The sequence below is a fragment of the Colius striatus genome, chromosome 1, assembly GCF_028858725.1.
Source record: "Colius striatus isolate bColStr4 chromosome 1, bColStr4.1.hap1, whole genome shotgun sequence".
In the NCBI taxonomy this organism is placed as follows: Eukaryota; Metazoa; Chordata; class Aves; order Coliiformes; family Coliidae; genus Colius; species Colius striatus.
In genome coordinates this window covers 122,145,656-122,287,286 of record NC_084759.1, presented here as the reverse complement: position 1 = coordinate 122,287,286, position 141,631 = coordinate 122,145,656, and the positions used below count along the sequence as shown (strand labels likewise).

At 47.4% G+C, this 141,631-nt stretch overlaps 3 protein-coding genes across 3 annotated transcripts in view; 2 read left to right on the top strand and 1 right to left on the bottom strand.

The window, feature by feature from the left end:
* NDUFB4 (NADH:ubiquinone oxidoreductase subunit B4) overlaps window positions 1–562 on the bottom strand; it is a 2,711-nt gene extending 2,149 nt beyond the window's left edge. The window contains exons 1-2 of the mRNA XM_061988734.1: window positions 313–562; window positions 1–42 (exon numbers count right to left, since the gene is read on the bottom strand). The exon at window positions 1–42 is cut by the window's left edge and continues 105 nt beyond it. Coding sequence (XP_061844718.1) covers window positions 1–42; window positions 313–513 — 243 coding nt within the window. The 5' untranslated portion in view covers window positions 514–562. The remainder of the gene's footprint in view (window positions 43–312) is intronic.
* Window positions 563–53,387: 52,825 nt separating this feature from the next.
* Window positions 53,388–109,671, top strand: FSTL1 (follistatin like 1). Its single transcript, XM_062005386.1, has 11 exons — window positions 53,388–53,506; window positions 53,622–53,681; window positions 94,755–94,859; window positions 96,079–96,208; window positions 97,811–97,843; window positions 99,497–99,627; window positions 102,324–102,442; window positions 103,224–103,336; window positions 104,525–104,635; window positions 106,402–106,499; window positions 106,763–109,671. Exons 1-11 carry the CDS (start codon window positions 53,504–53,506, stop codon window positions 106,805–106,807), a joined length of 948 nt encoding a protein of 315 aa, XP_061861370.1. The 5' UTR covers window positions 53,388–53,503; the 3' UTR covers window positions 106,808–109,671.
* Window positions 109,672–112,884: 3,213 nt separating this feature from the next.
* On the top strand, window positions 112,885–130,491 carry LRRC58 (leucine rich repeat containing 58). The gene is made up of 4 exons (XM_062005373.1): window positions 112,885–113,400; window positions 123,144–123,272; window positions 124,521–124,798; window positions 126,229–130,491. Exons 1-4 carry the CDS (start codon window positions 112,895–112,897, stop codon window positions 126,435–126,437), a joined length of 1,122 nt encoding a protein of 373 aa, XP_061861357.1. The 5' UTR covers window positions 112,885–112,894; the 3' UTR covers window positions 126,438–130,491.
* The last annotated feature ends 11,140 nt before the right edge of the window (window positions 130,492–141,631 follow it).

The following is a 141,631-nucleotide window of genomic DNA, read 5'->3' as shown; positions in this document are numbered from 1 at the left end:
GTGTGTCCTAGCATAGTCCCAGCGGATCAAGGCAGGATTTTCCTAGGTTGGGACAAAAACCACAGTGAGGCCCCAGAGGCCCTGCAACGACCGCTCATCATGTCGGAGCAGCCCCGGTTGCCTCCGCCGCCGGGTCGGGGCCTAGAAAGGCCCCAGCTGCCTCTCGGTGGGTGGCCACCAAGGTCACAGGGGGGGCAGTGCCCCGAGCGCACAGCGCCAGGCCCGGGCCCTGCTCCGGGCCGCCGGGTGAGGCGGATGAGCCGGGCACCCGCTTGTCCCCCGCCCGCCTCCCGCGCCCCTCTCCCCACTCACGATGATGGCCGGTGGGTTGGGGTTGTTGAGCTGCAGCTGGTACTGCCGCTTGAGCCGGGCGCGGATCGCCAAGCGCTCAGCTTCCGCACGGCGCTTCTCCGGCGACGAGTCGTAGGTGTTGGGATCGAGCTCGGCCGGCAGCGAGACGTAACGGTTGGGCCGGTACGCCTCGGCGGCCGTGGGGGGCGGCCCCGACGCCATCTTGGACACCCGGCGCCGCGACGCTTCACGAACGCGCAGCCGCGGGGGAGGGGGCGGGACGGGGCCGGCCGCGCGCGCCGCCGACGCGACCCCTGGCGGCCCGTGAGGGCTCCCGCCCGCAGGCCGGTCCTTGGCCGCGGCGGGCGCCGCGTCCCATCGCCTCGCGCTCGGCTGAGGGGCCGTGACGGGCGGGGAGACGTCGGCCCATTGTATAAAGCAGCCCCAGCAGGGGCAGTGCACGCTCTTCTTCTCTCTGCGAGGAAAGCTGTCCCAGCAGGCGAAATGATCAGTCCTTTTCCCTCTGGGAAGGGAGAATGCAGTCACAGCAGGTTATGTGGCTGGTCCCCTTCCTTCTGAGACGAAAGCAGTCCCAATAGGTTAAATGGCTGGACTCCTTCCCTCTGGGGAAGAAGAAAGCAGTCCCAACAGGTGAAATGGTCAATCTCTTTCCCTCTGTGAAGGAGGAAAGCAGTCCCGGCAGGTTAAATGGCTGGGCTCCTTCCCTCTGGGAAGAAAAGGACGTGCAGGGCAGAGCCAAGGCAGGAGGGATGTTGTGCTGTTGAATTTCTTGTGTGCCCAGGGGATGAGAGGGTGGCCATTGCTGTGCTGCCTTTGCCTAGAATCATAGAATGGTAGGAGTTGGAAGGGACCTTTAGAGATCATCTAGTCCAACCCCCCTGCAGAAGCAGGTTCACCTAGATCAGGTCACATAGGAACGTGTCCAGGTGGGTCTTGAAGACCTCCAAGGAAGGAGACTCCACACCCTCCCTGCGCAGCCTGTGCCAGGGCTCCCTCACCTGAACAGTGATACAGTTTTTTCTTACATTTAAGTGGAACTTTTTGTGTTCCAGCTTCATCCCATTACCCCTTGTCCTGTTGCTAGATACCATGAAAAAAAAGGGATGCCCCAACCTCCTGACACCCACCATTTACATATTTGTAAACACTAATGAGATCCCATTTTGCAACCTTAGACCCACATGCATTTAAACAAAATGTTCCATGTTGCATAAAGTGATGTATTGCAGACAGACTGGAAATTGCAAAATCTCGCTGTTACTTTCAGCTTCAAATCGTCTCTTTGGTTCTTTAACCAAGGCTGGGCCAGTTGGATAAGCTGCCAGATAACCTTCAGGATTATCATGTGGTGACTCACCGCCCCAATGAACTTTATTGACAGCTTTACAAATCACCCTCTGCTGGTGAACATGAAGTGAAGATAGCGAGCTCTGGCCTGAAGGTCTGACTCTGGGAAGATTCTGTCTTGTCGGTGTTAAGAGCTTTGTTCTCCAGACGTGTGGAAAATACATGAGTTGTCTTTCAGGAAACAAACTTGTCTGGAAACTTTTTTTTCTTTCTGCTGCTCTTTCCTCTTTCAGTATACAAAGCAATGATAGCAGTTATGCTGATTGGAACCAAGTAAGTTAATGGCTTTGTATATATAGTTGTGGCCTCGTTTACACTGAGGTAACTCTACAGGCTTGGGTAATGTTGGATGAGGGATTGCAGTTTGCTCCTAAGCACACACAATATTGCTGACTTTATTCAAGATGCTGTGCTTTGGAACTGCAATAATGGAGCAGAAGCTCTGCCTGTTGTCTGAAGCTTTCACTCTTCTTTTACCTAAGCACTTGGAAAACAGAGAATCTCCTCGTGGTCTGAGCAGCTAATTAGGAGTTGAGGTTTTGTAACTTGCTTCCAGCAGAATCAAATACAAGTCGGATATTCCTGCAGTTTGTTTACCTTGAGCACACCCCCCACAGCAGGAGGTACTTTTCCCTGTCTAAAGCCCAAACCTGCAGACCTCTCAGAAACCTTATCCTGGTGTTTCTCCAGCTTTTACCACCCCCATTTTTTTCACAATCATGCAGCTGCAGATCCCTATGCAAACCAAGCTGCTTTGTTTGCTGGCGTTTCAGAAGGAAGTACTTCTATCCCCTGTTGCTTTGTTTCCCAGGGCTTTCAGCTTGGGACAGTGGCTTCTGTAGCATGGAACAGTTTGCTCACTTTACTTTCCCATTTCATGATCATCAGCTTTAGTGAGCTCAGTGTCTCCAGCTCCACAATTGCCTCTCTCCCTCACCAGCATATGGAGAGCTACTTCAGCAGCGTGGTACATATGCCAGCAGCACTGCCATGTGGCACTCCTGTGGTACTTTCATTTCTCTGAGTTCCCAGAGACTTGGCAGTCTGCTTCTTTAAAAGCTGTTCCTCCCTGCTTTCCTTTATTTTGTAATAAATTGCACACATAGCCTTGAAACAGAGAGATTCCTGGCAGGAGCAGGGGTGCAGGTTCGATTAGTGTACTGGAAAGGGGCGGCTCGCTGGTGGGAAATGGTGGGTGTTTTCCCCTCTCTTTGCTGCATCACAGAATTGAACAGAAAACTCCTGTCCCTGCAGATCTCCTCAAGGACTTTAAAAAAGCCGGATCCTTTTTCCCCAATCTACTGGCTCCAGAGGTCTGTCTGCAATGATGTGGGACAGTTCCTGTGGGCAGAAGCAAAGATGATCTTGTGGTAAAGGGACTTGGCAAAGGCAGCTCCCAGCCCTGTTGCAGGCTCTTTGTGATCTTATCAGTGCAGGTCCAAGCTGTGCCTTCTCCCTCTCCCCAGAGCTCACAGCTGTGAGTGAGCATGCTTGGCATGTAAACAGTGATGAAATTAATCCTACTGGGAGAAAAACAGAAGGTGCAAAGCTACATTTTCCATTAACAATGTAATGTACTGTATTAGGAAATGGAGCAGCCAGCCGCTACGCTGAAAACACCTTAGAATTTTGTCGCTAATCACTAACTCATCCTCCCTCCCAAAGGATCAAGTTCCTCATGGGGTGTCTGTTCTGAGAGATGTCACTCATTTCATGCGGTAAGAAATAACTAAGTCCTTTCCAGAAGAAGCATAGTCTCTGACACTCAAGTCTGTGCATTTCAATTTGTTTGTTTTCACTCTTCCAGAGGTGATTTTGTGCATTTTCTAGATTTCATAAGAGCCATGTCTCTAACTTTAAAACACTGTCCTTCAGCAGAAGCCCAAGATGACAATAGTAACTGTCCAAACCTTGCATAAAGCAATGCAGGACAAAGACAGAAATACCGCAGTCAAAGCACTTAACTGAAGTCAGTGATTGAGGGGTTTTTTTTTCCTCCTGCTGACAAGAACTGCTGCACGCAGGGAGAAATGCTGCGGTGACAAACTGGACTCCTGTGCAGACCTTCTTGCGTCATCTACTCCTTCTGGGCCACCCTATGGCAGACTCTGGACACAGCCTGGCTGCTACTGCAAACTACCTTTGAAACAAAAGATTTTGCAGGGATGAATGAGACCTTTCTTGTCCCTGTTTTTGCCAGCTAGATGATGAATCTCTTTTGACTCTCTTCCTCACTGCTAGTGTTGACCTGCGCCAAGCAGCAGGGATATAAAACAGGAGTCAGTGAAAGTGGGGCCACAGGCTTGAGCTAGAATATGCTGGTTGTAAAACCACATACTTGTAAGCTCAGACATCAAGACTTAAAAGTTAAGAGCCCAAGTGTTTTTTCTTCTTTTTAATCGGAACTGATGATTATTGAATGTTTGAGGTTGGCAGTAGTGAATCAAATTGACAATTCTCATATGAAAAATGCCTTTGAAGTTTATGTCATCTGTTTTGTTTGTGATCAACAGTAACCAGAATGGAAAGAACCAGTCGAAAAAATTAATCTTTGTCCAGGACTCTGTTGAGAGTTGACTTTGACCGGCTGCCAGACATACACCCAGCTGCTCTCTCACTCCTCTTCCTTAAAAGCACTGGAGGAGAAAATTACCTGGAAAAGCTCATGGGTTGAGATAAGTACAATTATGAAGAAAAGCAAGATCTGCAAGATTTGCAGAGCAAAAAGAGGTATCCGTTCACTACATCACATCAGCAGTCAGATTGTCCTGCTGTTTTTTGGGAAGCAGAACCTCAGTATGCATAATGGTTGCTTGGGAAGACAAATGACACCACTGAAAATGCCCCTCATCATCCTCCTTTCTCTCAGCATTTATTTATGAGCATGATGTCATACAGTATAGGATATCCCTTCGGTTGTTGGGGTCAGCTGTCTCAGTTATTTCCCCTCCCAGCCTCTTGCCCATCTCTTTAAAGTTGATGGTGGAACCTTGGGGAGAAAGTCTTGACACTGTGCAAAAGTTGCTCAGCAATAGCCAGAACATCAGTGTGTTACCAATGCTATTTTTGATACAATTGCAAGGCATGGCAAGCTATGGGTTGATGTGAAGAAAGTTAACTCCATCCTAACCAGACCCAGTACAAAGCCGTTTTGAAAACCATGCTACACACCACTGAGTTTCTGAGAGTGTTCTCATCCAAACTAGTCTGAGATCAGACATGCTTCTGTGACAGACTCTTTGGTTGAAGCTGCAAAAAAACTTCCACCATGAGTCTAACGTAATGTAAGATACTGACCTTCAGTTTAGACCTGTGTAATTTTGTTAATGACTTTTTGGTCATGATTCAAAATATACACAGCCTGGATTTGCCTGACTGTATGCATAAAGTCATATCTTTTCAGAGGGGCCGGGCCAATTGACTTTGTGCCTCAAGTGAACGAAGGAAAAAGTAACCAGAATCACAGACCTGTCTACCTGTCTCCAAGGTGATGGTGCGTGACGCTTTCAGAAGATACAGGTTAAGTGTGCTGCCATCTTGAAAAATACCTATATCTGTCAAACCTCTGATGAGTGATTGCAGTTGCCCTGTTTGCATCTACTGCCAGGCTGGATCAACATGTTGCTGGGCCCTGCTTTGAATTCTCACTGACCTTTTGCAAAGAAGGCAAGGTGGAAAACAGAGGATAAGCTGTCAAGATCACTCCTATCACAAGAAGACTCCTGAACAGAGGTCTCCTAATTCTCACCTGTAATGGACAAGAGGGGTCATTTGGCTCCTATTCTCATTCCATACTAGCAAGTGAATACTGATGTGTGTGCTGCTGATCTTCTGAGGGGAATCGGTATCAGGCATCCATCTGGGTGGATACATCCATGGTAAAAAGCCTAGCAGATACTGAAGGGGAGCACTATGTTAGGTGTTAGGAGACAGCATAGTTCATCTGGGCTCAGAACGAGTGTATCTGATTGCAGCATGTAGCTATGTTAATAAATTGTTTAGATAAATGTGATTCATTCTGTGCTAAGAACTGAAGTCCCCTGCTATCTTTATCTTACAGTTGTTTAAAGGAAGCCGGGCACGCAAAGGAAGGAGTTAACATGGTTAGGGGAATTATGAATAGTTCAATCGTTATTACAGCCAACAGGCCACCCATAAATGTGTATCAAATGTTGAGCTCAGCAGGAGTTAGTTACAAAACTAGGACACTTAATGAGTCATAAAGTGCCAGGAATAATGAGAGATGGCATTAAACAAACCATTTCTACCTCTCCTGGGCTTGTCCAGAGACAGTGACAAGAAGCCCTCTGCTGTTTCAGCTTTTCCTGCAGAAATAAAATTTTTGACTCACACTGAATTATAGCTGTGGCTGAGCTGCCTGAGCTGGGGAGCTGGTGCCGCCTGGGAGGCTCCGGTGGGAGAAGCTGGCAGTGAGCATTTCTTCTCTGTTCCTTTGCAGGCCATCAATTGTGGCATTCTGTAATAGAATTTTCTTAGCTCCCCCCCTGCTTCCATCTCCTTGCAGGAGAGGCTAATAATAGTCACTTAGTAAAAGAACAGGTCTTAGAATGACTGTGGTGGCAATTAGAGAGCTGTGTGTCTGAGGGTAAGTCCTCAGACTTACCTATTGATGAAGTCTTAGAGGTGCCTAACCACCCAAGGGGTAATGCTATTCCTAGGTTACTCCTCTTGATGGCTGTCAGGAGCTGGCGTATGCCAGCAAGCTGTCGTTGCCCCACCAGCCTCCTCTGGACCCTCCATCACACGCTGGTCCAGGAGCAGCGTTGAAGCTCAGTCTCTTGGCCTTAGTTTTTGCCTGAGCTATGTCAAGTGTGTCTTGTGCCTTGCCTTGGACCACAATGGCTCGAGTTCTCGGCTTGACCTCAGACCTTCCTTGTCATTTTGCCTAGGTATCACTGAACTGTGGCTGATTATTGCCACTGGAGCTGCCCTGACTGTTTTGTTTGGCTTCCAGCTTGCCTTTCCCCATGGAACAGCTTAGTCTTGCCATTCCTAGACTGCACTGTCAGTCATGGAGCAGTGCTCAGCCTTCAGGGATGTATGTGGCACCAATGGTGCACACCTATTGCTGCCAGTAAAAATTTAAAAACCAGCTACTAACAAGAATCAGTGAGAGGAAACTCAAGTATTGCAAGAAATGTCTCACCTGGGGTAAGGGGAGGCATCTTTTCTGGCCTGCTGCTCCCAACACACAAGTCACTGCCAGCAGCTGACGTTTTTCTCTTTTTCCCATTTCTCCCCAGGTGCTTGAAGAAGGTTAGATCTGCCTCATTTGGTTTGAGTATCAGAGAAGTAGTGGTGCCTGCTGTGAACTCTGCCTGCATCTCTGAGCTGATGGAGGAGTTTTAAATGGTGAGTCCTCCTACCCTAAAACACGTCTGAGAGGCCATGAGGCATCCCCTGGAGATTCTGTCTTGCCCTGTGGGCTGTGAAAAGAGTGTAGTTTAGTCCAGATACTTCCCAGCCCCTGGAACATCCAATGTGTGACAGTGCTGTGGCTCATGTAGCTCAGGACCAAATATTACACAGCCTTTATTATTCCTGGAGGATGCTCCTGTAAGTTCTGCCAAACCCCACAGGTGAAACCCTGGAGAACCCTGCAAAAAATAGTGCTCTGGGTTTTGTTGGATTTCCTTCACAAATAAAACCAGAGTGTGAAGAAAAGGCTACTGTGTAAAGATCCAACCAAGAGGGACCAGTAAGACTTTAATCCCCAGTAGATATGGCCACTCCCACTCCTCCAGGCTGAAATACAATGCTCTGAGGGTTAGTTTGGTTTCAGGGACTTTATGTATTCTGATAGGATCCACTCATGGACATAGTCTTGGAGGAGGCCTCACATAATGGGATTATCCAGTCCAAAACTTCTCCACAGCCTGAATTTCATTTTTTACTGGAAAAGGAGCAGGACTTTATAGACAATAACATTTTCAGAAGTCACAGATTTCTCCTTTGTACTGGAAGACACTCAAGGCCTGTGTGGGAAAAAACCCCCTCAGCCTGAAATTTGTGATAGAACAGCCTTGAAGGAGAGGCAGCTCCATTGCACAGCTATGTAGAAGAAGATGCTCACTTTATTTTGCTGTATATATTTTGTTAGAAGTCTGGAGCTTAAATTTTAAAGCAAGTCTTTAGGAACACACTGTGAAGAGGACCATCAGTATGAATAAAATATGTTAGCAAGGACATGTTGAATTTAGTGTGACTGTTTGGCAATCTCTGTATCTCAGTGGGGAAGTACTTAGCTGTGGCAATGCAGACTGGAATTTTTTTTTCTCAGGTAAAAGACAGAATACAGATGAGGCTGTTGCTGCAGAATGTCAGCTAGTGGGAAAGATATACAGCGTCCTGCCTGGGTATTTCAACATTTAACAACAAAAAAAAAAGATGGCAATGCTAAAACCTTAAACTTCTGACCTGTAGAGATAGAATGGCAGAAAGGTACTTTCCCTGAACTCTTATCGTTGTGTAAATTAGGAACATTAACTAAACAAGAAATATCCTTTAGCATCGCAGAAGCCTATATCCATCAGGCTTCATCTGCCTTGTTGGAGAGACTGGGTAAGGCAACTGCCAAGGTCAATAATTGCCTCCTAAATTAATGTCTCCATACTTCTCTAGATAACTTCTTAGCAGAGAATTTTGCTCTTTGGATAAAGCAATTCTGTTTCTAGTGCCATGTCTCCCTAATCCAGCTGGTGTAACTGTGGCTTGCAACCCCTAAAGGAGAGATCTCTATCTCTGGCATGATCCTTGCAGGGACCTTTAGACATGGTGCTTTCCTTGCTCTCCTACTGCCCCTCCCTCCACCCCCTGACATGCATCTGCTTCCCCCCTGCTCCCCTGCAGATGTTTTTGCCCTACCCAACTCTCTCCTCCCACACTCCCACTGCTCTGAGGGATGCTTTATTCCTTAAACCTACTTCAACTTCCTCTGCCTTCTTCACTTGCTGCTCAGTTTTCTCCCTGCCCTCTCCCACTCGCTCTCTTCCAAGCGTCTTCACAAGAAGGTCCAATCGTGGTGGCAGCCAGTTGCAAAAAGCTTAGCAGAGGGCAACTGCCAACCTTGTGGTACTCTGCTCCCTTTTTCCTTTCATCCTCTCTGCAACCTGTACAGAGCACGTGGGGAGCAGGGGCACGCATGTTCTTCCTCGTTTGCTTTCACTTACTTAAGAGTCATCCTGTGGCCTGAAGCCAAGGGAAATGCAAGCAGCCATGATACTACTTGCTGGTTCTCCTCAGCATGAGGGCTAATAAAACTCAGTTTCGGCAACTAGGTTTTTAGTTTTGCAGACCAGTGTCAAGGTGTAGGCTATGGAGAAGGATGCATCCATCTCTGTACAGATGCCTTGCATGGTTCATCCTTCCTTTCTTTGTGTGTCATACCGTCAGAAGTTTGCCTTTGCTCAGGCACAAGGCATGGTATCCCCACCTTCCATTGCTGTGTCAGTGTTGCTGCAAGCTGCTCCAGAAAGGCAGCTCCCTCTTATACGTGATATGGTCCACCAGTCACTGCAGTGATCAGAGTTGCCCACAGCACATGGTCACAAATGGAATGAGTCCGAGGGAAACAGGAAAGTCTAATGCTGTTGTGTCCGTATCAGCCTTTAACACTGGGCTGGGATGCCTCTTCTGTCAGACCCATTAATAGAGAGGTAGCATTTCTCCATAATTCCCTTGGGGACTGAACACATCCCATCAGTTGAAGGAATGAGGGCAGTGACTCACCCATCAACCTGCTTAGTTCTTTCCAGGATAGTCCTTCCCACCAAGGATTGAGAATGTCTGGGATAAATCTACAGCAGAAGCTAATATGCCAAAATCTGTCTCAAATCCAAATGAAAACTTGAGGTATGATAAATCACTCACTCTGCACAACAGTAACCAAAGCCAAAGTGCTTTTTCTTTACAGCCATATGACTTCACCCTAGCACAGAGCAAGACCCGGTTTCCCATCCCTTTGCTTGGCCCTGTGGCAATGGTTTGACTGGTACTTGTTTTACTTCACTGTAGAAAGAGGTTGAAAAAGCAGGCATATGGAACCCCTAGTCTTAAAAATCTCCTGTGTATTTTTTTAAGACCAATGAAATTATGAAGCTGAAACCTTTGTTTTCCTTGTTCTTAGACATAGTTTTTGCAGATGGGTCACAGGGGAGAGATCTTCTCCTGACAGCAATGCTGCCCTTTTGTCAGGCAATGACAGAGAAGATCTGTGGGGTCTGCAGAGCAGCCTCAGAGCCAAGATGCCTCTATCTGTACCCTCTCAGCTCTGAGAGTAAAGCAAATTGCTTCAGTTAACAGCTTATGGATTTTTATCGTATTTTCTCACAGCACAACCTCTTCCAAATACCAGTACCTCGGTCTTGGCTGAGTGGACTTATATTGCATCTGACAACACCCTGTTCAAACATTGGGTAAAAGTATCCAGTGGCTACATCTAGATTTGGGAAAAGATTTGGAACAAATTCTTCTGATTTGCTGGTCATGTAGCTTAGTGCTTGTCTTAGATGCTTTGTGCGTGATGAACGAGTATGTGACTGCAAGATGTGATACTATGGTGAGAGATCTCTTCCCTGGAGTCTCATGGAGGGTGAACCTGTCACAGTGCATTATCTTGATCTTGTTCAGAAGCAGAGGTGCAGAAGTATTTCTTGGTCCTAGAGTCTAGACACCCACACTGGGATCAGTACTGGCTTTAGGCAGTTTCCTACAGAGAATGCTGGCCTTTTTCCATTGACCTATGGAGACCCTGGGGCAATGCATGGAGCCCAGCTTCCTGCAAGCAGATGTCCCTACCAGTTTAGGGCTGATGATGTTAGTGTTGATGTGCCCTTGCCTGCTACCTTGTTCCCAGAGGAAAGGAAAAGTCAGAGGCTGAAAGAGATCTCCCTTGGTCAGAACACTGGTTGATCAGAGCATAGATATTTTGAAGTGACTTCTTCAGGTATAAGATTACTTTCTTGCTTGTGAGTTGCTTGCTGTTTGCACTCTGTGACACTGAAAGATCAAGGAAAAGGTGGTCATTAGTCCAGAGATGGACGCAGTGAGTCACCAGCTCCACAGCTGGAATTGCACTTTGTGACAATTCTTGACATTCTCCTGCTTTTATGGCCTGACCTCTGTCTCAGGAATTGAGGTCTTTGAATCCACTCCAGGACTTCTGAAAGAATCACCAGTCTTTCCCAGCAGTGAGAGGTAGTGCTGAAAGCAAAGTAGTTTAATGACAATGGTGACAAAAGTACCAATAAAAACAATCTGACAAAATTTCCCCCAATGACTGCTTTCATAGATTTTCTGTTTTGTTTGCAACATTTCTGTTTTGTTTGGTAGAAACAGAAACACCCTCTCTCCCTTCTATTAAAAAAACCCTTTATTTTGTTTATTTTCACTTTCTTTTCTCCTCCTTATACTGGGTGCTAATGAAAACAGGAGGAAACAAGAGGGAAAGTGAGAGGGATAAAACAATTTATGTTTTGTCATTTTGAGTACATTTTTTTTCCATCAAAACCAGAAATATCATCATGATAAAAATACAAGAAAACTCCTTTCAGCAAAAGCTCCTGTTTCTCCATGCTTCCTCAAATCAATTCCTGCTGCATTGTGTGTCCCTGAGCATAGCAAAGACAGATTGGCACGAGGCATCCAGAAAATGCTGGCTCCTAACAATGTCCCTGGTTCATTTTTAGAGCTGCAGAAAAGCAATGGTAAACAGAAAATCCTATTTATTTTTTTTAACAATTGTTCATATCTGGTGCTTCGCTTTACAAAATAACTTTGGGCTGCTCCTTTCTGCACTAGTGATCAAAGCCTCCTGAGACTCTACAGTGGCTGGTCTGGTAGGTGTGCAGCAGTCTAGACAGGTTTGCTGGAGCATGCTTAAGTCCTGCTCCAGGAGGCTTATTATTGATGTGAAACTTCAGCTGGCTTTCCTGAGACGAAATCAGAAGCTCTGCACAGAGCAAGAGGTGGATAGTGGTGATGCAGCAAAACTGTTTCCTGGAAAAGATCTTTTCTACAAGGGCTCACACTGCCCTGCAGAGACCAAAAGAGAGACAAAACAAGCTCTTTACTCCCATGGGTAGTATCAAACATCTTGTAGCAAAGCTATTGTTCTTTATTAAGCTCTAGAATACTTTTGCATTAGGTAGTCAACAATTAGGCACAGCTGAATGGAGAAGGGGGTTTCAGTAATGCAGTCTCCAACTAGGAAAATAGTGGAAGGGTTCAAAAGGGAAGAGATCTCTGATCTAATTCAAAACTTAATACACGTTTTCAAGATGTGTCTCAATTGCAGCAGTAAAAGCAAAAAAGATCAATAGTAATTCTGGCTAGTATGCTGGGTTTCAGCACAAAAAAGAGTTCCTAGAGGAAAAAAGAAATGAAGTTTTCTATTAGAATCCTTGAGTAGGCTGAAGCTGTGAACAGTAATGCTTCTTCTACGCTTTCATTCTTAACTCCGAGCTGCTTTCTGCAGGTGAAAATAGCTGCTGATAAAATATGAATTACTTTAAAGAAGCTGCAGTACCGTCACTTCCAGAGAAACTTTCCATTGTTTCTGTGTACAGTGTTAAAATAAGCATCCAGTTCAGAAAGTACAATTTGGGTTGCAACAGAGCTCTGCCAGCTGCTGTTTAACTTCTCCAAAGAAAATGTAGGGGAAACATGAAATACAAGAGCCATACTTATACAGAGCCCCCTCTTCACTGTAGGCAATGCTGAATACATTGAGGTCAGCTGAGAGTCCAGAGTCCATCCTCCCAGGAATTCCTCCAGGAATCTGCCCTCCCTGGTGGAGGACTTCAGGGAATGTCAGTGACAAAGGGAGGCTGGCATCTCACTGTGCAGTTAAGTGCAGTTAAGCTGAGGACTGTTCACCAGAAATGACAAGCTGGTGTGTTGGCTCTGCAAAAAGACAACGGAAGAAGGGCAAAAGCAAACTGCCTCTGCTTGATCCAGCAGCCAATGCCTGTTGTAAAGATGCAATGAGTGGGAGGGCTGGAGAAAGAAGAAAATGTACTGCCAGGTGTCAATGTTGGTGCATTATTGTATGTTGGATCACCTTGTCATCTGACGATAAGGTTAACACTCACTCTTAGGGCTGCTTTGAGAGGCCCATGCACAACATGCTGTGCTATGAAGGGGTGAGTAAGAGCTCTGTGCCATTTCTTTGAGGCAGAAAAGCTCTCAACAGGATAGGGCTGTGCAGCCCTATTGCCTGCTGGGGAATGCCAAGAGGCTTTGCAGATGATGAGATTTACCATCAGCCTGCACAATGGGTTTTGCCCATGATATGCAGTCAAGCCCATGTTCCCCATCACTGTTACAGTGGGACAGTCACATTTAGAGATGTCAGTCATTCTTACCCATAAAACCAAGGTGCCTGTTGAGTATTTACAGTGATGGCTGTCCATCTCCTTTGTAGGGATTGCTCATTTATCTTTCACCACTACCAGATGCAGCCTAGTGGCTTGTATCTCATAGTAAGTAGTGAAAGGCTTCATTTTCCTCTTGGCCATCTTACATCTGGAGTGCTGCTATGCAATCATCTTGAGGTTTGACCCTACTGTCAAAAGGATGACATAGCTCAATGTGTAAGAGCTGCAGCAAAAATATATCCATGGGAAGCTCAGTAAAGGATCCTCAGCAAAGGATCCTTAAACCAGATGTTTAAGGAACCCTCAAAAGACCTGTTGATGCCTGATGTTGAGCCCACAAGAAATGCTGATTTGTGTGCATTTCTGATTATATAAAGAAGATCCTTTCAATCTCCTGGTATTTTTTAGTAGTCTGATCATTTGCATGGGAATACAATCTCAGTTACTTACCTCACAGTCACAATCCCTGGTCCTCATGGAGGACTTCAACCACCTTGATATTTGCTGGCAAAGCCACTCAGCCAAGCACACAGAGTCCAGGAGGTTCCTACAGAATATTGACTTCCTGTCACAGGTGGTTGAGGGTCCAACCAGGAGAGATGTGCTGCTGGACCTAGTGCTGATAAATAAAGACGATCTGGTTGGGGATGTGAAGGTTGGAGGCAACCTTGGCTGCAGCGACCATGAGATGGTGGAGTTCAAGATCCTCTATGGAAGAAGCAGGACGCCAAGCCAGGTTGTGACCTTGGACTTCAGGCAAGCTGACTTTGGTTTCTTCAAAGACCTACTTGGAAGAGTCTCATGGGATAGGATCCTACATGGTAGTAGTGCCCAAGAAAGCTGGTTGATCTTCAAGTACCACTTCCTCCAAGCTCAAGATCAGTGTATACCCACAAGTACAAAATCAAGAAAAGGAGACAAGAGGCCTGCATGGATGAAGAAAGAACTACTGGAACTATTGAAGGAGAGGAAAGAAATCTATGTAAGGTAGAAAATGAGCCTGATTGCTTGGGAAGAATATAGGAACATCACCAGAGTATGCAGGGACAAAACCAGGAAGGCTAAAGCCTTTTTGGAATGAAACCTGGCAAAGGAAGAAGGGCATTGTCAAATATATCAGCAGCAAAAGAAAGATTAGGGAGAATGTGAACATGCTGATGAACGAGGAAGGTGACGGAGAATGCAGGGAACGCAGAACTACTGAATGCCTTCTTTTTTTTCCCTTGGGAAGCCCAGTCCCTGGAGGATAGTGGAATAGTCTGGAGAACAGAAGACTTTCCCTTGGTGGATGAGGATGGGGTTAGAGACCTGTTGGGCAAGCTTAACACCTATAAATCTATGGGACCTGGTGGGATATACCATCAGAGTACTGAGGGAGCTGACTGATGTTATTGCTAAGAACACTCTCCATCACTTTCAAATGATCATGGAGCACAGATGAGGTGCCTGAAGATTGGAGAAAGGCCTATGTCACTCCACTTCAAAAAGATCAAGAAGGACGACCCAAGACACTACAAGCCAGTCATCCTCACCTCCATCCCTGGAAAGGTGATGGAACAGCTCATCCTGGATGTCATCACTAAACACATCAGGGGGACTCAACAATGGATTCACTAAGGGGTCAAACAAATAGGATTTGTTTGACCAACCTGATAGCCTTTTATGAGGGCACACCTGGCTGGCTAGATGAGGGGAGAGCAGTAGATGTCACGTACCTCGACTTCAGCAAGGCTTTTGACACTGTCTCCCACAACATCCTCATCAGAAAGTTCAGGCAGTGTGGCTTGGATGAGTGGACAGTGAGGTGAATCGAGAGCTGGCTGAATGACAGAGCCCAGAGGGTGGTGATCAATGGCACAGAATCGAGTTGGAGGCCTGTGGCCAGTGGAGTTCCACAGGGATTGGTTCTGGGGCCAGTCTTGTTCAACACCTTCATCAGCAACCTGGATAAGGGGACAGAGTGTGCCCTCAGCAAGTTCCCCGATGACACCAAACTGGGAGGACTGGCTGATTCCCCAGAAGGCTGTGCTGCCATTCAGCGGGATCTCAACCAGCTTGAGAGCTGGGCAGAGAGGAACCTCATGAGGTTCAACAACGACAAGTGCAGAGTCCTGCACCTCAGGAGGAACAACCCCATGCACCAGTACAGGCTGGGGACTGACCTGCCAGAGAGCAGTTCTGCAGAGAGAGACCTGGTTGATAATAGACTAACCATGAGCCAGCAATGTGCCCTCGTGGCCAAGAAGGCCAATGGCACCCTGGAGTGCATCAAGAAGAGTGTGGCCAGCAAGTCGAGGGAGGTTCTCCTTCCCCTCTACTCTGCCCTGGTGAGGCGTCATCTGGAGTCCTGTGTCCAGTTCTGGGCTCCTCAGCTCAAGAGGGACAGGGAACTTCTAGAGGGAGCCCAGTGCAGGGCCACCAAGATGATCAGGGGACTGGAGCATCTTCCTTGTGAGGAAAGGCTGCAGGAACTGGGGCTGTTCAGACTGGAGGAGACTAAGGGGGGATCTCAGTAATACTTACAGGTATTTTAAAAGGTGCATGTCGAGAGGATGGGGCAGCACTTTTTTCTGTAGTGTCCAGTGATAGCACAAGGGGTGATGGACAAAAGCTGGAACACAAAAAAATCCACTTAAACACAAGGAAAAGCTTCTTTCTTGTTCAGGTGAGGGAGCCTTGGCACAGGCTGCCCAGGGAGGGTGGATGTGTTCCTTTGTGACCTGACTGAGGTGAACCTGCTTTAGCAGGGGCGTTGGACTCGATCTTTCAAGGTCCCTTCCAACCCCTACCATTCTGTGATTCTGTGAAATTGTATGTCCTAAGTCACACGCAGATGCCCAGCCTTATCCGGCACAACAAGTCTGGTACCTGGCACTTGGATGCGGCACTATTTTAGTGTCTTATATTTTTTCTTTTATGACTGAATTGCTGATTTCCAATTTGTATCCATTGTATCTGAAAAAAAGAAGAAGAAAATAGCATATAATATTATTCTTCCTTATTATTAAGTGACTGCTTTGGTAAGATGATGTTGGCCTGTTTTTCATGGACTTTTGTTCATATGGATGGAAAATTACTGTTATTAATAACTCCATACATATACAATTGTATAATAATTGTATGATACAATGCAACTGTATCTGAACAGTTGTATTAATTACGATAAAAATTAGTAATAGCTAAGGATATGCAAAATCTTACTTCATCAAACTAAAAGCAAAAAGTTTTGCTAATTCACTTTTTGTTTCTTCCGACTTCTAGTGTTAAAAAACAAAGTTTTGTTGTTCCAATCAGAAAAGAAGCCAAAAATCCTGATGATGGCACTGTTGGAGACCAGACATATGTGTCTTATCAGGAACAACAAACAGTTTGCCAGCACCTCACAACCTGAAATGCATTTGCATAAACTCTTGGATGAACACCCATCGGTGAGAAATATATCCAGGAAATTAGTCCTGAGTCTTCATATAGCATCAAAAAGCCCATGCTGGTTTGGAAATGCATTTGTTAATGAAAAGGTTGCCAGTTTTGCTGAAAGGTAAATTTTTTCTTTGCTTCCCAATGGCTGTTGAAAAGCCTCGCTATAAACTGAATAAAACTGAGCCTCAGGCGAGTGCAAATGACCAAGCACACAGCATTTTTTTTCTTTGGTTTATTGTAAGTGTTCCTGAACTCACCTTACTCTGGCTTCCTGTATTTTAGTTTCTATTTTACTTATGATTTAAAAAAATGGAATAAGACAAAAGCAGTTCACATTTGCGATTGCTCTGGTTGGATTTGTATTGTCACCTCAAAGCAAAGGGTGTGCTGGTAGTCACGCTGTGCTGACAGTGGCAACTGAAGAAGTTAAATAAAACATTGTATTTACTAAATGGTCTTTGCAGATAGAGGTCATTGTCCTGTTACTCTCTGCCCTGCATGCTGCCGTTCTGAAACAGCCATGAAGGAGGAGTGAGCATCTGGTTCAAGTATCCATCCTGCTACCCACAGGTCGAGAGCTACAGCAAGCCTCACTTACCCATGACCCAGACTCTGCTGGACAGCAGGGTGCTTGTCCTGGGGAACGAGGTAGAAGATTATGACTTTGAGCAGAAAATAAGCTGCAAGGTGCTGTCTTCTAAGTAGAAGCCCATTTCCAAGGGATCTGGGAAACAAAGGGAGAGATCCACTGCCCAGGACTCTGTTCTTCATCCTGCTATAACAGGATTTTTCAGACATAGGGAGGCATCTCTCCTTTGCCTCAGAAACAGCAAATGATGTCCCTGATGTTGTTGTGCAGTGACAGGACTAGGGGTAATGGATATAAGCTGGAACACAAAAAGTTTCACTTAAAGAAAAACTTCTTTCCTGTTCAGGAGATGGAGCCCTGGCACAGGCTGCCCAGGGAGGGTGTGGAGTCTCCTTCTCTGGAGGTTTTCAAACCTGCCTGGACACATCCCTATGGGACCTGATCAAGGTGAACCTGCTTTAGCAGAGGGTTGGACTGGATGATCTTTAGAGGTCTCTTCCGACCCCGATCATTCTGTGATTCTATGATTCTGTGAAAACAGGGCAGTACAGGCTTGCACAGCTCGTCCTGTGGCAGCAGGAAACGTCAGACTGTGACACAGGGCTCCGGTTGCTGCGCAAACTTGCACGACGGCGCAAGCGGGGCGGAGCTGGAGCGGGGGATGCGGCGTGCCGGCCGAGCTGCTCCTGAATGGGGTCCACGTAGGATCGAGCCGTGGCAGACGGCTGCCTTCCCTTTCACCTCAGCAAAAGCTCTCATGTACTTTCTTCTCAGACAGGGCTTTAGGTCCACCCAAGAGGCTAAACAGCAAGTATAGAGAGAGTTGAAAAAGGATATCCAACTCCTCCAGCCCTGCTGGCTGATGCTTCCCCTGGCAGGGAAGGGAGCCGTGCCCTCTGGTGGCAGAACAGAAATACGTTTAAAACCTTTTCAAATCTCCAGTCCAAGGGCACCGAGGAAGGACCTGTGCACTCTTACCCCTGCCAGAACATTTGTCCTCCGGTTAGGCTTTTACTACCCTTGAAATTCAAGCTGCTCACGTGTGAGGCGGGCTGCCCAGCTGCGGTCAGAGTTTCCTTCCTGTCCTGGGCATGCCATCGTCCAGCTGGGACGGGATTTTCAGAGGAGTCTCCCAGCAACTCGTTGAGAGTGTGCCACACTGCCCAGCTCAGCTATTGCAGCTCCAGAATACGTAGCACTAACATCATCGGAGTGCTTCGATAGCGGCTCTGTCTCTCATGGATTTATAATGAAGCCATCACACGGCACAGTTAGGAAGCTTTTTGTGCTGAAAGACCAAGTTGATTCAGACAAAGGTGTGGCAAAAAAGCAAGCAGAGGAGTTTTGCTGCTTGCAAGGAGAGCCAACTGGGTTTTGGTAACAACACCTATGAGTAGGGCAAATGAGCTGTTTATCAAACTGCAAAGCTTTTGTTTCTTGTGCTGTGATGTCTTTATGCTTCCAAAGCAATCTTCTGCACAGTGGCCACCTGTCATGGTTTGACATGACAGCCTTTTCTGGTAAGGGGGAAGGGCCTGCAAAGATGGCTCCTGCAAGAAGTTGCTCACAACTCTCCCCAGCTCAGAGCCAGACCCACTTCTGGGGCTGAGCCAATTAGACGCCTCCACGATCACTTTTTAAGAAGAAGCCAGAAGGGGAGGTGTCTTCCTCCATCTTCTCTTCTTTCTTCTGCCCCTTCTTCTCTTCTTCTGGCTGGTGGTGGTGCAAGGAGTAGGAACGGTGAGAGAAACAACCATGCGGACTCCAAGGTCAGTGATGAAAGGGAGGAGGTGTACTGTAGCAGAGACTCCCCTGCATTCTATGGAGAGAACTGGTGAAGCTGAGATTTATTTTCATTTCTTTAAAGACCCCGCATCAGCGGCACAGACTCATTCTGATAATGAGCCCGCATCAGGGGCAGAAACTCATTTTGCTAAAGCTGACCCCGGACCAGGGGCAGCGATTCACTTCATTAAAGGCCCCGAGCCAGGGACAGTGATTTTGGCTGGAGGAGGCCTTGTCCCGAAGGAGGGGCCCTTTATCACTATGGCCGGAGCAGGCCCTGTCCCGAGGAAGGGACCCAATATCCACAACTGCAACTGTGGGGAGGAACCCACGACAAAGCAGCTCATTAAACTTATGCCCAGAAGAGGCCTTGTCCCGAGAGAGGGACCTTGTAACTGCAGAAACTGCAACCGCGGTGAAGAATCCACGTCAGAGATATTCACCAAGGACTGTGTCCCGTGTGAGGGAACCTGTATCGGCAGAAGCCGCAGCTGCTGGGAGCAACCCACACCAGAGAAGTTTGTTAAGGACTGTGTTCCGGGGGAGGAACCCCGTGTTGGAGCAGGGGAAGAATGCCAGGAGTCATCCTCATCTGAGAAGACAGAAGCAGCAGAGCCCATCTGTGAGAGACTGACCACATCCCCCACTCCCTGCCCCCCTGAGCTGTTGCGGGGGGGAGGAGGTAGAGATATGGGGAGCAGTGAGCTGGGCCCGGGAAGAAAGGAGGGATGGGGGAGGGAGATCTTAAAGTGCTGGTTGTAATTTTCTCATCATCCTACTCCCTTTTTGCTTTTATTCTGTTCTGTTTCTTGTAGAATAAACTTTCCTACTTTCCTCTCTAAGTCGAGTACTAGAGTCTGTTTTGCCCAGAACCATAATTGGCAGTGAGCCCTCCCTGCCCTTGTCTCAATCCACAACAATCTTGCTTATCTTTTTACTCCCATTTTGCTGGGTCCTCCGCCATCTTAACGAGGGTGGGGGTGAATGGGGGCATCGAGCGAGAAACTGTCGTGGTGCTGTTGTGCTAGCTGGGCCAAACCACGACACCACCCTGCATGGGACCACAGCTTCATGCCTTCCTGTGTGCTTTCCTTTCATCCTTATCAGCTTCTTGGGGTGTGAACTCTAAGTCACTGAAGAATGAGTTCCTTATTGTTGTGTTTCACCTAAAGGAATGTGGCAAAAATGTTATATGTGAGCTACCTCATCACAGCATCTGAACTGGTTGAGCAATTGATCATCCCCTTCCATCATGCCATAGACGCAATATGGCACAGTGCAGAGCCAGTGCCATTGAATCCATCTTCCTGACCTAAGTTTGGGGATCCTCAGTCTGCTGACTCCTTGGATCCTGAATGAAAGGATATTGTTGCTCCAAGGCATACAGAGCCTCCAAAAAGACCCTGAAAACTCCTCATTTCTATTGGCTTTGCCACTGGATGGGGTCAGCAGCACCCTTTCTGCTGCAAAACCTCAACTGCATCTTTCTTTCCATAGAGAGCTGAGTGCAGACCATGCAGGGTCATGCCAGGAATCAGTGTGTGGAATTAGGAAGTAATAGAGAGAGGGAAGGAATTCCAGAACATCGGATTCCCAGATGTATTTCTTCATCAGGACAGAGGTACCTTATCACTAGCTATAGTTGAACACACTAGACCTGCTGACTTTAAAAGCACTTTCCAAGTGACAACTCCACCCAGTTTTCCCCTTTCTGCCTCACCCTCAGCATTTCAGCAGTATAGAGCAGTAGAGCAAGGACAGCCTTCAGATGAGGCCTCTGTACCTCGGTTTGAATTTCTGTCAAGCAAGCCCAGGGCTTAGTGTGTGGCGTAACTCTTGTTACTGACACCAGAGGGACAGGGAACACATGCACAGATGTCTGAAAATGTTTGTATATCGCTGTGGTTGCAGAGGCATCTCATCAAATGGAGCTGCCTGTGCTTGGGTATTATATTTTGCTGGTTATTAGAATGTTCTCTTATGGAGAGCTCAGGAGAACACAGTTACGTGTATAGCAATCTGTGAAATAATTAAAACAGCTCATGTGAGGAGACTATATGGCCAGTCAGACCTAAAATTAATTGCCAGGGAAGGCTGGTGCAGTAGTCTGTTAGCTGAGACACAGTATCTCTAGCTCCATGCAAAGCACGCCGCTCAGTTCGCTAGACCCAGTGGACCTGAGTAGATTGGTTTCAAACAATAAAACAGTAGAGATTTATTTTATAGGTGTCCCACAGGCAGGAACAATGCTTTTTATTTCTTTACCAAATGTGTTAAGAGCCTAAAAGTGTTAGCTTGATGTTTTAAATTTTCTTTGTCTGCTTAATTATTTCTTTTTCTTTCAAGTGAGAACAAAAAGCCTGAAGTTTCATTAACTTTGCAGAGGTTTTCAGCAGTGAAATAAGAATGTTGTCAGATCTGAACTGAAAGGCTAGAAAAACTTATCTTACTCCCTTAATTGTTGTTTGATGTTTGAACTAAACTCTTTTTCACGTGAAGCAAGCAAAAATAATTTTAACAGATTAATAGCAATTTAAAAGACTCCTCAATTGAAATTTGCTCTCACTACGGTATTATCTTTGTGGTAACGCTGCTCATTTTTCTGCTGCCCAGAGAAAGTTCAAGAAAACAAAAAGCAGGAAATTCAGAATTTGTCACATAATGAACCAGCAAGACAAAAAAAAAAAAGCTGTTTGGAGAAGGACTTTCAGCTTTGCTTTTTGCACATGGGGCAAAAGCTATTGTTGCCTTTTGAAAGCCATTTTAAAGGATTCTGAATTACTGAAAAGGAGCACTTTCCATTGCCATTTTATTCTCCAGTTTCACATCATAGATCTTTTTTGGTTATGAGACCATATTTTTGTCACATGTACTCAATATGTTAATCCCTTCAATTATTTCTATAGTTCACAATAGATTTAGAGCCAGCCTTTTTCCACCCAGACATGTATCTGGTCTATGCAGTTTCAACTTACAAAAGGATATCTATTTATTAAAATACTGTGTCAGTTCACTGATCCCCGTGGAATCACAGCAACAACTCAAAACACATGGAAAGTCTGTGTCTCCTTACAGCTGATGTTCTGATGGGGAAATACGTTGTTGAAGATGCTCCTATTTTATGCAGTGAGGGACCATGTGCAGTGGCCTACTGCTGAGAGAAGGTTTTTTTCTGTCTGAGAGGTAACATTGCTGACGGTTCTGATATCTTATAATTCATTTAATTGTAATGCCTGTTCAACCACACAAAAACACCTCTTCTAGTGCCAGACTAGTCACTCGTGGGCAGTCCTGTATCTGAGTTATTAGAAAGTGGTTTGGTAAACAGTATCAGCCTTTCAGGGAAGATTCCTGTCTTTTCATATAGTGTACTATAGACTACAGGCTCCTGTATTTCATTGTGTACACTTTACTGACACTCAGATGATAAGAACAAAAGGAAAAAGTCTGAATCTCAGGAAGCTGTAAATACATATTATTTAGCCAATGTTGCAAAGTCGTGTCATCTTCTCACTCTCAAAGAATATCCTCAACTTTTCAAAGAAACTTGTCACTTATTCCTGGCCATTTTCACCTGCTTCAGCTGCAGAAAGGCAAAGATTAGACTGCAAACATCAAGTTCAGCCCCTTACCCTGCTATAAATCCCCTTAGTGCTCCTTGGGAAACTATTTGCTCTTGCTGTGACTTGGTTGCTGATCTGTTATAGAGCATATTCCTAAGCAGTCTTCTGGCATGTGAGGAGCTAAACTACGTGGCTCAGACCCTGAACTTGGGCTCATATTTTCATGTGCATAGTGCTACACATCCAGAGTGGTCCTGGGTGTTCTGCAAAGCCCTGTGCAGCTTCTGATGCTGTTGCATTTTGCATGTCCCCTGACCTTTTTGCAGATGTGTGTGCAGTCCAGCCAGCTGTGTTAGAAGCACGTCATGTCCTGCGAGGGCAAGGTAGCCAGAGTCCACAGGAAAGAGAAGACAGCAGGGAATGACATTGATCTATGGGAGAAAAAGAAGGGATTTCACAGTTTATTGTGGTTTTTAGTAAAAAACTAAAAGAAATGGAACAGAAGGAAGTCTGAGAAGAAGGTAACAAAGACGATTTGTTTTTCAAGCAAATCCAGGATGCCCTACAAGCCCAGGAGTTCATTCCCATTGCACTCCGTGCTGTGGTGGGGTTGCCCCCAAGTTTCTGCAAAAGGAGCTGGCAGCACCAAGTGCCCACCAGGCTGGAATGTGAGCTTAGTATTACCACTCCAGGGAGGGGAAGTGTACTGGCTCCTCTGCCACTTGCAACCTGAACATTTTCTTTCTCCACCTCATGCTGGCTCTGGTACAGGGACCTCAGGGGAGCTGGCAGCCATCTGCCTGGACTGTCACATCCGCACAGGCAGGCAAATTTGTCCCTAAGGGTGAAGTAAATCTTCCAAAGCTTTTGCAGCTTAACAGGATGATGAGGAGAGGCATGAAATGTCTAGAGACTGTTGTAAGGGCCTCAGTCTCCCAAACACTGAGTTGGAGGAAAGGTGAAAGATGTGTCTGCTCTGCTGGTGTGAGTCTCAGTAGTACCAATGTGCTCTTACCTTGCATCTGCCTCTGCACTGGAGAGGTGGGCTGAAGTGAGGGATGAAGTACGTCAGTAGAGGTTAGTGAAGGAGTTTGCGAAAGGTCCACTGCTCCTGTGCCTCTGCATGAGCAGCTCTTCACCTACCTGAGAGGAGTGGTGCCCCCCTGGAAGGCAGAAACACTTCTTTTATTTCAACAGCTCACACTGACTGAGAGGGAAAAGAGGAAATTTGAAGGAAAAACAAATGGATTTGGAGCTGTTCCTTATTTCAAACATGCCAGCCTGCTTCCCATCTTAAACAATCCCTTTGTTCACAAGACTGGGACATTACTCTTGGCCAGGAGGAAGCTGAGACACCTCAATCTGCAGCTAGTGCTTGGCATATGGTTTTGCTGTTGCAGGCAGAAGAATGAATGAAATGAGCTTTGAGCTTCTGGGAGATCTCATGGCATCACAGGAAGGATATTTATTATGCCTTCCCTGTGCTAAGCAATCCTGGTTGACACACACACAGCCCTACTTTTTAGGTTTTAAGATGAGTTAGTTTTCTTTTAAATGTGATGCAAGAAAAAAGTCTTTATTATTTCAGCCTGGTTTCAGGGGGATGGTTTGCACTTGCCTGTTTGCACTGAGCTATCATTCAGTCAGAGCCCCTACAGAAGTGCACCAGGTTTGGCTAATGGTGTTAGCAGAGGCTTTGCCTATACTAGCAAATATAACATCTGTACAATGTAATGGTGAGTGTGCTTCCCAGCCATGTTTTAGCCTGTGGCAACCAGCACCAGCCTAGAAAACACCCGAGCATGATCTGAGTAAGGGCTTGGAAAGGAACAGTTCCCATTTATTTCTTTATGAACAGATTAACCCCAAGTATGCTCTCAGTTTCTGTTCACATCAGAGTGCCTTAGACAGATCTGGGATAAAGCCCAGGATTCACTTTTAAGGCTCTGAAGGACATATTGCACGATAGATAGGTAGGACTTCTCGTGGTATTTGATGGCATCTCTAGGTCCATAGACATATTGTCAGGCAGGAGGGGTTTGGATACTGCCATCCTGCTTTGATGGAGAATTTAGGTGGCTTGACATGACTCATGCCATGTGACTCAGCCCTTGGACCTCTCAGCTTGGTTTATTTAATAACATTGATGTAGTCAGATATGGAGTAGGCCATGCTAGGCTGGAGCAATGGCAAGGACAAGATCTCCCAGGTAGTCCTGCTGCTGCCAGAGGCACATGCATGGGGGACGGTGATGGCGTTTGTTCATCAACACAGGGGCAACACTGGGAACGACACGGGAGACTCCTGTCAGGAGGAGAGCTGAGGGTGAGCTGCTGCTGTTACATGGCTCTGTTTCTCCTGCTGCTGTCATTTTTTTGGAGTTGCTGTTGTTGAGCAGAGCTGACATTCGTTCTGGTCCCATCCGCTCTTCACAGAGAACTGATGGCAAATCCAGCTATGGCAGCCTGATATTGCTTCACAAAATTAGCCCTCAAAAGGCTATGGGACAGTTGCTGAAGGGAGCTTCAAAGACTGTTACAAAGCTGTCAAGAAATGGAGTGGAATTGCTACACATCCACAGCACAGACATCCTTGACAGAGCAGATGCGGTCATGTCTGCACTCTGCAGAAACGCACACCAGATTATGTCCTCTGGGTAGTATCCAGCCCAACAGGACCCTGGGTCTTAATTGGGTTTTTTTTTGAGATATTGGTGACATATAACCAGAGCTTCCTTGTCTCTTTCTGCATAACCAGATCTTCCTTTATCTCTGTCTGCTATTAAATGAGGTGTTTCAAAGTCTCCTTGCCACCTACAACCATGGTCCATGCCATGGTCCAGTGGACTGATTTTCACCTGCACAATAGAAATACAGATGCATGTAGCTTCGCTGTGAGTTTCCAGGCTTGTAGCTACAATGTTATCTCCCTTGCCTCCAGCTGTTTCAGGCTGTCAGGATCAGATGTGTGGATCAGGTTTGGTGTCCTCTATAAGAGCGTGGCACTCTGCCCATTCATACCTCTGGATGCCTCTTCAGTTAAACTAAGCATTGTCTTAAACCCTGAGTGTCCCAAGATAGCTATTGTCTGCCTGTTCTTTCAGCAAGCTCTTGAAAAGCTGCTTTGTTTTCATTTTACAAGGGTACCTATACCAACCTGCTCCTAGTATGAGCCTTTGGGGATTTCAGCACACCACCTGAATTCTTCTCTTTCTGCACGCCTTTAAAGATAAAAAAATGTCTTTTTTCTTAATTGTATCTTGCCTTGGTTTTACTTTGTAGCTGTTGACAAACCTTCCTGTTTGTTGACATTTTCTTTACCATGCCAATGCTTTAATCTGCTTAATGCCCACACTTTGTCAAACACATCTAAAGTATTAGTTTCTGCAAGAGTGACATCCATTGCAGGTATTGCCTCAACACAGAATGGATGGAGCAAATTCCCCACACTCCCCTGTTTCCCTTGTGGAGGCAAAGGCAGACACAAGCGAACATCAAGCAGATCAGGATGATGTAGCTAGGCTGTACAGTACCTGTAAGGTACCCAGCCCATAATGCAGAAGCCATCTCCTGGAGCTCCTGTCCTGAAAGACAAGGAAGGGATCCCTGACTGTCTCCAGTTTCTCTGAGCTAGGGACGAGGGAGTGTCATCTCACAAAGAAAAGCCTTTGCTCTTAAATTGGTTTGGAGTTACAGCAAGCCAGCTAACCTTCAGAGCCCACATACTTTTCAGATAGCTATTTAGCTGCTATCAGCTACCAAAAAAATGTATTGAAGCAGATGAGATTGTCCCAAATTTACACGGGTAAGAATAAAAACATCTTGCCTGAAATTTTCATATGACTGAAGTGACTTTGTGTTTTCAGATCAATCTGCTAGTGAGTGATGGGTGCAATGAAGGCAAATTTCATACCGGAATGTCACTACACAAATCAACTAAACTCAGATTATACAAGCAAAGCAATAAAAAGGAGTTTGAGAAGGGGGAGAAAGGGTAAGTCATCTCTTCAGTCTGTGTGCAGACTTTTATTAATGTGATATTCGAGAGAAGTTCTGTTCTCCCTTTGCAGTGTCCTTTGCACAAAGCCTTAAAGAAAAATTACTTTGGCTCTGTCAACACGGAAATTGCTGCTACTTTTGCTCAGCATCAACTCTGGTGGCACTGGACATTCCAGGTTTCTTGCCCCACCTTTGTTGAGTCCCACTGCATATACTGGCTGTCTGGGTCCTTGGCTCCCTGTTGAGACCCAAAGGGAGAATGGCACAAGTACTCACGGTCATACAGAGGTGTAGTGTAGGTCCTACTATTGTATCCCTGCTATGGAAAAAGCTACTCAGTGGAAGAACAAGAGGCTGGAAGCTGGCACCAGAAACATGGTAAACCTTATCTGCTGGGCTAGGCATCTGAGTGTTGGAAACTTTTCTCACTGCAGCCTTTGAATGCTACTTCCATCTTATTGCATCAGCCTTGCTTCCTCCTGGGGCACAATTCAGTCAGCAGGAATGCTTTGGCCTGTACAGGTTATGTTGTTTCCCTAAAAAGAGCACAGCTTTCTGGCCAAAAGCATTTTCTTGCCAGCATAACCACACCTACATGAAAGTGTTTGCCAGCCTTTCTGTACTGGTCAGGAATAGAGAGTAGGCTGAGGGTAAATGTCACTCTAAGAGATAGAGCTTTGCCAGAAAATCTTTTAGCATGGCTTAGTCTTAACAGCTGCTGTTCTGGTGCTATATCTCTGGCTATTTTTAGTTTGCCTTTGCAACAGACAGAGCCATACCTTTCTCATGAATAATGTGAAATTCGCCAAGTTCAGAGTGCACATTTTAATTAACTCAGTGTTTGCTCGAAAGAAAATGATATTGCTGCACTTTCACTTGATGATTCAAGTAATACGAGCTGAGTGTTCTCTCCTGACCTACAAGCCCTCCTATTTAAAACAAGTTGGGGGGTGGTGGGAGAAGAAAGGCATATTTTGGCAAGGAAACTGCTGCCCTCAGGATATTAATGCATCTTAATCCTGAACAGAAAATGAAATCACTTTGGGCAGATGCCAAGCAATACAATGACTTTCCTCCAGTTTGAGGGAGGAGTTACTAAACAGCCTTTCCCACGTGAAGTAAGGGCCATACTCCTAGGGCTTCATTCTGCTCTCACTTTACACACATTTTATACCCCTACCAAGGCAGTGTCTCACCAGAGCTTCCCCAGATTAACAACAGGAAAGCATGTCTCATTGGTGCTGTTGTTTCTTATTTATACTATGTCTCAAGGCCCATATTTACTGTTTCTGATACCGGACTTCATGCCTGCAGAAACAGAGGGCATCTTTCTTTTCTTCTGATTGTGCTTTTGAGCTTAATTACCTCTAAACTGCATCATTCACTCGTTTCCTGATAGCATTACTCAGAACTAAAGATGCTTGAACCTCTTCCTGAAAGGCAGTACTCCTGGGATAGATATTGGGCTGCTCAAAGTAGTCAAATAGTGTCCTCTAGTCGCTGATTTGTCCTGGGGTGCCGTGCAAGGCCCTGAGGTTGCAGTGCTGACAAAAGGGGCTGTGTCACTTCTCCTGCTCCCCTGAGGTCTTTTGGCCCCCTTCTTACCCCTATGGCATGAAAGGCTGTGGGCTGAATCAGATCAGCTCAATTATTTGGCTGGAAATCAACCCAGGAAAATGTGAGTGTGCTGGTCTGAGTGGCTGCCAGATGTGCAATGATGGAGAGAGGTGCAGGAGCAGGGTGGCTTTGGTTGCTGGTAACACACACTTAAACATCTTCCCAGTAATAGTTGGTAAGATGTTGCCTCCCCCCCTGACATTGGGAGAAATGCAGGTATCATGGAAAAGGAGAGCAGGGTGAGGGCAAGGAGAAGAGCAGAGCAAAGACATGGGGGATTTTTGGAAAGATAGCAAAAGAGGTGGGCTGGAGCTGAACACTTTGTGGGCAGTGGGGACTGCTGAGGAACTTGGGGCAAACACACTGGAGAAAAAGTGAGCTCAGAGGGAAGAGACTAGAAGAAGGCAAAGCACAAATGGGAGGGTCTGGTGGGAAAAAAGTGCAAAAGAAGGCATTCAGAAAGTAACAAAGTGTGAACAGAAGGATATGGTGGGAAACAGATGCTGCTCCCCCCAGATCTGATCCATGCCCTAACTTTCTGAGTCCCGTACCCAGCTGCCCTACTGCTCCATGCCACAGAGTAAACAGAGCTGGAGTGCAGGAGAGCTCGGATGGCTGTTCCTGCAGAGGGAGGAGCACAAAAGGAGAGTGTCTGCAAGGGCAGAGGCTGAGAGCAGGGTCCAGGTGAGAGTTTATTCAATCAGATGGAAAGGTACCCGGCCCTACCCGTGTGTGTGACTGCAAAGCACCTCTGAGGATGGCAGTTCAGCAGCAGTGATGCTGCAGGAGGAAAGTGGTGAGGCAGCTCTGACTCTGGTAACAGGGCCTAGGAGACACACTGGTGACATTGAATCTTCTCATGGGGGCACAGGCCAGCCACCACCCTGGAACAGAGTAAAGGAGAAGCACAGCCTGTGCACAACACCGCAAGACTGTCAGGATGCAGAGCCCTGCATTTGGCACGGCAGGGAAATGCAGTGTTTCATGCAGATATACATCAGTGTCAAGGATCTCAAGTTTCGTGCTATAGAAATGGCAGCAAAACCGGTCCTGGGACTGAAAAGCCTTCAGTCCCTGAAATCTGATTAAAAAAATCTTGGTCTGCCTTGCAGTAGAGAAAATGAAATGCTTTCCTGGATTTTGGAGGCATGGGATGAGGTGGCAAACACACATCTCATGAGCAGATTGTCAGGGCTTTTAGTGCTCTCTCCCTCCTCTAGGAATTTGACTGGCATCTCCAGACTAGGTGTCTGGTCAGAGCTACTGCCAAAAAAGGAGCTGGAGGAAGCTTCTGTGGAGGATCCCCTGCATAGCTCTGGTGAGACACTTTTTTGTTCCCACCTTATCCTGGGAACAGCTTTTAAGCCATGGCTCTCTGCACTTGGCCCCAGGCTGAGCCGTGCCATGACCGTGTTCATGCCAGTCTGGTACCCTGCTGATGAGAGCTCTGACCCTGCCTTGGGATTTCGGCTTCCTAGCTGAACCTTGGTCTTGCCTCATCACTTTAGGCACTCCTGCCCCCTGCTATGGTTTCATTGCATCTGTCAGGCTGGGGCAGGGGCATTTGTCTAGCAATGAAGTTGTGCTGTGGCAGGGGATGATGGATGATTTGTCCTCTGCTGCAGGGAAATCGAATTGGCAGGAATCATTGAGGATGACATCCCAGGCTCTCCTGCCAGCACAACCTTTCCCTTCAAGAGAGCAGCCGCTGCCTAAAATTATGAACCCAGGAGCACGTGTGCCATAGCATACTTCACTGGCAAGACTCAGAAAGGACAGGGGAGCAGAGCCTATGCTGCAGCTGAAAGACAATTGAATGAGTGGAAGAAGCGCTGGAATGATTTTGCACAATAATCCCAGGGAAAGACAGAAACATCATTATAATCTATAGCTGTATAGACTACTGAGACACAAAGAATATAGTAAGACAAAACATTGCTCTCTACACACCCTGGATGAGATCACCTATCTGCTCTCTACAGCAAATATACTCCATGTACTAATGTTCCATCTGGGTACTACAAGTTTAGACTGGGCCAAGAAAGAGGGATGTTAATGACTCTAAGGAGACAGTGTTTCAAGCTGCCTCTTAGAATACTACCTATCCTGGGGATATGCCCCAAAAGATTAACTCTTTATGAAATTCTTATGCACAACAGACCCAGAGGAAAACATGACAAAATCCCCCTAATAGTATTTTACCTACAAGCAGCAGAGAGTGCAGTCTAAAACTGAGTCACAGCAAAATGCAAATCTGTGCAGAGGAACCAAATTCTTTTTTCTGTGCTGCAGAAAAAAGAGGCATCAGACTTGATTCAAAATAAAGAAAGCAGCTAATGAACAGCAACTTCCCTCTAGAAGTTGGCAACTGCATGAGGAATATTGACATGTATATCAAGATTTATACCACGCACAGCATAAATGCACAGCTGATGAACTGGGGAAGGGTACAAATGAGGCAGACTGAGAAAGAGTAGTGGCAAGGACACTTCAAACAAGACCTCCAAAGCAGTTGCTCCGAAATCAGGCTAAATCATTAAAAGCAAGAAAAATACCATGTCAGACAGTTAAAGTAGTAGGAAGGAGCTCTGGTAGCATATGGATGAACTGAAGCCAATGCTGCAAAACTATATTCATAGAAAAGCCCTTGTTTGTCGTTATCTGGATGTCAGAGTTTTCTCTGGCTCATACTGGACCACAGGCTAACACTGCAAGCCGTTCACAGTCCCCTAGTAGGTGTTCTCAAGCCTCATGCTCCTGTATCACCAAGTCATTTAAAATTAATAACTCTAAAACTAGAAAGATTCAAATTGAAAGGAAAGATAGAATCAGGGAAGACACATTCTTCTAGCATATCTTCTCTCTTGATGTTTCTTACAGAACAGGAAAAAAAGAGGAGGAAGAATTTGAGGAAGGAATCCATAATGATTAATCCAACACTTTACAGTGTCTACAAATGAGTTATCAGAAAGAGAAAGAGAAGCAGAGTGTGGGATGTGCTGGATTTTAAAAAGAAGTGAAGAGAGCAGAGTGACCTGCACAGGAATAACAAGCTCCCTTGGCTATCACAAACTTTTGGAATGAGAAAAACACTGTCTGCAGAGAAAAGGCTAAGGCTGAAAGGAGAAGCAGTGATTCCTAGAAAAACGGATGCAGAGGACCTGAAAAGAGGTGGATAAAGGGCATTTTTCTATAGTGCTTTATAAAAAGAAAGTAAAAGAAAACATATATTTTGACATGGTGTGAAAGCACGAGTAGAAGGAAATATTGGGTATCATTGTTCAAACAGAAACAGTGCTGCAGGAGATCAGTCATGCCTTATGTTATTGGCAGCAACTAACAATTGATGCACTCAGTAGAAGAGATACCACAGCCCACTTCTGGTGAATTGTTATTCGAGGGTAAGTTTTGTACAGCTATGCCATTAGCTAACAAATGTTCCAGCACTGTGTTGAATCTCACAAAGGCAATATTCATTCACTCAGTATACAATGATGCCTGTGGTTCTTCAGATAAAGGCATTGGGGTGAGATGATTCAGGAGAAGTCCCTGGGATGTCAAGTGCTGTCTATGTGATTAATGTGTCATTTGTGGGGGCCACGAGGAGCTGGGAGGCAGCTATCGACGGAGACATGCACAGAGTGATTGTACCATTAATACCTACTATCATCTGTGATTTCTGAGCTGGGCTTAGCAGTGTCATCGAGAGCAGGGATGCCATTTACACCACAAGGGTTGTGCTTGCTAAGTGCCACAGTAGAGTTCAAATGCAATGGCAAGCTCTTTCTCTTCTGCCCGCTACCTCCTTGTCGTGGTTTAGCCAGGTGCCCATCAAGTCATAATATCACTCTCTCTCCTAAACTGGACAGGAGAGAGAGAGATAAGCAGTTTGTGAGTTGAGATAAGGACAGAGAGATCACTCAGCAATTAGCATCACGGGCAAAGCAGACTCAACTTGGGGAGAGAAAAGTTTGATTTATTAAAGGAACAGTAAGAACAGGGAGATGAGAAATAAAATTGAATCTTAAAACACTTCTCCCCACCTCTCCTTCTTTCCGGGACTCCCCTTCCTTCCCCGCCAGCAGTGCAGGGGATGGAGGATGGGGGTTGCGGTCAGTTCATTACAGATGGACTTTGCCGTTGCTTCTTCTCAGAGGAGGCATCATTACACTTCTCACTGCTACACTGTGGGGTCCTTCTCCACGGGAGACGATCCTTCATGAAATTTTCCAGCGTCGGTCCTTCCCATGGGCTACAGTTCCTCACAAACTGCGCCGGCATGGAGCCTCCCACGAGGGCAGCTCCTCACTCCCTGCCCCAACGTGGGTCATCCACAGGGAGAACAGTCCTTCAAGGGACAGACTGATCCAGCCTGAGTCCCTCATCACAAGTCCTGACAGCAAACCTGCTCTGGTGTGGGCTCCTCTCTCCCCACAGGCTCCCAGGTCCTGCCAGGAACTTGCTCCAGGATGAGCTTCCCACAGAGTCACAGCCTCCTTCAGGCATCCACCCACTCTGGTGTGGGGTCCTCCATGGACTGCGAGTGGGTCTCTGCTCCCCTGTGGCCTCCATGAACTGCAGGGGCACATCTGCCTCACCATGGTCAGCACCACAGGTCACAGGGGAGGCTTTCTTCCCGGACCTGGACACCCTCCTCCCCCTCCTTCTCCACTGACTTTGGTGTCTGCAGAGATGTTTTCACATTCTCACTCCTTATTGCTGCTGCAGTTTAGCAACTGCACAACAACTTCCTCTCCTTCTCAAATATGTTATTCACAGAGGCATTATCTCCATCACTAATTGGCCAGGCCTGGGTCAGCTGCTGGGTCCATCTTAGAACTGACTGGCATTAGCCCTGTCAGCTACAGGGGACGCTTCTGACAGCTCTTTGTTTAAAGAAACCCTGTGGCTCCCTCTGCTACCAAAAAACCTGGCCCAGGCAAAACAACTACATTCCTCCAGCAGCCTCTTATTTGAATCAAATGGCAGCATAGGTCATGCTCCACACTTTTTTTCCATTTGTAGATGGAATCATAAAATCACTTCAGTTGGAAAAGACCTTAAAGATCACCGAGTTCAGCCACTAATCTAACACTGCCAAGCCCATTGCTAAACCATGTCCCTCAGCACCTAATCTATGTGTCCTTTAAATATGTCCAGGGATGGAGACTCCACCATCACCTTGTGCATCCTGTTCCAATGCTTAATAACTCTCTTGGTGAAAAAGTTCTTTCTAATGTCCAATATAAACCTCCTCTGGCACAACCTGAGCCCGTTTCCTCACGCTCTGTCATTCATTACCGGAGAGAAGAGATCGACCTCCAACTCATTGCAACTCCCTTTCAGGTAGTTGTAGAGAGTGATCATGTCTCCTCTCAGTCTCCCTTAGGCTAAACACCCCCAGCTCACTCAGCTGCTACCCATCAGACTTGTTCTCCAGACCCTTCACCAGCTTCATTGCTGGTTAGATGTAGAGATGGAGAGGCTAATTCAAGAGAGATTCAGCAGGTGATTCTGGGATCCTCTTATGCATGTACATGTGTGTATATGTGGAGACAAACTGAGGTGTGTGGTGGGAGGAAGGCTGGAAACATTGACTTCAGTGCTGATTGCTGTTTGCTGAGAGTAGCTGCAGCTGAGACAGTGCAAGACATTGGGTGTTTGATATGGTATCAGAAGTATCAGAGACTCACTCCACAACTTTGACATTCATTAATTCAAAGGAGAAACCTGTGGTTTCAGATCAAAAAACAGAAAATGTGACACAGCTGGAACCAACTTCTCTGTTTCTCTGAAAACCCAACACGAAGCCTCCAAATTTCCCACATCTCCATGAGGGGACAAACAATTGCTGAAGCAAGAATGGCTCTTCATCTGCAAGAGGTGTTAGGAGAAAGAGGTAAGAGTTTCATCTTCCCTTTAAACATCAAATGATATTTTACATTGGTCCTAGCTGTGACTGAATTTTCAGTCTGTCTCAACAGAAAAGTAACAATTTGATGAGGGAGGTGGCCAGCAGGACTGTGTAATCTCAGTCTCCAAGCTGAGCATCCAGGGAGGAGAAAAGAGAACTTATTTTGAAGGTGTTTTAACCAACATCACATCCAATATGCACTTGCGAAAGACAACTTGGCTGTGGCACATCCCAAAGTGCTGGGCTCATCAAAAATATCAGCACCTCACAGGGCTCTTGTTGTTTTGAAAGGTCTGTAATTTGAGCATTTTAGGACGCTGAGGAATGTAAGCTGTTCAGCGGCATGAAGGAATTCCTTTGTGAAACTTGTGTGGCTTTCAGTCTGGATGCACTATCTTTGAAGGGTTTAGCTGATAGGTATCTACAGGCTGAGCTTCCAGAGAGTGGGGTTACTTAACTGGAAGGGCTCAGATGTCTCAGATACTAGTTTTAGAGTACCGAGTTGGTGTGCATGAGGGTTCATATCCCCAGAATGGATGTCACACAAGGGGCAGGAGACTAGGAATATGCGCTTGCCACCTCAGGTTGTAAACCGCAAGGCAACTCTGATCAGCTGCCTCTGGCAAGAATAGTTGTGATGCCTAGTGACAAGATCTGCTTGCAGCAAATAGGTGGTCATGCAGTGTAGCAGTGGTCTGGGATGTAGCACAAACTAGCAGCAGAAGGAACGAATGCTCTGTATTTACTTTCTGAAAATCAAGGTGCTTCAATCAAGTACAAGTTAAATGCTCAGGACAGCAGGAGCTGGGTGAAGTTTTGTGGCTCTGAGTTATGAGTTACCCAACTGTAGCCATGTGCCAGTCTCCTACCCCAGCCAAAGCTCAGCTATAAAACTCTGTCTGCTTCAGCAAATCTCAGTCCTGCTGTTTGTGAGGTCCTACAGCTGCACATATTCACAGAATCAGAGTACAATGTGGGTGGGAAGAGATCTCTGGAGATCTCTAATCCATTCTAAAGTTAGAGAAGATTGCTCAGGGCCAGATAAGTCCTAAAATCTCCAAGAGAGCATATTCTCCAGTCTCTCTAGACACTTACCATAGGGGGTTTTTTGTTTGTCTCGTTAAATCTAGTTGGAATTGCCTTTGCTGCAACCTACATCCATTGCCTCTCATCCTTTCGAACTTGGACCTCTGTGAACAGTCTTCCTCTCTCATAACTCTCCCTTTAGTCAAAGATAGCAAGTAGGTCCCCCACAACAAACCCAAGTCCCTCAGCTTCTCCTTAGACATTAAGTACTGCAGATCCCTGATCTTCTTGATGGACCCCATTCAGTATATCAATATTGCCCATGCCCTGAGAAGACCAGAACTGCAAACAATGCTACAAGATGTAGCTTCATGGGTCTTGAATAAATAATCTCTTGCTTCTGCAGTCCAGTATGTATTTGTGCATGGCTGCTGAGGTGCACTTCTGAGTGTTGTTCACCTACGAGTCTTCTGGGAGCCTAAGGCCTTTTTCTGCAAAGACATTTTCTAGACAGTCAGCAGCCAGCCTTCACTGGGAATGGGGTTTTGCAAGCAGTGTAAAACTTTGTGTCTGTTTTTGTTGAACTTCATGAGGTTTCTCCCAGACCACTTCCCCAGCTTCTTTAGGTCGTTCAGAATGGCAGCGCTGCCCTCCAGCTGACCTCCCACTTCTCTTAGTTCAATGCCATCTATGAAGTCTTCAAGATGTTCTATGCCTCTTTGTCTTCCCATAGATGAAGATATTAAATGATATTGGTCCCAGTATTGACCCCCTGAGGAATATTGCTCATAGCTGGCTTCCTGTTAGACTTTGAAACTGTGACCTCTACACTTCAAGCTCACCTGTCCAGCCTGTTTTTCACTGACTTGATAGTCAACTCATCCAGTCCATAACACCCCATGTTGGCTGCAAGGATACTAAGGGCCACTATTCTAGTAATCTAACACTTCATTTTGGTGAGGGAGGAATGTGCATCCACCTAGACATCAGCCATCAAAGTTTTCCTATATCACATTTGGCCACATCTTCTCTTCTGGCAATAAATCAGCTGGACCAAAGCTCTCTGGAAAGTGGTAGAGCAGGATGCAGGGCCAGAACTTGCACATGGCAGTAAAACTGTCAGGGAGCTATGGCAAATGGCCAGAACCACAAGCTGTGCTATGCCAGTCACAGATGGGAAATGGAAATTTGTGACATTTTGTACCTCAACCCAAAATCTGAACAGATTTTCATGAGGCCACATTTTCTCAAAAAATGTGACTTATGTATCCTTGCCAAATCTTACAGTCATGCTGCAACACTGCAAGCACTGCAAGAAAAAGAAAAGTCATAAAATGAGGGGGATGGGGAAGGGCTTTTTCATTTTCTCCTAAGGAATGTTCCAAGATGCCAAGATTAAGGAGTGTGAACTCTGTAAATCAAAGGAATCAGGATCCGGTTTTCAGCCAAAGTCCACTGGTTATTTCTACCAGTTGGCCACAGCAAACAGTTAGCTGTAGCTCAGAAAGCTCGGTATTTGTGCTGATAAATCCAAACACAGTTTCCTGAGGGGTCTGATACAGTCAGTCAAGGATCTGAAAGAAAAAAGTTAAGGGGATGGCTTTCCTCTAGTATCGAAAACCTTTGCTTTGGCTCCCTGAATTTTTACTCCTTTTTGAAACGGTTGAAAAAAAACCCCAAGTCTGCGCTGTTAAAACTATTCTTTTTCCCAAGCCCCTTTTTGAAACGCAAGGATGCTATTTCTGTAAGAACTGAAAAGGAAATACATGTCTGAGACAGAGAGCAAGAATGGAAAATTTCAGTACAAACAAACGGTGAACGTTTGGCAGCCGGGAGCTGACAGGGTTTTGTACTGTGCTGTAAGAGAGGGGCTGTCTTGTTGGCTCTGAGAACAGTCAGATTTCTAAGGAAAGAAAAGAATGCACTGCTTCAGATGGTTTTTTTTCCTTTTTGCAGAAAATGCTCCAAAAGGCTGTTACAGTGGAGAAGTAGCATTTATTTTTTTCAGATGGAGTCCAATATGTTCCAAAAAAAATGTCTGCCCCCTCCTCTTTCTTCCTTTCTTTCTCCTGTCCCAGCCTTGGCTGAACTCTTCAGCCACAACTTTTTTCTTCCTCCTGCTGTATTTAGTCTTCTCAGCTCCAGCCCACTTGCCTCTGCCTTTCTTTTCTGAGATCAGCCTTGCCAGCAGTGTGGAAAGTGAAACAAATGGCTTTAGCTTGTGTTTTCTGCACTCTACAGGGCTGTGAGATGATGGGAAGCTTTGGTGCAACCTTACCTGTCTCTCAGGAAGGTCAGTTGATGTTAAGTACCATCATTAGGAATGCAAGACTGCAGCCATCAGGTTTCACAGCCTTTCCCATCTCACATCAGGAAATGACCTGGGGATGTACATTTCTCTGCAGATGATCTATTGATTTTCCCAAGGATACAAAGCTGTTTGTCTCAGGAGAGTCTTGCTTTATTATGTTTCCATACACAAACACTAAAACCAGGCATTTCCACAACAGTGCTTTTGTTTGAAAGGTAATCAACTGTGAGAAGGTAAAAGGGAGCTGTGTCTGAGGAAGAACACAATGTTCATATGTCTCTGTAATCACATCAGCTGAAAGCCACTGAATGGCCTGGACATCTCCTGCACACTGAGTACATGGGTACCAGTCTCTGATCTTCATAGGTTTGGATGAAGACAGCAGCGTGAGTTTCCTCACAGGGTGGATGAGGTTGCCCATTTTATTCCCAGCTGGAGGGCAGTGAGCCTATTTTTTCTGTCCTCTTCTGATGCCTTTGCCAGTTGCCCAAGCAATTTGGAGAAGAAAAGGCATTTACCTGCTATGCAGAACAGACTGGTGAGGACCAGATGGCAAGAAAAGAGATCGCTCTGGGACAAGCCTCCTGAGGCTGAAACAGGGAGAAGGCAGTGACTGTGGGTGGCAAAGGACAACCAGGGATTTGTAGGACAGGAACAATAGGATCTGAACTATTAGGAAAGATCAGACTGGGAGTGGGGAGATACAGCCAGAAGCAGCTGAAGAGTTGTGGACAGCCTGAGAAAAGAGACTGGGAAGAGTGGATGACTGGGCAAGGAGCTGGAGGAGAGAGCCTGGAAGCAGGAGATGGATGTTTAGGGGAATACTGGGGAGAAGGGGAAGGAGTCTGAGCCTCAAAGATTAAAGTAGTCAAGTGTCTGGGGGGCTGAGTGCAGAAGGCAAGCAGGAACTGATTCTGATGAATGGAGGCAATGACGTGAGAGAAAAGGAGATCAGGATGAGAAACCAGCCCTGGTATAGGAAGGACCAGGGCAAGGTAAGAGTGAAGGAAGACTGGGAAGCTGGGTCACACTGTCACCAGAGGTGGCCAGGCAGCAGCCACCCATCTGCCACCCACTGGCCTCCATTGGGTATCCTGTCAGCACAGAGGCAGTATCCTCTCCTCTCCTCTCCTCTCCTCTCCTCTCCTCTCCTCTCCTCTCCTCTCCTCTCCTCTCCTCTCCTCTCCTCTCCTCTCCTCTCCTCTCCTCTCCTCTCCTCTCCTCTCCTCTCCTCTCCTCTCCTCTCCTCTCCTCTCCTCTCCTCTCCTCTCCTCTCCTCTCCTCTCTTCCATTTACAGAAGCTGTCATTCCCTGTTGCTAAAGGCTGCAGCCCCACTGTTGTTCATGGCAGGTATCTATCCCTTACCACAATGTGGAAGGTTCTTGTTGCTGATGGTTTGAGGGTTTTTTTACTTTATAATTTTGGAAGATGGGGCAGATGAGAGTCTTGTCAGGTTGAAATGCTTTGGACAATCAGGATATGGAAGGCTATTCCAAATTGTCCCTTGCATTGCAGAGAAACTTCAGATGACCCCTCATACCAGTTGCTCTTTAGGATCTCTCTATGTGGCATCTGCCAGCCTGTGTGCTGTCACCTCACCTAGGACACCTGTGCTCCCTGCTCTCCTTTCTCTTCCCTCTCCTATTTTCCAGGCTGATGTCTGCCTCCTGTGGGATGACTCACTTTCTCCCCTGAACAAGCACATAGAGAGACATCTATCTGTGCTTACCGTGTGGTCTAAACCGTGGGCTGCTCTGGAGCCAATCCATACCTGCAGTGATTGCAGTGTGCCCTCTGCTGTCCTGATATCTGTGTAGTCAGGCATTTCTGTGATTCACAGAAGCTGAACCTCTGCCCATAAGCAAAATCATCTGTGACCCGCTCAGCAACATGTTATCAGAGGTTGTCCTCCCAAAATGAGGGAGTTCCTAGCTCAGAGCTGCCATGGAAGGTGCTCTGCAAGGGCTGTACCTCCAGGCTATGTCTTACAGGGCTAAGTGGAAATTGCTGTTGCTCTCCTGCATATATGCTGTGTTCAGGACTTTAGTCCCCAGCCCTGGACTTTAGTACACAGGCCAGTGATTAAAACATAGAAATGTAAAGAAACACGTTATTTTAAAAAAGAAACAGAGCCATTGCAGGTGGGTCGTGTGTGATCTAGTTGTGTTAATTTCCAGTCCTACTTCATAGGTATCACCTTCCCACTGAAGAGCAGATAAGACTTTCTTTAATTCTTTCTTCTCCATGGCTTCTACCACCTGTCCTGCCTTTGAACTCTGATGCATTCCTCCAGGTCTGAACTCTCCCAGATTATCTGCCTCAGTCCTATCATGTTTTGTCTTTTTTTTTCTCAAACATCAATACTTCCTTTTGTTTTTTCCCCCTTTTTCCCTATTGTCTGTTCTTGTTTCTCAGTTGCAAAAGCTGATATCTCTCCTTGGGCATCCCATATCTCTCCTTAAATGCGTGTGAACTGACAAATGATCTGTCACCTTCTTACCCGGAGTGTCTCATCTGTTCAGAACAGATTTCACTTGGGCAGCATTTCTTGGTAGACAAGAAAAAAATCACCATTGCTTTGGGGAAAATGTCTGATCTTTGCTCTGACCGAACAACGTAACTGAATTGTTTTAAATTTTGTTTACCTTACCACTGTAGTATTACGTTTGCAAGAAAAGGAAGAACAGAATATGACCCCTAAAGGGGAGAGTGATTCAGCTAGGTGAAGCAGTATACCATTAGTCTTAAGTAAATTAATTTGCCAGGTTTTCCTACTGTTGCTGTATCCGTGCTCAAACAAAAAAGAAACAAGGCCTTTAACCAACCTTACGCCCAATCAGCCCAGAGGAAGACGAGCAGGAGGTGGCTCTGTGCAGGCAAATACATATTTATTCATGATTGATGGAAGAAATGCAAGTGTAGGAATCTGTAGAAAATAATTAATGTAGTCAGTTATGCATTTCCAGTCAACATTTTAGGTTCTTTTTAGATTTGTAGCAAGTTTACACTATTAATGCCTGAATAAAAAGTTATATAATGACCATAACCCCTAATTTGTAGCCAAAGCCTAAATTCAAGCTAATTGCTGATGTTGAGTAGTGACTCAGGTAATTTGTAGCCAACATCCATCTGGGTTCAAGAAGTTTCTCAGATTAGTTCACAACTCCGTTTCAGACCACATATGGAAACCCCTACAGATACTGAGGAACCCCTATGCCTGGGGACATAGGAGGGAGTGAGGGTAAGTTTAAGAAGGATGGGAAGACACTAAAGGCTTCACTGAAACAGTGATGTATCACTGGAACATGTGCCCAGGGAGGCGGTGGAGTCCCCATCTGCAGAGGTTTTCAAGATTTGGCTAGACAGAGGCACAGTCAACCCAAATGCATGTTGGTGATAGCCCTGCTTCAGATAGGAGGCTGAACTAAGGTCTCTTCCAGGTCACAACCATTGATGTCCCTTCCAGGCCAGCATTTCTGTGGTTCTGCAGGATCATCCAAATCCCCACAGAGGCCCAGTCTGTCAGAGGTGCTCAGATCACACCCCCTTCACTTTGACAGTTCAGCTCTGAAAACAGTTGCCAAGGAAGCAGTTGCTCTCCCTCTCTCAGCATCTAACCAGGTGCTTGGAGTATTTACCTGGAGTTGGTGAGACATGCTGCTAGGCTTAGGGTGGAAAAAAGGGAGAGATGAGGAACTTTCCAACGCTTGCTGTGTTGGGCAGAGAGGAACCTCATGAAGTTCAACAAGGACAAGTGCAGAGTCCTGTGCCTGGGGAGGAACAACCCCATGCACCAGTACAGGCTGGATACTGATCTGTTGAAGAGCATCTCTGCAGAGAGACACCTAGAAGTCCTGATTGATAATAAACTAACCCTGAGCCAGCAATGTGCCCTCGTGGCCAAGAAGGCAAATGGCATCCCGGGATGCATCAAGAAGAGTGTGGCCAGCAGGTCAAGGGAGGTTCTTCTTCCCCTCTACTCTGCCCTGGTGAGGCCTCGCCTCGAGTCCTGTGTCCAGTTCTGGGCTCCTCAGCTCAAGAGGGACAGGGAACTGCTGGAGAGAGTCCAGCACAGGGCCACCAAGATGATCAGGGGAATGGAACATCTTTCATATGAGGAAATACTGCAGGAACTGGGGCTGTTTAGTCTAGAAGGGAGAAGACCGAGGGAGGATCTCATTGATATTTACAAATATCTAAATGGTGTGTGTCAGGAGGTTGGGACATCCCTTTTTTCTGTGGTATCTAGCAATAGGACAAGAGGTAATGGGATGAAGCTGGAACACAAGAAGTTCTGTTTAAACATAAGAAAAAGCTATTTGACTGTTCAGGTGAGGGAGCCCTGGCACAGGCTGCCCAGAGGGGTTGTGGAGTCTCCTTCCTTGGAGGTCTTCAAGACCCGCCTGGACATGTTCCTATGTGACCTGATCTAGGTGACCCTGCTTCTGCAGGGTGTTTGGGCTAGATGATCTCTAAAGGTCCCTTCCAACCCCTACCATTCTATGAATCTATGAAATCATGGGGCTTGCGAGTGAGAATAAATCCCACTCATTGAGCCAACTGAAGTCTGGTCCAGAGGGTAGGGGTCATGAGCTCTGATCCTTGAGAAGAGGCCTTTCGCTTCCCAGAATAGCTTGATGAAATGCAAATGTGGCATATAGATAGCACATATGTAGATAGTCTGTGCCCAGACCTCCTTTTCTTAGGGCAGCCCTTGTTTATGGAGCAACAGAGCCCCACTCCTTCCTGGGTAGGGTGCTGACAGAGGGCTGCTGGCAAATCTTCCAGTGTAAGATACGGTTGTATCTGTTTTACATCTCTATTGTAGCTTTGCTGCAGTTGCTAGAGCTGAGCTGGCTGGAAGAGGCCCTCAGTATGTGCTGTAGGGCACCTAATTTCATTTCTGGATGGTTTTCATCTAGTGGCTCCTTAACTTCCTTACAAACATAAAATAAAGCATTGCAAACTTTCCTTCTGAAGGCAGATGAAATTGTGATGTTTGGAGAAACTTCAGCAGAAGACTCCAAGCATCAGAATGGCAGGTATGTGAGGATGTCAAAAGGGACTTTGTGAGTTCTTCAGATGAGACCTCACAGCTTGGTAATGAGAGCCCAGTGTGACTGCAGATGAGCTTGACAGGACGGAGACTATACAGAGTAGAGCTTGATGCCATTCCAATAGCTGGTTTCTGTTTGCAGGAAGGGAATTGCTTGGCTGTGTGCAGTAAGTAGGTGGTTGAGCTCCAAGCTCCATACATGTGGTTCCCACCAGCAGAGGATGATGCTTTGAGGGCGGAAGAGGAATCCAAACAGAAAGCCTCACTTGAGTTTTCCTTCCCTGTCTCCGACCACTTTTAGTAGTTTTCTACAGTAGGGGCAATTTGATCTGCAGACAGGGGGATCTTGCAAAATGTGAGTAGGTCTCAAGGGTGCAACACAAAGGCCCTTTTGTGCTGTACTCTGCAGAGTTAATCATCAGTCACAGTTGTCTACCACCAGCCTCTATAGCAAATTCCACACAGCATGATTATATCTCATCAAAGTTAATTTACCAAGCTGTTTAAACGTCTGTACAGTAGAGTGAGCCTCCTCCCACCACTGGCATCTTTTTCAGCTGCTCCCCTGCTGAGGATGCTTCAGGCTGGGTGGTCCCAGTAACACCCCATAGCATTTTTCAGTCTTGTCAGCAGCCTGAAATAGGGTCCTTTCTTCTGAGCTCTTGGCTTCATTTCTCAGCCTAAGTTACAGGAGTCCTGTGGAAAATGATTTGGAGGACAAGAGGCAGCTCTGATAATGGGAAACGTCTGTGAGGGATTGGAACATTGGCTTGTAATCCCTGGACAAAACTGCCTCATTCAGAAAAAGAGTGGGGGGAAAGCATGCAGAACAAAGATCCTATTTCATTTCATGAAATGAACACGTGATGTTTTCTCTGGAATGCTTTGCTGACAAACGGGCCCAAATTTTCCAGGGACCAGGGCTTTTATTTAGGCTCAGACAAGGCCATTAATGGCTGAAAAGTATGTAAATTCACAGTTTATGTTAATTCATCATTTCCAGGCTCCACACTAACTCAGAGCCAGGCCACTGCCAGGTTTGCATTTCCTAGGGAGTGGGGTGGTGGGAGAGGCCTCTAATACCCCTTGACCCAGAGCTTCTGCCCAGATCTTGTGTACATCATGTGCAGCTTTGCATGGAGACAGAGTTTCAAAGTGTGGCTCTGTTCAGACCTGCTGTGTCACCTGCCTGTCAAGCATCTCCCACCAGACTGGGACTCGGAAACAGGACAGGTATTGACAGGAGCTGAAACTGCCAAGCCAAGTGTTTTGTCTGGAGCAGGTGACATTACACCTGGATAAAAGGAGACAAATGTAGGCCTGTGAAAGCTACTGGATGTCTGGGCTCAGTGGAAGGATTTTATTCAGCATCTTAGGTTCTTACAAAGCTGTTGCTAAATGGCTGCGCCTCCTGCGATGGGAACTCATGGACATCAGCATTTAACCAGATCCAAAGGTTCAGATCCAGGGAACAGGCTCTGTTCCTAAAGACGGGACTGCTCTAGCCTTAAAGTCAAAGAACTCATGAGTGTTGGTTGTCCAGCTGGGATTTGAGAAGGAGATGCCACACCTCCACTGTGAATCTATCAGCTTCCTCAGCCTTCGAGCACTGGGCAGGCCCCTCTAAATCTGTGCGATTCAGCTCATGCCCCTTTCCAAGCCTTCCAATGGTGTTTTTGTCCTTTCCTATTGCTCATGGCTTGCTTTACTCATCTCTTCCAGTTTGTTGTTGCCAGAAAGATGTCTCTCTTGCCTTGCCATCTGAGGTAGTGCAGCCGGGCACTGGCCTAGAGTAATGAGTACAACATCTGAGCTGCTCTGCCTCACTCCTCTAATTTCCATTCTCTTAGGACAACTGGTTCAGTTTGCAGTCACAGCTTCATATCCACTTTTCCTCCTGTCACCAATATTTCCAATACAAAAGCTTTCTCTCACACAGGTTGAAAGCAGTGACCTTTCCCTTTGGATTGGCTTTGTTTACAGCTATTTATCCTCTTCTTGCACATAAAAGGTCTGGTATAAATCCTGACCCACTGGGGCAACTTGGCTGAAGCAATTAAAGGCCAATATGTTCAAATATGGATGTCTAAGGTCAAACATTTTCTCCATACTTAGAACCTAATGCAATGGCCTGATTTGCAGCTGCTCAGCAACTGCATTTGCCAGCCTCTGCAGTGGAGCTGAGAGTGCTTAACATCTCCTAAAGAGTGATAGCTCTGGCTGAAGACAAGCATTGCATCTGTGTTTGGGGAAAATTAAAAGTCCTTGGTTTCCACCACCTAACCTGGATCTGGGAGGGGAACCTATGATTTCACAACATTGCTAAGTAATGACAAGAGCTAGTCTCTAGGGTGAGCTGTATTTACTAATACATTGCATATTTTCTTGCTTAACAGCATAGTTTCTCATTTTACAAGTCCCTGAGCTAATGCTTGTGTCCTAGATCAGCTGTCCACATTTGGATTGCCAACTCCCAAGCTTTCTCATATAGATCACCAGAACAGGCATTCCAAATTTGTGTACTGAACATTGCAAAAGTTAAATAAAGCTGTGTGGACCTCTCCTCCTGGTCTGATAGATCCCCGGTGACTGACAGAGCTGCTGTTCCACACCCAGCCCCCACTGACCCAGGCACAACTCACACAACCCAAACACATTTCGGGCAGTACAATTCCTGAATGCCTTCTAGCGAGCATCCCAGGCTCTGCCAAGGGCTGGGACAAATAGCTAAGTGTGTTTGAACATGTTCTGTGCTAGTGGGTTGCCCATCCTTGGAGGATGAGAAATAGCTGGAAGAAATATTTGAAGTCTGGGTGGGAGAATGAGGAACTTCAGTTCTCTGAACCACACGCCTGACCTGTACAGACTGTGAAACGTTTTTGTACATATGCAGTGTAAGAGTAAGGAGTAGGTAGCTATGGGGAGGGAGTTTGAGATTCATTCTGATAGTCCTGCAACAGTGCTGAAAGAAAGAATCTGCTGTGGCAATTGTTTGAATGGATTGGTGGCATCTTGAGGTGCACCTGGTTTCCATTGTCACACAGCTGAGGACAGATCACGCAGTTTAGGAGACATACCCAGGCAGAACTGCTCTGTAGATGGTCACCTCAGAGGTATCTGAGCTCCCATCCATCACGGATGGATTGCATGGTGCTGAGGCACAAAAAAGTCTCCTATCTCATCAGGCTCACTAGCTCTGTTTCCATGCTCTCCCAAAAAGGTGCTGGCCCCACATACCAAAGCATCTCCTGTGATGCTCATATTAATCCAGGTGCAAGCCAGCCCTGTTGCCTCAGCCATGGGAAATCTGACAGACCTTTATTGCCAGCATCCTTAGTTTGAAGAAGCTGATTTCCCTCACAATCTGTCCCCACATTTTCACCATGCCCTGATGCATCCTCTTCCAGAGCCTCTTCCACAGCACTTCCTTTCCCCAACACTGGAACAACTCTTCAGCTTTGGCTGCAAGCAGTGCTTGAGAGGGGTTCAAATGCTGCTGGGAGGGGAGAAGGGCACAGCTGAGAAAACATGGGAAGGAGGCTAATCAACACATCCCCTTGAAATGCCTTCTAGGTCTTTTGGCACTTGGTTCTCTGACTTGGTAGTCAAAAGCTTTGGGTCTCACAGTGATGGTGGGTTTGCCACAATTGCCCCAGCAGATCCTGCCTCTCAGCACTGTTGTGGGACTGTCAGAGTGCATCTCAAACTCACTTCTCATAGCTACCTACTCCTTATACTTACATATATATAAAAAACCTCTCACAGACTGTACAGGTCAGGCATGTGGTTTGGAGGACTGAAGTTCCTCCTTCTCCCACCTAGACTTTGAATCATTTTTTTCGAGCTATTTCTCACCCTCCAAGGATGAGCAACCAGTCACAAGTGATGACCTTCAGTGAAGGGAGAGCGCTTGCTTCTTAATAGCAGGATGGCAGGCATTAGCACACCGTTGGGAAACGTTGCCGGATATTGCACTCAAACACGAAGCTTGCCCCTGCATGACAGCAAGCAATTGAGAGGTGAGACGAGCAAGCGGCATGTGGAGCACTTGTGTTTTGTTGGGATATAATTGATAGATTATAACGGCCTGTGCCTGAGCTCAAGACATCCTGGGTTGATTTCCTGCTACATTCATGAGCACAAACCCCCTACTGTTTCAGCTAATGGAGAAAGTGCTCTTAATTGTGTGAATAGGGATTTGCCGGTGGCAGACAAGCACTCGCTCTGCAGCAATAGCGTGTTGGGGATGGGGTGCCTGGGCTCATCATGTGGAACACAGCAGAGCCAACTACATCTTTGTAGTTCAATGATGCAGAAAGACAAAGTAGCTGCCACAGAAGAGTCCCTGGTTTGACTCTGTGCTCCGCCAGAAGACACCTTGGTGACTTCTCAGTGAGTGTGTCTGTACAATGAGGGGGGTAATGAGGAAGCGGAAAGCACTGATGATTGCTTCCTCAGTTATGGAGAAAATATCATATTTAACAGTGTGCACTGTGAAGTGCACATGACATTGGTGGGTACGGAGGCAAGTCAGGACTCTGCCTTGAAGCCTATCTCCATGGCAGTGTGGACCTGCATGCAGGTTTGTTATATAGTGTTACACACTAGGAGATCCATCTTATAAATCACACAGTCCCACTCAACTGCCTGTACAATGGGTAACTCACCTTACATTGGTGACCCTTGGATCCTGATGGGCTGCACCTGCAAGTGCTGAGAGAGCTGGCAGAAGTTATTAGTAAACCGCTCTCCATCAAGTCATGGAGAGCAGGAGAAGTGCCTGGGGACTGCAGGAAAGCAAATGTCACTCCAGTCTTCAAAAAGGGTAAAAAGGAGGAGCCAGGTAACTACAGACCGGTCAGCCTCACCTCCATCCCTGGAGAGGCTATGGAACGACTTATCCTGGGTGCTGTCTCCAGGTATTTAAAGGATAAGATGATCATTGGGAGCAGTCAACATGGTTTTGTCAAAGGGAAGTCACGTTTGACCAACCTGATAGCCTCTTACAAAGACATAACTAGGTGGATAGATCATGGTAGTGCAGTGGGTGTGGTTTGTCTCAATTTCACTAAAGCATTTGACACTGTCTCCCACAGCATCTTCACAGCAAAACTGAGAAAGTGTGGACTGGATGATCAGGTAGTGAGGTGGATTGTTAACTGGCTGAAGGGAAGAAGGCAGACAGTGGTGATCAATGGGGCAGGGGCTAGTTGGAGGCCTGTAGGTACTGGTGCCCCTCAGAGGTCAGTGCTGGGAACAGTACTGTTCAACATATTCATTAATGGCCTTGATGAGGGAACAGAGGGCACTGTCAGCAAGTTTGCTGATGATACTAAATTGGGGAGAATGGCTGACACACCAGAAGGCTGTGCTGCAATTCAATGAGACCTGGACAGGTTGAGAGCTGGGCGGAGAGAAATCTAATAAAATTCAACAAGGACAAGCATAGAATCTTGCATCTAGGAAAAAAGAACCCCAGTACAGGGTACAGGCTGGGGAAAAAAGTACAGGCTGGGGAATGAACTCTTAGTGTAGGGGAGAAAGACCTGTGAGTTGTGGTGGACAGCAGGATGAGCATGAGCCAGCAATGTGCCCTCGTGGCCAAGAAGGCCAATGGCATCCTGGGGTGTATTAGAGGGGCTGCGGGCAGTAGGTTGAGAGAGATTCTCCTCCCTCTCTACTCTGCCCTTGTGAGACCACATCTGGGATATTGTATCCAGTTCTGAGCCCCTCAGTTCAAGACAGACAGGTTGCTGCTGGAGAGAGTTCAGCACAGGGCCACAAAGATGATTAAGGGAGTGGAGCATCTGTCTTATGGTGAAAGGCTGAGGGAACTGGGGCTCTTCAGCTTGAAGAAGAGGAGACTGAGGGGTGACCTCATTAATGTTTACAAATATGTAAAGGGAGGGTGTCAGGACGATGGAGCCAGGCTGTTTGCCTTGATGTCCAATGATAGGACAAAGGGGTACAAGCTGAAACACAAGAGGTTCCAAAGAAATACAAGAAAGATTTTCTTCAGTGTGAGGATGAGGGAGCACTGGAACGGGCTGCCCAGATGGGGTGTTGTATCTCCTTCTCTAGAGACATTCAAAACCTACCTGGATGAGTTCCTGTGTGACCTACTCTAGGAGGTCATGCTCTGGTAGGGGCATTGGACTAGATGATCTTTTGAGGTCCCTTCCAGCCCTTGAGATTCTGTGATTGCAGAATGTATTTTATACAAACCACATTGCCTACTAGTGCCAGACTTGTGTGTGCTTTGGTTAGCAATGTCTACAGTAAAACCTGTAAAATAAAGATATCTGCAAGAGAGAAAAAAAGTGGGAAGATATGGCACCTTAATACATAAGGTCTGAAATAGAGCTTTAAGCAATCAGGATTAGTACAAATGCTGCCACTGAAGCGGGAGCAAGGAACAAGGAAACCACCGTGAAAAAGAAGATTACAAGAGTAAGGAAATGAGGCAAAAAGCAAAGCCAGAAGAATAGATAAAAATAGCTGTATTTAACAAAGTGCAGGCTGGAAGGTGATCAAACTACAGGAAAGTGATACATAACTGTGCTGTAAAAAAAAAAAAAACAACCAAAAACAAAGGAGATCTAACTTATTTGTATGTCATGTGTATATCCTCACATCTCTGTTAAGCACACGTATCTCTTACCTGAGTTTGAGTTCTGCTCAGATAAGTATTTCCCTGAGTTCTGCTCCCTGAGACATGTCTTAGACCTGAGTTAGTTCACCTGAATGTGTACTTATGCTAGGGGCCTGTCCTATATCAACTTAAGAGTTTGGGGAGTACACTGCAGCTCTGAAGCTGGGATAACTACAGAGATGGGCTACCAAGATGGTCAGGTGACTGGAACATCTTCCTTATGAAGAAGGTCTGCAAGGCCTGAGCTGTTTAGCCCAGAAAAGGGAAGACTGAGGGAAGATCTCATTAACACTTATAAGTACTTAAAGGGTGTATGTCTAGAGGATGGGGCAAGACTTTTTTCTGTAGTGCTCAGTGACAGGACAAGGGGTAATGGTTGTAAGTTGGAACACAAAAAGTTTCACTTAAACACAAGGAAAAGCTTCTTTCACATTCAGGTGAGGGAGCCCTGGCACAGGCTGCCCAGGAAAGGTGTGGGATCTCCTTCTCTGGAGGTTTCCAAACCCCCCTGGAAGAGTTTCTGTACAACCTAATGGAGGTGAACCTGATTTAGCAGGGGAGTTGGACTGGATGATCTCTAGAGGTCTCTTCCAACCCCAACTATATCAGCCTCCTTACACATCATTCACTCCTACCAACCCGCTGCTTCCTACTCACAGGCTGAAAGCAAAGTCCTGGTAAAGCTTGTCAAGGGAGTCAGGACATGGCATGCTAGGGGTGATGTGGACTCAGCACTGTCACATCAGGGGAACACCTGGAGAAGGTTGCTACAGGCCTGAGTTCTCACCCAAGCAATGAAGTGTCTGTGTGATCCACATGTGACAGCCCTGGAGACCCTCACAACCACCTTGTGGTCATCCTGGCACTCATTTGGGTCGGACACCCACACCTTTGTGGGTGCAATCCCACTCTAGGCTTCCTCCTCACATCTTGCAGTCCTGGCCTGCGTGTCTCTTGGCCCTTCCTCAGGCAGTGGTGCAGGCCTGTTGTCTAGTCCATGAGGACTCACATAGCTCAAGATCACATGGATGCCTCCAGTTTCATGTGAGCTGATCCTTCTCAGCTACCATCTTAATGCATTAGCTATTCAAAAACAATATCCTGCTTCCTAATTCCAGCAAGTAATGTTGCTGCAAATTTCTTACTCTTCAGCAGGATGGCTATTGCCCTGTCACAAAGGCCACTTGCCAAACAACTTTTTCTTGATTTGTCACCTAAAATAAAGTACAGGCAGTGCAGTCACTGACTTCAGAACAACACTGCAAGCACGAGTCCATCCCTTAAGGCTGACATTTCGTGTAGCAGGAGGAAAAGGAGGAGACGTAAGATGCGGGTGGTGGAGGGGAATGAGGTAATGTGGAGAGGGTGAAATCACGGTATAGCCGTAAGAGCTGGGTGAGGGCTTAAATTGTAATTTATTGGCAGGCATTTAGCCTTGTTTCCTGTGGAAAGGAGGCTTACACAATCACCTTGGGTGTATATGTGTGCACATGCTGTAATCAGGGAAAGGCTGTGGCTTCACAGTAACCCTCATGAGACACGAGAGAGTCCAGGGCAGTGATGCTGACAGTGCCCCAAGAACGGAGAAAGCTGCAGTTGGAGCCTGCATTTTATTAAACACGGGAGAATGTATCCACCCATGAGATGTACACTTCCATGAGTCCAGGCTTCGTTTTGCTCTGCTTCTCAGGCAACAGCTTGTTACTGGATTTCGGTGGTGTGGCCACTTGGGTATATGTCTGTGTGCATCTCAAAATTTGTGACCCTGTATGTAATAACAAAATGTTTGTTTTAGAAGTACCGGCAACTGGAAAGTAAGTGTCAGCAGAAATGAAGTACTGATGGATGTAATAGAATAACACCTTCTCTGTAGAGCAATGATTCCCAATTTCTTTGGCCTGCCAGAGCATCGCAACCTTCAAAATTTCAGGCAAGCATCGTTCACCCTTATAATGAAGCTTTTAGCTGAAAGCGTTTTTATGACACCACTTCAGTTCTGTAGCCAGCAATGATGAATTACCATACCCATTATGGCCACAGCTTGAAACCACAACTGTAAATGTGTTTGCTTCCCCTTTATTCTAGTGCTTCTGACTCAAGCTCCCTGTCATGGGTCCATCAGGATGGAGCAAAGATTCTCAGCAGGTTCCTTTCTTATGCACTCAGGTAGTACAAACTGCTCCTTTGCAGTTTACCGTTTTAAACAGTGAAAGTCTGGAATAAAAGCAAACAGTTTGTCAAAGCACGTATATTTGGTTACAAAATAGATGCCTTTGTACACAGCGTGAAGGCCTTGGTGTGTCTGGGCTTGAGACTGTTTTGTGCTGCCCCTGACAGAAGAGATAATACACCTTTTCCCTGCCTCCGTAAGTCTTCTAATGCACAGGTATCCACTCTCCCACAAACAACTCTGCCTTTATCACTTGCCATTTTTTTCCAGCAAAGGGCTAAGGACTGTTCACCCCTAGTCTAGCAGAGATACTCAGGCCTCATCTGCATGCCCAAGTTTTATCTGATTTAGGGGGGTAGCTGTACAAAAGCCTCTCTCTCCTCATGGGCGCCTCTCCTCCCTGGCTAACGCTCTCTGATGCTTGCCTTAGGAGATGCTTTGTTTGGTTTTCACATCTACCCATTTCCACAGGATAAAAGTTAACTTGAAGAACTACACTTTTGTGTACATGAATCCTTTACAAAACCCACAAAAAAACCCCAAACCCCTCCATGCTCACAGCGACCTACATAATCCAGCACAGTGGCTAATCACTGGTTAATCACACTTATATGAGGCGACTGCCCATGGTATCAGGGAGGGAATGCATAAGTTGGGAGACCCCTGCTAGTGCTCTGTTCCCAAGCAGGGTATGAGTTACTTTTACCCTCTGGAAATAAGAGAGCCTCCTCATGTAGCATGGCTAGTGCAGAGCCAGGCATCCAGAGGCCAGAAATTCATGAACCTTTTCAAACGTATTTACCATTTGGTGGGTTTTTTTTCTTATCATGGCACTTTTATCTGGATGGCTTGGGCTGAGCCTGATCCTACAATGTTTCTGTGAACTAAAGGCCAGCTGAGTTCAGTCATAACTCTGCCCGCACCGTGTCATGAGGCAAGGCAATCAATGACTCCAAAACAAAGAAGGTACATTCTGAAAGGATAGATTTATAGGCTAGTACCACTCACAGAAGTAGAACTTGCTGGGGAGGATGCTTTATAAATGCAAAATTAGTAACAGTAGTCTTAAAATCAAAACACAGTGAGGGAGCAGAGCCTGAAGAAGCACAGAAAAATGGCACAGCTGCTGTGAGCAGACCAGATGTGGGCTGATCCAGGGTAACTCTTTTGCAGAGTTTGCTCCTTCCAGCAGGATGGTGGAATAAAAACTTTGGTGAATGATGAGAGGACACATACCAGCATCTCCCATGGCACCTGCTTGCATTGAGGGCGCAGAATAAAGCAGGGCAAGAAGACAGATGGCTTATGGGCATGCTTGGTTACACAGTAAGATAGTATTTCAAAGCCAGCAGTGTCATTTTTGGTCACAACCAACCTCAAAACTCAAAGAAAAGCCCTTGACAATTGGTGTCACGGCATTGCTTGCTGTAACAAAGATTTCTATATGTGCCCGGGACAATCAGTCTCTTTGCATTGTCAGATCCTGCCTTCTAGCTACTGGAGGCTTCTGAAATTCAGAGATGAAGAGATTAAACGAGATAAGCAGATACTGATAAGCACCACCAGGCATTTCAGGTGAGACTTCAGCCTCCTGTGCCAGGCACGACACTCCTAGTTGACTGTTGCACTCAGCCAACATCACTTGGATCCTAACACGTGTGGGTTTAAACCCTTATTTTTAAACCTCCATGCATTTCAACACAAGAGATACCTGTAGCCGCGACTTCAGCACGAGGGCTGCAGGTTTCCACGGTGCCTCGCCTTGTGGAGAAGCCACTTCGTGCCTCAGTTTCCCCCTTTTTGTGACAAGGTCGGGGGTGGCTGCGGCTTGGTTGGAGGAGTGCTCTCTGGCAGGCAGCTGCTCCCTGAGGTGGCTGCCTTCACTTATTCTGGACCCTCCTTAACCAGCGCAGGGCTCAACCAGCCTCCCCGGACCCATCCTCTGCCCGGCCGCTGGTGCGAGGGGCAGCCACCCCGCCTCAGGCGCTCGCCGGGCGAGGGCACCCGAGACCCCCGGACGCGGCTCGACCGAGTCTCCCGGACACCCCTCGGCGTTGGGTGCCCTTCAAAGGCCGGCGAGCTCCTCCGCGGGGCGCCTAGGGGTCCGGCGACCACAGGGCCGGCGGTGTACGGGAGGCGGCCGCCCCTCACGGCGGGCCGGGGCGGAGCCGGCCCCGGGGCGGGGGTAGGCGGCGGGGGTCGGGCCGGGGGTGGAGCTGCGGGCTGGCGGGTCGGGGTGAGGGGGAGTGCTCCCTTCCCCTTCCCTTCCCGAGCAAGCCGGAGCTGGCGAAGGCGCCTCTGCAACTCCTCCTGCCCCGCCGGTGCCGTTAGCCGCCCGCCCGCAGCATGGTGAGTGAGTGAGGTCGCCCGGCGGGAAGTTTGGCGACGGCGGCCCCGGCCCCGCTCGCCCCGGCCCGGCCCGTGCTTACCTCCCCCATCCCCCCTTTTCCTTCCTCTCTTGCAGATCTGGAAAACTCTCCCGCTGCTCTGCGCCCTGATGGCCGTCGCCCGCCTGCGAGCCGAGGTAAGCGCGGGGCCCCGGCGGCGGGGCGGGGGGGGAGGGGGATGGCGGGGGTCCCTTTTGTGGCGTTTTCCGCCGCGGGCGGCACCCCGGAGCTCGGAGGGGGAGCTGCCGGCACCGGAGGAAGTAGCAGGCGGGGCGGGAGGTAAGTTGCGGGGCCGCCGGACCCCTCCGTGGGGGGAGACGGAGCTGCGTCCCCGCCCGGGCCGGCCGCCCCCCAGCCCGCCGCCGCGCTGGGCTCCCCCGGGGCAGCCTCTTCCCGCTCCCTCTTTCTCTCTTTTTTTTTTCTTCCTTTCTTTTTCTGCAATGACATTGAAAACCATTGAAAAAAACCCAACTCGCCAGTCCCCCGGCGCTTTTGACAGAAAATAAACGGTGCCCGAATTCCAGCTTGCGGCGGCCTCCGTAAAAGTGAGGTCAGAAACAAAATATTTGATAATTACGGCAGGGGGAAATGTGGAAGTGATTTGAGGAAAATGAACTCAAGCTGGGCTGGGAAGGGAGGCCGAGCCTGCTTTTGGAGGGAAGCGATCCTGCTCGGGGGGCGGGGGGCGGCTCAGTCATCCCCGCCTGCATTTTTTCTCCCTACATATTTTTCCCAGATGGTGAGACCCACCCTACAGCATCGCAGTTTGGCTCGGCACAAAAAAATGCATAAACACATCTGATTTCCTACAAAAGGTTCCCCCTTTTTCTGCCTCCCACCAGGGTTATGGCAGGGGGGGCAGGGGGGATGTAGGGTGATGTCCATGGCTGTTGTTCTGTCCCTGTAAGCAAAGCTCTTCAGCAAACTCCCCACAACTGCCAGCAGGGTACTTGCTGAAGGGACGGAACAATACACATGAGGAGCGGAGGTGGGATGGGGAGGTTGCAAGCTGACACTGTCAAGCTGTAGCTCTATACACGGCTATCGTGAAAACCGAGGGGAGCGGGACCGAGCTGCAGCATGGGCTTCACATCTGCCTGTACATGATAATATTGTAATGCACTTCTTTTCCCAAGGCGTGACATACTTATGCAGTCAGCATTTCCATGCATCCTCTCCAACATTGTCCTGAGAAAGCCAGATGGGTTTTATTCATTTTCTTAGGAACCCTAAATAAACCTTAAGCAGTTCTGGTCCATGTACAGTGAAAGCTCTGTAGGGAGGAAGTGCACGGCAGTGCCTCCATAAGATGAATGGTAGCGACAGCTAAATAGTCATGGCAGTGGTCCGAGTAAAGCCTCTTGGAGTCAGTAACCCAGAGACAGCCAGGATGCATTTGGCCCTTGATTTCTGATGTCGCCGGTGCTGCTAACATTATGTTGACGTGGTCAAAATGCTAAATCCTGGGTTTTGCCTAATGTACTCTAATTTGGAGTACCTGGATGGCTTCCCAAGTGCAAGTCCTGCCATGACTCTGTGCTTCATCTGCAGACTGAAAGTAAAAATGTACAGCCGTCACATTCAAAACTTTGTTTTAGAGGCCAGTTTATGCTTGAATGGCTAAATGTGAAGTGTTTTTAGGGTAATGGCCCAGGTGTCAAACCAGGAAACATTTTGGTTCAATTCCACTCAAAATCCAGCAAGACTTGAGAGTGATGACAGAGGTTTGGGTCTGGTTTCAGCGAAAATGGACAAGTTTGGTTTCGGGTTTGATTCCTTGTTGCTGGTAGCCATCGAGCGGTGACCCTCTGTTCACTCACGGGTAGTATCCCGCCCTCTGGGATATCTACATCTTCTCATTTTCCAGGGAGTGGGCTGTACTTGAAGGTGAGCTGCTTGCATTTCAGATGATTGCCCCCTTGTATGTGGTTCTTTTTACCAGTCTCCTGCATCACTGGCTTTTAGTAAGATTAGCATGGCATTTTCCTGTGTGATTTTCTCTCTTCCAGATCTTGGAAGTGATTGCCTCTCTATTTCTTCTGTTCTTGCTGCAGTGTGCACTTTGTGCCTTTCAGTACGTTCAGAATATTAACACCGAGCCTTAAGCTTCTAATCCTTTTGTCGGCAAAACCGTATCTGAACCGTTCTAGAGGTTTTGTACGACACTTATTTCTACAACATTGTTAGGTGCATAATTAGAGTCTTGAAAGAAAGAAAGAAATTGCTTCAGTCAATGTTCCTGGCATGACTTTACGCAGACTGGAAAATCTGAGACGTGCCAAAACTTGGGAGCTTTTCTTGGCCTGGTTCAGTAATAGTCACAAGAGCAATAGACGGTGAACTGTACTCCTCGGATGGAAGCCAACCACTAGCTTCAGACAGCCCTTTTTATCTCTTTCTTCCTGGGTCAGAGTCTCAATGAGGCACCCGTTTACTCCTATTAACAGGGATGCTACAGAGGTGAAGTTGCTTGTATTCTCAGCTGGGCCTTTCCGAAGCAGATGGAATGAGTTGAGTGTTTTTTGGGAAGCATCCATCGCAGCAGAGGAAAAGGGAGAGGCTGGAAAGGTCTGATGAATGTATTAAAAGTTAATCAGTTGTTCATATCCTGCTGGAGTAAGTTAACCTAGTTAACACTGGAGAGGAGTCCAGTGGCTGTTCGGTTGTATCTGTGAGGTGTGAAGAGTGGCATGCAGGAGCACAGTGGTCCCGCTGTAATTACACCAGCATCGTTATATGTCACACCACAATGCTTATTTCAAAACAAGACTGAGGGGGTTTCTTTTTGTCTTGAGCCTGGTTCAGAATCATCAAGAATGTTCCTTTTACCATGAATTTTAGATGTTAGCAAAGGAGCTTATGCCAGCATGAGTTTATTGGTGAGGGCTGTGGATGGAAGTCCTCTCCTGAACCCAGCCTTGCCGAGAAGGGAGGTCACCACGCTGGCCTGCCCTCTGCTCCTTTCCGGTTTTGTGACCATTCAAATTAATTTCTCGGACCTGTAGCTGTTCTTCTGAACAATTCTTAACCCATTTCTGGCCAAATGAGCTAGGCTTTGTAAAGAGTTATGTAAACAATTGAATCCAGCTTGACTAAATTTGTCATTTTGGCTAAAAAGGGGTAGAGGAGGAGGGCTAGAGACACTTCTCTTGCAAGGAGATCTACTGACAGATCTGAGGGGGCAATAACCCCCGAGCAGCACAGCGATGACAAGCATCTGGAGGCAGATTTATAACTTTTTTTAATAGCACAGTCTTTGCAGTGTCTACATCTGTTGTAACCCTGGGATGAATGTTTTTCACCCCACCTCATTTTCACTCAGTGTGATTTTTCCATGTGAAAACCTGAAAAGGGATGTTACAGGCGAGAGAAAAGGCAAAGGTTTTGGCTGAGTTTTGTTTGCTTAACTCACCCGAGCACTTCATCCAACTTGGCTGCTTTTGCCCATAGGGAGCTAGCAGAGTGCTCATGTGCCCTGAGGGGAGATGGAGCTGGGAATTCAGCTGGTCTTCATAAAGCCTGGTGTGCATCCTTCCCTTTGGGCTGTTCACACAGTCTGGCCGTCATTATCAGCTTGCTTTGGTTAAACTTTTCCCACGTTTTGCATTGGTGAAAAGTGAAAACACTACTGTCTTGATAAATGAAGCTGAATAAATTAAAGTTGAGATCCTGAAGTCCATGGACAGCATAGCTGTTTCTGGAGTCATGCCTCAAGGCAATAAGCATGTTTTGAATGAGGAGGCAGGGAAAAAGTGATTCTGCCCTGGGCACACAGGCAAAGGCACATCTGTGCAGAGCCTGTGTTTTAAGGCACGTGCTGTGTCGTCGGGCAGCTGCTGTGCTGCGGATGGTCCCCGGGATCAGAGACTGGGAGGTGAACTGAGCGGTTCATCTCGAAGCACCTCGTGTTGTGCTGAAGTCTCTGGCCAAATCCCCCATGGAGTGTTTGAACAACCTCCGTGGCTCTTTTGAAGGGACCATAACCTCCGAACAGCAGTGTGTGTGGCACAGGCTCTGAAGCAGAAGCGATGTCTCGTAGCACAGAGCTGTGCGTGGCACCTTGAGGCTGCTTCTGGGTTGGAGCTGCTGTCAGACTCGGACTGCTTTGTGTGCTGGAGCTTAGTGAATGACTTTATCTGCCAGAGTGCAAATTCCTTGCCGGTAATTAACAGGGGGCTGGTCCTGGGGGCTGCCTGGGGGCCAGCTTTGCTCCCAGCACAGGAGGAAGGAACTGGCTGAGAGTCTCCTGTTGCATTTTCCAGCTGCTCTTATTGGTACAGCTGCTTACCCATCAGGAGGCATCGGGGCACCTTTGATCTTTCTTGTGTGGTGTTACATGAGCTGGGGAATGTTTCTCTTTGTGCAGAAGAGAGTTTGTCACACATCTCAGCCAGATGTGTCTTTCCAGGCTCCTGAGACTGCTATTAACCAGGCTGTATTTTTGCCACATATCCTGTGAGCTAGATGAAATTGGTTCCCAGAAATGCCTTGTTTAGCTGAGTTGCATCTGTCTTTGCAGGGGAGTCTGCTTCTGCTGTACTGTGATATGGTAAACTAATCTGTGAATAAGCAGCATTTCTTCAGAGCGATTTAACCCTCATAGTGTTGTCTCTGAGTTTAGCAGAAGAAAAGAGCAGACTGCTGTTACACTGTGAAACATGCTTCCTTCCAGAGCTGTGGCTGGGTGGCAGATACAGGGTTACATAAATCTTTGCTTTCCCAGAGGCTATAGATTTTTGCCACGGGTATCGTACCAAGTTAGATGTGAGGTGTTTAGAGCAGGAGCTTATTTGCTTTTGACTGTGAGACTTTGATTGCAGTTCCTAGGCATTGGAGCAGTAAATAAATGGTAGATAAGCAGGCCCAGAGGCTTTGGTGCTATATTAATGCACAGATTAATGCACGAGCAGTGACTGCATGGCATTTGCTGACTACTTGCTCTCAAGTGTGCTCCAGTTCTGATCTGGGCTGAAGCACTAAGTGACTCTCTGTCCCTTTTCTGCCATGTAAGGCAGCTGCTCAAAAGTGAGGCTCATATGAGTTCCTATGAAATCTTACTACCTACTCTATGCCTTAATTCTATCATTTACTACACTGTACCTCTCAGTTTTGGCATTGAGCCTGTGGTTGCTTGGGACAATGGATTAGACGTAGGCTGCCTGCAAGAGATGATGAAGAAAAGCGGGCTCATGCTCCAATCTGCATATGTGCAATTACTTGAGACACTTGTTACCTCCTTTGGAGCATGTCAAGGAGTCCACAACCAACAATTTGGATGGTCCTGTTGGACCAACACATTTGGAATTAACAAGGGTTTTGAGCTGGATAGTTGGGGAGGGATTTGATGTCTCATTAGCTCAGCTATAGGTAAATCCCACATTTACCCTGTTTGACAGCTAAGCAAATATTTTGGCAGAAGAAACTAAACACTGCTTGAAGACTGGAATCTGGGTTTTGTCTCACTGGGGAGAGGGTGCCAGTTCTATGCTTCTGAGGAAAATACACAATGCACCAGGAAAACCAGATTAGAACCCATCTCATTAATCTCTGTATGGGCATTGCAAGACGACTCTGTATAGCTTTTCCCTTGGCTGTGCTCTGTCAACTGCTGTCCCAGAGATGGACCTCTAACCACTTTCTCTAAATACTGTAATGTTATGCAATGGAACCCATAGTAAACAGCTTTTCTTGTTCCTTCTCCTTTGTCTTCCCCTCAGTTCATTCTGAAGCTCTGTTACACAGCAGTATAAAGCCCTAAGTGTGTGAATTTAGGGTTTTTTTCACCCTCTTGATTGTATCTCTGTAGAGGGCCTTGAAATGCAAAGAGCAACAGACCAGCTTGAAGGAACAATGGAGAGAAACAGATAAAACCACCAAGGGAAAGCAGCTGGGTTTCCTTGGCAGGAGGGGAGGATTTACACACCTTATGCTCCAAGCACGGAAGGACCGGCTGGATGGCTTTGTGTCACCCACTGCTGGTTGTCCCTAGCTGGCACATGTTCCTCCTGATCCCATCTCCGCTCCTTGCTCAGAGTTCTGAGGTGGGATCAGGAGTTCTCGGGAATATGGATGCTGGTGGAGCTTTCAGTGCTTAATCGGCTTTTTCCCCATAAGGAGTAGTGGTAGCTTCAAAGATGGTCTATAGCCAGTTTCTTCATCTGTGAAGAGACCTAGGGAGGTAGTGGAAGGACTTACTGCAGAGGTACCCATGGCAGGAGTAAGACTCAAGCCTGGAATGGTCTTTCCAAGTTTTCCAAGTTGGAGGAGGGTAGAAGAGGATGCTAAATTCTTAGATAAGAGGAAAGCAAGAGTTGGATGACAGAAGTGAGCTGGCAAAGGTACCTGCCTCAGATGGAGAGGTATATTAGTGAACCTTATCTCAACACAGGAGCCTATGGGCTGGGTGTGCCTCTTGCCATCAGAAACATTGCCCTTGGCTGCTGTTTCCTTGTTACTTTACTGCCAGGGTAAGGCATTTCGGGGCATGAGCATCAGAGGAGCAGAACAAGGAGTTTCTGTCCATCCGCCAGGACAGACGGAAGAGGGAGCGTTCGGCAGGCACTGGCCAATTGCCAAGTTGGCCTCCGGCACCACTCTCTCCAGAGATGTTTTTGACAGCAGTCTTTGGCCCTTTTCCCGCCGACTAATCGATCTGGAGGATGGTGCCTGGGTGGGGGGGGCCCTCTGCGCTAGTGAGGCCCCTGCCATTTAAGCACTGGTAATTGTATCCTGCGGCCAAGAGCTTTCCTTCTGCATGACGTAACTCTTTGCATATGTACTCCTTGCTGCTCTGGGACTCTCTTTCCCCTCCTGCGTTTTGGCCACTTTTTCGTGTTTATGTTTGAGGAACCTTAAGTATGAGGGATTGGAATTGTTGTCTCGTTTCCTATATGTAGGAGGAAGCGATTTCCTCCGGGAGTTTTTGCTATGTCTGGATCATTTCATTGTCTGGGTGAGTAAAATTCTTCAGGGATAACAGAAAAGGTTGTGACCCAGCTCTGGTCTGCAGCTCACACATTCAAACCCAGGCCTCTGGAAGATTAAGGTGGCAGGGGACCAAGCATTCATGTGGAAGGCATTGCCTTCAACTTGGCAGAAAAGCTGCGGTATTCCACTCCAAGGATGGCATGTTTGCTCTGCGTGGCGCAAGCTCTGGGCTATTCCAGCCCCAGGACAATGAATGCCACACAAGCGGTAGCAGCCTCATCTTCTTCAGTTCCCTTTCTCCATCATCCATCCATAGGGCAACTGGACAGTCGTGTTGCAACAGATGATCTGTTTCTCATGGAACTCCGTTTCTCATTCACCCCAGGACTGAGGTCTGGACCCATTGGTAGAGGGTGATAGATAGGAGTAGGGTAAGGAGGGAGTACTTTTTTATTTTGAGAAGACTGAGGGGAGATCTCGTTAACACAAGTGTTTAAAAGGTGCATGTCAAGAGGCTGGGACAACACTTTTCTCTGTTGTCTCAAGTGACAGAACTAGGGGTAACGGACAAAAACTGGAACACAAGAAGTTCCACTTAAATATGAGTAAATCCTACTTTCCTGCTCAGGCTGCCCAGGGAGGGTGTGGAGTCTCCTTCTCTGGAGGTTTCTAAACCCGCCTGGACGTGTTCCTGTGTGACCTGATGGAGGTGAACCTGCTTTAGCAGGGAGCTGGACTGGATAATTGCTAGAGATCCCTTCCAACTTCTACCATTCTGTGCTTTTTAACTGCCTGATTTATGCATAATCTGCAGTTAAAGAGCGATCCTTGGTGCCTGGGCCCTCACTATCGGGAGGGCAAGAGGCATGTCCTCAGGCCTTCATTCACCTGAGAAGCATATGTGGGAGGACATTGCACACACTTTCAGGATGACTCCCCACAGCCCATATGTTTCTCCAGCTTTTCAGAGGCACTAGTGACAAATGTGATACTGCTTTTTTGAGGTCATTCAAAGCATCCCCCTTTAGACTGTTTCCTCTAAAAGGTATCACTGTGTGCCCTGAGATTAGTAGCTGCTTGTGCAACCCATAGCCATTAGTGTCTTGTCAAATGCAGTTTTACACATCCCCGATAAGTGATGCCCCTGTCATCTTCTGTGAAAAATTATCCCATGCTCTGGTGTATCTCAAAGTCAGTAAGTTTATCTTCATGGCCCTCTCTTATGAGCAAGTAGACCATTAATCTTTTTATTCTGTCCCAGTGGTCCTAATTACGGCCCCATGTTCCATGATAACCGGTGCCTCCTCCGTGCAGTTATCTCCAGCTTGTACATATAGCCAGTTTATGGGACTCCTCAGCTCTACTGTTAACTCACCTCCTTTAATTTCCTTGTAGCTCCCTTCCTCCTGTCAAAGCAGAGCATTTTTCCTGGCTGCCTAAAGAAGCAGAGCTTTATGTGATCGTGTTCTCTGTCTGTTGGTACCCTTGAACCTCCTCAAACAACTTTTAAAACCCGACAGGCAGTTTCAGCCACTATGTTTCTCTAAGTTTCGTAGAATTAGACACTGTGGTACAGTAGTTACAGCCCTACCTAAGGGAAAAGCTCCAGCACGAGATCAGCCTTTTACTGCAGACCTGAGAAGCGTTTCATGAGTATTCCCCTTTGATTGTAGTTTGTACCTTCATAGCCACTAAGTGTGACCAGCCTCCAGACAGGAATCTGTGTGAAGCAGCTTGTAGAACAGCTTGCTATTTCTCGGCTTCACACTTTATGGTTTGTCCTTCCCTCCTTGGTGCTCCGAGCAGCATGCAGTCCCCCAGGAGGGTGTCGTGGAGAAAACCGAGACAAAGCTTGGTTAATCATGTGGCATAAAACATGGCTTGTTACACCTTGTGTGCGCACATACAGCTGCACGCAGAGCCACCTTCCTCATCCCACCACAGACTAACTTGCCAGTAATTCCTGCAACCTGGACCTGGCATGGGGGAGTGGAGGTGATTTTTTGCAAAACTTGCAATGAAAGTGGATTATTTAGGGGAGTTTTGTGTCCTACTGGGTGAATGTTGAGTCTTGCTGCGGTATCTAAATAGCCTGAAACCGCACGGTGTCAGTGCAGTGCCTGGGCCGTTCGTAACTGTGCACGTGAAAACCGAAGGAGAGGGGAGAACAGCTGGGTGATAATGCCGCCTCACAAATCACTGCCAAACTCTTCTGCAGAGCAGCAGCACGCATCCAGACACTGGGGTGAGTTAGGCTGTCCTGGCTGCAGATGCAAGGTCAACAGCAAACCAGCATTAAACAGAGATAACTGTTGGGTTTTTGAGGGATTTTTTCAGGTTTATGTTTATTTGCCGTGGGGTTTTGGCAACGGGGAGGGACTAAAAGCAACTCTGAGCATATGTGGTTCGAATAAATTGAGAGCCTGTAGGCATTAAGAAAATGCAAACACACTCTTCAGACCTGTTTGTTCTCACTCTTAGTGTCATGCCATGATTTGTCTGTAGGCTTTGGGCAAGGCACTTAATTGTATCACATCTGTAAAATGAGAATAATGATGGTACTGTGCCTCTCAGAAGGGTTTATGAAGCTGAATGTACTCCTGTTGAGAAAGGTTTAAACGCTGTCATGTAGAAGCTGCAGCAGGCATTGCAGATGGTCATTATCATTATCAGCAATGATAACAATAGTAAGGAAAGTGGAGATAAAAGGTGGACCAGAACTGCTGTGTGATACAGCAATTTCTTGCCAGGTTGTTACAGTGTCCAAAAAAGGCTTGTGTGGACCATGTTTAAGGTGTGAGCCCATAGATGGGAAGGAAGACAAGGCTGAGCGTTTTTACAGAGGCGGAGAGGAAGGGCACAAGGTAGGAGAGCTGAGGTATCTCACAGTTTGCATTTCTGGAGTGTGTTTGCTCTCAGAGGGCAGCAAGCCCTCTGTATCTCAGAGAAACCAAACTGGATATGTGCTGTAAGGGGAGCACTTGATGTTGTGGCAGTGTAGATTTCCCTGTGAGCTGTATGTTCTAGCTGAGTAGAGAATCTTACACGAAGCACAGTCTCTTGCTTCCCCTGACAGGTCTGCCAAAGGTTGATAAGGGAGAGAAGATGGGTTATTGAGTTCCACTGGTTGTCATGGTAACTAATGGAAATTACTTTTTTTTCTTTTTGTCTGTCTGTCGTATATAAAAATGTTTGTTAAACCAACTAGGAAGCAGTCTCTCTTTTCTTCTTTTACATTTTACCTGCTGACTTCTGGTCTTAAAAATGGATGTTGTTCACAGCATTTTTCTAGGGAGGGAATACAGAGTTTGTGAGTGCCGTGAGGTATGTACTGGGGTACATATGAGTGTCTGGGGTAAGCAGCTGCTGGGTGATTCTGCATGCTGAGCCACTTCCCATCCTGCAACCTTCTGCAAGGCGCACACATGAATGTTTGCACACCAAAAGGTCTAAAAGTAGGTGCCCGAGATTGCAGGTGGCCTCTTTCCCATGCAAATGGTAAGCCTATCATTAGCTACTCCGAAAAAGTTCAAGTTGGATGAAAGGGAGAATAATGCCAATTTAACAGCCAGCAAGTTGTCAGGCTTACTGTCATAGTGACAGTAAAGAGCTTGGAGAATTTCAGATTAGAGATGGGGATGAAGCTCAATGTATTATTATTACTATTTCATATAAGCATCAACATGTCTTATAACTAAACATATGACTGTCTACCAAGTCCACTGATATTAAAGAGGCAATTTTTCCCCATAGGTTAGTAGATGTTGAGGCCAGAAGGAGCTGTAGTGCTTTGATTCTTCTGCTCCTTTGCATGATACAGCCTTTATATTCAGCTTTTTGATTAATTCCATTTGCTCCGGACTCGAAAGTGTGTCTTAAAAAACATCTAGTCTTGATTAAGTAATTACCACAAATGGAAAATACCACTGAGTTTGGTATGTTGCTGCAGCAGTTAATTACCCACATGCTGTTACACCTCATTTCTGGCTTGCATTTGTCTGGTTTTGATATCCAGATGCTGAATCTTGAGTTCAATCTGCTAAGCAGAAAAGGCCTTTAGTACCGTGCGTCTTTTTCCCGCCATTGCAACTGGAGTCTGTGACGGGGACTGCTCCCAGTCTTGTTTTTGGCAAAGCAAACAGTCTGAGTTCCTCAAGCCATTTCCTACTAGGGTATGTCTCTTAATCCCTCATTCAGTACTGGGTCTCCACATGTTCTGTTCCCTTTCCCAGCCTGTTAGCACTCTTGCCATGTAACGACAGGGCATCTCCGTGTGCTGTTACAGGGAATCTGTACAGCCTTGAGCAATATAATCATAGAATCATAAAGGTTGGAAAAGACATTTAAGGTCATCATGTACAACTGCTAACCTCACACTCTCAGGCCCATCACTAAACTAAACCATGTCCCTCAGCACCTCATTTATGCATCTTTAAAGTATCTCCAGAGATGGTGACTCCATCACCTCCTTGGGCAGCCTGTTCCAATGCTTAGTAATTCTCTTGGTGAAAAAGTTCTTCCTAATGTCCAATCTAAACCTTCCTTGGTGCAACTTGAATCCATTTCCTCATGTCCTGTCATTCATTACTGGAGAGAAGAGATAGACCCTCACCTTGTTACAGGTAGCTGTAGAGAGTGATTGTGTCTCCTCTCAGCCTCTTCTTCTCCAGGCTAAACATCCCCAGTTCCCTCAGCCGATCCTTATTAGACTTGTTCTCCAGACCCTTCACCACCTTCGTTGCCCATCTCTGGACATGCTCCAGCACCTCAAATGTTCTTCTTGTGGTGAGGGGCCCAGAACTGAACACAGCATTTGAGGGGCAGCCTCACCAGTGCCGACTACAGGGGGACAATCATTTCCTTGGCCCTGCTGGCCACATGATTTCTGATACAAACCAGCATGCCATTGGCCCTCTTGGCCATCTGGGCACACTGCTGGCTCATATTCAGGCAGCTTTCGATCAGCACCCCCAGGTCTTTTTCTGCAGGACAGCTTTCCAGCCACTCTGCCCCAAGCCTGTATCATTGCATGGGGTTGTTGTGGCCCAAGGGCAGGACCCAGCAGTTGGCCTTGTTAAACCTCATATAGTTGGACTCGGCCCATCTCTCCAGCCTGTCCAGGTCCCTCTGAAGAACCTTCCTGCCCTCGGTCAGATCAACACTTCTGCCCAACTTGGTGCCATCTGGAAACTTACTGAGTGTGCATGTAATCCCGTCATCCAGATCATTGATAAAGATGTTAAACAGAACAGGCCACAACACAACGTGTAAAAAGAAGAAAGACAAAAACAGTGTGAGCCCTAATTTAATATTGGGAGTTCACATACATCAGCGCACGCACCAGGAAGTGTCGCTGGCGAGGTTTTCACAATCGGAGTTTTCCCACAGTACAGAAATGTGCTGCTATTGTTACCACTACAGCCTTGGTTTTGAGTTTCCTAATAGTATGTGCTTAAGTTAAAGCTCAATATTTAGAGGCTTCTTGACCCCACCTCGTGGGTGAGATTTGACTGGGCTGGGAGCCGGGGGAATGTGTGCTCAGCACAGCTTATGCCCTCTAGTAGGCAAAGGGCCTGATGGCAGCACTGTGCTCAACTGGAGCTTCAGTTGAGCCCTTTTAGAGCTCATACACTTATTGACTGGTGCCTCCAGCACGGTGTCTCCTGCCATCACAGGGCCTTTTTCACCAGACCAGTCAGCTGCCAGGCTCGTGAGCCAGTTTGAGTGACAGGAACCCAGGGCTGAGAGAGCATTTGGTGTAATCTGCTGGTGTGTTAGGCACAGTAGCGAGGTGATGCATGGTCTCTTGCATGCCTACACTTCAGATATCTGAACTGAGCAGTGATGGTTTGCAGAACTGGGGCCTGAGAGCTGTTAAAGGCTACATTACTAACAACAGTGAGCATGTCTCCGTGCACTGTGAGATCCCATGTGAACGCCAGTGTATACAGCTGTTGCTCTGACTTGTATTCATTTTCTCATGGCAGAAACTGATGGATGAACTAAGCTTAGAGGGGAGGGAGAGCTCGCTCTGATTTTGGAAGCTGGGTCTATCTTTAGGTGTGACTTGGTTTGTTTTACATTCAGAGGTCAGTCCTGAGGCTGAGGGGGACGCAAAGACCACGCAGGCTGCCCCACCTCCCCTCTAGACAACTAAAGCTACCACCCTTGAGTCTGACCCATGTTGGATATAGCTAGAGTGGTGCAGGCAGAGCCAGATTTCTTGCTGTTCACTCCACCCTTCTCAAATGATTCATTTCTAACCAAGCAACAATACATGAATTTCTTCCAAGAGCAAATCTTGCTTGCTTGCTGTCCCAGGGGCATGGACTCTCTTCTGAGATGTGTTTGTACAGAGCTTGGCACACAGGCTGGGCTGGATCTTGACTTGGACCTTGGGAAGCCTCTGTACTAAAAATGCATAATAAAGGTTCAGGGGTTATTGAAATATCCCTTTTTTGTTTCTCTTTCCACTTCCAACTTTGTCTTTAAATATGGATGTCTGGGGATTTTCCCTCCTCTTGGAGAAAGAAGAAAGCTCTCTGCATTTCTTGTTCTCAGATCCTTTCCAGTTCACACCTCAGGAAGATTAAGTGGGCTAGGCTGAAGGCCTGTGCTTTCATAGCTTTAATACATCTTCCTGCAAGGCAGCCTTAACTGCGTAGCAGAGACATTCAAATAAAGAAAGCTCTTGCACTTTTTCTGTGGGCAAAATAGTTGGAAATCGTTTTTGTTTTGGTCCCTGATGAGAGGTGTGAGGAGGTGGTTTCCTCTCCTGAGGTGATGTTTTCACCCTGTTTTTGACTGTGAGCTCAAAACCCATTTTTTGTAAAAAGTATGGCAAGAGGCAACAAAGCCCTGTGTTCCTTGGGGCTGTGAATTTTTCTTTTGGAATTTAGAGCCAGATTCCCTTGTAACCTGTGTCTAAAGGAGCGGCATTGCAACGGCTGTGAATCGTTCTGCCTGTGAGCTGCCATAGAGAAAGGTGAGAGTCTGCGTTGCCACTTTCCCTGCCTTCTCCCTCTTCTTCTTCCTCAGCCCACGGATGGCTAAAAACTGAACTCTGCCCCAAAAAACTCTGGTTGATGAGGAGGAGGGGGTATGTAGCTTTTCATTTTTTTGTCTTTGCACAGGCGTGAGAGGAAAAAAAATGTGGGAAAGCAGAGCATGGGGAGGGGAGAGCATGGGGAGGTTCTTTTCCCTCTTTACTCTGCCCTGGTGAGGCCTCATCTGGAGTCCTGTGTCCAGTTCTGGGCTCCTCAGCTCAAGAGGGACAGGGAACTGCTGGAGAGAGTCCAGCACAGGGCCACCAAGATGATCAGGGGAATGGAACATCTTTCATATGAGAAAAGGCTATGGGAACTGAGGCTGTTTAGTCTAGAAAAGAGGGGACTGAGGGGGATCTCATTAATATTTACAAATATCTAAATGGTGGGTGTCAGGAGGCTGGGACATCCCTTTTTTCTATTATATCTAGCAACAGGAGAAGGGGTAATGACATGAAGCTGGAACACAAAAAGTTCCATTTAAACATAAGGAAAAACTATTTCCCTGTTCAGGTGAGGGAGCCCTGGCACAGGCTGCCCAGGGAGGGTGTGGAGTCTCCTTCCTTGGAGGGCTTCAAGACCCGCCTGGACACGTTCCTGTGTGACCTGATCTAGGTGAATGTGCTTTTGCAGGGGATTTGGACTAGATGATCTCTAAAGGTCCCTTCTAACCCCTACCATTCTATGATTTTATGAAAGGAGCTGCCCTTTCTCTCTGCCCTGTCCCATCCCCTGCTGCTGACCACAGCCCTCACAAGAAAGGTCACTTTGCCGCCTGCACTTGTGTTTTGAACACAGGAAAGCATTGATGCTTTCTCATAGAACCTACGATCTGTCCTCATCGTTTCACTCACACAAAACCTGCAGGAGTCTCTGCTTGGCACTAGGGTAGAGGAGCACAGCCAGGCAGGCCTCTCCTCCACTGTCCACCCTGCCAAGGGGAAGCAAGGTGGGCTCAGGGAAAGGGGCTTGGGAAGGTCTTGACAGCTTCTGAGGACAGGGCCTGGCTGACCAGGGCTGGGGTCTAGTGGGGAAGGCGAGGAATGTGGCAGGCGTGGCCTGCAGCTGTGCCACAGCTTGTGCTGAACTCAGCCCAAAGATTGCTTGTGCATCCCTTTCATGCTTCCCTGCAGTCAACAGAGTGAAAGGCTGCCAGAGCTGGGGCTGTGGCAGGGCCTGGTGAAGCCTCTCCTTCTTGACCTCCAGCAGTGTACAGGGAGGTGGGGGTTGTGATTCCCACCTCCCTGGGGGGCCATCCAGGCATGGGCTGCTTCCCCTCCCAGGACAAGGGAATCGTAAAGTGCATCTTTATTGCAACGGACTCCAGGGAGCACTAGGTGATGTACTCAGGGGTACCAGTGTGACCGAAGGATGGACGCTTCTGCATCTGTCAGCTTAATTCTACATGAGAGGGGCTTTGTGTCCTTGCTTGTACTCATGCAGTGTGTGGGCAGGGTAGCATGGTAGAGCAACTGGAGTTGTTGGTGGAGGGGTGTATCTGTTGGTGACAGATAATGCATCTAAGGTTTACAGAGAAAAAGGGAATTTGTATCTTACATGGTGATACAGGTTTGGGCCCAAGTACTTCAAGGTGGATGCTGTGGTAGGACCCCTTGTCCTACATCAGTGTATGAGATTCCTAAAGGAGAGCTTTCAACTACACAACTGCATTTGTGTGATAATTTGGGGCAGTTCATGTCTGCCCTCAGGAAGCAGCTATCTGATAGATCAGCTGAAGAACATTCTTACAGCTGTCTCCCCTTTCATTTTCCCCTAATGCTGTTTGCTCTGCCAGTAGGTGTTCACACGGTTAAGTATCAGGAGCATCCAGCAGCAGCATGTATTCCTAAGAGGTTGTTGAAAGCCTTAGGATGCCTGTATTGCATCATTATTTTTTATAAGATTAAACTGTTAAAAGCCAGACACGCTGTGTACTGCTGTCCCAATATTAGTGTAGTCTAATCTCTGCAGTTGTGAGATTTCCAACAGGGAAGGAGAGAGAGGAGAAATTATGATGTCATAGCTCAGATATAGATACAAAACTGAGGAGCATGCAGAAGTAAAATGTGTATCACATGACCTATTATTTTGTGTGTTTGGTGACATAGAAGGGGAAGAAATAACAAGATCTGATGGGACATTGATGTGACTTGAAGGAATAGGGTCCCTATAGCAGGGCTGTGCTGACATTCTGGTGTTATGGAGGATGTAAGACTCATAAAAGACCATTATGTTGTGCTCTAACAAAGGACTTGGAGTATTAAACTTGGGTAGCTGAAGTGCTTCGTGGCCATGGACATCTTCTCCACCCTTTGGCTGAAATTGCCATCACACAGCAGGGATGGCTGGACAGGTCACAAAGCGCATCCTGAATTGCTTGTGGCACAGCATGCATTGACAACTGAACTTGTTTCAGCTTTACTATGGTGGATGAAGCAGTAAGCTACAACACATCAGAAACTACTTTGCAACTACTTTGGGTCCTTGCTCTGCAGCAAAGGTATCCATTCCTTGAGGGATGGAAAGAAGGAAGTGACACTGGTTGGTTTTCATCTGTACCCTGGACTTTGTGTTGCTTACTTCAGCATCAAAGACTTCTTATATAAAGGGATCACTGCTGGGACCAGACTGTGTTCGTGTGTTGTTTCACAGAGTCTAGAGTGCCAAGTGCAAAAACAAGTAATACTTGCATGGATAAGTGGTCTATGGTTGACATGGTAAGTGAGAGTCTCTGTCAAAGCCCCATGAATGACAGACTCTTAGAGGTCAGCCCAGATGTGGTAGAAACTCGAGTTCACTGTAAGATAGTTAGTGTTTCTTTGGTCAGGGGTGTTTTCTTCTGAGTTAGCACACTGAAGTGACTCCGGTCTTAAAAGTGCTAGAGCACTTTAAAGTGCAAGAAGGGACATACTGACAGCAGCTGCATTTATGTAGGCTGTGATAAAAATGTCAGATGTTGTGATTCCGGTAATTCTTTCATTGCAGGCTAAGATTATTTACCTTATCTTGCTTTTGCCATAGGCTAAAGGAGCACATGCATACCATTCCTTCAGCTTGGTGAGATAACTTTCTAGAGCTGTGTGTCTGAGAAATGTCAACACCCTCACAGGGTCTGGGCATTTGGCAGGGAAAGGCTGGGACAAGGTTTGTGAGTTTTGTCCTGGGAGGGCTGTTAGACCTGCAGCCAGGAGCTTTTGGGGCTTCCAGAAGCCTCCAACGTATGTGTATGTGTGTGTGTGTGTGGTTGTTTTTTTTTAAAAATAACAAAAATTCAAACTGAGCTAGCCCAAATTATTGGAGAGCTAAAAGGTAAGAGGTTTTTTCTTTGAAAAACAATCCAACAGGCTTTTCTCAAAAACTGAAGTTTAATATTATGTTAACAAACCTTTCATTGCAAGATATGAAACTTCCAATAGCTGCAAAACCTGACAGAGGCCTGCTGCACCCCTACGGCTGTTAATTGTGGTTCAATACATTGTTTCAATATCGAATGCTGCTTCTAAAACCATGCAAGGTGAAACAGACCACATTCAGTGCATTTCCTGCAGCCTCCAGGTTTGTACAGGTAGCATCTACTATAGCTTTGTTCAGCAAGGCAAGTGTAACATCTGCTACGTGAGTAAAATGTCTACACATACATAATGATGTGTACTTAGGCAGCGTGTTCTCAGTGTTCAAAAGACTGCCAATGATTTCCTGGGGCGCTTAAGTCAAAGCCAACTCCAGGAGCACATTTTAGTAAATACTCTGGGTGTGTGAATTTCCTGGGGTTTCTTAAATCTTTGTTGAAAAAGAAAACCCATTGTCCCTTTTGAGTTTCTTAATTTCTTTTGGCACGTGCCGTTTTGCTGCTGAAATCTCTTCTCTGCATGGAAGAAGGTCTGATTATATTAGGAATTGTAAAAATAAACTGCTCACACGTTCAGGCAACGTCATTCCTGGAGCTGAGCCCTGGGGACGGGAGGGCTTTGTCTGAAGCGCAGGCCTTAGGGTCAGGAGAGCTCTGGTCTTCGTTATACCTGATTCTAGCTGGAGGCGATGGAGGATGCTTCTACTCTTGCAGTGGGCTGTGGGCCAGTGGGGGCATGAGCAGTGGTGATAATTCCTGCAGATCAGGCTTTATCTTTTGTGCCTATAGATCCCTTCCCCTTGGGCAAGCACTAGACACCCAAACCTTCCCAACAGCAAAGGATGCAGAAGAGAAGCACTGCGACAGTTTCTGTAAAATAAACAAGTTCCCTGAGTTCTTCAGCCCCTTTGTTTGCCTCTTTGCTTTCAACTCTCTTCTAAGCCTTTCACGGCGAGGGAGACATTTTGTTCTGCTCTTGTCTGCTCTTCCCCTCCTTGAATAGACAGCGGCAAGCCTTCAATCCTGCGGAAAACCGATGATCCTCGGCAGTTCAGTCTAATACACTGCGCTGCAATCTGGAGTGGCTGAGGCACAAGCGTGTATTTCTTTCTGCTGACTCTATTAGAGGAGCAATAAATTCTGGCTGGCCGACAAGGTGGACAGCCAAGGCTTGGCAGACAGCTGTGCGAGCTAATGTCTTAAACTGCTGCAGTTGGATTTGCCAGAAGCTGCTTTCTGAAACCCTTAGTCTGCCTCAGTTTTATGTCCTATCAGAGTTCATTTTTTCACCTCTGAAAGTAAGGGCAAAAGTCCACTTATCTTCACTGCAGGACAAACTACCATCCCACAGGAGTATCTCCTCTTGCCCTCCCCAGTACAGCCCTGGCCTCAAAAAAACCCACTGAACTTTGTATGTGGACTTTGCTAATGGTGCAGTAGAAGCCAGAGCGTCCTGTGCATGAATGAAACTGCAAAAATGGTGTGACCTTGTTTTTAGTGACTTACCACATTCTTTAAAAGGGAAACTTTCTCTATCGAATAGAAAATTGTTTATACTGCAGTAAGTGAGGGAAATTTGCCAAATATTTTAATATGCAAATTACAATGTATTTGTTTAACTTTAAGTAAGTCCAAACTCAGTGTGTTCCCCTTGTCTTTGATTTGATTTTGACATAAAGCATGTGAAACACCAAGTTGCAGCCTGCCACAGATATCTCTGTGGCATCTATACAGTTCCACAAACAAGGGGACTTGTAGAAAACCATTGACTCGGCCACTTCTGCATCGTTGCTAGCAAAGGGAGAGCATGGCCACTGCCCTCATTCTGCAGAGCTGAGCACCTCAGATGAGAGAGGATATTTTCAGGCAGTGTGTTACTGTGGGCTGGATTTCCAGTGAGGCTAAAGGCTTTTGTTTCCCTTCCATATCGCTATAAGCGTTTCCAGCATCTGTGAACATCAGGCTGTTTAGGGGAACAGAATGTTCTGCCTTGACAGAAAGAACAAAACAGATCACATTATTTTTCTCTTCAAGGGAAAGTTAGAGGGAGGCATGCAGGGTACATACAAAAGGTAAAGAAAGGGATGTCAGTCTTCTGTAGCATGGCTCCCAGGAGGACAGCAAGCCAACCTCAGATCATCAGCAGAGTCGCCTCCAATTCAAGGAGGAGTGGCAGATGGGGGAACTTCAGTGGTGTGGTAGGGTTGTGTTTGTAAGTTACATCACAGATTCTCCCTCTGACTAGGGGAGGCCTAGCAAAAATTCCTAATGTCTGACTTCTTCCTGTTATATGGGAAAACAAATACACACAAAAAATGTAGTCACTAAATGAGCAAGCAAAGAAGCCCCATGGAAATTACCTGTCCCTAAGCCAACTGAGCTGGCTTTGGTAATTGAAGATCTGTTGTCTGTGCAGACATCTTGGCTTCCATGGCCACTATAAACTTTCAGGTTTCTGAGACATTTGCCAGGGTCTGGCACAGTCACCTTCACTGCTCAGGGAGGAATGGCTGCTGTGCAGGTACTGTTTATTTCTGCATGAGCCACTGCCTTGTCATTTGTCTTGCTCCACCACCTTTGTTTTGCCTTGGATGCCCCCCATCCCGTGTTCCCAAGCTCTGAGACGTAAATCCGCTGAGCTGCAGCTCCAGCTGCCATGAAAAATTCATTTCTTTTGGGAGATATTTGCTGCTTGGGTGGCTGCTGCTTGGGGTGATCAGGGCAAATGCAGCATCTTGTACTGGCAAGAGCCAGCTGCCCAGAAAGACCCCGGCCCTTCTAAGAGTGAGCACTGTAGTAGGGCTGCTGTCCTGCTGTGGGGGAGGAGGAAAACTGGGACCCATAGTACTGAGCTCTGGCTAAGTCGAATTGGCATTGCTCAGTGTTGTTTGCCTCTGGGGTAAAGAGCATTTGTAACTATATTTTATCTTCTGCTGGATTGTTTGTCTCGGTCCATTAGAGCATTTGCTGGTTAATTACTTAAACTGTCATCAAACCTCTGTAAGGTAGGCTGTTGCTAAATCTCTCCTGCTGCAAACAAATCCAAGCAAATGAAGCCATTAGGTCAGGTGGTCTTCCTGCTCTGTCTAGAGATGTGTGGCAACCTTTGGCTCCATACTGCACAAGACTGTGCTTCTCTTTCAAGAAACTGTAAAGAAGAAACCAGTTGAAGGTCAGAGATGAGGTATGAGCCACCCGTACGCTTGGCTCGTGGATCTACAGCACTTGCTTGCCAAGTGACTTCAGAGGGATAACAGTTTCAGCAGCAGTGCAACAGTAGCTCAGCCACCTTCACAGACAAAGGGTCTGTGGCTCCTGCACATTCAGACTGCTGCTGGTACTAATTCAGGCACTGAGCTGGGTCCCATCACGTGGCTGGCTTGGTGAAGAAGCATAAAACACACAGTGAACCTGCTGCCACAGGATCCAGGTCCCATATTGGGCTCTAGCTGTAGGAAATAGCCTCACTCTCTTCTCTCTCATCTCAGTCGTGTCTTGAGCCTCCCTCTTGTGTGTGAAACATCTGGTAATTCCGTTCTCCACCCTTGTACTATTTGTCCTAAGCTACTGTTTTGTTCTGGCATGAGCCCTGCTGGCTGTAATGACTGATGACCTGCAAGGGAGATGGAGTCCACTGCCTTCATTTCATCTCTCCTTGCTGTACCTCAAGCAACAGCTGCCTATGAAATCTTGCAGTCCCAGAGGAGAGCTTGTTTGGTCATCATGTTCAGCTAGTGTTTGGGCAGTGTAATCAGATGTAAGGGGAAGGATTGTTCTTAGCAAAGACTGAAGTTTCAGAAGTGACTGACTGCATATAAACTACTGATTTTTGCAAACACACACTCGCATACACTTGCTCAGTCTTTGAGAATTGTGGATAGCTCCCCATAAGCAAGGAAGCACCAGGGTGGCTCTCCTATCAAATTGAGCCTGTGGCAGAGGCGCTGAGAACTGGTGAACCTGCTTCTGCAGGGGGGTTGGACTAGATAATCTCTAAAGTCCCTTCCAACCCCTACCATTCTTTGATTCTATGACTGTTCTGTGTTCCGAGCACAACTTTAACAATTCCTCAAACATCAACAAAACAACTTATTTAATCTTGTTCTCAGAAACCAGTGACCTTTTTCCATTTACACTATAAAAAGGAAAAGTCAGCCTCAGGCGAACACCTGGCATGGAAGATTTCAACCTGAGCGGTTCAGTGCTAGAAAAGCTAGCAACAAAAAAGATGGTTTCATAAGGGGAAGTGTCAGACTGCTTTTAAGTGTGGGGGTGCTGCTGTTCTACCCCATAATGTGGGATGACACCTTGATTTCTGTGAATCATCCTGCTTGACAGCTCTCCATTCCATTGAGGATCTTCAGAGGAGGTCAGACCGTGAGTGACAAACCCAGGGGAAGTTGGAGGTGGATCAGAGCCCAGACCAGAGGTGGTTTCAGATACCCAGCTCAATGTCTTCTCCAGCCATAAGGATGTCTTGCCAATACCAGGTGCATGGAAAAATGATGCCTTTGTCTTGGTCGTTACTAGATTTAGTGTTGTGGTTCTTGACTCCTCACGGGTCATGGCTGAGATACTGCCACGGCTTTGGCAGCATGTGCATTGATAAATCAAACATGCACAGGGTTGCTTTCTGACATATGGGGCCAAGTGAGACAAAATAGCCCACATCTACACTGCTAAACTGTTTTATCTTATAATTAGGGTGGCTGTGAGTTAATTACTTCTTTGTTACCGATGGCCTGTGCTAACTTCTAAACTGCATCTGGACACTTGCAGAACACACCAGTGGCCCTACTTGTTCTTTGACAGACATTTGAGCTCAAGTGCCTGGCATTTTCCTCCTAGTGCCTGTCTCTTGAATTTCCCAGAGTGAGTGCAGGCTCTGAGCCTTGGCACTCTACTCACCCTAGAACCACCCATTCCCTTAATTTTCCATTTGTGGGGGTTTTTTTTCCCCTTTCTGCACGATGTTCAGGAGGAGATTGCTCTCAGGCAGCTGTTGGTGGCTTCTCCTGCTGCCTGTGGGTATCCCTGTCAGTGACTGAACTTCAGGCAGCTTTGCTGGGATTAACCTAGACGTGGAGGATTATTGCATATCTATTATGAATTCTCTCAGTTTAGTACTCTAAACTCTTTCTCCTCACTGTTGGATTAATAGTCTTAGCTGTTGCTAATGAGTTTGTTAGAAATGCCAGTATGGAGATGAACTGATGCTGATGAATTGACATAATTCGATGCATGCCACAGAAGAGTCTTCAGACAGTTATAGTTTTAGTTATGGATGGCACAGCTGCAAGTAGTGTAAAGGCAAAAGCCTGCATAACTCAGTTTCTAGGCACGCAGGTTGTGTCCCCATGACAAAATCTCTTCTGTCTTTCTGAGCAGTGGAGATCTAGGCAGTAAAACACATCTCCTGTGAAAGCTGTTCTTGTCCTCCCGTCTCTCCATGTAAAATTCCTACACCAACAGCTTCAAGGACAATGCTGCATAGCTGAGATGTTTAATACTGTAGAATTTGTCTTGGGAAATAATGTAATCGTATTTTTTTTCATAACAAAGCCATTATATTGCCAAAAGCTTAATTTTCTGTTGCATTAGCTGACAGCTAGCAGAGATTGCTGGGAAAAGAAAGTGCTTAGCTTAACCTAAATTTTTTACTAGCAAGAAAAATGGAATGAAAACAAAATGAATTTATAATGAAATGAATTTATTTCTGGGCTTTCCCATTGTGCTGCTGTTTGCTTTCTTTGAGGGCAGTTAGAGCTGATTAGCAGCCCTGGAGACAGAAGTCCATTATTTACCCGAAGAGCAGCCAAGAATGGCCAGACAACAATGCAGCCTCCCTCCCTCCCTTTCTCTCTACTCCATCCTTGGCATCCCTGCTGCATTCCCAAAACAAGCCTTAAGTTTTGTCCTGAAGAGACTATTTTTCATTAGGGAGAGGACAACTAAGTCTGTGTGATCTGCTGCCTTCTGTTGGGGTTGCCAGCAGAGAGAGACAGAGGATTTGCTGGAGGCCTCCATCTCCTTGGGCTCAGGCCCCCGTGCTGGGGAGGAGCATGGGGGGCTGCTTTCCCAGACTGTGAGACGTGAAGGGCTGGTGTGGGCATCTGAACCCATCTACACTTAACCAGCCATCTGGGGAGCAGGGTCAACAAGGGCCATTCAAGGAATGAGGAGGATGATGAACATGTCATCTCATGGAAGAGATTTTGCAAAAGGCTACTCAGAAAGATTTGTTTCTTTCCATGGAAATTAAAGCTAAGGAAACAAAGCGGGAGAGCCAGATGTTAGCTTGGCAGCATCCCTACCCTCCTCCTCCTCCCTTTCCCCCAGGAATTCTTCCCGTGCCCTCCACATACACTTATTTGTGGGGTCATGGGCACTTGGATATGTGAAGAGATCCCAAGCCTCTGCAGCAATTGTTGCCTGTAGCATGGTGGGTTTAATTGCAGGATAGGTAGCCCTCCTTTGTTGGAGAGGGTTTACAATGTGGGGAAAATGTTGCCTTTCAGCTACTCATTGAGATAACAGCATGGCTAATAATGGATATCAGCTCCAAAACAGTAGGAGACTTTGTTCTGGAGGGGGGCTGATCCTCTCTGAAACACAACTAAAGCTGCCTCATGGTAGGAGCTGTTGTTCTGTTTTCCTAGGCTAATGTAATCAAGAGCAAATCCCTTTTGCTTTCTGTTCTCCATCCTTAATCTTGCATGTCACGTCTTGTTGTATGGAGGATTCTTTTTCCCTGGAAGGAACAGGAATTCAGCACTTGTGACTTACTGTCCTGACTATAATCTTGGCTAAGCTTGCACCGTAGCAAAAATATGAAATTCAGTTTTGAACCTTTTCTTTGCCCGTAAAATTGTGTTAAACTGCATATTTTCACCTCTGAGTTGGCCTGTCCCCCAGATTTCCACTGCAGTGGAGGATTTTTGTATCCTATGCTGCTGCTTTAAAAAAGTGTTGTTGATAGCAATCAAAACGGTTATAGAAGAGCATTATTATGACAGACATCTGTTATTGCTATCCATTTTCCTCCTTATGCTGGGAAGGATGAGAAAATGAAATGCCAGAGAGGGAAGTTGTTTAAGTTAAGGTATAGAATTCATATGCTTTAAGTTAAAGCATGGGATGTATTCACATGCCAATATGAATTAAATAGGTATTAATTGGACATGAATACAGTCAGTCTTGATGTTAATGGAAGGCTCGTAACTGTTGGAGGGTTTTGAGACCAGGCTTTCAATGGAGGTGAGACAGCAAAAAAATAACATCCTTTAATCATTGTCATGCAAATGGAGTTGTACATGAAGGGGGCACTGGAAGGAGGCACTGGTAGTGTGGAGATAGACTTGGTGACTCAAGGTGTGCCTCCCAGACCTGTGTGCTTCCTGCATGTGTGTGATCCCACTGGGAGGTCTGCAGTGTCAAAGGCAAGTGTTGGTGACAGAGAGTGTTGCTGGAGGGCAATGGGGAAAGCAGGCAAGTAAAGTCATCTGGACAGGAAGGGAGTGGGGAGCTGGACCTTAGCGGTGAGACAGGACACAGTCAGAGTTGTCTCTAGGTTACCTGTTGTCTCCAGGTTACACTAGAACACATCCAGGTGGGTTTTGAAAACCTCCAGAGAAGGAGACTCCAGAACCTCTCTGACAGCCTTATGTTCCAGCTTTTATCCATTACCCTTAGTCCTGTCACTGGACACTACAGAAAAAAAGTGTTGCCCCATCCCCTTGACATACACCTTTCAAATACTTGTATGTATTAATGAGATCCCCCCTCAGTCTCCTCCAGGCTGAACAGCCCCAGGTCCTGCAGCCTTTCCTCATAAGGAAGATGCTCCAGTCCCCTCATCATCTTGGTGGCCCTGTGCTGGACTCTCTCCAGAAGTTCCCTGTCCCTCTTGAGCTGAGAAGCCCAGAACTGGACACAGGCCTCCAGATGAGGCCTCAGCAGGGCAGAATAGAGGGGGAGCTGAACCTCCCTTGACCTGCTGGCCACACTCTTGATGCATCCCAGGATGCCATTGGCCTTCTTGGCCAGGAGAGTACATTGCTGGCTCATGGTTAGTTTATTATCAACCAGCGCTTCCAGGTCTCTCTCTGCAGAGCTGCTCTCCAGCAGGTCACTCCCAGCTTGTGCTGGTACATGGGGTTGTTCCTCCTGAGATGCAGGACTCTGCATCTAAAGAGGATACCCAAAAAGAGTAACTTCTTACTTTATCTTTCTTTACTGGCTCTAATTTTTATTGTGTGCACAGACAGTGGTGCAGTTTAAACACAGAGAAAGTGCATGTAGTTAATTTGGCCCACCTCTGAGTCATGACAATGAATGGAAATAGGGGACTACTTTCCTCAAACCATATGATACACACAAATGGCAAGGTCATTGCTTTTTAGAGCATGCCCAACAGGACCAGACCAGCCCCAGCAACAGAGGCTCCCTTGCAGAAAGAAACAGGCATAGCAGCCAGCTAAGGGAGTCCAGTTTTCTAAGCAATCCCTGCTTCAAGTCTGTTGGGATACCTCTGGTTTGCTGTCATGGAACAATGAGAGCATCAGCCCCCTCCCCAGGTCCAAAGGAGTTTCATCTCTCATTTCAGTGAGGCTGAGATTTTTCGCTTTGAATCCAGCTGATTTGATGACTCTCATCCATACTCTGGTCGTTGTATGTTTGTTTTTTAATGGGGAATTGTTGATAATTCGTTGTTTTGGTGAGTGAGGACTGAGAGGCTCTGAGCTTATCTCTGCCAGCAGCCTGTGCTGCGTGTGGTATGATCCTTGAGAGCCGCTTTTGGCTTTCCAGAGCTGTGCCAGCTGCTTGCTGCCAGAGGGAAAGAGTGGGTTTAGAGGGGCACAGGGAGGCCCATTCTCTTGTTGATTCTGAGGGTTAAGGCTGAGCTCTTGCACGGGTGCCAAAATTTAAGTGGGAACCACTGGAGAGGACAGTATGTTGGGCTGAAATCCTGCCAGACCACTGGCAGACTCTCCCTTTAACACTATGATGAGGCCAAGCTGCATGCCAAGACCACGGACAAGCTTCTCTCCAGTGTTTGAGGTCAGGTGTCTGGCTTGGCTTGTGCCAGAACTGGGCTGGGGAAATGGGGTACATGCAGATCATAGAATGGTTGAGGTTGGAAGGGACTTCTAGAGATCATCTAGTCCAACCCCTCTGCTAAAGCAGGTTCATCTAGATCAGGTCACACAGGGACATGTCCATGCAGGTTTGAAAAGCTACAATGGAGATTCTACACCCTTCCTGGGCAGCCTCTGCCAGGGCTCCCTCACCTGAACAGGAAAGAAGTTTTTCCTTATGTTTAAGTGGAACTTTTTGTGTTCCACCTTCTGCCCATTACCCCCAGTCCTGTCACTGGACACTACAGAAAAAAGTGTCACCCTATCCTCTTGACATCTACTTATTCAGTACTTGTAGGTGTTAATGAGGTTCCCCCTTAGTCTTCTGTTTTCTAAGCTAAACAGCCTAGAAAATCTTGCAGCCTTTCCTCATAAGAAAGATGCTCCAATCCCCTGATCATGTTGGTAGCCCTAGATGTAGGTGGTAGACATCTGCATTGCAGCCTCCCAGGCTCCTGCCAGCCACTCCAGTGTTATACAAATCCTGGAGTTTCTGCCCGAGACCTCAGGTGCTCTTTGAATTTCCTCCCTACAGCACACGTTGCATGGAGGTGGGCGGTCATGCTTTATGTGCCCAGCCTGTGACGTGCTTTGGGAGCTGTGGGAATAAGGGTGATGGGAAACACATGTTGTTATTAATCAGGTTTGTGTGCTGATCACATCATGCCCTCTAACGTTTTGCACCATGTCTCTTTAAGGCTGTTGTAGCCCTTAGGCAGAGCAGGGGAGCTGCTTTGTTTTCTGCCAGACTAGTTGGGGCTCCTGGGGAGGGTCACTTGCTGGCCCCAAGCAGAGGGATTTATGCTGGGACATTGCAGCATACCTGGCAAGCACAGGTTTGCCAGCCAGCAGAGTGGCAGCCTTCTGTCTGGGCTGGGAGGCAACTCCTCCTCCCAGGCAGCATGCCCGCAGCTGCTTCGAGGAAAGCCTTGGAGCCAGGAATGCTTAAGGATGCCTGCGTCACAGCCTTTCATCTCCTAAACACAGCCTGGCCAGGCCACAGGGCAGAGAGCAAAACATCCTGGGAAGAGCTCAAAAAGTATTAGAGAATAGCTTGTGCTTTTGGAGGTGATTCAAGCAGTGATCCCTCTTCTAGGAACATGGACTGTGGGAGGCTTGGAGAGCCTCAGGGTCACTAGCATGGCTTGGAGCCCTCTCCTTCTAGCCCAGGGCAGTACCCAAGCACACTGCAAGCCCCTAACACCTCATCACTGTCTCGAGCAGTGAAAAAAGAGAGACAGACAAGCGCTTGGGTTTTCATGATTGCATCTGCCTGGCTCTGGGTGCCAGCTCGCGCTGGTTTGGGGCCAGGTAGGCCACTGAAGTTCAAAAGCCCCGTTTTTAAGTGGCTGCAGTGATGTGCTCAGGTCCTTTAGGTCTCTGCACCTCTAGGTACATGTATAGGCAAGGACAGCAAGTCTTTTGAAATCACCCATCGGTAAAGGAGAACTGGGAAGAAGACCCAGGCACCCGCTCCCCAGCCACTGGCAGTGCCCTGCTGTCCTCTGCATGAGTCCTGGGCACTCTCTGCTTCTCAAGGCAAGCCTGAGAATCTGTGAGCTTCTCTGTAGTGTGGGTTTCGGACTCTCATTTGAGCTTCTGCACACAAGCCTCCTGATACCTATTAGCTTGCCAGTTGGGTTTGTCTGGTGCCTGCTATTCTCCTCTGCTGAGAACTGTGCATCTCAGGAGGGAGGCAGGCACGGGTTCCTCAGAGTCTGAGGGACAGGAAGTGATGGGGCAGGACTGAGTGTTTGAGAAGGGACCGGAGCAGAGCAGGGATGCAGTCTGGGAGCTGCCTCGTTAAATTAGTACTGTTTGCTTTGCCAGAGTGACTCAGAGGAGAGGATGCTTTCCCTGAAGCAACATCTATCTGGGTTATTATAACCACCAAATGGAGCTGTAGCTTTATTTTTCTATTTGTTTGGTTTTTTTAAAGTCAAGCCATGGGAGTCGGCATCAACAATCTTCCCAACTAGGCAGGAAAAAAATTCCATGATTGCAGAGAGAGGAGAAGAGAGACGGGAAGAGAGACATCTACAACAGTTCTTTGTTATTTCCAGACAAGATCACGAAGAGCCAGATGGAAGGAGATGAAAGAATGAGAAGAACAGGTTTCTTTAGACACCAAATAACCATGTTTTAGGAATAAAGCCAAGGGAATAATATTTTTTCATTTATTTTCGTCTAAATCCACAGCTGAATCAGAGAGTCAAACCAAAAATTTCATTGCAGGTCAGCTGAAACTCATTTTTTTATTCTCAGCAGAAAAGAAGGATTGACTAAACAAAAAGTTGCTAAGCTTGTGAAAACATGTTTTTCTTTTGCTCTCTTTGACCTTTAAGTTTACATGCAACGCTTCATGAAATGTATTTCAAAGTTAAAAAAAAGGGGGGAAATAGTTTATTTTAGAAATCATTTTTGGATTAAAGCTGTTCCCTCAACTAGGCACGGATTTCCAAATACTTTTGGTCAGCCTCAGGTTGCATTTTCTAGCGAATCAGCTCTCTGAAGGAAAACGTTACCCAGCCTTATTTAGGAATTGTAGAAAATCAATAATCACTTCTCTTGTTTCTTAATCACAGAATTGCTTTCAGGCTGCAAATGCTGGCGAGTCTGTGCTGTCAGCCTGGCACAGAGGCCATGGGGTGATGAGGGGAGCTCTGCTCTGAGACAAGTCAAGGTGACTGAGTCTGCTTCCCTGAGACTGCAAACTTGGTTATGGGGTATGCCATAATGAGTGTGCTCCTGCAAATGAACACAGCAGAGGTTATTTACCATTCAGTTATGTTTACTCTTCGTTTTATATACTGCTTTGCTGCTGTGAGGGGGAACACAGTTTTAAGGGGCATGTCGTGAGAGCAACAGATTGTAAACTAACAGCTCAGGGCAAGTCTTGAGGAAATACCATCCATCTTCCTCACCAATAGCCCACACAACATAGTTTATCTCCTGTTTCCCTTCTGTTTATGCAGGTTTAAATCAGGAATGAGATGGGAGACCCATGAGGACATACTGGTGTAAGCACAAGCAGCTTGCCTAAGAAAAAGCCTCAGTGTTTGGCCAAGCATCTTGACCGAGAGCGAGTTCAGCATGAGCTGCAGGGAGCAGCGCAAGGCTAAAGGGGCTGCAGGTGGCTGCAGTGCCAATAGCCTGGGGCAATACCCTTGGGGTGTCTGTGGCAAGGCTGGGAACCCTCAGACTTTGGAAGTTTTCTTCTTTCCTCCCAGCTGTGGCAGTTGCCATAGTGACTGGATTTTATAGCATATTTCATAGCGCTGCTACCAGTTTTCTCGTGGCCTTTCTACCTTATCAGAGCTTCCTCTTGGCTGTCTCAGTGGAGAGGTCAGCCAGTAAGTGCAAGTCAGATAGTCATATAGCCCTTTCCCCGTCACAGAGGGAAGCCTCTTCAGGATAGATGTGGGATGGTTTCAGATGCTGGTGCTAGGGCTGGAGGCTTTCTGGGGCAGCAGGAGTTGAGAAGAGGTAGCTGATCATCACTCAGGGATCACAGTTCTCCTTTTACTGGGTCTTGGATGGCCCAACACTGCTACTCTGGTCTCGATATGGCCTTGCAGTTTAATGGGATTTGCTTGTTGTGGATGTGATGTTTCTGAGAGCACAGAAAAACATATTCCCTGTAGTTTGTATGCTTGTGCAGCCATCCCCATGCTCCTTGTGCAGCAAGGATTTTCACTTGCTTTTCAGAGCGGCGTTTTTGCTCTCCGCTTTCCGATACAAATGAGTAGGCACGCACACCCTTCTGCCAGTTGTCAGGCCTTCAGTAGTAAAAGCTGAAGTTGGAAGAACCTAGAGAGCTTTCTTGCTTCTGCCCACCTCCTGAAATCCTACTTTGTGTTTGGAAGGTTGTGGTATGACAGAGCTTTGGCAGACTTGCCATCAGCTCCCTCTGGCTAAAGGGACATAGTCAAACCTTCGATGGAGATGTGACTTTTTAGTGCATCTGTACCACCGATAAGCAAACTCCAGGTTAGTTCCTCAGGCTTCCCAAACGTCTCGCCTCTTGCAGGTTTGTTTTATCTCACTTCTATTTTACCTGTCAGTCTGATAACCATTCCTGACTACATGGTTTTGGGGTGGGGATGCTCTGACAATACCACAGGCCAAGGAAAGTTGTCAAGACAAAATAATGCCTAATAATGGGGTTTATTCTGACTCTTCCTCACTGTTCCCGCCGTATAAAGGTGATCTCACGGCTTTGTGTGGTAAGGAAGCTTCAAAGGAGAGGAATGACTGTGACAGAGAGTGCTGTCCCCTGGGGATTCATTCTGGCACACCCATCCCAGCAGAGCCATGGGGTGGAACAGCCTTGAAGCTGTTCTGCATTAACGGGGAGCTGAGAACGCCCTTGACCAAGTCTAGAAGATGTAAAGTGCCAAACTGGCTTGTGTTCAGTTCTGTTCTCACTCCCGTTCCCAGGCTGAGGCTGACTCAGTGCTTCCCTCCAATCACGCAGTGATTTCCACTGTTTTCTTGTGATGTGCTGCAGTAGAAGGCGGGTAAGGAAGGACCGAGGCACAGAGCTGGGAAGAGGGATCATCATATCCATTGCATTAGTGATGAGAACAAATCTACTGAGGTCTCTTGTGTAAGAAGCTGGAGGCTGCTGGTAAACCTCAGCATTTCATGCACTCTACGTTCCTCTTGTGTATCCAGTTACTGGAAGAGCTGAGGAGATGCCATAGGATTGTAAATCCTAAGTTGCCTCCAGCTGCTCAGCTCGCTCTTCCGTCCATCAGAGCCTGATGATGGCTGAGAAATGTGCCAGATTTCGATCCTGGTCAGAAATAAATCATGCCAGAAAAAGAGGCAACAAAACTTGGTGGCAGCACACGGAAAATCTGCAGGACTTCTGAAGGTGGGAAATTAGGGGATGAAAGATTGGAAGAAGAGGGACTGATGTGATACAGAAAGAGCATCAACACATTTAGGAGTTGAAAAGAAATCTTTGAGGCTGTATATGGCACACGTGCCTCAGATTGGGTAACAGAGGAGGGGCTGCTGAGCAATGGCACTTCAAAATGGGGCAGGTGATCTCCAAGCACTGATGCTGGGGTCTGTGGTCTTGGACTTCTTGGGTCTTGCAGGGGAAGGAGCATGCCTTTGGGGAAAATGCTGGCTGGCAGAGAAATCTACTGCTGGGCCTGGATGTGCTTAGAGAAGGAAAGTGTGTTTAATTGCTAAGAAGAATCAGTGCTCTACAGCTGTGCTCCAGTCTGGAGGCCAGGGACAGTGCTGTGCCTCTGTCTGCCTGAGGAGGAATTCCTCCTCATTGCCCTCCTTCACACCCCACTATTGGCAAGGGCTTCCTCTGACCACTTCTAAGGTGCTGTGACTTGTCTCACGTGCCCCCCACATACAGAATGGCCCCCTCCTGTTGAAATTCAGGAGTCGGCGCTGGTCTTGTGTGTTTTTTTATGTTTTAAACAAAGCAGGATGGAAACAGTTCCCATAAGCCCAGCTATAGCAAACAAGACTCTGGCCCGAGGCACTCAGGGTCTGGGAAGGAGAGTCACGCCCCAGCAAGGAGTATAAGGCTTGAGTATGAGATGACAAAGTGATCCTGGCTCCAGACCAGGGAGCAAAAGGAGCTGAGCTGCTGTCTTCTTGTAGTTCTTGAGCAAATCCTCTCCCTTGGGCCTTTCTTTTTTTTCAATCTGTCACATGAGGAGGATGATACCAATCTCATCCTGCAGGTCCTGTGGGACTAACTTCATTTAGGACCTTTAATATGTGCCAAAATCCTTCTCTGTGCTCGAGGGTTATATTCTTATCCCAATATGAAGTGATTAACTGTATTCCTCCCCTTGAGAACTGTGGTGCAGCAGCAGCACCTCCTCTTCTCCCGTGGGACTGACTCTGCCCTGCTCACAGCTGAAGCCTGTCCAGCTGGCTTGGCATGCGCAGATCAGCCTCTGATCTCCTGCCTCCATCCCTTGCTGGGAGCCAGACCTAGCAAGAAAGTTCCCGGTGGCTGCAGAGGTGCTGGCAGTTTCACCATATGATGCAGCAGGAGGGAATCCAGTCCCTTCTTCCAGAAGTGCTGCAAGGGATGAGTGAAACTGCTCTAAAAGACAGTGCAGTTTTGGGCTGTGACATTTTGGAGGCTGTGAGTGCGAGGGGGGTTTTGGGGTGAGTGGCAGAGCGAAGCTGCAGCAGGGAGAGTGCTTCCAGACACAGGCTCCCTTCCTTCCAGCAGCCATTTTCCAGACTTGTTTGCGGTAAAGATTTCCTCTTTCCCAGACTCTCATGTCATTGTTCCCCTTCTGGGGCCTCACTGGTCATTGCCTTGTGCTGGAAAATATGAGGTTGTGAGGGCCAGAGCACAGACATTCCTTCTAGCTTAAAAGGGAAAACAGAGTCCTCGTGCAGTGGAGTCCCTGAGAGAGGTGTGCCTGGCTCCCTGTCAGCAGCATCGTGCTGTAAGAGAAATCAGCTGTTTGGCAGAGGCCTTTCTCTTCTTCTCCCCACAACTTAATCAAAAGCCTCCTTCCTCCTAGTTCTTCATTCCTTTCCTTGCAGGCATCCACTCCTGCCTGCTTGCTGTGGGACATGCGAAAGCCACGGCTGGTGTGTCCCTGTCAGTGGGCCAGGCCGTGTACCCACGGGGCTCAGTGGGGAGGCAGAGCTTTCTGTACCCACCCCACCAATCTCTTGCAAGGCAATACTACCCAGGCAATCTTTTTTGTAGCAGTAGTAGCATCAGACATCTTTATCTCCTTGACACAGCCACCTATTAATTTCCATAAGCAGGCTTCCACGAGCAATGTTGGTTTTTTATGGGCTCATACAGAGGTCACTGACCTGATGGGCCCACTTTTTCACAGAGGTCAGTTAGAGCTTCAGCCACCCTCCTGCTCAGTGCTCTGATATGATGGACGTGGCCAGTTCACAGTTCACAGACTGAGCAGCCAGCAAGGCAATAAAGGTCTTTGCATAAAAATGGATGAGGTAGAGGTTTTTGCAGAGAGGGAACCTCCTCTGAGCTCTGGCAGTTGCAGGTCCCCTCCTCTCCTGCCTGCTTGCCTCTGCACCCAGGTTTTCTAGGAACACGCCTTCATTCCCAGCGTAGGCAGAGATGTATGCTCTGGCTTGTTTCCCACCGGCAAAAGTCAGCTGCCATTAAATATTCGTCTATTAAGCATTCAAAAGCCTTAAGGGGTTGCATTTTGTTACGTGATGTATTTAATGAGCCAGTCCTGGATGTCAGCTGGGAATAGGAAGAGATACAGGGAAGGGAGGGGTGGTGACTGGTGTCTGGGTGTGGGAGTTAATGGACTGGGGCAGGCGTCCCACAGGGATGGAGTGCAGCAGTTCCCAGCACTGTGTCCCAACGGCTTTTCACAGCCCTGGATTGCAGCTGGGTGAAATACCTTAGCAGTGGAAGCTCTGAGGGACAGATGAAAGCAGAAGAGAGATGAGGTCTGTCCTTCAACACACGGAAAACTTTGGGGAAGGAAACACAAGGGTCAGCACAGGAGAGACTGAAGAGGGGCTGTAGTCATGGTGGGGGGCCTGGAGTGAGGACTCATTTCCAGGACTGCAAGCAGCCAATGTGTTGATTCTGCTGAGATAAGAGGCTGAGGCAGAGAGATGTTTTGTGGGGCTCTGCAAAGGAATTGCGTCCTGGTTCCCTAAGGAGGCAAAGCTATGTCAGCAGGCATAGTCTGCCTGTCTGTCACCTTCAGCGAGTCTTGAATCTATCAGCCTGTTTCCGCCACAGCTGATAAAGCAGTGGTGGCCTCTGAGATAATGGGATCCAGCTGGTTTGGTGACTCTAGGTGACTGGCTTAATGAGAGGGGCCTGAGAAGAACCCCCACTGCCGGAGGAAGGAGTCCATACACTACCCTGTAACTAGCTGACGGACAGGCCATGCAGAGAGAGCTGTTGGAAACTGGGCTTCATTAGTTCTGCTGCTTGCAGGATGGCTTTAGGATTTGGAGGAGGAGGAATCACAAAGTTTTAATGGTGCTGGACCCCTTTGCATTGAGCACAGACCTCATGCTGACACACTTCAAATAAGATATTGTTAGTATTGGGAATGATGTCAAAATGTGTCTGGTCGCAGTTGCCTGAGGAATCCAGCACTGGTCCAGAATTTGCTTGCCAACTGTATTTTTGTTCTTAACTAACTTACTTGAGGACAGACAGTTTTCAAGTTTTCTGAGCTGCCCATCGACACCTCTGAAGATCTGGGAGGCGGGACATGTACCATGTGCCTCCCAGAGGCAGGAGGAAGGGGAGCTTCTGAGCGCAGTGAGAGATGTAGCTTCAGAAGGCCCTACTTTGAGCCTGGGTAATACTAGACCTGATGCAGCCGATGACCCTGCACCAGTCTGTTCAGCAACCTCTGACAGTAGATTTCCTTCCAGAGTAGATGATAGGGATCATTCCACAGCCCACCATACCATCCCAATAATAATGATGTCCTGGGAGGTAGGTTTTATTGGAGAGCTGAACTGGGAATCAGATGCTCCCACATGCTGAGCTTATCTCCATCTTACCTCTGACAACTGAAAATCAAACCTTCCAAGTGAGACTGAAAAGTAATTTGTGTGGGGTTTCTTCCAGAACCTGCAGATGTCCTGAGGCAATAGCCTTAAGGAAAAGAAATAGCAGTGTTCACCTTACCTATCTATTTATGGCAAACCCAATGTCAGGAGTGCTTGCTTGTTTCACGCTAATCTGCTCAGTTTATGCTCCTGCCAAATTTCCACCCAGTCACACCAGCATGTTAGAGGATCCAGGGAGCTGCCACAGGAATTAGGTCAGGTTTGTGAGGCGGGTCGAGTGCTTTGCTTGTTAGCCACAAAGCAGAACAATGAGACAAACATGCTGCCAGAGCTGGGCGGCACAAATGGCCAGAGGTGACAGGCTGCCTGCCCATGGGATCTGTTCTCCCGGGAACTCTGCAGGGTGGCATGCCACCGAAAGGGCTGTTCTGCCTGGAGGCACGCTTGGGTAACTGGATGAAATGAATTCACAAGCCAAATGCTTTCTCAGTGCCATTGCCATGCAGGAGTTGCTAAGTTTCCCCGACCCCCTTGAGCCACTCTGCTGCCTAGCCCTCTCTTTTTGGATATTGCAGCACAATGCAGTGCTGCTCCCTACCAGCCCCAGAAAAGGAAAGGAGAGAGGTTTGGGAGTCAAGAGACTTGGCTTTCTCATCTCAGCTTTCTGCATTGTTCACCTTGTGCTTTGTGTCTCCAAATCTTTTCTGTGTTGAGAGGAAAACATAACCCAGACAACAGCTGAACAAAGCTCTAGGTTTCGTGGCTGGATGTTGAGTTGGTTTAGAAATTGTGCAGGCAGTGCTATTTAGAGGTGGCATCTTGGCACATTTGAAGACCCCTTCTGCCCCTACTCCAGTGTCAGTTGTGGCAGGTAACAGGCAAAAGAGATGTGGTTGGGAAGACGTAGGGAGGACTGGCTGCAATGCATAGCTGCAAAGCTTATTTCTTCCTGCCTGCGCAGAGGGAGTTTGCGGTGGATTGTGCTGGTTCTATCTGAAAGCTTCCTCCCAGCTTTTGCCGCTGCCTTCTCTGGGGCGTGAGAATGTGTGCAAGGCTTGCAATCTCAGACATTGTTTTGGTGTCCTTTAGTTTTGCCTTATCTGTGTGGTACTCAAGTTTGTATAATACATGGGATTAGCTCCCCAAGGAGTTTTCAGTGCCACAGCTCTAGAGCACTTAGATTTCCTTGCACATGAGGCAGGGCAAAAATGCAAAGCCTTGATTTTACAGCAAACAGTACACACTGATGCCAAAAGAGGAAAAAAGACCTACAGTCACTGCTGAAAGCAGAAAAGCTTTCTACTTGTGTCAGTAGGAGCAGGACTGCAGGTATTATTTCTTCCGTGCACCATGGGTGACTGAGAGAAAGACTGTTGAGATCTCCAAGAGGAGATTTTGTTATGGAAGGATGCACAGAAAGCAAAAAGCAATCTGAGGGGTTGTTTGCAAGCACGTTAACTCCCCACCTCCTAGCAGGGCAATCTCCCTGCTCCTTTCCCAGAGCACATGTAATGGCAGAAATCCCCGCTGCTCCCTTCAGGCAGTGAGGCACCGTGGATGTGCAGCTGCTTGCACAGCTCTTGTCTGCAAGTGGAAAGCTTGTTCTCCCTCACAGAGATGTTTTGTGGCTAAACTGATAATGATTTCAGCCTTCACAGGCTGGTTTGGGAAGACTCCATTTCTACCAAGTGACAGTAGGCAGTTGTGGCTCAGCAGGGGCCAGGGGAGGGAACAGCTGCCTTGCAGAGCCAAGGAGCCACAATGTCTCTTTCCCTTCATGCGTACGGACACTATCTCCTTGCAGCAGACAGCACACTGTTCCCACACAGTCCCATCGGCGTGGGGTAGGCAGGGCAGCTCACAGGCCCTCAGGACCCTGTGCAGCCTCACACATGGCTCCACAAGCTGGCATCAGGCCCAGGTATCCAGGCACAGGCAGGGGCATGGAAGTACTCCCAGCACCCGCTCTTACACCTTCTTGGGGGTCTGACTCCTCAGCGCCGGTTGCTGCTAGAAATGAGAAACAGCCCTTCCCGCCACCTAATTTTAGCTTTCCAGCTTGAGGCCCTGCATTGCTGGTTGCCATGGTGATTCCTTACCGCCAGCACTGCCGCCAGCTCTTGGAAATGTCTCTTTTTCCTCTTCAGGAAGCAGCAGCCAAAGCAGAGGCAGTGCACGTGGCTCACTGAAATCCCATTTCAGGTCTTCTGCTTGGCATTTGCCCATTCATGTGCAAGCCCCCTTTGTCTATGGGGTTACAATTCCAAAACCCCAAAAGGGACAGGCATTCCCATCTTCATTTAGCAGGCAGTCCAGACTACATGTACATAACACCAATGCTGCCCGGCTGCCTTGAGTTTCTGTGGCAAAGCACTTTCTCCATGGGCTTTCCCTGAGAAGATGTCTGGGGAGGCTGTGCCCCTGTGGAGGCTGCAGGGTGAAGAGCTGGGAGTGCCCCTGTGCTATAGCAGACGCTTCGTAGCCCAGGCGCTCCTACCCCAGCTTCATGCTCGTGATTTTTGCACCTTCCCACATGCTGTCCGGGCAGTAGAGGAGTAATTAAAAGCATTGGCCAAACAGAGAGAGCTTGGGCCTGTCACCTGAGGCAGGAGAGAGAAACAGCCTTGTCACGGCTTGCAGTGTAAGTGCCACCGTGCAGCAATTAATAACGACTCTCTGCCCTTTTCCTTCTGCCTGCCCGAGCGCGTTCTGACTGACACTTCCCAAGCACACAGTGACAGAAAAGGCAATGGCAGCTTGCAGGAGGGAAGCAGTGTAAAAACCACGATGCAGCCCACAAATCCTGAAATTAATTCATGGGCAGTGACATTGAAACACTGTGGAGTCTTTTTTGTGTGTGGCCTTGTATTTAAAGCTTTGCAGTTCATATTTGCAAGCTTTTACCTGGTGAGTGCGAGGACAAGCTATTCAATATTGAAGTGACAGCTGCTATCCCCACTTGCTCATGTGAATCCATTGAATGGAGCTTTACAAACAGCAAACACAAGGTCCAAGGTAAGATCACAATATCTGTCACAAGAAACTAGTTTGGCTAGTGGCATTTGTGAAGTCTCCAGAGAACCAGGAGTGAAGATTATAAAGCCTCACTTGCAATGCCCCACTGTACTTGTCCTTTCATCCACTGCCATCTCCTTTACACTCCCAATTATGTACAGGAAACTGGGACATTTCCTGGTAAGATGGCCAGGAGATGCTAGAGAAGGCTCCCCTGCATTATGCTGTGAACCACCTTAGAGCTGTGTGACCATACCAGGCAGTAGTGGTGGCAACTGCTGACTTCATGTGTCCAGGCTGGCAGAGGAAAATATTTGTGTCTCTTGCAGGAGATGAGGACGGGATCTGCAACTGTGACTGTGAACGCCTGGCAGAGGAGCACACCTCGACAGGCAAAGCAGACACAGTGGGCCAAATTGCAGGTGCAGAGTTGGTTTGGTGTAGGGTAGGAGAGGTAATGTCTGGTGAAAAAAGGAGGTGAGGGTCTTGGGGATTTGGGGAGAGTGGCATATGAGTAGAAGGGGCTATGGTTTGTAGGCTGTAGTTGGAGAAAGTACGGTATGTGGGGTGAGCTTTTCAAGCATAGGGAGCACAGGGGCCTGAGTTACTGCCCTGTGAACTGGGGTGGAAGCTGAGAGGTGCTTTCACTCAACATGAAGCCAGCACCCACCCTGGCAACTCCTGCCAAGGCTGCTGCTGCCAGGAGGGAAGATGAGCAAGCTGAGTCTGAGAAACCCTCTGCCAGAGTAAGAGGGCAGACAGACAGAGCAGCTTGATTCCATTCTTTCTCTGGCAAACCCTTGGGGTGGAGATAGCTGTGCTGGGATGTGACAACCAGCTCCCCAACACACTGCCAACCTAGAACAGATTAAAACAACAAAAAGAAGCAACTGACAAGCCATATTGTTTTGAACAATAAGAAAAATCAGAGTAACATGGCCTTCTAGCCTGGCAGTAGACTGTTTGGCAGTGTCATCCTCCTGCCAATATCACCAGGCTGGGTCCCAGTGGGAGGTGTGCGGGAGGGCTCCTGCACCAATACAGAGGGAGCTGTGGCCAGGATGGCCACATCGCAGGCCTGGTTTCCAGCAAGCTCTGGAGGGGAGAGGGAGAGGGGACGAGAGGAGAGGAGTCTTGCAACTCGAGCTTGGTCCCAAGTCGACACCTGCCGAGGCCAACTGCAGTTGTGGCAGTGCCAGTGGATCTCTCGGGAGACAAGAAACACGTTTGGCATCAGTGGGCATAGCTGGGAGCTTGCTGCTGCCTGGCCGTGGGTAAGGAGAGGCAGAGTACTGCCATCTATTGCCAGGCACCCGGATTACATACCTTGATGTCTGGCAGTTCAAAGCCACCTCTCCTTTTTTTTTTTTCCCGGTCTTTGGATCAGTGAAGGGATGGGCATGTTGTTTGAAACCCTTTAAATGAATCAGCACTGAGGTGTCTGCAGTGCGTTTTAGGTGAGTTCACTGCTCAGACTGCAGCCTGGGAGAATTTGTTTTTTCTTTTTGCTTTCTGCAAAGTGAAGCACTCATGTTGCTCTACCCCACTCCAGAAGTGCCTGCATCATTTACCCCCACCCTCCGTCAGAAGACAACTAAAGAGAAGTGAATGCGGCAGAAGGGGCAGAGTGTTTTGCATAGCTCAGAAGTGGTACATGAAAGGATGAAGGGGCAGAGGGGGGATAACAGACTAGTTCCGTGGAGTGAGCAGGCCTGGGACACAGTATATGTTTCTGTACTAAGACTTGTTTCTGAATACAGTATTTTTTTTTATAGGGTAAGCAGCAACATAGGACCATTTGCAAAGAGTAAGAAATGTGTTTGTGCTAGGCAAACCTGGAGGGAATCCTGCACTACTTCACAAATGCCTTCTTGGTCTGCAGAAGGCCAGCATGACAAAATATTCTGAAGACCAGGACAAAGTCATGCAGAAAATGTTCTGGCTGTCACTGTGGGCTGTTCAGTAAAGACAGCAACTCACTGTGAAACTGTGGTTTAAAAGCAAAACAAACAAATAAACAAATAAAAATTAGAATAAAGAAGCAATAGGAGAAAAAAATGTGTTCAACGTTTGTCATTATGTGTATTAATTAAAAAAATCAGTTAAATAAACCCTTTGTGTATTAGAGATAAGGGTCACAGTAAATGTGATCAACCTGTCCCACTGATTATTTTACTTGCCTCAGTCTTCTGTCTCTGATACAAAACTGTGAGGAAGCCAGTCAGGTAGCTCGAACCACTTAATGGACAGGTGAAAAGTGTTAGATAAAAGGAAAATCATGATAAAGCAGTGAATTAAACCAGGGTCTCCAAAGTCTGAACCCCAGGGACCACTTCCCCCAGAAGTCTTGAGGGGAAAAAAATAAAAAAGGCATTAAACTGATCAAAGTAAACATTGTTTTTATTGAGAACATGATAAACCTGTGGAAAATTCCCTGCTCGGGGTCACCAGTTTGGGAATGCAATGGGACACCAAAAAAGGATTTGGCTGTTACTTGGACAAGAATACTTGTGATGACTTTGGCTAGGAGAAAACTGTAAAGCATATAAATTGTGCTGCAGGACATAAGTCAACTGCTGGCTGTCAGGGACCAGAAAGAAATTTTCTTTATGAGAAGGCTACTGTATAATTATCTATGACAGTGTTTCTTCCTTTCAAGTGTTTAATCTTGACCAGCGGAGGCAAGATAATGGCTCACGTAGTTTTGTGAAGGTTTTTTTTTTGTGACAGGGGCATCATCTGGTGCCTGATGGTGATTTCATCTGCTTGTTTGGTATCCCTCTCATCTCCAGGGTTATGTTCCCCTTCTTAAATGTCTCAAGCAAGGACATTTCTGCTCTCTAACCTCCATGAGAAAAAAAGATTTTGAAGACAGCAGTCCTTTACATGAGCAAATTATTCTTGCCATTCATGTTAGACTTTCTCCTGCTCATGTTAGCTCAGTTCTCCAAGGTGATTTTCCAGGAATGCCCTCAAGGAAGCTTTCTATTACTGGGGCTCTATAGCTCTTTTGTCTCCTCCTCCTTATTGTCTGAGCTGTCCTCTTAATTGCAGCCATGTGTCTCTTGTTCTGCAATCTGTCCCTTACCACCTTTGGTCCAGTCTACAAGTTAAATGTGGTGGTGCTGTTTTTTAAAGCTGTGTTGCTGCTCTTCTGAGTAACTCGATGTATTTTGTGTCTCTTTACTTTGTACCTTGCAGGAAGAGCCAAGGAGCAAATCCAAGATCTGTGCCAATGTTTTCTGTGGAGCTGGACGGGAGTGTGCAGTGACTGAGAAGGGAGAGCCAACCTGCCTCTGCATTGAGGTATGGGGCCACTGTGGGTTCTGTGTCTGGAACACGTGTCGCCATCGTCACACCCACATGGGTTTTCATCACTGAAAGGATCCCCTAATGGGATGAGGCTATGGCTGTTTCAGAGCAGCTGCAAATTCACAGTGGCTCTTCAAATAGCAGGGCCTTTCCCAGTGTGCTATGGGGGAAGAGCCCTGTAGGGTAGATATTGTCTGAGGCTTGCAGCTGTGCTGCTCACACAACTGCCTAGGGTCTATACACATGGAAGGAGACTTGGCTGGAGATCTTTTGTTGGGAAAGCCCAGTAGGGTATTGATATGCAGCTGGCTTTGGAGAGCGCTCTAGGGAGTGGTCTGCAAGCTCCAAGACAGCCTGCCCTCACTGGCATCTGGTTTGAGGAGGTTTACAAGCACCCTACTAAAAATCAGCTTTTGTAAAATGGAAATAATTGTAGCAGAGTGCTGTGAGGATGAATAGCTTTATCCAGCAGGGAGCTAGAGATGATTAGAAGAGTCTTTCCCAGCTGTAGAGACTCAGTGTCACCCTACTTTGCTCTGCCCTGTACTTTCAAACCATTCCTGCCTGGCTCCCGGGAGTGGGCATGTGGCCTTTTGTTCCCACTTCCCTCAGAGCCCGCAGTGCTGACAAAGCCAGCCCAGGCACTGGAGAATGAAACTCTGGGTAGCCTCAGCCAGACTGAGGGCAATGAGAGATGGAAAGCACTAGTCCAAACAGTGGAACTGGTGAACTGTTTTTCTGCTGCAGCCTATGCTGTTTACTCCTGGCTGATGGCTTTATTCTGCATACAGTTGCAAAAGGGTGGAGCAGAGTCTACAAAGAGATGCAACAGAGCAGAGGAAGCAGAGGTGCACAGAAGAGATTGACAGAAATGCCTCCGGGCAGCCATGTCCATGGCACATAGAGCAGCAGTTGCAGGATATTACACTCAGTATTTCTGCCAAGCACTGGTTTCTCTGCTGTGCTCTGCTTTCAGGAGGTGGGGATGGAGGCTGGGATAAAGTGAAGCCTTTGAACCCATACCCACAGACTTCTCAGTGCAGGTTTTTTTAGGCTGATGATGGGTGGTTTCAACCCATTTCAAACACCTTTTGGTCCAAGGGGGCTGTGCCAAGGGCTTGTGTTGAACTGGGCTGGTGCTGGGATGCACGTGCCTCGCTCTTGCTGTCCCAAAGAGGCAGGTAAAATGCTGTCTTCTCTGACTCTCTCACAGCAATGCAAACCTCACAAGAGGCCTGTGTGTGGTAGCAATGGCAAGACATATCTGAACCACTGTGAGCTGCACCGTGATGCCTGTCTCACCGGCTCCAAGATCCAGGTGGATTACGATGGCCACTGTAAAGGTAATCCTGGCAATGAGGGCTGGCTACACCCGAGTGGTGGAGAGTTGGAAGGCAAATGTGATAACAAGGTAAGGCAGAGGCCTTACCAGCCAGGACCTTGTCCCACAGTTACTGAGTGGGGTAAACAAGGCAAGCATGGGAGGTTCAGCCAAGAGTCCAGATGACCAGGCAGGTTTGTGATGGTGAAATGGGTCTGAAGACAAGCTACCAGGTTGGGTCTGGTGATGGTAACCAGAATCAGACACAGGCCAGCAATTGCTAGCCAAGCGCACAGCGATGCAATCTGTAACAGGGTTGAGATCAAGGTGGGAAGATAGTCACCAGGTCAGGGCCTAGATCAACTGAGTCTATGGCAGTTATGAGAACAGTTGCAACAGAGCTGGAGACTGGCATAACCACAAGATAATCCCAGGAAAAGGCTGAGACTTCAGCTGAAATGGAGCCTCTGGGCTCATGTGTAGAGAGTGTGGAGCTCTAGGTGAGACTGGCAGGGCCATCAAGGCTCTCATTAGCGCACTCAGAACCCTGACACCTTGGCTGTGGTGGGATCTTGGAGCTATTGGCTTTCTGGGTTGCTGGGAGGGGGATGCTCTGGAGAGCAGGACAACTTCTTGCTCCTTCTTGCGTCTCTGAGCTCATGGATTCAGGCAGGCAGATATCTCGATCTGAAAGGTCAGACTCTCAAAGCCATACTACCATCCATGTTAATAAAGAACTTCAAGAATTTCAGGAGCAAAGGGTAGGTCTATTTAATTCCACCAACTCCACAGATTTAAAAGTGTGTCCTTATGTACAGAGTTTCATGTATTTAAGTGTACCTGCTGCCTCTTGCCCCATCACTGGACACTATGGAGAAGAGTCTGCCTCAGCCTTCTTCATTCCCTCCCATCAGATTTATAAACATTGATGAGATTACCCCTGAGCCTCTTCTTTGTTAGGCTAAAGAGTCCTCAGCTTCCCCACAGGGTGACAGATCACAGAATCATAGAATGGTAGGGGTTGGAAGGGACCTTTAGAGATCATCTAATCCAACCCCCCTGCAGAAGCAGGGTCACCTAGATCAGGTCGCATAGGAACATGTCCAGGCGGGTCTTGAAGACCTCCAAGGAAGGAGATTCCACATCCTCCCTGGGCAGCCTCAATCTCCTGTCTCCAGACTAAACAGTCCCAGATCTTGCAGCCTTTCCTCATATGAAAGATGCTCCAGTCCCCTGATCATCTTGGTGGCCCTGTGCTGGACTCTCTCCAGCAGTTCCCTGTCCCTCTTGAGCTGAGGAGCCCAGAACTGGACACAGGACTCCAGATGAGGCCTCACCAGGGCAGAGTAGAGGGGGAGAAGAACCTTCCTTAACCTGCTGGCCACACTCTTCTTGATGTATCCCAAGATGCCATTGGCCTTCTTGGCCATGAGGGCACATTGCTGGCTCATATTTAGCTTATTATCAGTCAGGACTCTCAATCCCATAATCATATATGTGACCCTCAAGTTTCCAAAGATTCCGAGGTTCCTTTGCTCTTGCCCAAGCAGTGCCAAAGGTGGGAAGAGGTTCATATTGCTTCATGTTGCATCACAAATGTCCTCTTCTGTCTTTCCATTAACAGAGAAGAAGTCTGAGAATCCAGCTGCAAATCCAGGTGAGAAGCCACCTCCTTTCTGGCTGGGGTTCTATAAGCATTTGGGAAAAGAGATGGGGAAGAAAGTCTGCTGGGGAAGTTGCACGGCTCTGTGTAAAAGTCATACCTCTGCACTGGCTGTAGCAGAGTCCAAGTTCATAAATTATCTGAAATATGATTGCCCAGCTCTTTACTCCTGGGTTACCTTTGAGAGTTCATACATCTCTTGGGCTTTTCACTGTGCTGTGATGTCTCAAGAGACTCGCATGGACAAGGTGCAATGAAACCCAGTTTGCCCCTAGGGACACAAGCTGTGCTTATCACCCAGACTGAGAGAATCTCGATATTACCTAGTTCACTGAGGATCAAAGACACAATAACTGTGGAGCTATTGTCACCAACTCCAGAGTGCTCTTTGAAAAGGAGACTTGCTTTAGGAGTGGTTAACCAATAGGGACAGAGGCAGAGAGGCAGCACTGCATGATGAGTGGGGCATTGTCAGGGGACTCAGGAGATGCAGCTGAAGAGCCAACAAGATGATCTTAAAAGGTCTTTTCCAACCTAAATGATTTTTGCTAATTCTCTTTGATTCCTCATTCCTGGATTCTCTCTTTATGCATTGCCAAGTGTACTTAAGGACTACGTATTTTGGGGCCATGGCCTGTGCTTCATCAAGGGACCCTTTTCCCATCCATGGCCTCTAACTGGAGCTGTCTGATCATCAACCACAACATCCTAGGACAAATGAGAGCAAACCCTCATACAAGCTTCAGGGAAAGGACCATGTCAGAGCATGGCCACCATCTTTAAGCAGTTTTAAGGAAGCCTAAAATTAAACATGCAGAATCCTTAATGGGTCAGTTTGGGTTTCTTTCCTCTGTCCATCTGGTTGTGATTGTAGTTGCTGGATTCAGAAGGAGAGCCTTAGTGTGTGTAAGTGACACAAACGCACACCAATTCCCCTTCTGGCTCCATTGACATCTGAGCAGGTGTGCCAACTGCCAGAAGCCAGAAGATCTCGGCTTTCAGTTTTGCTTCTAAATGCATGGTTTGGTACTAGCACAGAAAGCGATACCCACCTAGAGAAACTTGTGACTGTGGAGAGCACTGTGAACAAACCCAACATGGCCCCTTCTCATTCCAATTGGAGTGGACAAGTCAGGCTTTGTGGGCTTCAAAGAAACAAAATCTTCTGAAATAGCAGGCCCTAAAGTTCAAGTCTTGGGGACAGTGATGGAAAGGCTTGTTAAGTCTAATCCTCACCCTTGGAAAGGACAGAGGCTTTGGTACTAGAGGGATGCTGGCCGAATGCCTGTTCCGCACAGGGAAGCCCGGGGACACTTCTTCCCTCAGTCTGGAGGACTCTTCAAGCCAAGATGGGTCAGCTCCGGGTTATTCCTCTGCAAGGAATGGGAAGGCAGCAGAGCTTTGGCAGGAGTGTCGTTTTCTGTCCTTGCCACATGGTGTCACCCACAGCCCATCTGCCGTTCAGCACGTGGCACCTCTGCTTTGATCTGGCAGTGGTGCATCTCCAAGGACAGAGGGGCCTGCAAACTGCCGTCAGGGCTGACGGCCTGGCTGCCTTTTATTTCCACTTCTCTCTCCTCAGTCTCCCTGACAACCTCATCCCTCTCATCCTGGCGTTTTCTTCCACCACACCTTCTCCTGTTACAGTTGTCTGCTACCAGTCGGACAGGGACGAGCTTCGTCGCCGTGTCATCCAGTGGCTGGAAGCTGAGATTATCCCAGATGGATGGTTTTCCAAGGGCAGCAACTACAGCGAAGTCCTGGACAAGTATTTCAAGGCAAGTAGAGCAGTGCCTGCCTCAGAGGCCAGAGAATTGCCCTGTTGCTGTGGAGTGGCTGCCATGTCCTCGGCTAAGAGGCTCCAACGTGTGATGGGCCCCTGAAGCTGAGGGTCAAGGAGGTCTGGGAGGTCCAACAGTGTGATATGTCAGCTGCTGATAGACACACTGAGGTGGCTGTGGGATAGCCCAGACCTGGAGCATCCCTGAGTATCTGACCTGCCCTGGGAAAAAGGAAGAGGGCAAGCCAGGTGTGATTGTGGCAGGGAACAGAACTGATCTCAGGGGACAAAAGATAGCCAGAGGAGAAAATATGGGTGAAAGTGCTGGAAATGCAGGTAGAAAGAGCAGGAAGCCAGAGGAGGGGCTGATGGTCCTTTGTTCCAGACAGTCCCACAGCCATGATGAGAGCTGGGGATAGGGGGCACTGGGGTCTTCAAATGGAATATTTACTTGCAAGGAGCATAGCCTAGTTGTGGCCAAGAGCTGGTAATTCCCTAGTGCCCTGCAGAAAGAGAGCGAATCTCGGGCCCGGCAAATAATTCCATTCCTCTTCCCTCCTCCCTGTCAGTCTGCCCCTCAGCCCATCCCCACTCCTTCTCTAACCAGCAGATCACACGCTTCTCCCATGCTCCTGCCACATGCACTGCTTCATCCCTCCCCCTCATGCCCAGCTCCTGATAAAGACTTCAAAGCATTCAGGATGGAGCTGGAGGAGCAGGTGGGGAAAGAGGGGAGAGTGTTTAAATCATAAGCTGTTGACAGCGAGAGATTAATGGTGCCTGACAGGAGTTAGCGCTGCAAGCAAATTTGCCATGGCAATGGCAGCCCCTGGTGAGACAGAGGAGCTGCTCCCTGCGCTCCAGAGAGCATCATCAAGGCCTTTGTAGCCATGAATGCTGTTCCTTCTCTGGAAACCCACTCATGGCCTACTGCCTCAGGCATTCGTTCCCCCTCACCAGCACCCAAAAGCTGCAGTAGTGCTGCAGAGCAGAGCTACTCAGTCCCTCCCCCTGAAAATGTGCTGTCCCCATCCACCTTTGCAGAGAATCTCCCCAGGCTGTGGGCTTTGCTGAAAGGCATGAGCTAGCCACAAGCTTACTCCGCTGCTGCTGCACAGCCCTATCACCCTCCAGCCTATGCCTGTCAGCCAGCTGCAGCTCAGAGGCAAACACTCATGTACTCTTTACTGTCTCCATTCTTCTGGAGCACTGATCTTAGGCACAAGTGGGTGAAAGTTTCCATGACAAAGCCATACCTTTTCTTAGGCCAAAGGCTGAATGTCCTTCTCTGACAGGTGATAATCCACCATATCGACAGCCCTTTAAGCTTTGAAATAATTTAAAGCAGAATTCAGAGCAACTTGGGATAAAATCTATGCAAAGCAAACTAAATGGGCTCAGCCACACAAATGTGCATCACCATCTGCTGACACTGGAGGAATTCTGCCCACCTGTGCCCACCTGTGGGTCTCTCTGCATGCTTGCCCTGCAAATGGCCTGGCACCTGCCCTGCAGGTAGTAAACACTGGAGACAAGGATGATAGGAAGCTTTTTTTTTTTTTCCCTTTTCTCCTACATGTGGAGGTTTGTAGGTGTGGCATTCAGCTGTTTCCCTCCTGGAAGGGTGACTTGCATGGATCACTGGGACCTGGGTTGTTTGTCAGGCAGGCCGTGACCTTGAAGGACGTTATTTCAAGAGGAGTAAGGCCAATAGTGGAAAGCTGCTCTGTTTTGGAGGCTCTCTGGGGGAACACATAAATGCAGACCATAGCACTGAAAGGCAAGAAGACTCAGTTAACTGAGTCTGAGTCATTAAGAGAACTGTGGCCACTTTCACGAGAAACAGCAGGACGAGAGGCTGGAGTCTAGTAGAAGTTGAAACGTTAGCAGAGCAGTTACACAGACTGCAGCGTGCAGAGTCATTTTCCCAGGCCTACAAGTTTCTCCTGAGCCACACAGAGCTAACAATAGGCAGTGTCTCTTCCAGCATTCCTGGAAGCACTGCATGAGGAGGCACAGTGACCTGCCCCAAGCCACACGGCAAAACTGAGCCAGGAGCGGTCTGTGCGCAGAATTCATTTTCCCCTCACTGCAATGCAGCTGTCTCTGAGGGGGCACAGCACTTACTGCCGAGTGCCCAGCACTGTGATGTGACATCTCCAAACAGGAAGGCAGAATGCAATTACTTCTTTGGGAGTACAGCCAGGATTTCAGAGCTGAGAATGCTGACTTTCAGTGCCAGGACCTTACAAAGTTGGTGGCGAGGTGTTGTGCTATTGCATTAAATTGTTCCTTTTTTGGGATCAGCAGAAAATTACTTCTTGTGATTTTCCCTTTTGTCACTGTCAGGGTCCAGGCACGGCTTTGGATTTATACATATTGGAAAGCTGACACCTCCTTGAATGCAACTGGTCTGCTTTAAGGCAGGAGGTATATAAGAAGGCTAAGAGCTGGCTAGAACAAAGGGAAGAAATGGGGTTAGAGTCATAAATCAAGCAGCAGGAGGTGAATGAGAGGCGGTGTTGCTTATCGGTGAAAAGAAAGCTTGGATCATGTCCTCCAGTTCTGATGCTAGTGTGGATGTGCTGCTGCTTTTCTCTGAGCCTGTGTTCTTTGTGCAAAGCAGGGATGACGCAACCTGTTTCACTAAAGCTTAAAAAAATGCCTCTCACATCTTCCTGCCTTTCCCTCCAGAGTTTTGATGATGGTGATTCTCGCTTGGACTCCACTGAATTCCTGAAGTTTGTGGAGCAGAATGAGACTGCTGTCAACATCACCACCTACATGGACCAGGAGACCAACAAGCTGCTCAGGTGGGCGGTGGATAAGATGCCAGAAGGAGGGCCGGGGAGCCAGGTGTGGTAGAAGGGGGCAGGAAAATCCACTCATGGAAGATAGCAGTTAGGGCTTGCACTAACAAAGATAACTGTGTATGAAGTGGCTTCTCCATTAGGTGTGGATACCACCAAAAGGAGCACCCTACCTTTCACATTAGGCATGTATTCCAGCCCTCTTTGGCCTTAAATCTAGTAGGTGTGCAGCCAAAAAGTGAGCTAGATGACAGAAAATTTCCCTTCTTTTTAATTTCCTGATAAATGAGCTTTCCAGTGGACTTGAGTCACCTTTTACCTGATAGCTAGATCCACTGCAAGGAAGATGGTGGGACAATGGAGCTTATGTTGGGCAGCCAGCAGTTAGAGCTGGTGCGTCACGTGGGAAAGCAGTTTGAGAGGTTTCCCTTTTTCTGCATGTGTGCCACTGCGTGCCTCACGATGAAGAGAACAGACTGCTTGTGGTTAGGCTGTGCTCACATCTCTGCTCCTGCCACAGCACCTGGCTGTCAACGGGGTCCTATTCCTGCTGTTCTGAATATCCTCCTGCGCCTTCCCAGCCCTTCGCCAGGCAGACAATATTTTGTGACTGTTTTTGTTTTGTCTGTATCCAATGAGGTTTCCTTACAGAAGCCACTTCTGTCAGGCATCTCAGAGCCTTCCTAGTTAGTCCTGGTTTTACTTGTCTGTACTCTGAAGCCAATAAAGCGGGGACCAGACTGGTACAGCCCTGTGCAGAACGTGCCTCTGTGTTTCCTTTCAGGGGACTCTGCGTAGATGCCCTCATCGAGCTGTCAGATGAAAATGCCGACTGGAAGCTCAGCTTCAGTGAATTTCTCAAGTGCCTCAGCCCATCCTTCAACCCACCTGAGAAAAGTAGGAACTCTTCAGTTTTACATTGGGGAACCAGAGGGGGCATGGGAAGGGAGGAAGGAAAAGAGACCAGCTTTGGGTCATCCATCGGATGCTGTAACTCCACTCCCAGCGATGATGTTGACACGTGCCTGCACCCCAAGTCCCTGCACTGTCTGTCAGAAGTACTCCTTTTTCTGTCCTAGAGCTTCCTCAGCTCTTGTGGTGAAAAAGGCTTGGATTTTAGAAGCAAGGGCGTAGGTCAAAAGGATATGGTACGCTTGGAAGGTCAAGGCATGTATTTAACAGTGCAAAGATAAATCATGTGAAGAGTTCACTTCTGGATAACTTAGACCAGACCAAAGTCCTGCCGTGCTCTGCCTTTCACACAGAGAGCCTCCCCGATGAACGTCTCAAAGTTCACAATCCTCCCAAATCCCTCTTCGTGCCACAGCTCGCTTGAAAGCAGCTTAGTGTTGTGCTGACCAGGTGTGCCTAGCCATTCAGCTAATTGTCTCCTCAGGAAGTGCTGGTCCAAAGGCGCCCGATTAATATCCCACTGCGGTGGCAGCCAAAGGCTGTGCTTCCCGGGGAATATGAAGTTGAACCCTCAGTTGCCTATTTCAATGGGAAGCTAGGGATGCTGCTCCCAGGAAACACCGTCACCTGGTTTTAACACCATACAGCCCTTAAATGCTTTGGCGGCCTCAACTTATATGTTTATACATGCTTATATATAAATATATAATAGAAATGTGAGAAGAAATTTGGGCTGAAATGAGAAATCTTTGGGGTTTTTCCTCTTCGTTTCTCAGGGCAACAACAAATACACAAATAATTTCCCCAACTTCTCCCCACTTGGAACCGGAGTTGTTTGAGAGTAACCCAAACTTTCACTTTGTGGGTTCTTTTCTATGTGTAATGAGTTAGGAAATTCAAGCAAACCCAATATTGAGATTTCATTGGGAACTGAGAAATTGAAATGGGTTCTTTTGAGGAAACAAAACGAAGTGCTTGACTTTCCCAAATTATATTTTTTGGCTGATCTCGCACACCACATTCAGCCAGTACGAAACTTGTGATGGTTTAGAGGAAGGAAGCCGCCCCCAAACCTTGCACCTCTTCTCCCTGAAGGCACCTCCAAAGTACATTGTCTTCAGCCTGGTCTCTCTATCTCTCAACTTACCACCCTCGTTTTTTTGCCTCTCTTAGAGTGTGCCCTGGAGGATGAAACCTACGAGGACGGAGCAGAGACCCAGGTGGAGTGCAACCGCTGCGTCTGCGCCTGTGGGAACTGGGTGTGCACTGCCATGACATGTGACGGTCTGTACACTCTTCCCTCACTGATTTGGGGGTTGCACAAAAGAGGGTTTTGCTTTCTGTCTTTCCAAGGGTGCCAGCTATCCAGATTTCTTCTCTCTCTCCAGCTGTTTGTCAGCTTCTCTATGGGTGACTCCTGCATAACACTCCCATGCTCCCTGTTAGCCGGTCCCAAGCTGTGTCTGTTTCAGAGGTCAGAAGGTGTGTTGCTGGGCTGAGGCCAATGCTCCATGGGGTTTGGAGCTTGGAGTTATAAAAATTCAGCACCAGATCTTCACAACCAGAGCAACTCCATCTGGCTTGGGGCACGCACAGACCAAATAGGTCACTGTGTGCAACCATCTGTGTAGGTGTGAGCGAGTCAGGTTTCCTGCCTGTGTGTCAGTATCCTCACTCTATCTGTGTTTATGGTATCAGTAAAGCAGGAGATGAGGTCCTGTCTTTCCCCAGAGGGGAGGTAGAAGACTTCATCCAGTAACGTCAAGAAAGCACTTTATCTTATAGCTGTAAAAACTATAGAAGAAAATTATGGTGGTGGAGATGAAGGGAGGTGGTGTTCATAGTAAGGCAAGTTTGTTCTTCATGTTCCTATGCGACCTGATCTAGGCTGACCTGCTTCTGCAGGGGAGTTGGACTGGATGATCTCTAAAGATCCCTTCCAACCCCTACCATTCTATGATTCTATGAAAGCCCTTCTTAAACTTTCACAGCCACATAACATTTCTGAGAAGCCACGGTGCGGTTGTGAACAATGTGTCTCTGTTTTGCCTTCTCACAGTTGGTCCAGGGCCAACGGAAAGCCAGCTTTCCTCTGCCTTGGGAAGTGATCAGGTCCTTTTCAAGGAGACATGTCCACTCTCCCAGTACTGCACTGCAAGCTTTCTGGCCTTCCTCCCCAGAAAACAGAGCTTTGTTTTCAGTGCTGCACAGGAGCTGTCAGCAGTATATTAAGTCAGATCTATAGCCAGTAGCGTGGGCAGAGTAGGGCAGAGAGGAACAGCAACAAATAAGGACAGATTTTCCCTAATGTTTATCCGGCCTTCTGTAGCAGAGGCTTCAGGGTCAACCCAACCCAGACTTGGTTGTGGCAGCAAGAACTCGCCTCAGAAAAGATAACTGTAATACTAATAGAGCTGCCAGAGGAGCTGTGGGTAGGTCTCGGGGGTTAAGCAACCGACTGAGAGACTTTTTGTTGCCTCCAGAGAAACAACCTTCAAAAGTTGCTATGCAACACCCAGTCTTGCTGCCTTACTTTGTTCCCTGCATCCATGGCAGAAACATGGAATGGGACAGCAATTCCTGACTTCTCACCCGTGTCAGAGCAACAGAGGGGTTAGAGGCTATTGTTAGAGGGATAATGAAACCTTAATGGAACCAAGGAATCAGATCAGATTCATCGGCAAGTCTCATCTCTGCTGAGCCTAATTACCTCTTCATTAGGCATCAGTTATTGTACTTGGATAGCACTGAGCTGCCATTTATTCCATACAAGAGGCCAAGATGTTGGAATTAATTATAGATGCTTCTTTTAAATAACATGCAGCCTCTTCTGTGTGGTTGTATTGCTTATCACGTGGGAGACAGACTGGATACCCAAGGTCTAAAGTTCCAGGCACTCACAGGGCACATTCTAAGAAGCCATCGTGTGCCTTCCTCCAACAAAGCCTTCCAAAGCTGTGGCCGACCTGCCTCTTTCTGTTCTAGGTGGTTCAGCCTCTGAAATTTGCGTCTCCAACTCGTGATAATGCTGAACCCTGTTTCTTTTGCAGGGAAGAATGAGAAGGGCCCTGCTCGGAGACAGCGACCTGATCAAGACTTGACTGAGGAGGATCTGGCTAGATACGTTCAGGAACTGCAGAAGCATCAGGTTAGCATGAAGCTGGGAGGGTCGGCTTGCACTACACCTCTCCTTGCTAGAGGGATTCCCTCTGCTTCTGACACTTGGAGACTTCTGGTAGATGGGGGAACACAGTTAAAGAGGGATCTCTGTTGCCTGCTGGGACAAATACAGGTGCAAGGCTCTGCGGTATAAGCCAGTGTTGGCCCTCCCTGCAGATGCTCCAAAGGCTTCAGGGTGCTGACAGTTCCTGCCTCAGTGCGGAGCTTCACTTCTGTGCTCTCTTTCTCTAGGACACGGCCGAGAAGACCAAGAGAATGAGCACCAAGGAGATGTAAAGGGGCCTCCACACCAGAGGAGCCCAGGAGGATGGGGCCAACCTTCTGCCCTGTCCTCCAGCGCTGATCTCAGTATGCACAAGCGTCTGCTACAGTTGCCCAGTCACAGATATTTACATTGTATAGCGATGGGTTATTTGTTTTGTAATACACAGAGAATGGGGCTAGGAAAGGGGAGCAGAGCCCACCTATTCAGGGAGCTTCATTGCTGGGGCCTTGGAAGGCTGGGAGGGATTTACAGGGTCTCAGAGGCTCCTTTCCCAGAGCAGTCAGCTGCTCCCTCCAAGAGCTAACAGGGATTTGTTGTTTCCCCTTGATCTGGGGAAAGGCCGGAGGTCAGTGCTGGATAGAAAAGGGGGTCTTTAATCAGTACAGCTGCCGGCAGTGGCCTTGGCTGCAGAAATCCAGGCCCAGCACTTTTGTGGCTGAGCACGTGTGCCACAGGGCATCGTCAGCCGAGGACCCTGCTCTGCTTGCCCTCCCCTTTGGTTCGAGCTCCTCACAGCTGGCCAGCCTGGTGTGACACCTGGAAGCCATGACGCCATGCTGCTGGCATGAGTCCAGCATGTTCCTCCTTGCTTTCCACAGACTGTCCCCAGCAGCTCTTCCAGTACTTTGTGGGCTCCCACACAACATGGTTCCTTTTGACCTCATCTCACTCTTACTCTCCCTGCCCCTTCCTTAGAGGTGCTATCATATGGTTTTTGTCCTCTTATCACATTCACACGCTGACTCCCCCTTTTGGTTTTGGGTTTTTTTTAATTACTTTATTCCCTATGGTAGTAATTCAACTTTTGTATGTTTCGTAGCTCTAGATCTTTCAAGAGAACCCAGCCTGTGGGTTTTTGCTATTGGCAGCGCTGTGATGCCCGTGCACACTTTGTGTCGCGCTGCGCTCGGCCACCGCCAGCACCACCAGCAGCTTGTGAGCTCCTGCGCCACAGGGCATTGCTCAGCTGGGGATAGCAATGCCCCTCCCTCGTGGGAACAAGAGACAGGGCTGAATGGAATTGACAGGATCAGGGACAGATTGACACTGCAGCTCTCTGGCTCTCACAGCTTTAGCTACAGCATCTCTTGGTGGGTCATTTTCCTCTGACCCGTTTCTCAGAGCATCGGTTGTAGATATAAATGAAATGCTGTTTTGTTGACAATACCTCTGTAGCCTCAAGCCCATCTGATTTTTTTTCTCTCCTGCAGTTGTCAAATGTACTCCAAACACTCTCACACAGGAACATCCAGTTTCCACCTTCCCAGCCCAGCTGTGCATCCCGAGCAGTTGCTGCTTGTGACTTCCATCTTCCTGTTAGTGTGCAACTTCAGGAGTTGTTGCCAGGTGTCTGGCAGTCCCTAGTGCTCACTCAAACAAAACTCCACATGCAAAAAGAATGTTCTGCTTGAGTGAAGATCAGCAGGACTCTTGCCCCAGCCTTCCCCTTTTTGCACAGTGCTTTCCTTGGAGGGGAAGAATGAGCTCGTACCGAGCAAGTGTAGGAAAAGAAGACAGATTGTTCCCTCCTGTGGTCTTGTCCATGAGCCAGATTTGTTAAAGGCTGTTTGGTCTTTGAGCTGTTTGCCTGATGTGAACCCAGAGGACTTCCACTGACTTGGGCACATTCCCACCTTGCCATTTCCACAATTACCCCACCATGCTAGGAGGTTTTGGCATAACAGATACGGAAGGGAGCTGGTTCTTCGCCCACGGAGGGTCTGGATTTGAGAAGCTGTCACCTGTGAAGGTGAGGGAAATGAATCCATAGGAGCTGAGAGTAATGTGGACAACTCTACCCTGGGCCAGAGTCACTGTATTCTGGTGGCACTGGATAAGTGGTTGGTGGAACAGGAGCACCCTCGCTTCTCCCCAGTAGCCTGAGCAAAACAGCTTCATGTGCTGGATCTGGAAGAACATTGTTAGTAAATGTCTTGCTTTACTCTGACCCTCTGAAAAAAAGTTGGTGCCCCCCAGCTCACTTCCTTCCAGCTTGAATCCTTGAAGTGCCTTAGAGAAAACACAACAGCTTGCCTTAAAGGCTTTCCCTGGATGGAGATAGCATCTTATTATCCAGTCAGGAAAATCTCCAACTGGGAGAAGCAGAGCATGTGCAGGAAGGAAAGGCTAATCCACAGCTGAAGGGCTGTTGTAGGCTGCCTTGTGTGATACATTCAGTCGCTGACTCCTGTGGATGTGTCTGTCATTGAGGATCACTGCTGGAGACAGCTGGAGAGGTGGGTGCTGGCAATTGAGGTTTACAGAGCTTGTGCTTTGACTGAAGGCAGAGGGATGAGATGCTGCCTCGGGCAAGGCAAGCTGAGGTCTCTGACAAGCCATACCACAGATCCTAGGGTAGCCTGGGGTGAGAGCCCAGCAAACCTGCCTCCTTTTCATCCTTCTGCCCTCAAAGACAAAAACAACTGTGGGTTCTAAGGGCTAGGGTCCCCATAGGGGACTGACACATCTCTCCTCCCCACAAGGAGGGGAAGGAAGGGCAGCTGTTCGGTGGGCCGTGTACTCCTCAGCAGGCTGGCTGGTCACTAACTTCTGTGGGGGGACTTGGCTGCTGGCAAAGAAAGTGCAGAGTTCCAGCCATTGCCTTCTGAGACAAATGCTGTACAGAGTGTAAGGGGCACAGGGAAGGCTTTTCTTTTTTCTTTTATTTTTCCCCCCCAAAAATGCCAAATTTAAGCAACAAATAAAAAGTCCCACTTCTGCCTCTATATTCCCTCCTGTACGTGTGTGAAGTTTATCAGTATTCTGTAGGTTTCCTTAGTGCACTTATTTTACTTGATTTTGTAATTTTTTGGTTTTTGAACCGGGGAGGGTTGGATATTACTGCCAAATAAATGAAACAAACGTTTGAAAATGGCACGTGTTTTGCTTCATTTCTCACAAGCCTCATTCTGCACTCTCGCTCACAGATCTTCACGCGCTTGACCAGTGTGAGACACGGCTGTTTCATAGCTGGGGAAACTGAGGGACAGCAGAGAGAAGTGGGAAGTTGGAACCATGTAGTCGTTCCCTGCCACGCACTTTTAATGCTGAGGTTGCCCCACTGTCCTTTCATTAGCCCCCCCATTGCTCCCCTAGAGCATGCTCCACCTGTGCCATGGGAAGGAAAATCCCAGCAGCTCCCTGTGGGTGATGTGGTCACAAAATGGATGTGAGTTAGGGTCACACTGCTGATAGAAAGGCAAACCATTGTAGAGTAGAGATGGACAGGGGCAACTGCAATGTCCCATGGGGTATTGGAGGGAGCCTGAGCTGGAGCAGTGTCTCGTTTGGGCAGTGCCTTTCATGAAACACGTGGATCAGGTGGAAAGAACACAGAGGCAAGTAAAAATAACAATGAAAGGCCTTGATAACGTGACTTCCAGGGACAGATCTGAGGCCTTTGGCACAGTTATGAAGGAGAGCTCTAAATGTTTGTGCACTGCTACCAAGAAGAACACGCTCATCTCACTGTGATGGATGGGACATGAGCTTCGATTGTGGCAGTCAAAGCAGATCTGGGTGAGACATTAAGGGATGCTTTTGAATGCCAAGGTTAGCAAAGAGCTGGAAGATACTTCCTTGGTATTTCACCAACTTCCTCCCTGTATATATAGGAAAAGAAAGACTAGCGTGTTGGAAATAAACCAAGTATAGCTAATCTTACCCAAAGATAGGAGAACAGGCTGGTGACCCTCCTGAGGTCCCTTCTGTTTCTGATATGACCTAGGAAGACAGGACTCAGTGGCTCATGTCACCTTGAACCTAAAGATGAAACAGCCTTTAATGGTGCCATGTGGCAGGAGGATAATATCTTGCCATTCATCTCCCCTGTAATGAACCTAACAACTTCTACTGTGAGCTCTTCCTTGCAAACGACAGTCCAAGAGAAGAGAAGGCTGCCTTACTGGATTTCACTTGGTATGTTCCTTCCAAAGCTGTTTAAAAAAAACCCAAACCAATATTGCCCCTTATGTGGTTTTTTTTCACACTACATGGCCTCTTGAGTACGTACCAGCAGCTGTGTATGCAGTCTGAGCTGTGGCCTTTCCTGCCCATTTGCTGCTCAATTGCAAAGTGGAGTCTGCTTTATTGCTTTAATTTCTACTCCTAGACTTTCCCAAGATTTTAAGCAGGAATGGCACTATAAATACTTTGCTGTGTGCATCATGCATACCTACTGAAGTGAAATGATTTGTGGAGGGAGGGAGGAAGAGTGGGAAGGCTGTTGGCAACCTCTAGCAGAGGCCAGACAAAAACCTGACCTATCTGCTTATGGAGTTAAGCGCATCCGAGTATTAACAAGTTGCTGTACTGTGTAGCTATGTGGATTTAATCACAGTTGTCCAGCACTGTTAAACTTCAAGCTGAGAAATATGCTATTTCAGTGGCTGCTGAAGACTCTGGACTCCATTTGTAAGGTATTTATGAACTTTAATTCTGAAGATGAGAACAAACTAGATCTATCATAAGACTCAATTCCTGGAAAGACTGAACCGGTTCATAGGACACAACCTGGGGAGAGTGCAGGCTTAAAGCAGTACAGGAGATAAGAGCAAAATCCAGATGACCTTGCTCTTGTGCTTACATAAAAGCTCCCACAAAATAACCTGATTCAGCTGAAACAGCACAACCTTTATAGTGTGGGTAAAATTTTATCGGAAAGAAAGAACTATACTCATGTCCTTATGCAGCTATCTCTGGGTTCACATTTGGGGTTGCATCTATGGATCCATGGGGACTTACAAAACAAATGAAACGAGTCCAACGGAAGGTAGCTTCTTCATTCCCACCCACTATGGGACATGCTTTCTCGAAGGCTGGGCACAGTCCTGACAACTCTCTGCACTCAGGAGCTGTCGCTTCAGATTATTTGTAGTGTTCAAATCCAAAGTTCATAGGAGCACTAGTGGAAGAACCTTGGTTTCTGTCCACAGTATTCTGGACACCTCCAAACTCATCATTGTTATGATGATGTTGCTTTTACACTCTTGGCTGGTACAAGCATACCATGGCTTGTATGTGTTTCATTCACCGTAAGATGTTAGAGACTTTTGTGTACGTGAAGTGTTTTAAGGGGGTGGGAGACTGTTGCATTTTGGTTCCTCTATGCATCACAAGCAAGTCTGTTTCTTAAGCCCAGGCTTTGTCAGGGCAGAAGAAATTCCTTTGGGCTGTGAACCTTCTTACGGTCACCACCCACGGCTGCTGCTTCTTCCAGCGGGCAGTCACTGATTACACTGCTGTTAACCTGTGCCCGAGGGGCGACAAATCGAAACCACGAATCTCGAAGTTGCCTCCGCATAGGATTCAACCAGAGTCAGCCCCAGCTCAACCTGCATCAAGCCTCCCCGTGTTGTGGATTAACTCCTGCCAATGCCCTAGCTCGACATTAAAACTGTCTTTTCACATCCAGGCAAGGAGATACAAGGGGCCTCTCGGGGGAGGGGGGTCTCTGTTTCGGTAGCCCACCAACGGCAAGTCTGTGAAGAGCAGAGCAGACAAACCCTGGCCAAACCACCGGCCGATGGCGAGGCCGGGGATGCCACCGGGGCGCAGAGGGGAGAGGGAGCCTCTTTTCCCTGGGGTCTGTGCACGGGTGGAAACGACAGGAGGAAGGTGACTCTATTTCACTTGGAACTGGAGCTTTTGTGTGGCCCGACCGCAGCGAACCCAGCGGGACGGTGCCATTCCCAGGCCTCGCGGTTCTTCGCAGCCCGTCACGGTGGCCCCGGAGGCGGCAACAGCCCCTCCGCCGCCGAGCGCGGGGGAAGCAGCGTCTGTGAGGAGGCGCTAACCCCGCACCACCCGCCTCCGTACTGCGCCCTCTCATACTCGTTCCGGGGCGGCGGCGGGGCACCCTTTATCTTCGCCGCCCGCCCGCGGGCGCCCCGCAACCTGCATAAGAGCCTCTCCCCTCTCCCGCCTCGGGGGCCGTTTGGCTCGGCGGGGCGGCGAGCCCGGGATCGAGCATCGGCGGGGAGGGGGAGAGCGGGGTGCACCGGCGGGGCTATTGGGATTCCGGGGCGGGGCGAGCCGGGGCGGGGCGGGGCGTGGGAGCCCCCGGGGTGACGCAAGGGACGTCGGCCGGCGCGAGCGGGATGGCGGCGGCGGGCGGCGAGGCCGCCGAGATGGAGCCGGAGCCGTCACGGCGCGGCCCGGCGGCGGTGGCGGAGGGCGAGGACGAGGCGGGGGAGTCGGAGCTGGCGGCGGAGCTGGCGGCGCGGCGCAGCGCGGAGGCGCGGCGGCTGGTGCTGTCGCCGCGGCGGCTGTCGGGCCCGCTGCCCGCCGGGCTGTCGCAGTGGTTCCCGGCGTTGGAGGTGCTGGACGTGAGCGGGACGGGGCTGGCGGAGCTGGGCGAGGAGCTGCTGGCCCTGCCGCGCCTCCACACGCTCCTGGCCAAGAACAACCGGCTGGGCGGGCCCGGCTCGCTGCCCAAGGGGCTTGGGCAGGCCCCGCTCGGCCGCTCCCTCCGCGTCCTCAACCTCAGCGGGAACCGCTTTGCCGAGGTGCCGCCCGCGCTGCTGGGGCTCCGCGGGCTGCAGAGCCTCAGCCTCGGCGGTAACCGCCTCCACGGCATCCCGCCCGACATCCAGGAGCTCCGCAGGTGAGGGCAGGGTGACGGGCGGGAGGGGCTCCCCCCGCCGCCTGGGGCAGGGGCCGGGCCTTTGCCCGGGGGCGCAGGAGAAGCCCCGGCGGCTGCAAGGCAAACCCAACCGGATTTTCCCGCCGGCAGCAGGCCTCCTGACTCGCTCCCGCTTGGGGAGTCGGTTCTGTCCGCCCTCAGATGTCTTTTAAGCAGTGCTGCTGCTAAAGTGTCTCTTCGCCTTCGTCAGGTTGAGTTACCAAAACTCAAGCCATCCATCAGGCAGACCGTGCGCCTTCTGTGCTCGCCAAGTGGACACTTCTTTCAGGACTTCCTAGTCCTCAGGTAGCCGTGTTGCAGGGAAGACTCTCCTAATGACAGCGTGGTTGGTAGGAGTGCTGACCTGGAGAAGGCTGCTTTAACGCAGCCCTCTCTAGGCGAGGGCAAAATAACAGCCCCGGTCTCAGGCAGGTCACAGGCGCAGGATGGGCTGCACAGGAGAATAAAGATCCAGTTGTGCCTTACACAGACAATAGGGCCTTTCTGCTGATACAGCTCCAGTCTCATCAGGGCTCTTGCTGGCGTGGTTGGGGTTTTGTTGAGTTTCTTTCCACCCATCCAACTCATGTAGATCTGAGAGATCTTGTGAAGCGTAGAGCCCCAGGCTGTGCTCTGGTGCAGAGGTGCGGCTGCCTCTGGGGCTGAATCAAACCACCTCAGGCTGATGACATAGAAATCTATGGCTGAATCATGACAGGAACATTGGTGGGGTGGGAACAGATCCGAGGCAGGACTGGGTATTGACTGCCTGCATTGACTTGGGATGGGTGCATCTGAAGCCTGCCATTTTCTTGGGCAAGCCAGAGGCCTGTTGTACGCTGGCACCTTGGTGTGTTCTGCTGGTTTCTGAAGCCTCACACTAGCCCCTCTATGGCCCTGTGCTAAGACTTTGGAACTTTATTCACTCCAGCTTTTTGTCAGCAGACTTAGTAGAGGCGACATCTCCCACATAAATTCCAGCTTCCTTGACCCTAAGTCGCTGGATTCATTCAGATGGCTCAGCAGAGCTGCATCCAGAGGAGGCACAGGATGGTGTATGTGGGGTGCCATCTCCCACGGCCCTAGGTTGGAGGTAGCAGAGCTTCTTAAGTGCTAGTGGGAAATGGTTTTGTCCACTGGAACACAGTTGGGTATGTGGCTTTTGCCCAGATGGCACAGCATTGCACCTGTTGAGGATCTGGAGCAATTCTGGGTTAAGCTAATTGTGAGAGATGCTATGGGGTATTGTGAGTGCTAGAGAATGGCCACGTCCTTCCTGGCAGAATCAGGATGAGCTCAGGGTTGGGGCTGTCATGAAGAGAAGGAGCAATTTCTTTCTGTTCAGGAGCAGTTGCTTCAGGGATAACAAAGGAAGCGAGGCCCAGCTTCATGGGAAAAGAGGCCAAGGGAGGAGAGGAGCTGTGTGTGGGAGATGATCCACAATGCCTCTGTAGCATGCCAGCTGGTAGCATGCAGGATGTGGTTGGGATCTGACCATTGCGGCCGCCTCTTGAGGCAGAGGCTCCCTGCTGCTGCTTACATGCTCTCATGTGTGGTTGTGGTTTCTGCCTCTTTTTTTTCTTCTTCTTCTTTTCTTCTTTTTTTTTTTTCCCCACAAGAAAACAAACCTCAGCCCTGTTTTTTTTATGCTGCTGACCCCAGTATGGTACCAGGCTGCGTGTGGTGCCCCAAGGGGTTGTGTGCTCTGCTCTGTGCTGCACCACTGTTGAACTACTGCCACGTGGTTACTCTGCTCTGTTCCTCTGGCCTGCTCTGAGGCAGGGCCCCCATTTGTCCCGTCCTGCAGCTTTTCTTGGGCTGGTCGTGCTTGAACCCTAGAATGACAATTCTGAGAGGGCAAACACGGACAAGGCTATTGAACCGTCTGATTATCGTCACAAAGTGATGTGTCAGGTGGTAAAACCAGACTAGACCCAGCTTGTGTCTGTTGCCTGTGCAATCACTCCTAACCTGTTGAACTTCTGCTAACCTGTCACCGTAATATAATGGAACTTTAACTCCAGATAGCAAATCTGTGCTCCACCAGGAGCCTCGTCAGCTTCTTTGCCACGATGCCACCAGTGACTCTCCTGTATCTGAGACTGCTTAAGCAACAAAAGGCAGCAGAATGCTTGCTTGGCAGGGCTGGAAGAAAACAATACTTTCTCATCTAAGATTCCTCTAGAGGGAATCCTGAATCTACTCGTTGGGAGCCAGATAAGTTGATGACCTGACAGCCTTCAAAAAAGATAGTAAATATGTACTGGAGAGAAACTACTGCCAGGCCCTCCTCCTGCCTGCCAACAAGAGAAGTGTCTGCAGCATGAGTCTGCGTGGTGTTGCAGTGAGTAAAAGGAGCCTGAGCAAGGCCAGAGCAGAGCCAGCTGTTGTGGTAGGGCAACACATGTCTGTTTCTTGAACTGGGGGCTGGGAGGTAGGACCTGGTGTAGGTGTTGAGGCTTCCGTTAACTTCACAGTCAAGCTGCAAGTGTCCATCTCTGTTGCTGGCAAGCCAAGACTTTGAGCCTTTCTTCCATATGCAGCTTCCCATAAAAGAAATGCTTCTCATGTCTCGTGGTCTCAGAGACCACAGAGGAATGCAGGCAGCAGTTTGACTAGGCATGTGTTCCTCCTGCTGGTACTAAATTTCCTAAGGCCAGCAGTTCTCTTCTTCCCGTGACCCTGGCAGCTTCCCATTTGCTCTCGTCACTGATTATAGAGCAGAGTTGCAGAGATCTAGAAATATTTGTTGTGTTTCTAGGGAATGTCCGAGCTCTGATGAGATTTAAAAACCCACCAAAACCAGCATTCTAGATAACTAAGCCTCGTGTCTTTCCTCTGCACTCAACAACATTCCTGATGGTTTTTGAAGGAGTAGCAGGTAAGGAATCTGTGGTAAAGTTGAAAGAAGAGAAAGGTGATGGGTCTGATCTGTCCAGGGAGAAGAACATGCTGGCAACTGTAAACACAAAGGCGCTGGAATGAGAAACGTGTGCAGTGTGTTGTTACTCACATGAAGATAGTAAATCCGTGACTTTGCAGCAAGCTTTTTGTGCAAAAACTTTTCCCTAGCGTATTTGTGGTGATTTGGCAAGTTAATGAGCAGCGGTAAGAACCAGAGTCAGTCCTGCTGCTTGTCTTACTCCTTCTGGCTTCAGTCATCTGCCCCATCCTTGTCCACACAGATCTTTGTGTGTGGCTCAAGATCCTGTGTGGAAAGTGAGTACATTTCACCTGGTTCTCAGTTGCCTCCTAGGCTGTTGTAGGAGGACTGCCTATAGACATCCTGATGCTTGATATTTCCTTCATATCCTTCATAAGTGGATGATCATGATTGCTGTGGTGATGGCAGCAGGATGATGCTGATCATGAAGGACTGAATAGCTTTTGCTTCAAGTTAGGGGAAATGCAATGCTCTTTCCTCCTAATTCCACTCTAAGTGTCTGTGGTGGCCTGCAGCAGCAGCCTCTGGCTTTACGGAGAAAGGTGAATGTGTAGGCCCTGCTGAAGGCTTTTTTTAGTCATGTTGGAGCTGTGCCAGCTCCTGTATGCCCAGCACCCCTAGTTACTCTCAGCTGTCAGCATCAGTACACCACAAGACCTGATTTGTGGCATTGGCTGCTGCTGTGAATTTAGAGCAGAAAACACACCAGATGGGTGAGATCAGCCCTCTTTGCATTGCTTTCTTCTTTGTTGCCAGATAAAAGATTAGCTTAGCATAGGTAGACATAATTGTTATCTTTTCTGTAGCTTTCAGTGTGAGGCATTTTGGTCAGTCTGTCTGAGAGAGAGACTCTATTCACAGCTCCTGAGCTGTGGTCTGCACAGGCATCCCGCTGCTGTACAGGCTGTGTGTCTCCTTCCTCTGGTAATCCAGTTGGGGATGTGCTGAGGGGCAGCACAATGCTCAAGCTGGTGAGCTAGAAGTGTGGTCGTCTACTCGTGCCCGTTGTGGACTCAGAATGTGTTCATCAAGTCTGGTAAAATGCAGCTGTGTTTTTCACAGTCGATCCGTGGCTTTTGGCTGAAGGGTGCTTGGATTGTCCCCATTGGTGCAAATGTCTGGGGAAACATGTCTCAAGCGTCCCGTGAAGGGGGAGAAAAAGTCTCAAGAGCTTAAGGAAATAGAGTTGGTTCCTTGAATCTCGTGGTGTGAATTCCGAGTTTAGTCTCATTCTCCTGGCGAACGCTCTCGCGCTCAGCGAAGCGCCGGGAGCAGGCGGAAAGAGCTCGTGTGAAGCCCAGTTGTGCAAGGGCTGGGATCAAAGGCCTCAAACGCCTAACAGGATTCATCCAAGTTGTGTGTAAAGGCTTAGATGCAATGAAAACCAGAGTATTTGCCTTTATTTGTGGGTAGTATTAAGCGTGTTAGACAAGCATGCACTTAAGAATGGCTGTTGCAGTGTGGGAACAGCAGCAAGTGAAGCTTTGATAAAGATACAGCATTAGGAAATCTGCTTGCTGCCTCCCTTTTTCTTCCCCTCTTCAAACGTTTTGCAAATGGTTTTCAGACGACCGTTTGATCTCAAATTTGCCTGTCAGCAAAGGCTGTGCAGTTCTCTCAGGAATTAGCAAATCGTAGAACAGGGTTAACAGGAGTGTATTGTGGGCTGCTTTTAAATTCCTCCCTTGCCTGAGCTTCAAAACTGTCCTGGAAATTTCTCGCTGAAAAGTTTTATCTTAAAAAAGACCTGGAGCTATTTGAGGCTCCATTGTTTCTTTTTAGATTACCTATTTAGACACAGCTGTTTGATGTCAGGTGTTACATTTTATCCAAAGAAGCGCCTGCTGGGGAAATTGGTGTGTCTTCTGTGCCAAAAGATGTTTTCCCCTTGAAACATTGACTCAAAGTGTCCTGGGCATTGATAGGGTATCAAAAACACCTTCAGTTCTCAGGGTGGGCTCTTCTCACTTACCCTTTTGGGGCTTTTTGATTTGTTTTGTGCTGTATTATAACCTGGAGACCTCCGGGGCATACTGAAGTGGGAGTGTGCAGCCTCTTGGCACGTAAAACTGTAAAACTTCGCTGCCACCATCTGAATCCGTTCATAGTTATATGAGCATTTCCCTGCTCCTTTCCCAAATATGAAAGGCTTTCCACAGCCACCTTACAGCAGGGTGGTGTGAAATCCCCTGCTAGGGAGGAGTGACATGTGATGGGCCTGGCCTGCCAGCAGCTGCTTGGCAGCAATTAGTACTGGCTGTGCTGAGCGAGGGACCTGCTGGGTATCAGGCTGAAAAGGACTCTGGCTTTCTATTAGCCAATTTGTAAACATTGCTAAAAAGCAGGAGAGAAGGTGTCAACCCCATTAGTCACTCTGTCAAGTGGGTTTGGGGTTTTTTGTCCAGTTTTTGTTGAGATTCACCAGAAGACTGTGCTGCCATTCAACAGGTTCTTGACTGGTTTAGAGTTGGGCAGAGAGGAACCTCATGAGGTTCAACAAGGACAAGTGCAGAGTCCTGCACCTCAAGAGGAGCAACTCCATGTACTAGTACAGGCCGGGGATTGACCTGCTGGAGAGCAGCTCTGCAGAGAGAGACCTGGGAGTCCTGGTTGACAATAAACTAACCATGAGCCAGCAATGTGCCCTCGTGGCCAAGAAGGCCAATGGCATCCTGGGATGCATCAAGAAGAGTGTGGCCAGCAGATCAAGGGAGGTTCTGCTCCCCCTCTACTCTGCCCTGGTGAGGCCTCATGTGGAATACTGTGTCCAGTTCTGGGCTCCTCAGCTCAAGAGGGACAGGGAAGTGCTGGAGAGAGTCCAGTGCAGGGCCACCAAGATGATGAGGGGACTGGAACATCTTCCTTATGAGGAAAGGCTGCGGGAACTGGGGCTCTTCAGCCTGGAGAAGACTGAGGGGAGACCTCGTTAATACTTACAAGTGTTTGAAAGGTGTATGTCAAGGGGATGGGGCAACACTTTTTTCTGTAGTGTCCAGTGACAGGACTAGGGGTAATGGGCACAAGCTGGAACACAAAAAGTCCTCCTTAAGGAAAAACTTCTTCCCTGTTCGGGTGAGAGAGCCCTGGCCCAGGCTGCCCAGGGAGGGTGTGGAGTCTTCTCTGGAAGTTTTCAAAGCCTCCTGGACATGTTCCTGTGTGACCTGATCTAGATGGACCTGCTTTAGCAGGGCAGTTGGACTAGATGATCTTTAGAGGTCCCTTCCAACCCCTACCATTCTGTGAGACAAATTTTATTAGTGTTTGTCCCATCTTGAAACTCGTTCATCCAGAGCCTGCATGGCAGGTTGGAAGTACATCATTTATTCTAGCTTCAAAGATAGGAACTGAGCTTATATTCCTTTAAGGCTGGTTGCTTTCTGGCTTTTCTGAGTTCCTGGACTGACTTTTGAGAGCACAAAAGAGTTGCAGCCCTCACCCTGTGTAAACAGTGATTCCTGAGACTTTAGCTGGCTGGTGCAAATAACTATGCAGATTAATGATTGTCAGAGAAACTGAGTCTTGGTGTGAAAGGTTGGTTAGAAGTATTCACTAAGATCAATCCCATCTCTGCTTTGGTCCTCCTGTGAAAACCTATTGGTAAATGTTGTGGGTTCCCTTGTTGCAGGCTCTTTTGTGAGTAAGGCAGGCCTCAGCAGTGCTTTTGCTCATCTTCCCAAGCAGCATACTGCCTCCTGAGTTTGACAGCTGGAGAGCCAGCATTGCCTGGGCTAGTACGGTATGAAAATCAGTCTGGGAGTGGATGAGCTGGGAGTGAATTATGACTCTGGTGATGTGGTCAGCACTCATTGCGAAAGGGTCGTGTCTCTGGAAAGTCCTTGCCTGTGTCATGATGAGCTTTGCTCAAACATTTGTTGACACTTTGATGCAGAAATGACTGTTGCTCATTTCTCTGTTTAGCTTTGCCAAAAATAGGCAAGAACCTTCTTTCTAGCAAATCGTGTTTTGAGTGACGGGAGTTACAGATTTCTTTCACCTACTGAGCAGTGTTTCAGTGGAAGCTATAAGGATATCTTTGCTCTATTGAAAATAGGTTTCTTTATAGTTTCAAAACCTATTCCCTGTGCTTTTTTTTGAAATAAATTTACCACCTAGTTCATACCCTATGTTGGAAATTCTCAATTTGCTCTACTAGAGTGGGCTCAGTGAGTTGTTAGTCTACTGATTTCAACAAAGTGATTCAGAAGACAGGTAAAAAGAAAACAATTTTTAAGAAGCCCTTTGCTGCCACTGAAAGAGTTAACTTACATGATGGATTTTGAGTTTGAGACAGTTTGTATAGTCTGATGTTGAGGCTTCATATCCTAGCTAGTACAAACTGAATGTTCTCACTACCCAGACTTTGCAAAGAATGGATTGGAAAGCTGTAAGTAGTTTATAGGCAGTGTTTTTCAACACTTACTTTGTGCAGCAACCTGCTCTTGAAGCTTACTCAGTTCACTCCTGGAAATTAATATCAAAGACATTTTTTACCATCTATTTTGAGCCCCCCCTTCTCCTTCCCTGTTTGTATATAGTTTTGTGCAGTGTGGCTTTATGGGCATCGTTGTCTTCAAACACAGAGGACAAAGAGTTAATTATTTACTTTTCCTCTGAAGGGGAAACTTGCACACATCTAAACTTTGTTTAAACAAAGTCTAAAAATCCACATTTCTAGAATTCCCTTGGCCAACAGTTTTTGGTGTGGGTTCCAGCATTGGAATGGCATTAAAATACGCCTAGGAATTGTAGGGTCAGCAATTAAGTCCCAAGCGAGAGCCAAGCAGCCTAAATCCACCTTGGGAAACGATGGAGGTCGAAGGAGGAATCTTGGTTAAAACCCCAGGCTTTGTTAGGGGATCAAAATTTAATTTAAAATAATCTCTCTTTGATGCAGTCTCTGCACAGCAACCTGCCTCATACCCCAACTCCTCACCCACAGGTTGTCTGTGTAGAAGAGAGGCTACTTTGGAGCAATGGGGCTTTGCTGGTGGGTTTTTTTTCCTGTGTACTTTCTTGTGTGTTCAGAATAACCTCAGAAAGTGTAGTCCCACTTGATCTCTGGGCTGAAGCAAGTATAGTTACATCCTTTCATGTAGTCAGGTTCAGTTTAAGGCTGAATTTTGTGTCCACTTTGCAAATTTCAGTTATTTGGCTTGCTTCAGACATACTCCATAAGGGTAAGTGATTCCAGGGGAAGTTAAGCTCCGTGAGCATCTCCTGGTGTGTTGCAGACGTCTGTTCTGTTCTTCGGTGTTGGGCAGATGGACCTTTGTGCTGTGTTAGTGGCCCCAGTAGCCCATAAAAGCAAAACAAAAGCATATGCTGTTGTTAGGTCTTTGCGGTTCAAGTTTCTTGCAAGAGAGAACCAAATGAAATAGTTGCTTTCTACCTTTTTTCTGCTCCATCCCAAGGGAAGGCTCAGGGAGGAGCTTCTCTGGTGCTCCTCACGTGCTGTGACACAGTTGCAGGGTTCAGACCTTCTCTGGGTCAACCGCCACATCTCGTGGGTGGTTTGGACTTGTTTCTCTTCTTACCCAGTTGTATCCATAGCCTTTCGCAGTTGTTGGGGTGAGAGGAAGGTGTCTCCTATTCCAAGGAGGCTGTAAGCTGTTCTTAAAGAAAAATTGGTGAAGCCTGGATGGCTTCTCTTTCCCTGACCTGCAGGGAATATGTGATGGATCAGAGGGGGCCAATGTACACTGCAGCTGAGCAACTACCCTGAGTATGTATTGTAGCTCTTGAACCAGCACATGCAGACAGGACCGTGGGATCCACCTTTTTCAGGCATGGGAAAAAGGGATGTCTGCACTGTGATTAGCAACGGTGTCTCTTCCCAGACAGAAGTACCCAAACTGAACCTGCCTTTGCTCTTCTTCCAGACAACATCTGAGAGCAGGAGAGAAAAACTGTTTGAGTCTGTAAAATAGGGACCTGAAGCTTTTATGTTGAAGACAAGCGCCGGCCAAATTTTCTTCCTGGAAGGCCAGGGATGCACGGCAAAAACTGTCTACTCCACCTGGCAGAAGGGATCTAGTGCCTCTCTCATTCCTGTCTCAAATCCACCGAGCTCTCACAGGACATGCAAATGATTTATTGATTGATTTATTTTATTTAGGCCCAGCTGCAGTTAATCCCAGCTAATGCTTTCGGTAGCTTTGGGCCCCGTGACTTCAGCGTGCTGAAATCTGAGAAACTGCGTGCATGTACTTGCATGGCTCAGGTACACTCCGTACTGTTGCAGCCGTGTGGTGTCGGTACGTGGACTGTGTCAAAACAGGACTGGCTGCCTCTGACTTCTGCTGAAAGGTTGCAGTTAGTCACCGAGGAGTCAAATGGTACCGTAAAGAGCTACTAGCAGTTGCGCAGGGCCAGGATTTTCAGGGAGAGCCGCTGGTGTCTCTTGCTTGGAGCTTGCTGAAACTGAGAGCTCCCGCTGGCTGCAGCAGGAGCTGCAGCAGTGCTGCAGACCTTGTGTGCACAGGCTGCTCGTCCTTGGAAAGAGGAGCAGGAGGGATTGGTGTAGGAATGAATAGTTGTCTGGTGCCTAGTAGCGGTGGCTGCAGGAGGCTGGAGGTAAATCTCAACATCATCTGTTGTGAAACAGCAGCTCTGTTGTAATTTTGATGTACAACTCGTCTGTTTTTTTCTTTCCCCAGCAACTTCTCCGATACATAGTCATCTGTAAGTTTTCTTTAAGAAACACAGGGAGATGAGAAGACCTAGTATTAATCAAAACTGTAAATTACCTTAATGAAACAACACAGTGTTTTCTCTTTTTCAGTTTAGAGTTTCTGTACCTTGGAGGAAATTTCATTACTTCAATTCCACCTGAACTAGCAAACCTGCCTTCTCTAAGTTATCTAGTTCTGTGTGACAACAAGATCCAGAGCATTCCACCTCAGCTGGCACAGTGAGTATTTAACTGTCATCAGCCACCAGCTCTAATTGACTCTTTGAACTTTTTCTTCTGCATGTGTGGATCAAAGCACCTGGGAGGACCTAGGCTGTTGTGGTGCACTGCAGGCAAACCATGAGTATATCATATAGAAATCTCAGTCAAAGGTAAATGGAAAAGAAAATGGAAAGGAAAAATGTCACCCAAGTACGAACTGTAAGGTGAATTAATAGATTTGTACAGGGAGCCCTGAGAAGGACCTGGGCAACTCAGAAAAGGTAGAATTGCCTTGCTACCTTCTTATTAGTGATGAACACTTGATCTCTTTTGTCTTTCACCCAAAGCCCTTTTGTGTATGCTTTTGTATTCCCTTGGCATTTCCTACTGTAGGATCTCAGAACGATTTAGTGCTTGTTAAATCCTACAGCACGGCTCTAGAGAATAAGTTGCTGCTTTATCTGTTGGATAATGGGGGGAAAAAACGCTGCAAACTCTGTACAGGTAGCCTAAGATGGGAAGTGAAAAATTGAGTGTATAGCTGTAACCCCTAAAACAGTTGAATGATGACATGGTTTTCAGAGTTGGAACTTGTAGTGGGATTGTTCTTGACGTACAGCATCCAATTGTACTGGTTTGAGAGCATCTCTAACACTGTTCTGGAGCATTACTTTGTGCTTCCTGAGAGAGGAGAACACCTCCAGAAGCCAAAAAAAACTGCATGTCACCTGTGCTGATGCTAGCCTGGCTTGACCTTGCTTAGCTTTTGAGATCTGGCAGTATCTCAGCACAAGGTGCTGCAGCTGCAAGCTGTGAGAACATGGGGTTTTCCAGAGTGGGCTGCCTACCAGCAATCATCTTTAATGCATGAGTGAGAGCAGGTGACTTACTCAGAATATTGCATGGAACAGTTTTTCATGCATGCACTGGGTACAAGGAAACATTATCTCCCCTGAAAGCACTTGAGTGGTATATTTTTTGATCTGTGCTACCTCTTTTGGGATGTGTTTTGGGGGAGAATAGTGAGGGAAACAGCAGCATGTTGAAGACTGCTTCTTTAACAGGCATTCCAGAGCTGAGCCAAGTTTTCTAGAGCATTGTGTGTGCTGGGCTAACAGCAGCTCTTTTAGCATGAATTTGTGCTGTAAAAGGAAGAAAAAGCCAAAAAAAGAGAAATTGGTAGGAGAGAGGAATCACGTCTGTGTAATAAAGTTGTGGAATGATTTTGCTTCCACATCTTGACTGGGTTTCCTTCTCCATCCTCAGGCTGCATTCCCTGCGTTCCCTTAGCCTGCACAATAACCTGCTGACTTACCTGCCTCGAGAGATCCTTAACCTGGTCCACCTGGAAGAGCTGAGCTTGCGAGGGAACCCGCTGGTGGTTCGGTTTGTCCGTGACCTGACTTACAACCCCCCGAGCCTTCAGGAGCTGGCGGGACGCACCATTAAAACTCGCAACGTTCCCTACGCGCCCAGCGACCTCCCGGAGAATCTTGTCCGGTATCTGAGCCTGGCCAGCAACTGTCCCAATCCTAAATGCGGGGGTAAGTTCACCTTCACTGCTCTGCTTCCTGCTGCTGTGCGATGGGTTTGCTTTCCCTCTGGCTTGCCATGGCTTTGGTGGGTCAGTCAGGTTAGCTGTCAGGTTATTTTGTTGGCTCCAGACCCCCCCCCTGCCTGCAAGGTTGTCTGTAAGGAACCTTGTTCATTTAAGAATGATGTTTGGAGTTGTAGCGCTGCTTGAATCTATTTGCATAGGAATGTTGGACACTGTTTCTGTCAGAGTCCTTGCAGCTTATCCCAGCATTCTGCAGTGCTTTTGTGGTCTGGAGCTTCTGACCTGTCTGCTGTAAAATAACTTGGACCAAGTAACGGACGGAAGAACTTTTGCAAGCACTCAGGCTGCTTTCCTGGATGGAAAAAAGAGGAGAAAGACTGTAGTGCTTGGCAGCCACCAAAAGCAACTTGTTTAGCCCTTGCTTGGGACTGCTGGAGTGTAGTTCCTGGAAGGGGGGTGGACTTCATAGAAAAACCTGGAATGCCTGGCCTTAGTTTGGCTTAATGCTTCATCTTTATCTAGAGTAAATGATCTGTGCGTTTAGCCTTTAGAAGATAAATGAAAACTAAATAATAAATCATTAATTATTATCTACCCTGCAGTTATAATGCAGGCTGTTATCTCCTTACGGGACAATATCAAAGCATGCTCTGTAAGCAAAGACAGAAGGGCTGTAACTTTGTGTTGGAAGGGAAAGAAACGTTTCCTTTTTTAGAGTTCTGCACAGCTTGGGCACAGTGGATTGGTCGTGCCCTTTTTTTCAGTTTTCCCTATGAATTAGCACAGTACTGCAGCGTTGTTCTTGCACTGCAGGAGAAAAGCTCACTCCAGACCAGCTAGGGTTTAAAACACCACTGGAAACTTCTGAAAATGCCAGTGTCTAAAATCCCTTGCTGTGACAGGAAGAGAGCGTAATTGTGTGTTGCAGCAACAGGGTTGCCATGGAAAGCGGCATCCAAACCCAGCGTGGCGACTTCGCTCGAGCAGAAGAAGAGTGGAGCTACGAACGTCTGTTTGGGAGCGCATTTCTAGTAGCTAGTGGAAGAGGTTTTACAAGTTGGGAAACAGAAAGGACGAATTAATTTGGTGTTTGAGAAGTTTGCAAATTCCCAGCCTGAGGTTTCTGCCTAAGGGTCAGAAGAAACGGACAAACCCTTTGGAAGTAGCCGAAGTAGAGCATGTCGTTCTGAATCAGCTGTTGGATACAGTTTTACAGGGAGGGGGTTGGTTATTCCGTTTTTGTTTTTCACTGGGAAATGAATTTCCATTAACCCCAGTAGTTCTTGTTGTACTCCCAGTGTCAGTTAAATCCCAGTTTAAGGCACGTACAGCAGCCACCACTGTAGCAGCCTCACAGAGTTTACGTGTTTCTGTCGACGGGATCTCGAGTTGACATTGTTCCCTCTGCCCTCACAGGTGTCTACTTCGACAGCTGCGTCAGACAGATCAAGTTTGTTGACTTCTGTGGGAAGTACCGCCTCCCACTGATGCACTACCTGTGCTCCCCAGAGTGCTCCTCTCCCTGCAGCTCTGCCTCCCAGAGCTCCACGTCCCAGAGCGAGTCTGACTCTGAGGACGAAGCCAGCGTCGCGGCGCGCAGGATGCAGAAAGTCCTCCTGGGATAACGGGGAGGGAGCCGGAGGGGAAGGACGGGCAGGAAAACGCACTCAAAAAGCAATAACGGAAGAGCCTCTGGCCCAAAGGGCTTATGAGAAACTGTCCTCAAGTCCCCATAAGGGGCAGAACATCTTAGCAAGCCTAGACTTGCTTGGCGCAGTGCTACTTAGGAGAACTCACTCAGTCGCATGCTGCCTGTAGGGTGCCTGGGGTTGTTAGGAACATCTCCTGTCTGGGGCATAACCCTCCTCGTGCCTCCTACGGGCCCCAGAGGGGGAGTTGTTCTCACTGGCAGATTGAGAAGGGTTTTAATATGTGACACCTTTTTGTATTTCAGTTGTCCTACAGAGCAAAGGAGACTGTCCAGGTCTTTTAACACTGTAGTGAATCAGAAACAGGCTAATGATGCCACGTGAGTGATGTGTGGACCCCAATGTTTTATGTAGCATGATTCTTTGCTGCCTCCCTTGATCTCAGTCACAGTTTTTACACCCATCAACTAAAAATGGGAGTCAGGTTTGTTTTTTTCAGGAGTAGATTCTTCCAAAGTCTGGTTACTCTTCCTTTGCCTACAGGTGTAGGGTCTCTGTGCTGTTACTGATGCTACAGCCATCATAGAACTGAGCCACCTTTTTTCTCACTTGTAATAGGAAGCTGCTCTTAGTGCTTCCTCCTAACTGTATTTGTTATTTTTTCCTCCCTCTGCCTTTTCCCATCACACCTGGAGTGTTACTATCTTTATGGTGCCTTCAGAAAACAGACGAGCTGCTCTACTGAAACTTAGTATTAGTTCAGACTTGTGACCATACACACCCGTGCAAGGGACCAGATGCGATGCTCTGTGTCATGTTTTTGAGTCTCCGCTTACTGGACCAAATCTGCTTTTATACCTGTGAATTGCAGGAAGGATCTTGATTGTCATTTCTTGTTTCTAAACACCCATGTTCCCCTGCTGCACCGCTCTCTCCTGTGCTTGGTAGAGTTACCTTTTGTCTTTAAGGTCACCTGCTTAAAGTAGGCAGCAGCTTAATGAATTGCCAAGTACTGAGAGAAGTGCCATGAAGGATGGGCTCTTTTCTGATTAATAATTTGAGAGGAAAAGCCAGTAGGGAGGCTAAAAGGCATCTTGCACGAGGGAGTTTGGAAAGCTCTTCCTTATTTATTTGTTTGTTTTCACTTGCTCTTGTTGTAGTAGCTTTGGCGATATGTTGGATTGTCCAAATAACACCTTCGGTTATCCAAAATTCTGTTTAAAGGAAAGCTGCAGGAGATAGCTCAGAATTTGTAATCATCGAGAAGTACCTTATAAAATTAATACTATGGATTGAGAGGTGTCTATAAATCTGCTTCATGGGACCGTTGCTTGTTTTGCTCAGTGAGAGCTTCCCCTTTATATTTCATGGCAGACAGTCCTTGTGATGCAGCATCAGACAGAGCAAATCCAGCTGTGCCTTCGAATTCACAAGCAGAGCAGATACATTACGTTAGGAAGCTAAATGAACAAGAAGAACTTTTCTTAACCCACTTTGGCCTTAAAAAAGAAAGTGAAAAGCCTGTGAGCCTGTGCTGCTCTCCTGCATTCAGAGAACCCCTGTACCTATTTGCATATCTTATGGGTGGCTCTCTGTTAATGGTCCCATTTAATTACATTTGACACTTTATATATAATTAAAGCACTTTGATAATTCTACTCTTTGTAACAAGCTTTAGTGGTTGTTTTTTTTCGTGGGTTTGGAGGGGTTTTTTTTCCTAACAGACTACATTTTTTCCTTTCATGTGACCCTGAAGAACAAGATCTGTGAAACTTTGTACGTTCTGGTCTGTCTTGGTATGCAGGTTGAACTTCTTGCCTTGCATTTCTTTTGACAGCACTACTCATTTTCCCGGTTTCCTTGGGAGAGAACTGGAATTTGAAATAAATTACCTGGCTGTAGAATAGCACCCCATCCATTACTAATCACTGTGATGTAGTCTGAAGATTCCCCACATGCACGGATGAATCCACAAGGAACTAAATTGGATGCGCTATGTGCCTTTCCAAGTGACTGTTTGTTTTCAAGACACTATTAGGTACATGTGCAAATGCTGTGAGGTTTGCCTGGGAGGAAGAACCTACAGATTTTTGAGAGAAAGCCATTGTATGCTGTTAGTTAAACTTCACCTCCTCTTTCGGGCGCTTCTTCCCGTCTCGAGTGAACGTGGTCATAGCAATGCTGGAGGGCAGTAAGCTGATTGCAGAGCCTCAATTTAAAATGAGCTGCTGGTACAACAGCAGCGAGAAACTTGAATGGTCAAGAGCTTGGCTCTTCTGCCAGTGAAAGTGAATCACACAAGTTGAGATCTTGAGATCTTTCAAGCTCAGGGCCATGAGGTGCCGCCTTCCTTTCCTCTCTTGAGCAGCAGCTGTCTTGAAGCCATGCGCGTTTTCTCTTCACCAAGTCAGATTTCCCCACGGTGCCCGATTGCACAGTAGCAGCACCTCTGCGTGTGACAAAGACCAGCGGTGGATGATTCTAATTTAGCTTGATCCCTATCTGCACTTTCCTCCCTGACTGAACAGGCATCCCATATCTGCCCCAGTTCTAGTAGGCTAATTTGTTTTTTCACAGCTCTTTAGCTGTAGCTGGGTCAAGACTCGACAGCTTCTGCAGTTAATATCTCTATGCATTTTTTAGCCTTGATTAATCATCTCTTAAAAATATAAATACATACAGTCCTGAATATAGCTACCAATTTTTCTTCTTGCTGCTGGGCTTTAAAGTGCAATTCAAGTAAGTCAGAACTTAAAACAATCTAAGACTTGTAAGCAGAAGAAACGGTGGGCTGGTTGTGATTTGTTTTTTTACCTTGGAGGTGGGATTTGAGAGGGCCGGGGCTGCAGATTTGTACTCTAGTGCCTCATGTCCTCAGCCCCCAGGAGTCAAGGTTTTTTTCCAGCAATTTTTAGCCCCCAAAGACTGGAAAATGCATTGGGCTGTAAAATAGGCAAGACAAAACTTGAAGATACACTGTTGGATGGTTCCTAGTGTCCCTTTCTCAGGGACCCTGAGAAGCAGACGGTGCCTTTGCCAAGCATTGTAGCTTGTCTCTTTGTCCGTTTTAAAGAGTGGATTTCAGCTCTTCCAGATGCATCTCCGAGTGAAGTCTTCAGTCAGTGTTTTGCTATCGGTCCTCTTGTTGCTACAGCAGCCCAGCACGTCCAGCTTTTGAAACTGTTCTTATGCCAAGACACAAGTGTTTGAAGCAAAGTTGCTCATTCCCTCTTCCCCGCGGGGCCTGGGGCCCTGCCTGCATTTATCCTCTGCCCCGCCGTCTCTTGGCCAAGGGGAGCTGCTGGTGCGTTTCTGAATGCAGGTACTTGATGTGAACAGTGGGGTCGTGTTTTAAAGGAAGCAAAATATCAATTTGACTGGAAGCAACCTACACAGTTGCCAATCCTTTTATGTTTCTTTAATAAGAGGTGAGACTCGAGGAAGTCAGTAATGAATATTGAAACATACTCTGAAGTGGCCAGATGCAGTTTTTCACGGGCTTCTGTCCTGGTCATTTTAAGTCTTTGAAATCTTGTGTTGAATTACAATGGGAGTAGGGGGGAGGGAGGGGAGAACCAGCTCCTTTTTGTTCTTTGCTCTTGTTGGCGATAATGAATGGAAGGAATTTAATCCAATGAAAGTAATGAAACTTAATCCCTGCAATGTGTCTTTGTTACCCGGTCCAAAGAACTATTTTCATGCATCTTATTCATGCCGTGCCCTCCCTCCCCAGCTGAAGATACTTCAAATAGACTGCTTCAGAATGCACACTAATACAGCAGTAAGTCTATCTTGGAAACCTTTCTATTGATTATTTCATTTGCCTGGCTGACTAGAGGATTGATCTTTTATTACTAGCCTGAACAGTGAGGGTAGAAAGGGTTCTCATCCAGCCCTCTGGTTGGGTTTTTATCAGGAGCATTTGTTTCAGTAAGTCTTGAAGTGCCTTATGTTTTTAAAAGTGTATTTTGCTAGAAGCATATGAATGTAGAATATATCTTAACAGTATTTCATTATGAGCTGTAAAACAAATTGCAAATACTAAACCAAAAATGTTATTTCTACAGTTGTCTGTCTGTTATTTGCCGGCCTCTCGATTCTGGTGTGACTGTAGGCAGTGCTTTTGCAGACTGGTAATATTTAAAACCAGGGTTATACATGGTTGGGGAACAGGTAAGATTTGACCTGCTCTTTGTAAAACCAAAGGTAGGTGAGAGTTCCAAAGGGACGGCTGAAACTCTTGGCTTTTGAAACCCACTGGTGACAGATCAGGATGTGTCACACACTAGAGCCTGGTTTACTTCTAGTATAGTGTTGCAGAAGCGTGCTCCGCAGTTTAAAGTTAACTCACAGGCAAGAGAAATATACACAGAGACATGGAGTCTGTGTCGTGGAGGAGTCTCCCAACAATGTGAAACAGCAGTTCTAAACTTCTTGGGTTGTCCCTCTTTAATAGGCTAACCCTGAAACCTGGAAATAACTTTTTAAATGTTAACTTTTCTGATCGTGTTAACTGGCTGATGTGTTCCCATTCCTTGTGTAATCCCATGTTTCCTCCTACATCCTGAAGAGTTTTTGTGATCTGTTGCCAAAATGTTTTGGATCCTGCCGTGCAGTTACCAGTTGTCAGTGCAGAAATGTCATGTATTGGAAAATGGGTCAGTGGGAAACAAGAATTACTTGACATTAACTTCAGCAGGAACTATTTCAGAGATGGTTGAACTTCACGTGGAACAAAAAACCTCTCAAATTACGCAGCAGCCCCATTTCAAGTAACATAAACCACTGAGGAGTGCAATGACCTTGCCTGTAATAACTTGGCTGAGAATATTCTTCCTTCTAACTAATTTATGGATTCCCTTTTTTGTGCCTTCTTAATACCTTTCTGATATTCTGGTATTCAGAAACAAAACTATGGTTCTAGTGCTGGTTCAAAGAAACCTCTGATGGTCTCTGGTCCAACCACTTCATTTAAGCAGGAATATTGTCAGCACTAGCTCCAGGTCACTGTGGGTTTGTCTAGCTGAGCCTTGGAAACCTCCAAGGATAAGAGTCTGCAATCTCTGTGCCTCTGGTGCTGTAATCTCCTCCCAGTGCAGAACCCTCTCCAAGTGTCCAACATCTTCCTGACATTAGTTCACGGAATCTCAAGGGTTGGAAGGGACTTCGAAAGATGATCTAGTCCAACGCCCCTGCCAGAGCAGGACCACCTAGAGTGGGTCACACAGGGACTCTTCCAAGTTGGTTTTGAATGTCTGAAGAGAAGGAGACTCAACAACCCATCTGGGCAGCCTGTTCCAGTGCCCCATCACTCTCGCAGTGAAGAAATTCTTCCTTGTATTTCTTCAGAACCTCTTGTGTTCCAGTTTATACCCATTGCCCCTTGTCCTATCATTGGACACCACTGAGAACAGCCTGGCTCCATCCTCCTGACACCTGCCCTTTACATATCTGTAAACATTAATGAGATCACCCCTCAGTCTCCTCCAAGCTAAAGAGCCCCAGAGTTGCCTGTCTTCTAATCTCAAGGAGCAAATCTTGGTGCTCAAACTTTCTTCTCTGCTTTTAACAGTAAGGCAGTGAGAAGAGTGTAGAGGAAACATGAGTTATGTAGGTGCCCAAAGCAGGTACTCAGAATGTCAAACTGACTTTTTAGGCTCGTTCAGAATTGCACAGGTCTCAATGGGAGTGTTATATTAATGCTTTGGAAGTGCCTTTCATGAAGTAAAACTATGCTTTCCTACTCAGATGGTCTGCCTTAGGTGATGAAAACAGCTTGAGCCGAATGTATGCACAGCTTTTCCTCCACACTAAGGCTGGGAGTTGCAGTTGCTAACTATTGGGGGAAAAAAAAAAACAAAACAAGACACTAGAAGAAAGTTAGTCCTGGTGCTGCATTGAAGACGACCAGTGCCATCTGCACCTTTACTCACAGTCTGGAGATGGCACACCAAGCCTGGAGATTTGAACAACTTCATCGGCGACTTGGATGAGGGGACAGAGTGCACCCTCAGCAAGTTCCCGATGACACCAAACTGGGAGGACTGGCGATTCCCCAGAAGGCTGTGCTGCCATTCAGCGGGATTTCGACCGGCTTGAGAGTTGGGCAGAGAGGAACCTCATGAGGTTCAACAAGGACAAGTGCAGAGTCCTGCATGTGGGAAGGAACAACCCCATGTACCAGTACAGGCTGGGGGTCAAACTGCTGAAGAGCAGCTCTGCAGAGAGAGACCAAGAAGTCCTAATTGTTAATAAACTAACCATGAGCCAGCAATGTGCCCTCGTGGCCAAGAAGGCCAATGGCATCCTGGGATGCATCAAGAAGAGTGTGGCCAGCAGATCAAGGGAGGTTCTGCTCCCCCTCTACTCTGCCCTGGTGAGGCCTCATCTCCCCAGCTCAAGAGGAGCGTCCAGCACGGGGCCGCCAAGATGATAAGGGGACTGGAACATCTTCCTTATGAGGAAAGGCTGCGGGAACTGGGGCTGTTTAGTCTGGAGGAGACTGAGGAGGGATCTCATTGACATTTACAAATATCTAAAGAGTGGGTGTCAGGACGTTGGGACAGCCCTTTTTTCTATAGTAGCTAGCAACAGGACAAGGGGTAATGGGATTAAGCTGGAACACAAAAAGTTTCATTTAAATGTAAGAAAAAACTATTTCTCTGTTCAGGAGAGGGAGCCCTGGCACAGGCTGCCCAGAGGGGTTGTGGAGTCTCCTTCCTTGGAGGTCTTCAAGACCCAGCTGGACATGTTCCTATGCAACCTGATCTAGGTGGACCTGCCTCTGCAGGGGAGTTGGATGAGATAATCTCTAAAGGTCCCTTCCAAACCCTACCATTCTATGATTCTATGTCCAAGTGTCTCTTCCCTTTCCAATAGCCACCACTCTGTGGTGATTTACTGGAGAAGGGCTGAGAGCATATGTTCTTGTACTACAGCTTGCTGGAGTCTTCTCTCTCACCAGTTAGCAAAGCTGGAGGGTTTCAACAAGGAGATGAAACAGCAACCAAGGTCCTTTTAGGATGGAGGGGAAGGTAAGCCGTAGCAGAGCCCAAGTCCTGCTTCCAGATGGGTTTTTGTGGCAAAGTGAGAGTGCAGCCTGTCTGGTGTCAGTTCAAGGACTGGTCACCAGTGTGTTAGGCAGAGGACTTAACACATCTTCAGAGTGGTGTCTGAACACCCTCTCCCTAACCCTGTCTTGACTCTGTGGAAAAAGCAGGACCCAAAGTCAGTTTAGATTAGCAACTTGTAAGTTTATCCTAAATATTACACTTTAATCAGCACATCAAAGCTCTGTGAGGCTGGCTGCCATTTACCCATCTCTGGAGATCACTGCTGGAAAGCTGGCAAATGAGTACTTTTCACCAAGCTGCATTGTTGCCTGTGTAAGGGAATGTGACAGGCCACGAGTATGATGAGCTCCTTGCCTGTGCTGTGACACAGACACTGATGAACTGGTAAGCTGGGAGGCCATACGACCCCTTACTCTGGATGGTGGTTTGGGTGGGAGCCAAGGGATCACAAGCTGAAGCCCAGCAGGATGACACACCACCCTTTACGTCAGCAAGGACACAAACATTTGGTGAAAGGGCCTGTATGAAAGGCGCAAGATTATTTTGTTTGGGGATTGTCCCTGAAAGAGTAAATTTCAGCCTTAGGGCTTTGGATAGGATGGGAAAATGCCTTTGGGGTAAGTGTTTTTCCATAAAGTTCCTGGGGGTCTTGGCATCCATGGTAAGAGGAACTTTATAGCAAGCGTGCATAACACTGAGCAAACTTTGTGCCAGACAACGTGTGTATCACAGAACCATTTTGGTTGGAAAAGACCTTTAAGATCATCAAGTCCACTAACACTGTCAAGCCCACCACTAAACCATGTCCCTCAGCACCTCATCTTTTAAATATCTCCAGGGATGGTATCACCACCTGCCTGGGCAGCCTGTTCCAGTGTCTAACAGCCCTCTGGGTGAACAAGTTCTTCCCAATATCCAGTCTAAACCTCCCCTGGTACAAGTCTGAGATCATTTCCTCGTCCTATCGCTTATTACTTGGGAGAAGAGTCCGACTTACACCCTCGCTACGATCTCCTTTCAGGTAGTTGTAGAGAGTGCTCTGAAATGCTGTTTGATTCACTCTGGGGAGAGCAGCCTTGTTGTTCCTTAACCAGCCACATGGCTAGTGTGGATGACTCAATGAATTCTGCTTGTGAGCAAGATGATGCTGAACAAGTCTTCACCAAGCTGTCTGATCACGGGAGGACGCAGAGCTGGACACTAGAAGTAAGGTACCTTACGTTTCCCTTAGCAGTAGCCCTCTGCTTCAGACATGCCGAGTGTTTCGAGGTGGGAGAACTCTGGCCTTTGGAGAACATCTTTGCATTAGGTAAACAGGTCACTGCAACTCTTGTGCCTCCTTGGCAGAGGGTCTCTCTGTGCTGCTCAGAGCAGTACTTCTGTTTCCCCGTGTATTGCCCTGCTCTTGGTCAGAGGGCCCGAGGGGCTCCTTGAACTCCCCTCCCTTCTCGGGAAACCTCCCTGACAGCGAAGGCAGGTGGTGAAAGCACCATCTGAACCCGGCCCTTCATTTTTGTCCCGCGGTAGCGCGGCTGGAAGGGACTTACTGGAAGATTTTAAAACATCCCTTTGCGTTTATATAAGCAAACGCCCTTTCTCATCTAAATGAGACCCGAGCGGCCTGCGGCTGTGGTTTTTATCTTCAAATAAACAACGTGCAGTGTATTTTCCAACGCCGGGTTCCCTAGTTACTCTCTCCAGATATTTGGAGTTAAATTGCATCTTTTTGTTTGTGTTGTGTTTTTTTTCTTCTCTCTTTAAAGCAGTCGTGAGTCTTCTACTGCGAGATGTAATCATAAAAGGCCTTGCAAAGAAAAAAAACCCATCCATGTGACTGGGCTCGTCGAAACACGTCTGTGAAACGGTCCAGGAACGCCTGAAACTTTGTGTTGGTCTTTCACAACTTGCAACCCCACCTGGCTACCTTGCATTGTGAAAACCTGTTCAGAGATGACCCTTTGCCGTGGTTTGTAGGGAAAGCCCACCCCGAAAGCCTGGGCACCTGGCCGTAGTTCGTCCCTGGTCCCAGGCACAGCTCTCCAAGCTTTCCGCCTAGAAACACAAACACTTCTTTTATGGTGCTTTTAGGAGAGCAAATTTTGTTTGGTGTGTATGAGGAGGGGAGAAGTATGGCCTTAGGAGGCAAAAAACTCTTTGATCAAATGCGGCCAGCTGGCATACTCCAGGCTTGTCACAGCAGCAGGGATCTTCATCCGTGTACTCTGAGGTCTCTGTGACTGAGCCACGAGGAAGAAAACTGCTGTGGAGCATGTCCAGGAGTGTCTCGTTTGTTTCTCCGTCTCTTGATAAAGGGCTGGGGATATCTGGCTCTATTCATGTGAAGTTTAAAAGATTGATTCTGCTCTGGTTTATTGCTGTGAATTTGGCTTGCATTAAATAGTGGCTGGCAGAACCCTGATGGGGTTTATTCCATCTCCTGTGTTTCCCACTTCAAGCAGGGGATTGTGGCTAGTGAATTCCCCCTAGGTAAGAGGGTAAAGGCAGGTAGGGCCAGCGTGTTCCTGCAACAAGGAGGAGCCCGAGCTTGTTCTTGTTTAGCTGCACTGGTTAGAGGTCAATGTCCCTGTGCAATGCCATTGGCAGAGCAGGGGATTAGTGGAGTGTTGCCTTCCATCAACAGCATGGAAAAATGCACGTGCAACATGCAAGGAGAGGGGGAATTACTGTACTTACTGCTGCTTGTGTGGGTGGTTGTCCCAAAAACACACTGACTGGGCTGCTAGTGAGGACGTTAAAAACACACATCCTTACCTGCTCTGGAGGAGGCACAGCCCTGGCTGAATGGTACCCAAAAGCAAGAGAGCTTCATGTGAAGTGGCTCCTCACCTCAGGAAATGGCAGGTGACATTGGCATTACATACTTGAGCTTTTGCATCCAAAAGGTGGTTTCTCTTGAAGAAAGAGGTTCTGCAGCTGCTGCAGCCTTCTGCTCTGTGTTGTCACAAGGGACTCTGTTCCCACAGTCACAGATGTGCCCCTCCAAGGTGACTGCCTTTGGGAAGTGTTTTGAAAATAGGTGACAAAAATGTTGCTGCTGTCTTACACTACTGGGTTACCTTTTGGGGGGGGCATCTTCTTATGGCTGAAGAAACACAGACTCCAGGATAATTCTTCACACCTAATACCAGCTTCCAAACCAAGGGTCTCACAACAGAGAGCAATTTCTGACACCCTTTGTGATCTCCTGGAAAAAGTAAGACACAACATGCTGTTCTGTGCCATTTGTCACAGGGTATGACGGTGGCTTCTGCAACTGGGGAGTGAGGAGGGCATATCCTCTTTAATGGGATTTTCTGAGCTCTGGTCCCTTTTCAGATGAGCTGTAACTTTTCAACAAAGTTATGGAATATGTCTCCTATGCCATTCCATACAGCACAACTGTTTAGTAAGGGTACGTCGTACCCAATGCTTATATTTTTTTAACCATCATTGTGTTGTCTCCAGCTTTCTGGGGACAAAGAGGAAGGCTAATGACACATTGACATGACAAAACGAGGCATGCTTTGCTCTGGTCTGACTTGAATAGCAACAGTGGTGTAATATAGGGCCTATGAATAGAGGGAGAACATGCTTCATCACGTGTAAAGAGAAGAGATGTTGCTTTTTCCCAGAACTGAGGATGTAGCAAGTTAGAAATATGGAAATATGCCTCACAAATAGTTATTTCACCGTGATCATATTAACGTGCCAACAGATGAATCCTCCAGTAATATCTGTTACTTTAGAGTTGTAGTTATCATGACCCAGCAAATCCTTAAGATGAGGATTGGTTCGTCACCAACGGAAAGCCCTTTCATCCTTCCAGAGGCTCTCCAGACAACTTTCCCGGTTGCAGTCCTGGTCCAGGCAACCAAAGGAGGTGGGCATGGGTCCACGGTAACTTTGTTCACGTGGTGCATAAATTCCTGAAGCCCAGAGCTGTAGCTTGGCAACAGGAGGGCTGTAACAGCATTTGAAAAGACTGTTCCAGTCATCTTTTGCTGCTGCTCCAGGTGCCAGGAGAATGTATTTTCCCAAGCCTGCCTCCCAGAAAGCCAGTACACCCTTGGCTTTCACAAACCGTTGCAGAAGCTGGGTTGGTGTTTTATGAGCAGACGTCAATGCTGGCACTCCTGGTTAGAGTGATAAAAAATCCTCCATTGCCCATGATTTTTCTCCTCGTTGTAACGTGCCTGAACATCCCAGACCCTGAGAGGTTTCTACCTGGCTGTTGAATTTTACATGGCAGCCCAACCATTTCAGCAAAGGTTTTATCTTCTCTCTTCTTTCCTTTTAAAGAAACATGAGCTTTTGCCATGAGCTTTTTTGTTCATAACTCTCCAGGGTGAAAAAAGCTGACAAATATATATTGTCTTCATGATCTTTTATTCAGTAATAAGTGTCTCCTCTATGCAAATTTAACTGGTAAACATCTAGTCATGAACTTTTTTTCAAAGGCATCCTTTTTTCTTTCTTTTTCTCGTTAAAAAAAGGAAAGGCGTGTTCCTTTTCTTTTTAAAGCAGCCCACGATGAATGGCTTTCAAAACCTTCAGAGTGACTGAGGAGTTCACAACATCGAGGCTGGTGCATGTTACTCTATGGAATCTGTGATTATAATGTTTTTAAATGACAAGCAAAGCAAAAAAACGGTTGTGGGTTGTAAAATGTTTTCCCATCTCAGTTTATAAATGCTGGGGCAAAGCAATCTGCAGTTGTTGCTTTGAGTTTCTTAGTGGCAACAAAGCAGTTGAGCTTGTTTATCAAAGTGCTTCAAAGCTTAGTTAAAAATTCTGTACTAGAGATCTGTGACTTTTGAGGTACATGTCCTTGACTCAAAATAGCTTCAAAATCCATAGAAAATCTACGTTACGACTCCAAATTTAGGTGTAAAATGCGGACATATTTAGATCAGTCCCCATCAAAGCGAAGATGTACTTAAGTGGTTGTTAAATCAGGTGCTGCACAAAGCTGCATTTGGAACAAGAGTTCTGCTTTTAAAATGTGTTTGTGCCAGCTTTTACAAAGAATAAGAAGCAACTGTTTACCTTGTGTGCCAGACTTGCATTTGTTTTGTTGTTTCTCCATCATCATTCCTTGTGCTCCTGCTCCACTCTCTCTGTCACCTTCAGCTGACAAACTCCTGGCTCACGGCAACATTGTGGCCTATCTCAAAGTACGTGCCTTAAACCCAGTAGTGTTTAATGTTCTTCAGCCACTGTTATTCTGGTCCTAAAGTTCATCCTATTTTTTCTGCAGCATGTGCTTGTCCTCCCCACCATGTAAGCTCATCGTCCAACATCTTTGTACTGATGCCATAAGTGAGTATTGTATCCCGAGCATAGAGGAACTCCACTACAACCTTCCCTTGAGCTGCTCCGTGCTACTCACCATCTCTACACTTGCTGCTCTTTGGACATCCTGGTCTTCTGTCTTGGCAGATTTCTTAGAGATATTTGCTTGCAGGGGCATGTGTCAATGCCTTCAGAGACACTAGTCATCTTCTTACCTTCCCACCTGGCCTGGGTCCTTCCTTGAACTCAAGTTTACTAATTTATTCTTGATGTTGCAGATGTTAAAATGGGAATGGTGATAGATTCTGTTTCCCGATCCTGCTTCTCATGACTCATCCTGCCTTTGTTTCTGAAGTCAAAAGTGCTGTCCTTGTGGAAGTCGAGTCTTCACATTGATTTAGCAGATTGATTCAGCTTTTTGGCCTTTCTGGGCTGTCTTTACTCTCATTTGCCCCCACACAGCATTCCATTCTTCTCTTGTTGTCTCCTTTTGCATAAGGATTTTTGCATGACTCCATCATATTCCTTTTCCCCTCCATTCCTCATGTTGCAGTCCTTTCTCTGTCAGCCAGCATAGACATCCACTCTGTGAAGGATCCCCATTACATTGATGTACTTTTCCACAGTATTTGTGCAAGTGGTTGGTGGCCTTTCTTCCTTCTGTCCTTATTTCTTCTTGCCTCCTCTTCTTTGTCCTAGTGAGCCCAGAAATACCTTCTTCCACCCCTGATCCCCAACACTCCATAGCTGCCCTCTCAGGGATGGGTAAAGACGCAGACAGCTGGTCTCTGCTCCCAGATGTCCCATTCAGGGTAGACGTGTGAACATCCTTATTCAACAAGCCAGCCTCAGGAACAAATACTTGGGTGATGAACATCTCCCACCAACACCCTCTGCTCCATGTGCCTGTCAGACTCAGGCTCAGGCTGAATCACAGAATCACAGAATTGTTTCAGCTGGAGGAGACTATTAAGATCACCGAGTCCAGCCTTTTTCCCAGCTCTATCAACCATAGACTATTTCCCAAAATGCAACATTTACCTGTCTCTTAAACACCTCCAGGGACAGGGACTCGACCACCTCCCTGGGCAGCCCGTTCCAATGCCTGACATCCCTATCAGTAAAGAAATTCCTCCTCATATCCAGCCTGAACCTCCGCTGGCGCAACTTGGGACCATTTCCTCTTATTGTATTGCTTGTCATTAGGGAGAACAGACCAACCCCCACCCCACTAGGACTTCCTTTCAGGTAGTTGTAGAGAGCAGTAAGGTCTCCCCTGAGCCGCCTTTTCTCCAGGCTAAACAGCCCCAGATCCCTCAGCTGCTCCTTGTATGAGATGTGCTCCAAATCCTTTACCAGCTTGGTAGCCCAGCCTCTGGATCCTCTCCAGGATTTCAATGTCCTTCTTGTAGAGAGGCACCCAAAACTGGACACAGTATTTGAGGTGTGACCTCACCAAGTACTACCATGAGGAAGGGTTTTCCTAAGGACTGTGAGGGTCTGGAAACAGAGATGTGCGGTCCTCACCTGGCAACAGAGTGTTTAGCAGTCAGGGAGATGAGTCCCAGGCCCCTGCTGTGAGAAGGAACTATATTAAAAGGAAAGTGGTGGCCTGTCTTTCCAGCTCTTATGAGGAAGAATGGTTCAGATGCAGCAGCTAGAGGCACAAACAAGGGATGCTTCTATTGTGCACTGCATGTGCACTGGATCTGCATTTGTAAAAAGGGGTTTGTTTTTGTTTTTATTCTTTATTGTTAGAAAGAAAAACATCTTCACTGTGCCAGGTAGAAGAAAGAACATGGTGAATAACTGAGGTGAGATCATTGTATGACTTCATGAGTAGTCACGAACTGCCACAATTGAAGGAAACTATCATTTACCACTTGTTATTTAGCAGACGGGCACAGCTGAAACTCGGCTCCACTGAAGACTTTATTGTTTCCCTGTCAAATCCTAAGAGGCTGAGATACCTCCCAGGAGACCACTAATCACTACTGAGGTTGGGTGATGTTGGCAGTACTAAGTGAACCTTGAAAGGTTTGGTGGTTCAGGTTAGCATCAAGGAGGCTGAATGCTTCCCCTGGGTTCCAGGACACGCTAAACCTTTAATCAAAATCCTACGCTGAAACTCGGTATGAAAGGAAAGAGCGGGCAAGGCTTCTTGACTGCATCTGGCATGACCAGTCCCTTTCCTAAAATTAGCTACACTGCTGGTATCCTGTGTCAGCACACACCCGTGCTTGGGCAAACCTTGGCTGCGCCCTCAGGAGCCCAGTCCTCTGCACTCGCTCTGAAGCGGCAGTGGCACTCAGGCATGGTCTTTCACTGAAGCACCATCTCGTCTTGGAAGACATTAGTCATTCACTCACCAAAAAATGGGGACAGATGAAAACCAAATTTCCAATGGAAAATACAGGTAGAAAAATCAACAAGCAAAAACCCACACGGGTCTTCAGTTTTCATCCCCCCAGTTTTCCGTCTTATGGTAAAAAAACACCCAAAAAATGTGACATTCTCTGGGCAGCTCAATGGATGATGCCATATCTTCCCACCAGCAGATCACCTGGGTTGCCACATGGTGGGATTCTGCCTGATCCTAGCCCTGTGAGAGGGATTCGCTGGTGTTTGATAAAAGCCATGCACGTGTTCCTTCCCTGCATGGGAGTACAAGAGGGAAAAATTTGACAAGTTTCTCTCTAACTTGTAGAAACTGAGTAGCTTGAAACTCTGGAGCACTGGAATAGGCTTGCCAGGGAGCTTGTGGTACTTCCTCTCTGGAGGCTTCCAAAACCCTCCTGGACATGT

Coding starts and splice junctions, on each gene's coding strand:
- FSTL1 (XM_062005386.1), top strand. Junction 94,860..96,078: donor CAACCTGCCTCTGCATTGAG/GTATGGGGCCAC, acceptor ACTCTCTCACAG/CAATGCAAACCTCACAAGAG. Junction 102,443..103,223: donor GAGACCAACAAGCTGCTCAG/GTGGGCGGTGGA, acceptor GTTTCCTTTCAG/GGGACTCTGCGTAGATGCCC.
- LRRC58 (XM_062005373.1), top strand. CDS start 112,895: ATGGCGGCGGCGGGCGGCGAGGCCGCCGAGATGGAGCCGGAGCCGTCA. Junction 113,401..123,143: donor GACATCCAGGAGCTCCGCAG/GTGAGGGCAGGG, acceptor TCTCTTTTTCAG/TTTAGAGTTTCTGTACCTTG. Junction 124,799..126,228: donor TCCCAATCCTAAATGCGGGG/GTAAGTTCACCT, acceptor CTGCCCTCACAG/GTGTCTACTTCGACAGCTGC.